The sequence below is a fragment of the Peromyscus maniculatus genome, chromosome 17 (genome assembly GCF_049852395.1).
Source record: "Peromyscus maniculatus bairdii isolate BWxNUB_F1_BW_parent chromosome 17, HU_Pman_BW_mat_3.1, whole genome shotgun sequence".
NCBI classification, from domain to species: domain Eukaryota; kingdom Metazoa; phylum Chordata; class Mammalia; order Rodentia; family Cricetidae; genus Peromyscus; species Peromyscus maniculatus.
The window spans coordinates 33,550,168-33,694,346 of NC_134868.1; the positions used below are offsets into that span (position 1 = coordinate 33,550,168).

At 37.4% G+C, this 144,179-nt stretch overlaps 1 protein-coding gene and 2 non-coding genes across 5 annotated transcripts; 1 reads left to right on the plus strand and 2 right to left on the minus strand.

Moving 5' to 3' along the window:
* Window positions 1–5,892: 5,892 nt before the first annotated feature.
* On the minus strand, window positions 5,893–5,999 carry LOC121823602 (U6 spliceosomal RNA). Its single transcript, XR_006065116.2, has one exon. It is a non-coding gene; the product is annotated as a U6 spliceosomal RNA (small nuclear RNA).
* A 6,538-nt stretch (window positions 6,000–12,537) lies between these two features.
* Msr1 (macrophage scavenger receptor 1) lies at window positions 12,538–75,576 on the plus strand. 3 transcript variants are annotated; one of them, XM_015992820.3, is made up of 10 exons: window positions 12,538–12,666; window positions 21,907–22,012; window positions 24,113–24,226; window positions 30,896–31,305; window positions 32,825–33,011; window positions 36,534–36,605; window positions 40,716–40,805; window positions 43,130–43,183; window positions 61,845–62,033; window positions 73,156–75,576. In XM_015992820.3, the coding sequence occupies exons 1-10, from the start codon at window positions 12,568–12,570 to the stop codon at window positions 73,287–73,289; spliced, it is 1,455 nt and encodes a 484-aa protein (XP_015848306.2). In that variant the 5' UTR covers window positions 12,538–12,567; the 3' UTR covers window positions 73,290–75,576. The 3 variants fall into 3 exon arrangements, with proteins under 3 accessions (XP_015848306.2, XP_015848307.2, XP_076409626.1); XM_076553511.1 differs by lacking the exon at window positions 12,538–12,666 and adding an exon at window positions 20,228–20,424; XM_015992821.3 differs by lacking the exons at window positions 61,845–62,033; window positions 73,156–75,576 and adding an exon at window positions 45,168–47,715 and having other exon boundaries at window positions 12,545–12,666.
* Window positions 75,577–123,679: 48,103 nt separating this feature from the next.
* Window positions 123,680–123,752, minus strand: Trnak-cuu (transfer RNA lysine (anticodon CUU)). Its single transcript has one exon. It is a non-coding gene; the product is annotated as a tRNA-Lys (tRNA).
* Between the last annotated feature and the right edge of the window lie 20,427 nt (window positions 123,753–144,179).

The following is a 144,179-nucleotide window of genomic DNA, read 5'->3' on the forward strand; positions in this document are numbered from 1 at the left end:
TCCCACATGCAGAGGGCCTAGTTAGGTCCTATGCAGGTTCCACAGCTGGTAATCTAAAGTCTGTGAGTTGCTACACGCTTGGTTCAGTTGGCTCTGTAGAGTTTTCCCATCTTGATTTCCCCCACCCCCCCACCTCCCACCCCTGCTCATATAATCCCTCTCTTCGATTGGACTCCCAGAGCTTGGTCTGGCGCTTGGCTGTGGATTTCTGCATTTGCTTCCACCAGTTACTGGATGAACGCTCTATAATGACAGTTAGGGTATTCACCTATTACTGGATTACTGGGGTAAACCAGCTCAGACATCCTCTCCACTATTGCTAGTAATCTAATCTGGGGTCGTCCTTGTGGATTTCTGGGAATTTCCCTGGAACCAGGTTTCTCCCTAACCCCATTATGTCTCTTTCTATCAAGATATCTCTTTCATTGATCTCCTGCAACCTAGATGCTCCTCAACCGAAGAACGGACAAAGAAAATGTAGTACATATACACAATGGAGTATTAGTCATCTGTAAAAAACAATGACATCATGAGATTTTCAGGCAAATGGATAGAACTAGAAACTATCCTGAGTGAGGTAACCCAGACTCAGAAAGACAAACATGGTATGTACTCACTTGTAAGTGAATACTATATGTAAAGCAAAGGATAATCAGACTACAATTCACAGCTCTAGAGAAGCTAGGTAACAAGGAGGACCCTAAGAGGGATGCATGGATCACCTTGGGAAGGGGAAACAGAGGAGTTCTCCATGAGTAAACTGGGAATGGGGGAGGGGAGGGCAGTAAAGGGGGAGGGATAGGGGATGAGAACATGAGGAAACAGTGTACTCTTATATGAAGGATAAGGTCCTATCAGGAAGCCTCAGTGTGTGTTCTATTGTTGACATATTGGAAACTCATTTTGGACCTGGACCAGATCAGTTCTGTTTAGAAAAAAATGTGCAACTTTCTCTATCAGCCCTGAATCAATTTTCTCTCTACTGAATGGCTACTTCCTGTGTATGATGACTGAAGTTCATCCCCAGGAGGAAAGCGCCATAAGGTACACAATCAAGTCTTTCTTGTTCTCACATGGTGAGTTTGATAGAATGTCTTGTTTATGAAACTCGAAATGGACAATAGCACAAAATATTTATTTTCTATACACATGCCCACTAGAGGGCACTCTCCCACACCCCAAGGATCCAGTTGACCGCCTCAGAACAGGAAATAATTCATTGCCTACCGTGTTACTTACCTTTGTATAGAAGCAGCACAGAATGATTACTGTCTTTTGTCCTGTGCTCTGCCTAGAGAAAGCATTTCAGTGCCTTCCATTTGGCTCCACAACCAGGAGGATTGTCACCTCAGCAGACCAATGTGGGTTCTGTCAATTGAAAAGAACAGCTCTTCTTTTATTCATTTTTATTTTGTGCTTAAGGAAAACAATCTCAGGATAGGTCCACAGTTTCCTTAGACATAGATATGGGTGAAAATTTAGCACACCAAATTATATGACTTCTGAAATCCCAATGCCATTGCTAATCTTTAAAATATATTTATGTATTATTTGAAAAGCTCATACAGCATATTTTGTTCATATTCTCCCCCTCCCAACTATTCCAGATCTACTCCACCTCCCTTCCCTCTCACTTTCCTGTCTTTCTCACTCTTTAAATAAAACAAAACAAAAATAAAACAAAACAAAATGCCACAGCAAAAACATGGGGTCTAGTTTGTGTTGTGCAATGACTTCTGAGCATGGGGCTTGCCTTGGAGTGTAGCTGATTTTCCCAGTGACACTCAGTCAAAGAAAGTAGTTTTCCATCTTCCAGCAGCTATTATTTGCAAATAGCTTCTCAGCTAATGATGGGATCTGCGACCCCTTTCCCTTCTCTGGCTTGAACATGCTCGGGTCTTACGTACTCTGCCATATTCTCTGTGGGTTCACATGTGCACTAGCCATGATGTGTCTGGAAAATTGCTTTTTTTTTTCTAGGAGTCATCCACTACTTCTAGATCACACAATTTTTCTGCATCTTCTTCCACATAGATGTCTGAACCTTGAGGTAAAGGGTATGGTAAACACACCCAATTTAGGACTAAGTATCCCAATGTCTTTTAATTTATTTTTATTTTATGTCTTTGAGTGTTTTATCTGCATGTACATAGATGTACATGTATGTCTGGATCTCTGGATCCTGCACAGGGTTTCAGACTTCCCTCTTCTGTGAGTCACCATTTTGGTGCTGGGAACCAAGCCAAGCTTCTCTGCAAGAACAAGTTCTCTTAAACACTGAGCCAACCTTCCAGCCTCTTGCATGTGTTCTTACTGGACAAATGGTCACAGTTAACTTATAAGCACATACCTCACATATGAGACAGGACCTACCTTTAAAGTGGGAACTAACCAAATAGACCTTAATCCTATCTGAACAATGTCCTTAAAAACAGAGGAAATTTGGTTAACACACACATGCGCTACACATAAATATTCACTAAGTTCACATATACATAGAATAATAATATATAAAAACACAGAAAAAAATGGTGGAAAACCAAAGCAGAGACTTTGGGTGAAACCAAATCTCTTGAGGCATTGACCTGACTTTACCTCTAGACCAGCGAAGTACACACCTCTGTTTTTAAGCCCTCCAGGCTTGTGTTTTGTTATTACACTCAAGCAAACCAGTAAAACTCTTACTTGTCTTCTACTCCTGCTAGAATGTGTCAACACAATCAGTGGCTTAAATAAATAAGAATTGCCTCTTCTATAAATTTAGAGATTAGATGTTCAAATCCAGGCTCCCTGGGATAAAATCACACTGCTGATGTGGTTGCATTTCTTTCTGAATGCTTGTGAGGAAAATAAAATCTGTGTACATTCTTACCCTTTCCCAGTTTAGGTACCACTTATAATTATTAGCAAGTGGCCTTCATTCTTCATCATCAAAGCCAACGATTTTGCATCTCTCTGGCTATTCATTCAGAATGTATTTCCTTCAACTCGCCTACTTTTTATTTGTTTTCAGTTTTTACTTACAACTGTGATTCCACTGAATTCACTCAGGTAATACAGAACAATCTTTTTTTTTTCCCATTTTTTTTGAGACAGGGTTTCTCTGTGTAGTTTTGGTGCCTGTCCTGGATCTTGCTCTGTAAACCAGGCAGGCCTGGAACTCACAGAGATCTGCCTGCCTCTACCTCACAAGTGCTGGGATGTACCACCACCGCCCAGCTAAATTTACTTATTTTTTAATTTTTATATATATTGGTGTTTTGCCTGCGTGTATGTCTGTAAGGGTGTCAGAGCCCCTGGAATAGGAGTTATAGACAGTTGTGAGCTGCTATGTAAGTGCTAGGAATTGAACCTGTGTCCTCTGGAAGAGCAGCCAGTGCTCTTGACCACTGAGCCATCTCTGCAGCCTAATACAGAACAATCTTATTGTCATGTCACCTGAGTGAATTCAATGTAAAGGTAATTTCAGATACAAATGTTCCCTTAACCCTGAAATGGAGCACTTCCTTTTTGAGAATTAGGATGTAGACATCTTCAAAATGAGGGAGTTAATAGACATTTTTTTTCTGCCTCCCGTAGCTCCTCTTGCTTTTTTTTTTCTGGAACTTTCCTCAAATTCTCCATCCCTTGAATTATAGTGTAGCTTGAACTTGGGTAACTCTAGAACTAAAATATTTTGGATCCTCAAAACAATAGCAGATGACAAATACTGTGTAAATATAAGAGATATTATTGTCAAAAAATTCACCCAACAGATCTAAACATTTTTTGTTTGCTTATATTAATTCCTTTAAACACATTCTAAGCATTCTAAGACTATACTCATCTAATTTCATTTTTGAGTGCTTAATGTGGAGGTTCACATGGAGATGAACTCTTCTTCCTTCTGGGAATCTGCTGTTAAACTTCCCCTTGACACAATGTAGTCAGCAGCTGGAGGTCAAGCAGCCACTTGACTCTGACTAATGTGTCTGCCTTCTGGGGAAAAGCAGAAGGCTGGGGCAAGGTGAGAAGTGCATCTGAAGTAACCAAGGAGAGAAGTTCTGTTTTCACTGACAACATGAATCAATATCCTTCCTGAATGAACAAAATGGCTTTCAGGCCCTTCAGGAAGCACTTCAAAGGAAAACAAACAAACAAAAAAACAAAACAAAACAAAAACCAAAAAACTTATCTGATCTTTAATGTATTTTCTCAAATCCATATTAACTGTAACTGTGAGAATAAACTATGATTCCACTACTTATCCTATAAGCTGTAAACATAATATTTGTATACTCTTTATCCTTTCTTTAATTGATTTTATCCACATTCGGTCATTTAACAATTAGGTACTTGCCAGTGTTTGCTAGCCTGTTTTACAAATACATAAAAGGCACAAATAAGAGATTCAAGATTTTAAGTCCCTTGTAGTGAATGCTGTAGGAAAAGAAAAAAAGGAAAGACGAAAGAAGTATCAAGGCCTATTGTCAGGTGTGAGCTAGAAAAAAAACGAATCTGGATGACATACCTTAGCTTTCTATGAAGAGAGTCAGAAGAACAGGACGTTTTCCCAGGAGCAAGGTTTTAGTCAGCTGGGAGCCAGGCAAAGCTTTGATATTCTTAGTTCAGGAGCTTGAGTGTCAAGCAAGCATTTCTGTGATTCTCATCACCCTCCCCACATGGTTTCTCTTTAAAATTTGCCAGTAAATCATGCTAAGAGATGTGGGGAACCTGAAGAGTCAACTTCTATTGTCCAGTTTTAGGCAGATCAAGGCACAAAAGAAGGACTGTAGCTTTAGGGAAACTACTGAAAATAACAAGGAATAAGTTCTGGAGAAATTAAGGTGGGAAAAGATGCATAGAAGATGTTGCTGTGTTTGATGTTGATCCCGCTGACCCAGTGGGGGAAAAAAAAACTTCAAAGGATATATATATATATATTCTGACAACATGCTCTTTCATTGACCAGGTAACCCTAGAGAATATATGAACTTGCTGTTAAATTTTCTGATTTCAAAATAGAGACAAATAAAATGGAAGGCATGAAGTGTTTATAGAGTAAATAGGATCTAGTCTACTACAATCCATTTACCTAAGGTCTAGTTTGCCTATTCTTTCTCTATCTGTTCCTCTGTCTCTCTTTCTCTATGTGTATGTGTGTATGCATGTGTGTGTCTGTGTGTAAGTATGGCTGGGTATGTGTGCTCACATGTGTGCAAATTCATGAGTGTGCATCTGTATGGAAGCTAGAGGTCTGCATCAGTATCTTCCTTAATCACTCTCCCCTTTTTTGTCTCTGCTGCTCTGTTTGGAGGACAGGTAATCTTACCAGTTTATCCCAATGGGCTAGACTGACTGGACAAAGAGCCCCAGGGTCTCATGTGTCTCTGCCTAATGAGCATGTAAATTACAGGTTTTCCCTGCTGTGATCAGCTTTGAAGTGGGTACTGGGTATCAAACTCTGATCCTTAGATCCTTTACAAAGTGAGACATCTCTACAGATCTTGATTTTTTTTGTGAACTCCCTAGGTTGATATCCCAAGAGTTCAGGGATTCTGGGGAAGCATTTGCTTGGTGCTGTTTGCTGAGATTTTACTTAATGGACATTTTCATAACTCTTAAACTTACTTAAACTGAACCATGCTTTCCTTAGGATTCTGAAACCATACTTGCCTAAATGCAGTACAATGTATATTCATTTGTCTCCAATAGCACCCCCAAATGGATTCATATACACTTTCCTTCTTAGATTTCTGGTTCTTTTTAGTAAGACATAATCATAAGGAAATGGGGCACTGTGGATTTTGGTTGCTGTAAATAGCTGACCTTGCAAGGAAATCTGTTGCTATCATTTTGTAGATGCTTATTTTTTACTTCCCTAATTGTTTTTTTTTTTAATATTTTTTTGCTTAAAATATGGAACACTTCATGAATTTGCGTATCATCCTTGAGCAGGGGTCATGCTAATCTTCTCTGTATCGTTCCAATTTTAGTATATGTGCTGCCGAGGCAAGCATACTTCCGTAATTGTTGAAGAACTGTATGACCTGTGGTGTTTAGGATAAACTTATTGGATGTTACTTTAGTGAGGTGTTGGTTTGTGCTGATAGACCACAAAATCTAGGGTCTCAAATGGGTGCCCCAAGAACCCAGACTCTGGTCCAGTTGATGCAACAGCATGAGGTTTATTGAAATGACTGTACAGACGGGCTAACTCAGCTCCAAAGAGCAAGAGTAGCATCCTACTGCAGCCACATAGGTGTTTTTAAAGAAAAAACCCACAAAAACCATAAGATTACAATTCCCATACAATTTCATTTCAATTGATTTATGTCTAGAGGATAATTTCACAAGATCATGGTCTGATCACAGAGTGGGTACAGTCACGTCCACATGCACATTCTCCCCGAAACCTCAAGGGAGGTATCAGGGCAGGAGTGGAGTTTACACAAAGGTCACAGTGGTCCTTCCTGGAACACTTGCAACTATCCCAGTCACATTTGAGCACATCTCTTAATAGAAATCTCTTTATATTGTTACATTGTGGCAGGGGGGTAGTTGAGTAATGGCTGAGTCAGGTTGCCCTTGGAACTAGCTTTTTTAGTTCCTCATTCTCCTGGAGTTTGGGGGGTGTAAGCCTGAAGGGTTAGGGTCTTTCAGTGCTTAATGTTTCCTGTAGACAAAGCCCTTAGAAACTGAAACTTCCTCTAGTATACCCTTGCTTTCTCTTCTCTTTTGGTTTTGACTTTCTCTATATACTTCCTTTTAATTAATACCTTAAATATACATACAAGTAATATTATATGGGCTTGGTAGGTTACATTTAGAGATTCACATGTATATACAACACATACACATGCAATAAAAATTAATAAAAAATAGATCATGCATTTGAAGGAGGGGATTGGTATGTGGGAAGGCTTGGCAAGAGAAAAGGGGAAGGAAAAGTACTGTCATTAAACTAAAGTCTCAAAAATAGACAACAAAAATGATGCAGCAGCTCTTTGTCCTACTATCTTCTGGTCTTCTCCTGCAGCTTTGGTAAGTTATGGGGTAGGAGAGCATTCTATAATTTATGATTATGTTCTTTGCGAGGCCCTTTGTCTCTGGTCAGTAGCTTCGCATGCCTTCCATAGCTTTGATATTTTCCCTCTGTTAATATATGGGTAATATAAGGCTCTGTTGAAGTTTCCCCAATGAAGGGTGGGTCTTGGTTTTGGAGAACATCTGGCACATATGATAAACTGTTAATCCTATCCCAGCATTGTCAGATATTTTCCATGCTTCTGCAGTCTGAAAACTTCAACAGAATTATATTTATTTATTTATTTATTTAATGTATGGCTATTTTGCCTGCATGTATGTCTATGAACCACTTGCAATCCTGATCCTGCAGAGGCCAGAGAAGGATGTTGGATCCACTGAAACTGGTGTTTCAGAGGGTTGTATGCTGCCATACAGGTGCTGAAAATTGAACCTGGCTCCACTGAAAGAGTATCCCATGGTCTTAACCACTGAGCCATCTCTCCTGAGAACCCCTGATACACACAGTCATAGGTTTGTTTTGTTTGTTTTGTTTTGTTTGTTTGTTTTGTAAAAGCAGGAATGTTTGGGGGCTCCAAAGAGCCGCAGGTATTCTAGGAATATCTCATTTTGCTTATCAGCCTTCTGGTGCCTGTGAAACATTAATGTGTACGGGTGCTTGTTATAAAACAAATGTTGGGTCCACCGGCCTCAATGCTAGGATTCACCAGTGACCCAAAGTGAGCCACCCTGTTGTATTGGTGATGTTTGTTACTTATGTGACAAAATAACTGACCATAAGCAAGGAAGGTTTCATTTTGGGCTATGATTTCAGAAGAGATGAAGTCCACCCTGGGGAGGAAGGTGTGGCATTGGAAGCATGAAACATGTGATCACATTGAAGCCTTAGGATCCAAGAAAGAGAGCTGCTGGTGGCTAGCAAGCCTCCTCCTTTTCAATCAGCCCAGAAGCCTGAAAGCTTCACCCAGCTCATCAAAGGCTGGCTGTCCGTAGCCAGGATGGCTCTTCCTCCCTCAGTGAAATCTCTCTGGAAACACTCTCACAGACATTTTCAGAGGCATTTTGTAAGTTGACATAGAAGATTAACCATCGCACCACCCTAATCATCTGCCAACTAAAGATAGAAGTAATATAGTAGCTTAAATCAGAGAGGAGATGCACTCAATGGGCCTCAGAGGGGAACACAAAAGGTCCAGTGGTTCCAAATTGGTCTTTGGAGAACTAGCATTAGCTTTAGACTTAAACCTAAGAAAACTATGATTAAGGAGTGAAAACCAGGTATGAAGGAGTCCTGGTCAAGGTGTGGACTAGGTGATCGTCACCTCAGCTCTCATTCAAGAAACTGGCTCTTAGAGGTCAATGATTCCCGAGGAGAGCCCTCCAGTTTCCCTAAGATGATTATTAGTCCAAAAGAGTGCTTTGCCTTTGATATTAGCCTTTGTAGATGTTTGCCTGAACTTGAGGGGTGATCTGTCTTGTGACACAATTCATTGGAAACTGTTTTTGTCCTTTGTCATAAATGTAGTTATGGACTGGTATTGCTCCTGGAATTCAATGTGAATTCAGATTTAGGTTCCTCCTGTGGTATGAAATAAGAATGGTTTAAAGGTTGACAGTAAAATGTCTAAAAGAGACAAAAACAAAATGTGGGTTTTGGGGCTCAAGTGAGGAGTCCATAGTTTCTTTTTCAAAAGCAGTTTCTATGTGTCAGTTATACTCCTACAAGTTTGAGCCTCCAGTGGATTCTGCCTGAGGTAAACGAATCTCTCTGTTCCTGTTCGTTGTATTTGCCTACATTTTGCATTGTTTTGATAATTCTATACAGTTATAATATTCACTTGGAAATATATGCTCATTCCACCATTCTCAAAGTTTCTATGAAAGTCAGAACTCATTTGTTTGATTTCAGAATACATAAATATTAACTAAAAATATTACATATTTATGTCAAAACATAAAATGGTTTATTTTATTATTTTTTTAGTGTGTGTGTGTGTGTGTAATGTCTGTGGAGGCCAGAAGAGAGCATTAGATCCCATGATCTGGAATTGTACATGGTTGTGTGCTGTGGGACGGTCTGTATGTCAAATTGCTCTGATTGGTCAATAAATAAAACACTGATTGGTCAGTGGCCAGGCAGGAAGTAGGTGGGACAAGGAGAGAGGAGAATTGGGGGAAGCAGAAGGCTGAGGCGGAGAGACACTGCATCCGCCACCATGACCAGCAGCATGTGAAGATGCCGGTAAGCCACCAGCCACGTGGCAAGGTATAGATTTATGGAAATGGATTAATTTAAGCTATAAGCACAGTTAGCAAGAAGTCTGCCACGGCCATACAGTTTGTAAGCTATATAAGTCTCTGTGTTTACTTGGTTGGGTCTGAGCGGCTGTGGGACTGGCGGGTGACAAAGATTTGTCCTGACTGTGGGCAAGGCGGAAAACTCTAGCAACAGTTGTGTGTCAATGAAATGGATGCTGAGGATCAAACTTGGATCCTAAGGAAAAGCAGTGTATACTGATTGCTGAGCCATCTCTCCAGACCCTGTATATCATATCTTATCTCTTATGATTGATGACCAGTTGCAATTTTAGACATACAAGTAACTCTTAGAGAATATAAAATATTAGATCTTCTGTTAAGCTCTGGATGCTATGGAACCTAAAGCATTCAACTCAGTTTTTCCAATCCACTTCCTTAATCGATTACAGATTTTTAGTGAATACTAGTCAAATCTTCTGCAGCTTTCACTGTATATACATGTTTAAAAGTGGAAGAGATAAAGGGACTAGATACATTCCATGTACCCCAAGACTGATCATAGGTGAACATCCAAAAGTTCTGAAGTATGCTTAAGTGTGTGACATATTTCCCACGCAATGCTTCTGATGAAGAATGCAGGCATCCCTCAGTGGTACATATGCTGACCCAAGATAAAGAAATGATATATTCTAACACAGTCAAAAATGCACACCCTTATCCTCTGAGCCATCTCCTTGTCCCACCACACTTTCTTGATCAGGCCTGGCAGAGTGGCTGGAATTAAATGAAACAATAAAGCCCCAGCTCCTTAGACATTCTTCATTTCTTCCATGATGTCAATTAGCCTTTGGTCGGAGTTTAGTCTTTTCTTCCTGATTTCCTGGTAAGGAGTTTGTATGCACCATATTATATGATATCTAATAGATAACTCAATATACTATAATGCATTATAGAATATATATATATATATATATAGATAGATAGATAGATAGATAGATAGATATAGATAGATATATAAACAAAATGTGTGGATAGTAGATCTTTTTGGACGTAGAAGAAATGGAATTTTTTTTAAATGAACAGTTAAATTAACCAGAGGATGAGGAAATAATGAAGGGAAGTGGTTAGAATTGGGAAGTACAACTATATATAACGGTGTTGCAGAGACTAGAAATGTAGCTGACCCCAGTCTAACGAATCCTCATAAAAATAGAAAGTTGGAAAGTCGGTGTCATAATTTATGGCTTCTTAAGTGTGACTTTTAAGATCTTGTAGTATTAGTGGGTTATCTACATTTAACACTACAGAAAGTTTTTTTTTTCTGAGACAGGATCTCACTAGATAACTAGTGGACCTCGAAATCTACATCCCCCTTTCTCAGTCTCCTGAATGCTAGGGTCACAGGGCTGCATCTCCATTCCTGGGTAGGATGTGATTCCTATACTCCAGATATCATAGGCCCCATGCCCTATAATCAGATGTACTAACAAACAATAGTAAAGAAAAATGAGTGAGATCTTGTGTCAGTTTGAAGCTCTTCTTTCTTTAAAATGTTATGAGAAACTTCCAACATGTGGTTATGAACTAGCATAATAGCCTCAGTGCTAGTCCAATGTGGATGGATTTATGATTATATACTTTTATTTGAAGTTTCATGGCTAGAAATTATATGGCCCTTTAAAATACTTATTTTATTATTTTCCTTTTAATTAAAAGAGATGTGATGCTAAGGATTGAACTAGGACCCCTTGGCTAGTATTACACAAGTGCTCTACCACTGAGCTATACCCCTGACCACTCTCAGCCTTTTATTAATTACCTTAGGAATGGGTTTGCCATACTGTTATTATAAATAGTATTAGTATTAAATTATCACTTGTGTTTCCCAAATGCTTTGCTCTTATGATCTTTCTACCATTCGTTGTCATTGGATAGTGGGTACCTTTTGGACTTACTGATTTGATCCATCATTTCTTAAGAAGCATGATTCCTACAATTCTTCCTTCTCCTTTTCTGTAGGGTTCCAAGCTCCAAAGGGAGGGACTCAATGGAGATCTCTTATTTGGGTTCTCTCTCTGCCTAGTGGGTTTCTGTATCTGCTCCAGTCAGCTTCCAGAAGAAGCCACTAAGGATGATGATGCACTGAAGGAACTAAGCAGGGCTCATAGGGCCTCACAGAGATTGACGTGGCAATCAGGGAGCCTGCATGGATCTGGGCTACATCCTTAGCATCTATATTATAGTTGTTGACTCGGTGTTTTGGGGGACTCGTCATAGTGGGAGTGGGGTATCTCTGACTCTTTCACCTGCTCTTGGGACCCTTTTCCTTCTACTGGGTTGTCTTGCCCAGCCTTTATATGAGGTTTTGTGCCTAGTCTTACTGTAACTTGTTATGTTGGGTCCAGTTGACCTCCCTAGGAGGCCTGCTCTTTTCTGAAGGGGAAAGGAGGAACTGTAGATCTGGGGGAGACAAGCACCTGTAGGGGGCTGGGAGGAGTGGAGGGATGTAATGTATGAAGAGAAGAATAAATTTTTTAAAAAAGAAGAAGCATGATTCCTTCTGTTTGGAGCACCAAGTATTGCTTGTGGAAAATTATCTATCTCTGTTCAGAAATATTATTTATAAAAGCTTAATCATGCAATATTGAATGTTTAAGTGTGTCATCCTTGAACTTGTGAATGAATAAAACAAAACATGCAAACCTTTTACCATACATCAGAAGGTAAAGGGTTTTCCTTCCCATTGAGCTGGTGATTAAGCTTCCCTTAGTCAAATGGGCTCCCAGATAATAAATGGACACTGCTAGCGCCATTACAGAGAGACCTGAATCATCGAGCAGCAGCGTTGCTGATTTCCACTGTTAAGTGCCGTAGCCTTTCCTTGTGTCTTGTTTTATGCTTTGGCTCTACTCTCTCCTATAAAGACCAGGAGAAAAGTGTGAAAGAGAGAAAACAAAACGTGGTCTCTTCTCTCAGCACTGTATGACTGCAAGAAGATGCGATGGGAAATAAATGATTCGGGAGAAGTCGTACATAACTTGTACACCACGAATGACTGGTGTGGGGTTAACTTTGCACCCTGCCCTGAAATTCTTGTTCTTTTTTTTTTTTTTTTAAAAAAAAAAACTTCTCTTTTTTTCTTTTTACAATGTCCTGTGAGGAAAGGGGAATGAGTTATCTGACAAATTTAGAATGTGCAAACTTGCGCATTGATGAAACAGCTATTGAAATACATTTCAAAGTAAGATTTTTCAACACGCAACTGTGTCATTTCCTCTCCAGATGCTGAAATACTATGTGATAAAGATTTTAGGTTTCAGTTGTAAAGAGAGGGAAGTGGATAAATCAGTGCTGCCTCCCTTACCAGCAATGACAAAAGAGGTATATTTTAATCTATTTTTTCCTAAATTTACTTGTATTGAGTGTGTGAGTCTACTCTGTGTACATGTGAGTGTGTGAGGGGAGAGAGAGAGAGAGGGGAGAGAGAGAGAGAGAGAGAGAGAGAGAGAGAGAGAGAGAGAGAGAGAGAGAGAGAGAGAGAGAGAGATCTGATTAGTAATTTCTAGTAGAACCCTTATCCTACCACTAATAGTTTGGTTTTGTTGTTTAACAGGTTAAAATGATAGTAAAAATTCCAGCCAAGGTGTTCATTAATGAAAACATAATAAATATGCATGAAATGAACAAGTTTATAGTCAGTTTAGCAAGGAACTATGTGTTTTTTGTTAAAACTTGTTGGTTACATTCAAAGTATGTTTAACAAATTAGTTTGTTCCTTTCTCTTCATATGACATTTTTGGCTTTAACCTGATGGTTGTATTAATCTTCCTTGCTCATAGAGTGAATATTGACTGAGTCTCTTCTGCAGATAATTTTTGAATTACATATGAGCAAGAGATACAAAGAAAAAATTATGTTTAATTTTATGAGAAATTCTTAATATAAAGCTTATGGGCAAGCAGAACTAGTATAACTTGGGCATTCTACACAGAATAAAATTGCTATAGGTAACTACTGTATGAAGGGAAAGGACTATTACTTTAAAGGGAGAGAGAACTATAAAAATATCTTCATGGAGATGTTACAATTTAGGGTGATATTGATGGATGAATAAGACTTACACAGCATAAAATTGGGCTGGTGTTATCGCTGGCCATGTGGAACTGTGGCAGAATAGTCACAGAGCTGAAATGATGAATGTTTTGTGTCGTAGCTAAGAGCTCACCTTGTATAAGCTCACTGCCTGCTTGCTTTCAGACCCCAGCATCTTCCCTTCCAACTATACAATATTGGGTAAATACCTAAGCCATTTATGTCTTAGTGTCCTAAGATGCAAAATAGAGAAAATCTGACTATATACCTCACAAAGCTGCCTTGAAGCTAAAATAAGTAAAGCTCATATGGTTATACAGAATTGTAAAATAGTGCTGATTCATTTTTTGGTAGCTTTCTGCATATGAGGCAAGTTTAAAATTATCTTAGTCTTCATAGTATTCCTTTACATTGATAGTATATTAATGCTTTACATATACGAAATTATAATTCAAAACTGTTAAAATATTTGCTTTCTTTCTTTAAAATCATATACCTAAAAGAATGGCATATGTATTTTTCTATTTAGCATGCTTGTTAATACTTTATTATTTATTTATATTTTTTTATTTTTTGAGAATTTTATATAATGTAACTTCATCACATTTTTCTCATCACTTTTTGGTCTTAGATTCGAACATTGATACTCTTTCTGTTTCCAAGGGTGATTGTCACTACCGTAAGGCACAATGTGGTTCAGTCTCTAACAGGAATTTTTATACACTCATTTCTTCAGCATGGAAACAATGATTGCACAAATGTACTAATTTTAAAAATGATACAAATTGTCAGCTGCTTATATAAAGAAACAAGGCTTTTATTTTAAAAGAATAAGGAAGATTACACCGGAGCAATTTACCCCAATGTTCAAAATAATTTGACTGTAAGAACACCAGAGCAAATATGTGTAGAGATTGATCTCAGAAGAAATGATACATAGGAAATATGAAAAAACAAGTGGTGGGATGCACGGCCACCGTCCCGTGATCCAGCTGTTTGGAATGCCAAGTCAGTCAGACAACAAGCAGCAGATATGCCTGGGCTACTGAGTGTATTCAAGCCCAGTGTGGGCAATTTAGTGGGATCTGGTCTCAAAATTGAAAGTAGGGGAGTGGGGGGGTTGTAGAGCCCATCTGTAGCATCTTTGCTGAGCAGGCAATTGTTCACAAGTCTAATGCTAGTACAAAGACAACAACAACAAATAGTTAATAGATGATAGACACAAATCCCTTACTTAGTTACATGCAGGTATAAGAAAGCACTCCTGTATTGTACAAGCAATGGATATGAACAGACAATATCCAAGGTGTACAATAAATAAAAAATAATGGCAAGGAAATATTTCTACAATAATTATAAACATGAAAACAAAGGTGTCTTAAAATAACATAATTTGTGTTAATGGCTAAGCAATTCTATGGTGACAAATTTGGTTTAAAAATCGCCATACTTACATGTTACTCAAATATATGTGTGTTTTATACCATCTTTCTAAAGAATGGTAGATACCGTAAATTAACAATAGTTTTTACTTAGTCTAGTAGTTCAACAGAAAAGTATCAAAAGAATTAGACTAGCCAGTTGGTGGTGGCGCATGCTTTTAATCCCAGCACTCGGGAGGCAGAGGCAGGCAGATCTTTGTGAGTTCGAGGCCAGCCTGGTCTACAGAGTGAGATCCAGGAAATGCACAAAGCTACACAGAGAAACCCTGTCTCAAAAAACCAAAAAAAAAAAAAAAAACAACTAATTGATCAATATGACATTATTTATATTAGTAGAATCATGAACTCCAGAAATGGGGGAGGTGTTATAAGAAAATGGCTATAGAAATAGATACTCATGTTTGATCAAATATCATATAGTTCATTATTTTTAATTTGAAAAAAATCAAAGAAGGAGAAAAACATGTTTTTTAAGGGAAATTAGTTATACAAATCAATATGCACATTGCAATGTCCACTGTATAAATCCGGACATATGCACAAAGACTAAAATGTCCTGTGATGCATGATGGCACTTTATTGTATTAAAATGATGGGTTGGTAGAAGCTGAATTCTACCTCAGCTTTCATGTCCCTCCGTTGTTTTAATGATCAAATGGGAAAAAAAAAATGAAGGCTGTGGTTCGTGCTAACCTCAGAGTTCTTTCATATGGCTTTCCTGTTGCTACGTCCAGGAACTTTTGACCCTGTATAAAAAGCTGATATGGCAGAGATGTGTTTCGCTTCTCATGAGAACACTCTGCTGATAGATTATCCACGCTCCAAGAATTTCCCAATCCTTTATCAGTGCACTGGCCTGTGGTGGGAAAAAGTCACATTATGTGAAGCTGTTTGTCCCTTAACTTGGAAATTACGTCTAAGGTCACAGGAAAATGCTGTAGAACTGTTCACAGATTGCTAATAAGGTCTCACCTGTGCATGTATTCTAACACTTGCAAAGTTGCTGTAATAATTATCAGATGAAAATTGAAATTATTTGATAAATTTAATAATACATTCCTTTGGGTAAAATGAGATGTACTAGTGATATCTTTCATATCAATTAACTAACTTAATGCATGTCAGAAAGAAACATTTTCCAGTGCAAAACAGAAATTTCTTTGTTTTTAATTAAAACCATTTTTATTCATTTTACATACCAACCACAGACACCTCTCTTCCCTCCTCCTGCCCCCCAGCCTTCCCTCCCAACCCACCTTACATTCCCTCCTCAGAGAAGGTAAGGCCTCCCATGGAGAGTCAGCAGAGCCCAGTACATTGAATTGAGGCAGGTCCAAGCCCCTCACCCTGCATCAAGGCAGAAATTTCAAATTCTGCATTTGTGAAATATGAACTTTCCTTGAGGTACCAGCAGATCCATGTGGCACAATCATCCTGAAAAAACATTTTGCTTTTTCGTGTATGTCATTTTTCATTTCCACTTTGTTTTATCTTCATTTTATGGCTCTGGGGATCAAGCTGGGATCCTTGCATCTGACAGGCAAGCACTGAGATCATCAGGGGAGGAAGTAGGGAGAGACATGAGCTAGGCCCTGGCACTCTCGATTCAAGGAATAGGGGAAGACACACAGTACACCTGTTATCTCAGGAGCCTGAGGGAGGAAGGTTGCATTGCAAACTGTTCACCTAGTGACACACTGTCTCAACACAAAATCAAAATCAAACAGAAAATAGCCAAAGGTTTGTCTGTGTCTGGAAGTGTGGGATCCTTCTCCTTTACTCAGCCACTAATCAGACTTGTTTTCAAGTTTATGTTTCTCTGTTTTTTTTTTCTGATGAAGTATTCTCTATATGCCTGCTTCTCACCCCCCACCAACATCCTTTAAAGAGCTTAAAACTATAGGGAGTAAATTGAGAGAAATCTAATACGCGATGAATCTTTGTTGATGCTGTAGCTCATAAAGATGTTTTTGTCATGAATGTGAGTGTTTATTAAAGGCATCCCAGCAGTAGATTGCTGAAAGCAGACGTTGCCCACAGTGATAAAATCCCTACATCTGCATTCAGAGCCGGTGTTCATAATGCACATAGAACTGTGGGTGTCGATGAGAACACTGTGTTTGGAAAAACACAAGAATGAGGACTGGGAGTGTCAGAAGCTGCTGTCCTGGCCAAGCTGCTACCATTTTCATGAGAACAACTGCGCCTACTTGTGAGAATCCGTCACCATTGAGCCTGTGGACTGTTGACATACTCTCTCCAAAATGTGAATGAGGGAGCAGGGAGGACCACTGGACATTTACCAGAGTATCTGGCCACTCTTCCAGGCATTCGTATATAGTTACATCCTAATTGCAAGTGGTCTTATAAACCCAGGGAGAGGCTAAGACATACGGGCTGGGAACTAGTATGGAAAGGAGGCTTCATCTATGAAAACATGGGGAAGCCATCATCCATAGACTTTTCAGAGGGGCTGCACTGATGTCAGCCAAGCTTCTGTCCATAACCCACAGCCATGCTCTTTAAGGAAGCCAAGAACATTCATTGTTCCCAGAGTGAACTGTGCTGTGCTGGAATCATACTTTAGTTTATCACTGGGATCTAAAAAGAGGGGATCGATATTGTTCCTCTATCCCCTACAAGAAATTTTAGCAGTTGGGAATATTGCTGCAAGAGAATCAGCGATTCGGTGATTGAAGAGCTATTATCGAAGTTTAGAGAGTGAAAACTAGGTTAGATAAACATCCTATCACACTAACTGCCCTACTCCCACATCATCCTGCCCAAAATCTAGTAATGTGTCCCTGAAAATACCAGTAGGATGTGGTTAAGTGGCCATTTGAGACTCACGAAATCAAAGGGATGCATACAAGGACCAGGGCAGAGGCAGTCTGTGTTCCTAAGCCCTAATGGACAAGCCTGGTTCTGACTCCCAAAGCAAGCAACAGAAAATATACAGAAAAAAAGGAAAATGAACTCACTTACAATTTTACCCAAAGTGGTTCAGTCAGGCTCCATCTTCCTCAATTGTTCCAACTTGTGGAAAAGCTGAGGCAAAATCTGGGAAATATTCAGCTTGATTTTGATGGAAGCTCAGCCTGTCAAAGCCAGAAGAAGACAAGCCTTTCTCAGAGTGCCAAGAGCAATATGAATTTTCAAGTCATGACAAGGTATTTCCTATAAGGAGCTGGATATTAAGAAATTAAATAAAAACACAATGAAATACTAAGTTCTGTGGAGCCTGTTACATTAATACAGGGTCAAGGATGCTACCAAAAGACTCTGGATGTCAAGTAAAACCCCCACAGAATCTGAGTCACAAAAATTGTGAAGAATTTCTGTTTCTAAAAGAACTCACCTCTGCAGTTCCCTGGTTTTCTAAATATCCATTTCACTTGGTAAACAAATACATGTGATTAAATTCTTACAATGTCTAACATAATTATCCACTCAACAATTATAAAGTATATTCAAAATTCTAGTTTGCCTTAAGTTCTAGTGATACAACGATGGAAAAAAACAGACATGGATCTCCCAGCCCATAGCTTACACTCCAAACATATTTTTTTCAGGTACAAATGTTTTCATCTTTGTTCATAAACATTCCTCCATAGAGAATAGAGCAGATGAATTGTAATGTTCCCTTCGCATTTCAGTGAAAATGAACTCAGGATATCTCAAAAGGCACACTAAATCCTTCTTTACTCTTTTGGAGAAGGACCAGGGACATCCAGTAACAACATGGTTTCATTAACAGTGTGCAAACAAGGGCTTTTCCACCCTGTTCTTTACCACCTGAGCTCAGAGTCCAACATTTTTCCACTTGGCCACAATTGCTGTGAATGTGGCTTTAACGTGAATATAGAGCCGTTTCATTATTAACTCTTCGTTTGTTTGTTTACTTGCTCATTTGTTCAGTTTGATGAGTGAAATCATTGTCCACATAGATTAAAAGTCAGGAAACGGAAGGAAAGCCTTGATCAGAAGGTGAAACCGGCTTCCTCCAAAGTCAGTTTCCCAGGTTATTTGTTATTCACTGACTTAATTACTTAAGAGCTTCCATTTGCCTATCTTGTGAGACAGTTCTACAGTGTGGCCCAGGCTGGCCTTAATTCTGCACATTCCTCCTCCCCCTTGCCACTGCCTCCCGAGTGCCAGGATTGTAGGCAAATGGTGAGACTGTAGCCATGTGCCACCGTGCCTTGAAGTTGGCATTTTTATCTCTTTGTGATGGAGCTCTTGCAAGGCTATATTTTTCAGCTTCAGCCTCTGTAACAGATGAGAAAAAAAGTACTTGCAATACAGGTCTGCTTGGTTTATTGGGCTTTTTCTTCCTTTTTCAATTTTGCCTTACATCCCCCCCCCAAAAAAAAGAGCAGATTCAGGTCCTACACCTACATTCTTTTATTCCCTTGTCCTAGTGGCCAAATTCTGTAAAGATCACAATCCTCAGACCAAACAAAATAAGACTTGTGGAAAACGATTCTCAGAAATGATCAACATGAAAAGATTGTCACTGTGAGTGACCAGATAAATAATTTCCTTGGCCATATTTTAGAAGTATATTGATAGGAATTTAGTCATATCCTTGCTGTATCTTCAAAGCAGAGATGAGCCTTTAGAAATGAGTGATGGTCCTCCATTCCCAACCCAGGCTAGAGTTTTGTTTCCTGACATTGCCATGATTTCAGTTAAAATTTCAGTACTAAACACATCCCTCAGCATTGAGGGGGGTGGGCATAAAGAAGGATCAGAAGATGCTGGATTCTTGCTAAAATAGTCATCGCACCTGAACTGTGACCAACACAACAGTTAATCTGTTTATCTTCTCAGACAATATTCTTAAATTGCAGACCATTCTATCCTACACAGTACCATTTCTTGAATGTTTGTTAGAATCTTAAGTTATTTTGTTAGTTTATTTTGTGCTACTACATTTTACTCACTTTCATGTATAATTTCAAAAGCCTGGGATGTGGTTTAATGGTAAAAAGCCTATAGCATAAAAGCTTGACTGAGTTCTTGATTTTAATGACTAACACCACAGTGGAAAGAGAAAAGGAGGAAGAGAGAAAAACCTTGTATTTTAATTAAATACTTATTTAATTAAAAAAAATTTGTATAGATTTACTCATTTAGTAAATGAGTAAATAAGCTAGCTAGTCTTATGTCAACTTGACACACAAACTAGAGTTATCTGAAAGGAGTGCACCTCAACTGAGAAAATGCTTCCATAAGATCCGGCTGTAAAGCATTTTCTGAATTAGTAACTGATGGGGCAGGACCCAGCCCATTGTGGGTGGAGCCATCCCTGGGCTGGTGGTCCTGGTTTCTATAAGAAAGCAGGCTGAGCAAGGCACTGGGAGCAAGCTAGTAAGCAGTACCCTTCCATGTCCTCTGTATCAGCTCCTACCTCCAAGTTCCTGCCTTGTTTGGGTTCCTGGCCTGACTTCCTTTGGTGATGAACAGCAATATGGAAGTGTAAGCCAAATAAACCCTCCCCTTCGACTTGATTACTGGTCATGGTGTTTCATTACAGCAATAAAAACCCTAACTAAGACATTTTGTATAATCAGAAGTAAGAATGGGACCTAGTACATGCTTGGTAAGTATTTTACCACTCAGCTAATCTTGGTCATATTTAAATTTATAAATATAAAAGTATGCATATTAGTGAGTAATATGTAATATATTGATGTATTATTATATGTAGTGTGTCATATTAAAATAACGTTAAATATTTTCTTTTGATGAAAACTTTCAAGATTCTTTTTGCTGTCTTTTGAATGTGCAGTGCAACGCTGCCATGTGTGGTCACCCGACTGTGCAATACCAGACCAGACTCTGCTGCTCTCAGCTATGACTCAGTGCCTTCTGATCTAGAATTGCGTGTCATTGACCCTCTCCACCCAAGTATCAGGATGTCTGGCATGGTGGCCCATTTAGCAACACGTTAAGACATTCAAGGGCTTTGATACCTGCCATTAGAGATAAAGGTATTTTTTTTTTTTTTTGCTCAGTAGAATATTGGTAGAATTTAAAGGACACAAGTACAGATTCATGTTGTGTGATGCAAAAGTATAAAGAAATAGAGAAGAGTTGGGGAGAAAGAGAAGAGGGAAAGAAAAGAGGAAGAGGAGGAGGAAATGAGGGAGAGAGGGCCAGTTGGAAGGAAAGGAAGGAAAAGTTAGCTTTTCCTGTGCACTTAAATCTAATGACTTGACTTTATCTTTCTAAACAGATAAACAGATGCCTTGGCAAGGAAGTCTGACTCACTAAGCTTTGTCTAATACATTCAGTCCAGAAAGTCACAGGAAATATTTGTCTCAAACATGTATAACTATTTGTTCTAAGGGAAATCATTTTTTTTCTCTGCAGCTAGTTATTTTCTGCCACTTGGATTTTTTTTTTTTTTTTTAGTTAGAAAAGTCAGGGTACTCCTCCTCACATTCAAAGACCACATGCCTGTAAACATAGATGCTTTTCTACAGAGAACAACACAGCAATGAATCCTCAGGAATCTGACCTCTTACATCTATTTTTCATGTGCTTGCAATGTATGGCTGAGTGCATGTTTGTGTGCATGTGACTGTGTGTCTGGAGGAAGTGAAACTGAACCTGTGTGTACCTGTGGGTGGAGACCAAAGATCAGCGCTGGATATTGTCTTCTGTTTCTTTGCACCATAGATTTTGAGACAGGATCTTCACTCTGTCTGAGATTCACCAGTGGGTTGTAGTTACTGGCCATCACAGTACTGGAGATCCTCCTGTCTCCACTTTAGAGCACTAGGGCTATTCCTCCTCTAGCTTTTTGGTCGATGATAGGCATTCAAATTCAGATATTCATGCTTGACCAGCAGGCACTTTATAGGCAACTATCCTCCCAGCCTTATAAATACAACTTTTTTATACTTCCATGAAAAGTCATGAAAAAGATTAATACAGTGCTTTATATGACCTTTGTATTTAATTATACATTTTGCTTGCTAAAATTGAATATTAATTATAAATAATTAACTTACAACACCATGAAAAGTGATCTCAGCAATTTCATATGGGATTAATGTATTCTGTGTGTGTGTGATAGACCACAGAGCAGCAGAGGCTCTGCCCTGATGAACCAGAGGATGCTGACAGCTACTCAGAGTCTGTGAAATTCGATGCTCGCTCGATGACAGCATTGCTTCCTCCCAGTGAGTAGAAAGTGACCGAGTAACACAGGTGGTGGGTTGGGTGGCTTACATCAGTAGATTTGTTTATTTTTTTTCCTCACAGTTCTCTATCCTAGAAGTCTTAAATCAAAGTGTCCAAATGGCACAGGTCATTTAAAGGCCGTGTCTCTTTCCAGCTTCTAGTTGTTTCTGGCAATTCTTGGTGGCCCCGGCTTTTAGCCGAGTCACTGGCACCTCTGCTTCCTGCTTCAGAGGGTTTGTTTTCCTGTGTAATTGTGTGTTCTGTTCTCTTCTTAGAAAGATCCAACCACCAGAATAAATATCACACCGCAAGACATCATTTACACTTGACTACATCTTCTGTGACCCTAGTTCCAATTAAAATCACCTCCATCATTATCTAGAGCTGGGACTTCTGCATATCTTTCGGGGAGATAAAAAAAAAAATCGCACTTGCAACAGATGAATCATATGGTGACAGGAACACAAGGGAAACAATGTTCTGCAGCTTCTGATCAGGCTGGAGGTGACAGACCAGAATAGCTTATTAGTTGACTAACTCTTGACGCCCATATCTGAGAGGATGGGTGGGTGGAAAGAGAAGAGTTAGAGAGAGATTCCATGTAGGGGAAATAGCATGCGAAACACATGAGTTTACACAAACAAATTCAAATCCCGGCTCATAGTTAAAACTCACTGTGTGCTAGTTCACATCTGTAATTCCGCTGCTGGAGAGGCAGAGACAGAGAAATCCCCGTGGCTTGTTGAGCAACCAGTCTAACTAAATTTGCAAATTCCAGGTTCAGCTAGAGACCTTGTCCCTAAAATAAAGTGGAAGGGACAGAATGATTGCTCAGTGGCTAAGAGTCCTTGCTCCTTCAGAGGACTTGGATGTGATTCCTAGTGTGCACATGCCAGCTCATAACCAGCTATGACTCCAGTTCCAGGTGATCTGACCCCTGGCCTTTACATGCACCAGACACACACAGGGTGCACAAACAGGACTCACATTCAGCCAGCCTGAAACACAGACAGTTCCAACTTATTTTTATAATGGGTTCTTCTTTTTAATTTTCATTCTTTACTTTTCTTGACTCTACTTTTTAAAAAATGTTCATTTCCTTCCCACAAAATGTAATTGAACAGAGCTGAACAAAGTGGTCCACATCTATAGTTCTAGAACTTAGGAGGTGGAGGCAGGAAAATCATGAGTCCAAGGCCATTTTTAGCTGCAGAGTGAATACCATGCCAGCCTGGGCTACATGAGATAGCCAGGGCTATATGAAACTATCTCAGGAAAGAAGCTTGGGAGGTGACTTATTCAGTCACGTGCCTGCTGTGCAAGCAGGGGGACTTGAATTTGGATCTTCGGAAGCTGTATTAAAAGCTGAGGGTGGCAGAGGCAGAGTACTCTTCCCAGCACCGGGGAGACAAATACAGGCAGACCCCTGGAGCTCCTTGGTCGGCCAGTCTACTCAAATCAACAAAATGCAAGTTCCATGAGAGATCCCGTCTCAGAAGTAAAGAGTGCATCCAAATAGATGCACTCTTTACTTAGAGGGCATCCAAACCCTGACCATGAGCCTCCACAGAAACCCAGGTGTAGACACACACACACACACACACACACACACTTACACACACACATACACACACACAGACACACACACTTACACATACACACACACACACACACACACACACACACACACACACACACTCCCCACACAATAAATAGGTAAATAATCTACCATTTTCCCTCTGTATCAGCATGGTCCCACTGTAGTACATTTTACAGGAGTTCCTGTTCTTTGTAAATGCATGTCAAGGAGATAAATATAGTTGTTAGGTCCTGATATATCAAGAGGATGGGTTTCATTGATGCGTTCCAAAGTTTTGTCAACATGTAAATCATTTTTTATCCCATTTAGAATAATTGTATGTCACAGTCCAATCATGTGAGATACGCAAATCGGAAATGATATGCAGTCATGTTCTCTCACTTGTGCAACGAGTACTTTACCTGCTGGAGCTTATACCCAACACCAGTTTTCAAGACTTAAATTTAGGTTTTTAATGATAGGCTGGGATTTTGTTGTGTATTCTTTTGCTTTGTTTTAGATCCTAAAAATGGCCCTTCCCTTCAGGAGAAGCTGAAGTCCCTCAAAACGGCCCTAGTCGCGCTCTACCTTCTTGTGTTTGCCGTTCTCATACCGCTCATTGGGATAGCGGCAGGTACAGTATCCTAGAATTTTCAAACTCTTGATCTGCTTATTGTAAGAGCAGAACTATGGCAGTTTTTGTATGGTAGATTTGTAAAGAAACTTCATATACTAAAGCATTCCTCAATTTCAACAAATGCAATTAAAATAGATTCTGTAATGTAAGTATTAACAGGCTTTTAAAAAAATTTAAAAATAAAATATAAAAAATAAAAATATTGACATAAAATTGGGCTAGATTTATATCTGTTCTGCTCTCTCTTTCTCCTCCCTCTAACTCCTCCCTTGTCCCCGATTCCTCCTCCAAACCATTATCTATTATTCTTTGCTATCATTTTATTATTGTTTTATATATGAATTCGTTTGCTGATGATGTTCAAATGTACATGTATTTAGGTCTGACCTCATGTGGTTAGATAATATATCAGGGTACTCATTCCTACAGATGATTGAGTCTTTAAGCCATTAATTGCCAATAGCTAGCTCTTCATCCAGGATTAGGGCCTTGTGAGATTTCCTCTATCTATATTGAAATGTCAATTGGTGGTGTAATTTTTCAGGTCTTGTTTAAGTGATCACGTTGTTAACATTTCATGGGTGCAGATCCATGCCATGAGTAGAAGACATAATCTCTCAATAGTCAACATGATCCTCGTTCTCTAGGTCTTCCTATCCTCTCTTCTGAACCTTAGATATACATGGTGTATCGATTTGGGATAGGTATACCAGGATCAGTTGTTCTCTGCATTTTGGATAATTGTGGATTTCTGTAATGATTTCAGTCCACTGTGGGTGTGGGGCTTCTCTGTTGAGCAGTGATGAGCCATGAGAGTTATACTTAACTGTGGGCATACATAAGTATTTAGAATATAGTTAGAATTTTTACTGGAGTAGGGAAATGGCAGTAATATGTCATCTGGGCTAAGTTTACAGTACTAGGCATCATGAGCAGGGGGAATATTATCACTCCAAGAGACAAAAATTTCATTTAAACTGTATGTGACTGTGTGTGCATGCATGCATGTCTGTAGTTTTAAGCAGTTATAAAATAGTGCATGAAATACATCTTCATTTATTTAGATTGTTGTTAACTTCTTTCGAAGATTTGTATAAATCTTGTACATGTACTGTTAGATGTGACTGAGATTAGATTCTCTTCTTGCTTTTGCAAATGCTAATGAATTTGAATTTTACACTGCCTTGGCTCATTGCTGTTACATGTAAATGTAATTGAATCTTTATATTAAACTTTCAGTAATCTTATTTTTAAAGAAAGTAGACTGGTAAGGTTTAGAGTATTTCAAAAGTGTATTAAACTTCATAGTTCTGAATACTTCTAGTGTTGAACAACAGCACTCCTGAAATTCCAGTTATTATATAATAAAAATGCTCCCTAAAAGAGAATGAAGTTAACCATGTTCTTTAGTGTGTCTCTAGTGTCTTCTAAAGTATGTTAAGAAAATCTAATATTCTGAAGTATTTGTCAGTGTGAAAACAAATATGGTCATTTACACTAACAATGTCTATCTCAGAAAAACATGTCTGTTTTTTTCAGAAATTTTTATAAATCAAATGCAGAAACCAGATATTAATATCACATTTTTAAAATATGACTTTCTAATTAATATATTTGATGTGCTTTTATTTAAACATATCTTAATAATAACACAGCAACATATATTGGGATTTTAAATAAACTTAGGTTTCATGTGATATTCTCCAGGCACGTATTTCTACTTGAACTGGGATAACATTTTCAAATGATGTTTTCCCTAGGTACATGGTATCCTTTATCCCAGGGTAGCACTTCTAACTTGCTATGTACCTAAGAATGACCTTGAACACAGATCTTCCTGCCTCTACCTCTAAGTTCTGAGATTAGGGGCATCAACATGTTTTGGTTTTGTGATGCAGGAATCTAATTCAGGGCAACCTACATGCTAGGGAAGCAGTCTATTGACTGAACTACCTCCTCAGATTAGATGTGTTGGATTTTAACTGATATTCAAATTAATTGTTCTAGTCATTACCCTTTTCTCTATGATTTTTCCCAATGTGTTTGCTATATACATTATCAAGAGAAAGGTTTAGGAAAAGCTCATTTGAATGTGCATACTAATCTACCTAAGAAAATGGCCTTAAATGCAAAATCAAATGTCCTTTGTTAAGTGGTAATCTGAGAGAGTATCTCAAAACAGATTCGAAATTGTACTAAGAAAGAAAAGCTAAGGAAATCAACAACAATTGTAAAAGGAGCTATCATTTTATCATTTTACATCATTTACTATGCCCAAGCACTGGGCTCTAAACTTTCAGCATATTATCTTAATACATCTTTACAATTACTCTTTCAGCAGACACTATAATTATCTTCATTATCCACACCAGAAAACTGAAACTCCTCAGTAATGGAGCATGTGTTCCCATCTATGACTTTTGTGTCCTAACCTCTCTTTTCCACTGGCTCCCATTGTAATGTGGTTATTATAATAAAGCATGATTGTCCAGAAAAAAAACCATGAAAATAGAATTGTCATAATGTTATCCAAGAGATTATCTCTATAAAAAACCCGCAAACAAACAAGCAAAACACAAAAACAGCTCCTGTTTTAGCCATTAAAAACAGAGAAAACAAAATCCAAACATAATCAAAGTAAACAGCAAACAAAGGGCAGCTATTGAATAAAGAGAACTAAAGTTTCTAGTAATGTAGATTCCTCATGAACAAAATTGTCTATATGTTGTCCATGTATACATGCTTATCTGCAATGTGAAATACAGACTTGAATGGTGTGTCCTTGCTTGGTGTCACCAAATATACACCAGGGAGAATTTGAATAAATTCCATCTCTTTATGTAAACCACAGTCTACAGAGCCTACAGGGCTCTGATAGACCCTGATCAAGGGAGACAGAAGCCTGAAAAGTATCCATGGTTATAATCAAGTTCAAAATTCTTGGGCTATTAGGAAATATTACAAAGTAAAACATTTGCTCTGGAGTAGATAGTAATTGATCTGTGATTTTTCCGTTTCTTAAAATTATAGTAGGAACCTATTAAGACAGACAGGAAATGGAATGTTCCAATCTTATAAATTAATACCAATACCAAATTCACTAGAATTTCAAGGAGAAGTCATTGTGATTATCATGTACCAATAATAGGTAACTTAATACATTTATAACTCTTAGTACCAAATCACAATGTCTTTCAAAGAAGCGTTAAAATATATTGCATACACGGACAAGATATGAAAAGATTACAATTGTAGAATTTTGAAAATAATGGTACAACACATGAATTGAGAGTTGAAGGAAAAAGGTGAACACGGAGCTATTCAAATTTGAAGTGGCTTGTACGTGAAAAATTGTTTTATTATTTTCATGGCCTACATTGTATGATATCTTTCTTAAAGAATGTGAAGTATTCCTGAGAAAAAAATAATATCATAAGACTAGAGCAAGACAAAAAGACATATTCTAGAATGGAGGTATATGAATCGCTACTGAAACATGAACTATTTTTTAAAAATATAAATTTTGGATAGGAAAAGATATTACTAGTATATATATATATATATATATATATATATATATATGTGTGTGTGTGTGTGTGTGTGTGTGTGTGTGTGTGTGTGTATAAAATCAAATATCACCAGTTCCCTGGGTATTTGTATATGTCATAAAATTTTGACTTGTTTCTGCGTAAAATGGAGATGATACAGAATGACATCTCTCCAGAAACAAGTGAAAACAAGTATACCTTTGAGGATATAAACTCTGACATTCTCTTTTAATTTTATTTTTGACATTATAACATGATCTTACATTTAACAACATTTGGAAAATCTTCCTTTTCCTTCTTTCAAACCCTGTCACAAACCTCTCCCCACTCTCCTTAAAATTAGTTGCCTCTTTTCACTGTTGTTTTACATGCATATATGTATATGCTCACACTCATATATTCCTAAAATATGACCTGTGTAGTCTGCATGACGTTACTTGTATGTATGTTTTCAGGACTGGCTGTTTGGCACTGGTCATCCAGTTGGTCCTCCTTGGGAAGGACCACCCCTCCTGTTCCCACCTTTATTCAGTTGCCTATAGTTCTTTGTGTAAGGTTGAGACCTAGTGGGCTTTTCCATTTTCCATGTTGAAATGTCCATTGGTGGTGTCCCTGTGGCATTCTTTATATCTGTATTATAAGGAGGTAATCTCTACTTTAAATTTTTTCCTCATCTATCTAATTTGCTTAGATAGTTAGCGCCTAAGCCTCTACTGCTGTGATAAGACACCATGACCAAGGCAACTTATAAAATAAAGCATCAGTTTTGGACTTAACGGTTGCTCTAACTAGAGGATTAGAGTCCATGACCATCATGGCAAAGAGAATGGGAGGAAGAAGGCAGGCATGGTTCTCAGAGCTCACATCTTGAGACAAAACCATGAGGAAGAAAGAACTAGAATGGCCCAAGTCTTTAGAAACTTCAAGTCCTGCCTCTATTGATATACCTTTCCTAGAAGATCACACTTCCTAATGCTTCCTAAACAGTTATACCAACTGTGGAAACAAAAAATTAAATATGTAAGTGTTTGGAGCCCATTCTCATTAAGACTGCCATAGTTAGTTAGTTATTGCTGTAGTCTGGATTCTAAGGTTGGTACATGCATGCCCGGTAAGCACCATCTAGCTAAGTGCTCCAGCACTCGAGTGAACCATTTTTAAACAAAGTAAAGCTCACGCTAGTTTCATTTATTATTAAGGAGACAAGAAGTATTCTGTTTTTTAAAATAAATAAGTGAAGTAAAGCCTTTACGTCTAACTCATGTGTACATGGTCAAATGAAAATCATAGTTAACGAAACCTTTTGCAAAATCAGATCTCTTCTTCCTATGCTAAGATAAATACTTATTAATTTACTATGTGAAGTAAAGCTTCTTTTCAAAGCAAAATTCTATGATGAAGCAAGTAGGGCATAGATCTAGTTAAATAAAGTACAAACTGCTGTGTTTGCAGATACAACTCACTTCAGGAATGTTTTTATGTTACACAATATATTAATATATTTAGTGCATTTTATTAATTAATTTACTTAAGTATTATGTTCATACTATATATAGATAATATATAATTATAATGGAATTAATTATTATTAGGTATGTAGATGATAGGTTTGGTTCAGTGTAAACACAAAAATGTAGCTTTTCTTTGTGTTATTTAATTCTCAAAAACTCTCTAACAATGGTTGCACTAAAAATTCAACAGATTCAGGTACAGCCACACATTTAAGTATTTTTGGCTATATGGAGATACATTTTTCCTTCTCTATGAAGTCATATGTGGAAAATGTCATACATCAAACATAACAATGTAAAAGAAACATGCAAATAAAAATATTTACATAGTCACTTATACTTTGTTCATTTTCCTTAAATATCTTATATCATTATAGACTAGTGGTAAAAATATTTTAATATTTACTCCTTATATAGTTGCAATGTATGGAGTTTTTATCTTTAAAACCAATGTTTTATTTACCTTCAGTTTTCTTTATTTCATAAATTATACAGAGTATCAGTCTATACCATTCTGAAAGGATAAGTAGCTCATTTAGAGAACACACACCCATTTAGAAATATGTGTCAGCAGCTCGTTATGATCCCCAAATTCCACTGAATAGATATTCTTGAAGATGTGATTCATCACAAGACTGATTCTTCAAATAATGAATGTGTTTTTGAAAACTGAAGCAAACTTAATTTGGGGAATTTCTAAGCAAATCTGGCAGATCCACCATAGGGTATAATATATTTATCAAATTGTTTTGTAGAAAACTATTAACAAAAAATAAAAGGGCAGTTTTTAGATTCTATAATTCCAGGACTGGGGAGGCTACAGCAGGAGAATCATGAGTTTGAGGTTAGCTCGGCTGTGTAACAGCTTCAAGGCCAAGCTGAGCTATATAATGAAGACTTGTGTCACAAACCAATTAATATAACAATTATGTTAATTGAAATAAACACGATTTGATAAATATACAATGAGATACTAGCCTTCAGTTCAGATTGATAATACATATGGTAAATTTGTTTTCACATTTTCTACTATGATTAAATATCTTACAGTGGGTTAAAATATCCTAATAAGCACAATGCATTTTTAAAGAGAATAAACATATTTTCATAATTTCTTGCCAATTTTGATAGTGTCAGTAATGAATCAACAGTTTACCAATACTGTGGATAGCATTAGTCTTCTGATCATCCTGTGCAGTATTGTTTTGTAATTGTCATCCTAATATAACTATGTCCCACAGGCTTAATCCAGAAGAGTGGCTTAACGTGCTCTCATTTTCAATTAACAATAGTCCATGGAATAGCATGCAGTACATATTAGTATGTAGAATTTTCTCTAATTGGCAAAGAAAGCACAATGACCAAGAAGACTAATGAACAACAAATCAGAAAGAAAGATCTATACTGGAATAAATTCTAACATAAAAACATAAAGGTGACTGTGTGATTCATATTAACATACTGAGTGTGATCATTGCAAAATATATTCTTGATTTAGGCTAGTATTAAACATATTGCAATGGAATGGAATGCAGAGACATAGAAAGAAATGATGAGTACAAAATTATATAGGCTATGATTTGATTTATTTTTATTTAAATATGCAGCCCATCTTATGAATTGGGAAATGAAGAACTGCTTAGTTGGTTCAATTAACGCAAGTGATACATCTCAAAGTCTGATTGGAAAAGAAAACACCAGTAAAGCTGAAATGAGATTAACAGTTGCCTTGGAACACATGAAGGACTTGGAAGAGAGAATCCAAAGCATTTCAGAATCAAAAGCCAACCTCATAGATGCAGAACGCTTCCAAAACTTTAGTATGACAACTGACCAAAGACTTAATGATGCTCTTCTGCAGTTAAGTTCCTTGATTTCATCAGTCCAGGAACATGGGAACTCAATAGATGAAATCTCCAAATCCTTACTGAGTCTGAATACCACACTGCTTGATGTCCAGCTCAATACAGCAACCCTGAATCACAAAGTCAACGAGTCTACAGTGAAGCAGCAGGAGGTAAGCATTTCAGAATGCAATGGCATGGTTGCATTCTGGAGCTAAATTCCTTCAGATTCTGTTTCTTTCAGCAATTCAGAATGCAGAAGGCACAAAACTTTTTTCTACTTCACCTACTGATGTTTACGTCTCTAGCAATCTAATAAAAGGTCTCTATAGATTTAACTGGTGCCTTTTTCAGACTCCCAGCAAAAGGGGAGTATTTTTCCATTGGATCTAGACTACGAAGGTGTTTTCATATTAATATTACCATCTGTTGCCTTGTTAGACTATACCAATTATAAAATTTAGGTTATCTGAGCATATCTGGAAAGGTAAATACCTGTGTCAATTTTTGAATAATTTAATATTCCTTAGAATAATAATTATCTCTTCTAATAATAATATTTCCTTCTAATAATCTAATAAAGTAATATAAGTATTTTATATTACTTTATTTACATGATATTTTATTTAAAATATTTACATGATACTTTATAAATCAGAATTTTAAGTTAATTTATTTTGCCATTTCTAGAAGATATATACAGTTTTTATTGCACTGGTAACTAAAATTAAAATTTGAAAATTATAAACGTATTTTTAACATGAGTTCTTAATAAGATAACAGTGTACACTTATAATCATCATAAGATTCAATGTGCATTAAATTTTCTACTACTGTTCATGCTATGGCATGCATTAATCATCAAAAAAATAGTCACACCAAAAGCAGTACTGTAGAATGATCACATATCCATCTCTTTGTATGACTGCCAAAAGAAATATATGTTAGGACAGTTGTTAATAATGATTCCTTCTAGGCAAGATGGAAAAACTTTAGACTGAAAGACCTATATGGTCTGAGGAAAGACTCAGTACAGAAGCCAACAACTATAACATGCAGACATATGAGCAAAGGTTGGGAATCAATACATGTTTATTTACAGAACAAGTTTGTGGATTAAATCCATCCCATGTACTATAATTTATGACCTTTGTTCCAGATCATTTTATAGCTAACTGTATAACTGATCTTCTCTGAAGATCAGTTCAGTGGTAGAGTTATAGTTTAGCAGACAAAAGACCCTGGGTCCAACCCAACACCACAAAACAAGCAAGCAAACAGAACATTATTGCAGCAGCAAATACTCTTGTAATTTAATTTTTGAGATCATAATTTAATTATAATTCTCCTTTACTTTCCTCCCTTGATGCATCTATACCCCTTTGACAAGATGTTATTTTAAATTTTCAGTATTTGACATTTGTATTTGGGAGCAGACCCATTCGTAGATGTCTAGCCCACTGATTTTGTTTGTTTTGACTCGAGATCTTAATGAACCATTTAGCCAAAAGGAAAAAAAAATGCTTTGCAGCCAGAGAACTACGATTCAGAATACTCGTGTTCTTATTCTTATCCTGTAATACTCCCCCAATGCTATGTGCTTATCAAACATCCAAATTTCAAAAACTCTGTGCACTTCCATATTTCCTAATCGTGGGCAACAAAGGTTGCGATGCTTACTGTGTTTTACAGGATATCAGTAAGTTACGGGAACGTGTGTGCAACGTGTCAGCAGAAATCCAGTCTGTGAAAGAAGAACAAGAGCGTGTGGAACAGGAAGTAAAACAGGAAATGAAAGTACTGAATAACATCACTAATGACCTCAGACTGAAGGACTGGGAACACTCACAGACATTGAAAAACATCACCTTAATTCAAGGTAAGACATCTTGTCCCAAAAATGGGACATTAAAATATATCATTACATGCAGACGTTTGATATTTGAAATTCTGCCATTTAAAGTAAATGGTTTTTGAGGATGCAGTTACCATAAATGCAGAGAAGAACATTCAATATGAGGCCAGGTGTGGCAAGGTCACCCACACCCTAGAATTACTAAAAGAGAAATGCAAATCCTGATGTGGTGATTCAGCACTGGGAAGGATGAGGCAAGAGACCTTGAGGCAAGGCTAGGCTCTGCAGTGAGAGCCTGCCTCAAACAATAAAAGAGATTGGACCATAATAGCATGAAAAAATCTCTTTACTTCTTACCTGACTATACTTTTAGTTAGAGACACCTCTTGAAATCTTCAAAATAATCATAGATATACCAATATCTTCTTCAGTTCCAATGACTCTTACTCATCTTTTGGCAAGCATGTAATATATATCTATTATTAAATCTAATATTAGATTTTAGTTATTTTCATTTTATGGAAATTTTCTCTAATTTTAACTTTTGGGCCTGTGTTTTTAAAATATAATTCCTATAAATATGGTTGTTTTTAAAAATACAATCTGACAATTTCTTTTCCTTATATCTATTTCTACTACTTTATTTTGTGTTTTTTTTCTTTTTCCAGCTTGATTTATGTCTCTCTCGCTTTCTTGTTCTGTCTTTTGTATTATTTTTTATTGGATTTATCTCTTCTTCAAAGTTACCAAAGAGGGTTTGGAAACTTTATGATTTATTCCACTTGTCTTGATTGCTGTTAAAATGTGTTGTAATATATGTTAACGCTGGTCAGCATCTTAAAAGATAACTGAGTTGAATAGGGAACTGAAAGTGCTTTTCTTCATGACACGCTCCCTTGTCCCCTCTGCTTGAGATTACAGCTCATATTATAAACTTTTACAAACCAGAGCTTAGTCTATATTATTCAACTTATTTTTTAATTAAAAGAATTTATTCTGATAGCCAATTACTCCTATAAAAATCTATGTCATCCATCTCTTCTGGGTAATCTGCCTTCTGCATAAAATAAATGATTTGGAAGTTCATTTAGCCAAAGTCAGTGGTATGATGTTGATGTCACTTTCTTCCTTTTTTTCTTTGCTCTTGATTTTTCCCTATGTCTTACTCCATACACATTTTTATATCCACAATTATTTTGGTTATGTTATGAGGATAATAATTGATAGGGATTTGGCATCTGAATACCAAACATTTGTAGATGCCCATCTGTCTTATGTAAGTGGACCAGTATTACTCCCTATTGTGTGTACTTTGGATGACTGCTGAGTTAGTTACTATAAGTAATGAAAGGAACATGCTGTATGATAGTTGCTCTACAGTGTCTCTAAGGGAATGAAGAAAAGAAAATAACAGACATGCTTACACAGATACCATTTTCTCCCATTTAGCACTAGAGAACAAGCCTGACCTTGGACAGTCTGGGTTGACACTCTGCCACTGAACTCTCTTTGGTCCTCTGGTTTTGTTTGTAATTTTAATTTTTTTGTAGGAAAATTGCTTAAAACTGTAGGTGTAGAACAAGATGTCCCAGTGTATATTGGAGAAATTATTCCTGTGGATTTTGGTTTTCTTTACCTTCATTATTCATCTCTCTGTAATGTCTGTGATCTCACCAATCTGAACTTTGGATGGAGAATTTTTAGATTAGACAATTGTAATTCCAAGAAATTTGATTTAAGATTATGATCAGTTTGTAAACATTTTTCATTTTCATATTCTGTCCCACCCTCCATCCTTCCCTCACTCCCTCCGTTCTTCTATTTCTTCCTCCTTCCCTTTCTTCTTTCTGAAGATTTAGCCCAAGTGCTTGCTAAGTTTCACCCTACTTTCTAATTTAATTTCCATTTAATATGGCTTCTTCACAGTTCTCTCTCCTTCCTCTGTAACTAAAGTCAAATTGGACTGTCTCATTCTTTCTCCCATGTCCATTAAGTTTTATTTTATGATTTTAATATTTTCTTCATTAATAACTAGATTAGAAATTAATAACCTCATGAGATTTTTCTCTACCTTATACTAGTTTAAGACAATTAAGAAGTAGGGTCATCCAAATTTTAGCACCAATGGAACTTATAATCAGCACATATAAACTATATGGTATAATTTGACTTATTCATTGCTAGTTTATTTATTATTAAATTTCTCTTACTCATTTATTTATTTGTGCAGGGATTGAATCTGGTGGTTTATACACGCTATCTTCAATGTTCTACCCCAATTTATATCTTTGGTCCTTTTTTAATATTCACAATTTATCAAATATAAATGTATATTTACAGCCACACTGATATATAATAAAAATGATGCTTGCAAATTAAAAGAAAATAAGAAATGCTAGATTCCAGTTAATGTTTATCTCTGGGAATGAAGTAGGTGCATGAATGAGGGATTTTGTGGCTGATGGCGGTGCTGGTGAACACTTGTTGCTGGGTTGTTTTCCTTACTACTGTACTGTGTAGCTCACAGACATGCATGTCACACCCATTCTTTCTTTCATTAGCACATTAAAATACATGACAAAGAAAAATCTGGATTAATCAACCTTTGAACAATTGGATGCTTCCATTGTGCATTTCAATCTTTATCCCACACTTTAAAAATCCAAAATCAAAATCTTGACTCTTAACCAACATGTCCACCTCCTTTCTCAAATCTGTTGTTCTAGTTTTTTTTTGTAATTGTATCATTCTTCAAATAGTTTCTTGCTCCAAGCTAGTTGTCATTTATCTCTTATTCTGTTTCTCTAGAAAGACCATGCACAAGACCTCTTCATATTTCTTACATTCAAAAGTTCAAATAAGATTTATTAATATCTCTCTTAAAACTCCTAATATAAGCCAGCATTTTCCAGTTTTATGTGTTGTATTAGCCTTGTAATTGGTCTATATGATCTATATTTTACTTATTCTACCTAGAAAAAGAATGGCTTAATTTTATCAGCACATAGTTTATAGTCTTTAAGATTTTTTAAGTTAAAATATAATTATATTAATTTCTCCCATTTCATTTCCTTCCTTCAACAGTTCCCATGCACCCTACTTTCTGTGATTCAAATTCATAGCTTCTATTCCTTCAGTTGTTGTGACATGCACATACATTCACACACACATATACACACATATGTATGTATATTTATCTTACATACATATGAATTACAAGCATAAGTTCTTAATGTGTGCACAATATTGATGTCATTTTGTGCTGTTACAGTGTCCCTTTCCCTGTTACCAGGTTCTCAGAACCTAGTAAAGTATTAACCTCATAAGAATATTTATATGATATAATTTGAGAATATGGCATCTTTCTCAGATGAGACCATTACAGTTTTCAACAACAGAATACTTTGCCATTTAGGAAGATCAGAGTTCTTCATTTTATGTTAATGCACAGCAAATAGAAATATTTGGATTTCTATATAACTGTTTGATAAATAATAAACTTACCTATGCTTTATAATTATTGTCAGTACTTGTGATTTTTTAAAGGGCCTCCTGGACCCCCAGGTGAAAAGGGAGACAGAGGACTCACTGGACAAAGTGGCCCACCTGGCATTCCAGGTACAATAGATAAGGATATAGTAATCACTTAATGATATACCACAAGGTTGAATGATATGTATCCATGTTTGTGTTAAGGAGAGAATATCTATTCCATCTTTTCTGTGGTATATGTGTGTGTGAGTGTTTATAAATCCCCTCACATGCTGGCAAATATAATGTGTTCTAGCATCCCAATGACATGGCTAACTGAATGGTAAGTATTAATTCATTTAAAATATTTTATTATTTTATGTGAATGGATGTTTTGGTTGCCCATATATCTATACACAGTGTACATGCCTGGTATCTTCTTAGATGTGAAAAGGGTATATTATCCCAGAGAATTTGAGTGACAGGTAATTGTTAGTTGCCATATGGGTTCCAGGAATCAAACATGGATCCTCTGGAAGAGCAGTCAGCCCTCTTAACTGCTGGGTCATGTCTCTAGCCCAAGCACTAATTATTGATTTTTGTAGAAAAATTAACGTTTTAGTCAGGGTTACTACATAAGGTTGTTTATGAGTCTGGGGGGCTTTCCAGGGAGACCATATACAGTACATAGTGCACATAAAGCTATTACTTGAAGGAGAACAAGAAAATCACATTCCTGTTGGATTAATTTGCAAGATATGATTTTTCAAGATATATAGATACATTCATGAGAATATAGTTCTTGCATTTTCCTTGACTGCACTACACCATTTAAACTTCCAGAACTGGGAGTAAATAAAGGAGAGAAGATGAGTGACTTTTGTCTTGGCTGGCAGCCAGTTTCTTCATTGTATTTTATGTCGAGAAAATTTGTTCTGAATTATTTTCCTCTGAGGATGTTGTAGGCATGAAAGCGGTGTTTTGAAAGAAGATAATGGAAGACACAGAAAAGGAGAAAGGACATGAACTTTCTTTGCTAAAAAAACAAAAAAACAAAAACTAAATAAACAAACAAAAAAACTGAAACCAACAATAACAAAAATGTGGTTGCCATGCCATTCAAATGCCATCCTTTGCAAACAAATTCCCTGCACACTGTTTGAAAGTAAAATAGACAGAATGGTCTAAACACAATTAGAAAGGCTGACTGGCCAGAAATTTACCTAAATACCTTGGATCCCATCTTAGTTTTCCCTTTTAGATGAAATAAATATTTTTTCTTTTCATAAATATTTTGACTAGCCACATTTACATGAGAAAAAATATCCAAAGCTGAAAAGCATGAATAGTATCTATCATACAAGTACATCATTGTGTATCTTATACTTAAAAGAAAATGGCTTTAAAATCTTTATCTGTCTATCATCTATCATATATATATATATATATATATATATACACACACACACACACCTATATCTACAAATAGTGTATGTTCATCTTTCTGTAAGTAGTGTGTGCTTTTGACAATAATGACAAATAAGTATTTTTATCCAGCAAAGTCCTTCTTCTTGGTGAAGGCTCTACACATCTTAAGAAATATGCATTCATATCATAAGTAGGAGAAGCAACCAATATTATTGTATCTGCCTAAGCCACTGTCACCAAGATCTGTAAGAAGCTGCCCCCTACTATGAAGCATAATTGCTAAAGCCCTATAGTGCAAACACAGAAAGTCAGTGTGGCCCATGATTTGCTGTACAAATATTGCCTTAAAAGCATCATTCTCAGTTTCTGATCTATGGATGTGTGAGATAGAATAGAGTTTGAACTCTTCAGCCTTTATTACTAGTATAAACAGACACCATGTCAAACTAATATACTGTGTCTGAGTGTGACGTCAAGAAAGAATACTGGCTGCAGCAGCAGCAACAACAGCAGCAGTGGTAGCCATAACAGCGGAGTAAACGCAACGAGGAGCAAATCATGAAGCAAGCAGTTCTAACGAATCCTCATTGCTATTTTATTACTGCTGTGTTGTTGCTGGAAGGTGAAATGCACTCCAGGAGAGGATCTTCCTCCTTAGTTAATTCTTCTTAGACATGCTCTCACTGGACCCTCTGACCCCAACACAGACAGGGGCTTCTCTTTTAGTCAAATCCCAGATCCAATCAAGTTGGCATAGATAAATAATAACAAGGGTTTAGTTTATTTCTGATGACACTGCTCATTTACACAAATAGACACTATGCAGTTTCCTGATATAACAGTTAGTTATAGGTCCTGGTAAGTAATACCCTTTCAGGCAGAGAGTTGATATTGGGTTTGATGCATAACCATTACAGCAAACCATCCAAACTTCTTACAGATCTTGGTGACAGTGGCTTGGGCAGATACAATAATGTTGGGTGCTTCTCCTACTTCAGATATGAATGCAAAACAGATAGAATTCCTCCCCACTTAATTGCTATATTAGGGTCAGTGTTCTGTCTGGTTGCTTCAAATTTGATACCAAAATCAGGAACAAAAGATAGATGATGATCAATCATAATTCTGCCTTCATCAAAGCCCCATATATAAAGCCATTTAACAACTCAGCCTAACAAACACCTACTCCCGCAGCCATGACAGGAATATCTTAGAAACCTTAGTGGTTACCATAGGGGCCAGTGCATAAAATAGTCAATGCATTATAACTATTACACATCCTCTAGTGTGAATAGTAGATTAAAATTTACTTTTTCTTGAGGCAACATAATAATAATAATAATAAATAATAATTCATTTTATAGTACCAGTGCCTTGGAAATATGTCGAGTGAAAGTTCTATTGCTTTTTACTCTAAAAATATATACTGGGCATTTGTTGCATATAGTACCATATGGAGAACAAGGAAGGAGCTATAGAATCTGCCTTCATGGAAATTGCATGATGATAAATTATGTCTTATTAGTAAACAGTTCTGATGATATTGGTTATCTAATAATACATTGATGAGATCAGTGCTCCTTGTGATGCCTTCAACTCACAATAACACTACCAGACTTTACTATCTGAGTACTTTAAGGGGGCATCTTACATGCAAACCACATTCCTCAATAACTGAAAGTACGGATGTCAGGCTGCATAATGAAGAAATGTCTAAATGTCAGTTTACCCAGATAAAATAAGTTAAGTCATTTTAGATTACATGCTAAAAAAATCAAGTGAATATACACTATGAGGTATACATGCAACATTTGGTATATATACTGCAGTATATACATTATATATAGTACTCATTGCATAAATATGCAGATTTATAATGGCCCACCTTTACTATATAACACCATTTATTTACATTACATGCCTAATTTCTGTTAGAACAAACATTTTATAATGAGTTGAATAACATTTCTTAACTACTTGTCATCATATATTTCTTCAAGTTAACATTTTTAGAAGACAATTTATCAAGTTTTAGGTATACTTAAAAATGCACAGAAAGTATTTTTCAGTAGACTAGATACATGTAAATTCTGCTTTCTGGATCTTGTAAACAAAGGCAATATTTGTAAATTTTGACATTGAAGAAAGAAGTATAATCAATTTCTTATAACATACTTCCATGGAGGATCCAAATGAAAATTGGATTAATGGATTCCCAGTGAACTGATAATAACACTGAAAACAGGATAAAATAGGATATAGACTGTTTTATGTTAGCTTATGTTAAAAACTCTACAATAAATATTTTATTCCATAACAGTAGCTTTTTCTACATATGGAGTTTTTATAGTCATCTTATAAATAAAAGCTAAAATAATAGTAATTTTCAGATTCCATTGTGTGTGTATATATTTCATACCCATAAGTAATTCAAGTTTGTGGTGTTTAAATAAAAACGCATTGATATTTCTTATCACTTGTATTTTGTTTTTACTAATGTGAATATTAAAATTTCAAGCTTCAAGAATTTACATACTACTTATAGAAATATCTGTCGCTTGAAATTTTCCCATTGATGGTAGTAGCTTTCTGATTAAAAAGAAAAATATGTCATGTTCTTAGTTTACTGACAATGCACTTTTCATTGACTATAACATACTCATTGCAACATGTTCATGTCATTTATTATATTTTCTTTCAACTGAATGCATGAACAACAGGAAAAATATCATACTCTCCTCAGAGATCCACTTACTTCGTTCATTGGCTGCTCAAATATGTTTGAAAATGAACTGCTAGCCATTTTTGTTTTCTTTATTAACCATGCAGGTCCTCCAGGCCTTAAAGGTGACCGGGGGATCATGGGCCTCCCTGGAATTCGAGGATACTCAGGGGCACCTGGAAAGGCGGGGAGATCAGGTATTGTAATGCTATGCTTGTTATCACAGAGTATGCAAATCAACATTGGATCATTGATAATGTTTCTAAAATACTCGCATAACAAATAAATTTTCCACATAGAGTAGCAGCACTTACATAGTTAACTTTATACTCTAAAATAAGTTGAAAATAATTTTTGCCCATCAGAGGAAAATTCCTATGCTCCAAAAGAAAATAGTTCTGTACACAGCTTATATCAACACACACACACACACACACACACACACACACACACACACACACACACACACAAAATCTATACATTTTATAATATCATAGCTCCCTATGAAGAATGCTCTCTACCATACAGTAAGTAGAGTGGAAAGACTATCAAGAAAAAGAAGCAAACAGTATAAATAGCCTTTTGAACACAGTTGGCAAAACCTTGGTAAGTCCCAGTTGAAAAAGTATTTATAACAAAATAAATGGATTTATTTCACTTACTAGTTCATAATAACACTGCACAGCTATCGATCTTTATTACCACTGATTCCATGAAAAGACTGGTATTGGATTGTGTTCTTTGTACAGCAACATTAGTAGGGAATAAGCTTAGTTTCCCATTTTCAAAACAAAGTAATACAAAAAGAATACAGTCCATATTGTTAAGGTAGTTTGAATAGATTTTAGTACTTCTAGGTTTATTGGAATTTGTCAGGGAAGGCATACAGTTCTCATACACCCCTCATCAAATACACACCTGTTTTTACTTATAACACCTTGCCTTGATGGAACATTTGACATAAGTATTAAACCAATAATAGTTCATCATTATTAGCAAAAGTCCATTGAGGACATTGGGGTTCACTCTTTGTGTTCCATATTATATGAAGTGGGACAAGTGTATAATATTTTATCTCTACCAGCATTACAGACTAGTCTCTTAGTCCCAAGGATGCCCTGTCATCCACCTAAATACTATGAACTCTCCACCCAACCTCTACCACCCTTCAGTATGTGAATGGATAAACAAACCATGAAGAAGGCAGAGAACAGAATCATAATTAGCGAGGAAGAGAAATGGATTATCAGGTCACAAAAATGACATGGAGAAATCATGAATGAATATTGCCAACTGAAAGAAGCTGGTCTGAAAATACTAAAACTGATGATTCTAACTGTGTGCACTTCTGGAAAAGGCAAAATTATGGAGACAGGAAATACATCTATGGTTGGCAGGTGTCTAGAAGAGGGGCCATTTCGGTTAGGCTGATGGTGGGGTATTCTTGGCACCGGGGTCCTCTTCTGTGTAACACTCATGGAGACACCACTGTATGTAGAGAAACACTGTAGTCATATGACTCTTTCTCCTTCCTAAGTATAGAATTCAAGAAGAACGCTTTTGAAATAAGTAAAAAACAAGCAAATTATAATATGATAAAACAACCAAACAAGAAAAAAGAGCCAAAGAAAAAGAAGAAGAATTAATGGTCAAACAGGACCCCTCTTATGAGATGAAATTGTTACCACAGAAATCTCCTCTTAGTGCCAAATTATTATCTCTCAGACACCACTATTTACAGTGGAACTGAGAACAAGGGAGCAAACCATTTAAAAAGACCAGTGGTCAACATTTCCACACTTACTGATAAGTTTGAGTCACTGACCCTCATGTAACACTTGGGGTATATCCCTGTATAAATGGGTGGGGAGTCTCATATCCAAATGTGATTAGACTAGAGGACTGAGGGACCAAGGAACACTTAGAAATGGAGTCATCAGAATTCCATCAGCCCCTGAATTTATAAAGTCCTAAACTATGTTCTGTCCCAAGGAAATAAATAATGAGACATAAAAATAAATTTATAATGGGAAAAAATAAAGATTGAGGAAGAGTAAGAAGATCCTAGCTATTGAATGTAGAGTCAGATAAAAGAAAATGAAAAATAATATGCAAAAATTATACTACATTTCAGTTTTGCACGTTTTGTGAAAGGGGGAAATATCACAACCTTGTAAATAATTTTGGATGTTGTAATACAAAAACTATAATGGGGTTTCAAAGGTGACCATTATTATCAGCATGGCATGCTTATTACATTTAACTAACTATAAGTTGCTATAAATTGATATCTTATCTTTGTGTTCTCCCATTTCCATTTAAAGCAAGTTCTATGGAGCTTGAGACCATGGCTCAGTGGTACAGCATGTGTTTAGTACACACAGGCCTTGGGTACAGTCTCCAGAACTCCAAAATGAAAAAGAACAAAGAGAGATTCAAAGAAAGATGAGTCCGTGAAAGAGAGTAAGATACCAGCATTTTATGTTGGACTAATTTTTTTCTTTTGCTATTTTTTTCTAAGGATATCCTGGACAGAAAGGCCAAAAAGGAGAAAAGGGGAGTGCAGGCATATCAAGTAAGTTTATGACTTCTTGTTTCCTGTGTCAGTTTTTTAAAAATAAAGTTAGATTGTGATATTAGTGGTGTAGGCTTGAACCAAATGTTGAGGGATTTAGCATTGATCTGCAGAGTTTCTGTAGAAGCCAGCCACAGTTTTCTCCAAATAAAACATGCTAATTGAAGTAAAACAAATAGATTAGATTACACATCTCTTTCAAACTCATTATGCACTTATATTCTGTTTTTCTTCTTCTTTTGATTAGCACTTTTTTTCTAAAGAAAAATCACACAGAAAATTGTCCAATTTTCAAGTCAATTTCTACCCACTGAAGGGAAATCAAGCCTATGAATAGAAACAATCACAGTTCCCTTACACACTCGTGAAATGCTCATATATAGGCACGTGGACAACCTGAAGACCTTGACAGAATAATTCTCTGGCAGCTAGGGCTTTTGTTTTGTTTTGTTTTGTTTTTACTAAAACCTTGCAAATGTCATATTCTATATCCAAGACTTGCCAACCTTCAGAAGAATAGATTTCACATCAGGGGGCTTCATTAATAGAATGCAGACCTCTTGGTGAAACTCAGAAAACCTGGGTATCAGACATTAAAAGTTATATATCAGCTGAGATGGTGACCATTGGCTAAGCCACAAGTAATTTCTTATGTGTATAAGATGAATATAATCTTTAATGTAATCATTGTGACGAGGAATGTAGAACCCACTTGAGATTTTAAAATCAAAGAGCGCCTCCCTGTCTTCCAAAGAGAGTCTACATGTGAAATGTATGTTGTGACATGGCCGGTGAGAGCCACAGCCACACCCTCCTTGTTCAGGGCTCTGTTTTAGACGGTATAAGGCCATGACTGGGATGAGCCACTGGAGTCAACTATGATGCTTTTAGAGATGAACAACACGGAGTGGTGGACTCCTCAGTACTTTTGTGCTCCCTCCACTGCTCCTATCACATTAAGGCAACATAAACACATTCCCTTGTCCATGTTTTCTTTCAGGAGGCCACTTCTCTGCTGCATGCTTGTTAACAGCCCTTTCCCTCCTTTTTCTTTCATCCCATATAATTTCAGTGGATGTCTTGCTAGCCCCCAGCCCTTAAGTCGCTGTGTATCTTTGTCTATGTCTTTATCTTCTCACACTTTTGTATAAAGTGTCTTGATCTCATCTCATTTCCCTTGAGGCTCTCTCGGAGCTTTGAAATATTGACTGTAGTTGAGTGTGGCATATAGGGTACTTTTGCTACTTTTAATCTATGTATTAAAAATCCACACTGCTTTCTGTTTCCTGCAACTTCTAAGTGCCTCTAATAATTTTTTGGCTAGGTCTAGAAATTTACATTACAAAATTTAGATGGGTATTTTGGAATTTGAGTACTTTCTTTGAGAAAGCCATAAGAGCTATTTCTGTGGATGAGTGTATACAGCCTCTTGATTCTTCTACATGTCTCCCTAAGGAGAATGTAAAGCAATTCTACAATACTCCAAAAGAAGAAAGAATAATATGCCTACAATCTAACCTAAAGGGTCCTGGTTTTCTGTGTTTAATATGCAATCACATGTGCTTTGGCCTCTTTTCTCTCAGTGATAGACATTTTTCTAAATTACAGAGATACCACAATTACCACAAATTAGTAATTAATTTCCCTACTCATCAATGGTCAATACATTTTGCTTGCTTTGGTTTGGCTTTAGTAATCAATGTTACATTCACATTTTTTTTTATTTTGTGAGGATACTGTTAAATATAGGATTCGCTAGAAGTAGAATCAATAGTTCAAAGGTTATATGCATTTTACAATGAGGTCTTGCAAATGCCTCCAAAACAGGTCTACAGATTATTCTGTATGTAATTACCCAATTCTCTACATTTTAATTATGATCTTTAAACTTTGTATTGAATTAATTCAACGTACATTTTAATAATTCAGGTATTTTTTAAACATAATAAAGTAATCCTGATTTCCTCTTTTACATATGTGTCAGGATCAGTCTAACTCCCTGATCATATTGGGACCAAGACCCTTTTAAGATCAGGTGGGTTGGGCAGAGCACTCCACTATCATCTCCTTAAAAGGCCTTTGACCTCTGGACAAGCCATCAGCACAACTGACTTCCGGGATCTTTTTGCAAGTCCTTCAAAATGAACTTGGTTCCTGTGTCATGTCATGCCTGGCTTCTAAATACGATTTCCTCTCCTGACTCTGGGTGCTGCTCGGGCATGTCAAAGCACACACCATGTATACCATCATGCACTCTCCTCCAATGACCCTCATCCCCTGTCACCCTTCACCTAGATGCATCCATGAGCTGACTAATGGGATGTTCCTGCCTCCTTCAGACCTTCTACTGTTCAGTCACCTAATCTTGTGGAATACAATTTAACCTGTTTGGTTCTAGGAGAAACTGTATGGATATTGATTAACTATGGGTTTTTTAAGCTCAAGACATTATTCTCAAATAGAAAAAGGGATAGAATAGAAGAAAGTCTATCCATCCATTCGCTTATTCATTCAGTTAGCGTTAAGTTCATTGTTTCAGAGCCAGACATAAAAATAAATATATATTTTCTCTAACCTTATAGATATAAATATACCAGTTATAAACAAACCAGAGAAAACTATCCTAGGAAAATAATAGGGCTGTACAGACATTGAGAGATTAATCTTAGTGCCTTTGTATATTAAAAATAACTTTATTTTATTGCATGTTTCACTTTCCTGCCTTATTATTCTCCAAATCAAATTATATATATATATATGTATATATATATGTATATATATATATACATATATATGAGAGAGAGATATTAAATCAGAATTTAAATAATTTCTTCAATATATTTGAATGAGAAACAAACCTAATACTTCAGTAATTGCCTATTCATTTCAAACAAAAATGTTTTGATCATGAAAAATCAATGTTTGTTTTTATTCTATAAAGCTCTTTACATTTACTTGCATTTTATGTTTTAAGTGCATATACTGGGAAATAAATATTGAAATATAAGTGGAAATATTTTGAATAAGTCATAATAAGAGAAAATGCAAAACAGGAGAAGGAAAGAAAATGAAATACAGGAATAGTAAAGATATAAGATCCCATGTTGTTTTCATGTTGTTGCCTCTCCATGAGCTAACAGAGCGTATTTCCCAGGATTTTCCTTTCTTTCATGTTTTAACACTAAACCCTAAGATCCACAACATTAAGATAGCAGCAGACTTCTAATTGTATGCCTGTGTATATCTCACTTTTTCCATTTTCTGCTCTGCCAAATGATATCACTTCCTACCTCACAGGGTTGTTGTGGGGACAAAATTATGTGTGTGAAGATGTTCTATAAAATCATCAAGACCTATAAAGTCATAGGAATGGTTCACAGCAGTCTTATTGAACATAACAGCTGTTCTTTCCTGTTTTTATGCAGACATGTTAAATCTCTAATCATATTAGGGCAGAAAGAAAAATGGGAATGCCAGGAGCCAAATATATGTCTCCAGCAAAAAGAGAGATGTTAGAGAATAAGACAAGATTTTTTTATGTTAGATGGAAGAGCAGTGCAAGTGTGCCCAGATCACAAATCAGTGAATTTGTCTTAGCAAAGCAGAAGAGCATTAGTGATAAGTAAGAGAAGAAGCTAAACCAGAGGCTGTATCTGTTGACAGAGATCAGAACAAAATGTCATATTAATAAAACAAAAATCTGGACTTCAAAACACTTATCTGAGCCCACGACATTTGTTGAGAAGGTTCTGAAAAGGGTGGCAATGCATTGGTATTATCACTGGGTAGTAGGTTGCATCTGTGCTTGCATGCCACCAAGATATAATCAAACCTGGTCCTGAAGGAAAATGAAAAGGAATGAGCAAGTGATCCTGATCTTCTGCAGTATTAACAGACCAGTTATTCTGTGCAAACATCTAGAGAAAATTGAATTTGTGCCTGTGGCTTAATTGGCCTGTGCTGTGGAGTATGTGTGACTCTTTTCTTGTGCCAGAAGGCATTGCCGTGGACAATGTTGGCACCATACAGAACAGCCCTGGTCCCAGATGTACTGGCAGGCAAATTGTAGGAATTCAGATCTCAGGTCATCTATTTTCCAAAGCTAAGCATGCATAGTAAAGTGTGGAATACTAACCTGAACTTCTCACATTAATAAAGAAGACTCTGTGTTTCCCTTTAGATAAAAATAGATTCTAAATGCCCCATTCAAAGGCATCAATCATCCCAACTTTTATAATGTAAAATGAACAGTGGCAAATAATATGTTCACTTACCATACTAACTAGAAAGGGTGTTTTTGTCAAGCAAGGAAGTCAAATAAGCAAAAACTGTGAAGCATCATCTTAAAGAGTCCTAATGCTTATCTGTGGTGTGTCAGCATGCTCTGTTCATGATCAAGAGAGATAGGATTTGAATTTTTAATGTCTTAGTCTGAAACCTGTACAATCATATGAAAAAAAAAATGTATTTGCTTTGATTTATACTGAGAACTCAACTTAATCATAAATAAACTTCTGATCTTTCTCAAAACACTCAGTTGATTAAAGTTAAAGCCTTCTTTTCCCATCACTAACTAATTGTAATAATGACCATTCAGAGGATACTTGCTGTGTACCGGGTACTTGTGATGCGTTTTCATATCTAATATGCAGAGAGACATTGGGGTAAGTGCTATTAGCATCACTGTTTAATGAACTGGAATCCAAGGTTAACTGCTAATAAAGGAAAACAGCACAAATTCAAACCCATGCCTGCCAGTTTGCAAATCCTCATGCCTCTGTGAAACGCTTCCACACTAGTCAAACATTCTACACATGTAAATATTACGAATATTTAATATGGAGGATTTGGAGGTAGAAAAGAGGGAGAGAATATTTGTAATTAGTAGTTCTATTTTCCAGAATGAGCCTTATAATATGAAGATTCACTCCCCCCCCCCGAAGATAAAAATCTATAGAGACAAAATCCCAAAGTGTACTATTGAGTCATCTTTGTTTATGTTTCCACCATCGTTACTACTGCACATGTTGCCTGCATTTTCTCCCTCAAGTCTATTACTCAGACACATTGTCTTCCTGGAAGTGCTCTCAAGACTTCCATTATCACTAATGAGAGTTACTTACATGCGCCTTGGGAAAAGCTACCTGCTAATAGTCTACCTTTATTTCAGTAACTGACTCAGTTTTCACATTTTCGAGTATCACTGGCTGCTTTGATGCCTCTTTGCACTTACTGTGTTTTCTTTCTCTTTTTTTTTCAAGTTCCAGAGTGTACTTTTCACAGTAGCACTACTTTTGAGCCAGCAAAACGGGATACATTATACCAGAGCAGGAATGACTTTTCGTAAATTAGACAAATACTATCCACTTTTACAACAATTGCATTTTAACTATAGCTCCCTATGATTCTCCCAATTGTTAAAAAAAAATACAGCATTCCCCTAACTCAATGCATGTGGTCCTTAATAACACTACTTACATGTCTTGTAAATAGAAATAGATTTAAATCAGCAATGGATAAGTAGTTAGCTTGTCCTGATCAGTCCATCTCACCAATGACTCTCCCAGCCTGAATTTCATCAGATACAATTAAAAAGAAAAAGTCAATATAATTCTATCCCAGCTTTTTATCAACAAATTTGAAGTTCATCCTGTATGTACAGGGGTTCAGAAAGAGAAAAGAGATGAAGGATGTCATTCATCCTTCCATAACCTCTGAGAAACAAAGAATCTCCTCCCCACACCCCATCTCCAGTTAGGAGCCACTGTCTTCTGTACTCTGGTGGGAAATCCTGCTTTATAGGAAAACAAGATCATCTATTTTGCTTGCAATAAATACCTTATAAGAATAGGCTTGCAGAATTTCACTTGGTCTCCTCAACCTGTCTTGTCTAGAAGTGTGCTACTGTTAGAAACTAAATCTCAGGTTCAATTCCCTAGAACAACAGCTAGCTTGACTGCACCTTGACTTGCATGTCCAAGGGCATCTCTGCAGCACTCCGATGAGGGCTCGGGCTGTACATTCTTCACCATTCCTTAAGGTACTGAAGTTACTCTCACTTTATTCCTCCTCTAAATACATACACTGTAGCTAGAGTTTTCCTGCCTTGCCCACAGTCAGGACAAATCTCTGTCACCCGCCAGTCCCACAGCCGCTCAGACCCAACCAAGTAAACACAGAGACTTATATTGCATACAAACTGTATGGCCATGGCAGGCTTCTTGCTAACTGTTCTTATAGCTTAAATTAATCCATTTCCATAAATCTACACCTTGCCACGTGGCTGGTGGCTTACCGGTGTCTTCACATGCTGCTGGTCATGGCGGCAGCTGGCAGTGTCTCTCTACCTCAGCATTCCTCTTCCCAGAATTCTCCTCTCTCCTTGTCCCACCTACTTCCTGCCTGGCCACTGACCAATCAGTGTTTTATTTATTGACCAATCAGAGCAATTTGACATACAGACCATCCCACAGCAATACACCCTGATGAATACACTTCAGAGTAAAATACGTGCGTTTCACAAAGCAATTTAAAGGCCGCTAATGTGAATTGTGTAGTAAAGTGACTGTGTTTCCTAATGATATTTTGTGGAAGTCTTAATTTTCACTTCTTTGGGATGCTGACAAGTGTAACAGAACACAAACATTCAGTTTTCTATGCACAATATTTTCATAAAACTCCATATGGTTTATAGCATGAGTCATTAGTCTCTAGTAAAATCATTAAATGTTCTCTTATAAACTAGCATCTAAATGAAACTCCCTCCTCTCACAGCCACATTTTTTATTTTAATTTTTAAAGTATTGTTTTAGTTCTCTGAGAATTTCATGCAATGTATTTGAATCATTTTTACCCTCCTCCAGATTCTTCCCAGATCTATCCCTGCTTCTGTACCAACCTCAATTTTATGTCTTTTAAAAATATATAAAGACCAGTTAGTGTCACCCATATATTCTTGGATGTGACCCCTGGACCATGTTCAACTTACCAGAAGAAATTGACTCTCTTTCTCTCTTCCAGCAGCTATCAATTACCAGTTGCTCCTTCACTCGGGGTGGGACTTCTCACCTAGTTCCTCCTCTCATACTGTGACTTGGTCTGGCTTGAGCATGAACCAGTCCTGTGCAATCCATCACAACCACTGTGACTTACACACAGCTGTCCTGCTCTATCCAGAAGACAATGATTCCTGGTAGCCATCGACCACTGCTAACTCTTACACTCTTCACATCTCCTCTTCCCCAACGGTCCCTGAGCCCTTGCTCCATTTCTGATAACCACACTACCACCCATAGGAATACAAATTGTGCATCAAAAGAACAGGGGAGTTCCAATCACAGAAAGCAACTGTTTGAATCAATTTTATTAAGATTTACTAAGAAACCTAGTAGATTCTTAATGAATATTTTGAAAATTTAAAACCAGACATTATTTTAGCTGGCAGCAAACCTGGCTGGGGCTTTGGACGGTAAAGTAAATGCTCTGCCACTGAGTTGCATTATTTGTTACCTAATTTTCTCATGACTTGGACAAAACCACCTTATACAAAGAAGGGTTTGCTTTGGCTCACAGTTCAAGGGTGTGATAAGACATCATGGCAGGTAAATTCTGGAGTTAGGAGCATAAGAAAGCTGGCCAGGTCTTGTCCACCACTAGGAAGCAAAGAGATACATGTTGGTGCTGAGCTTACTTTTCTCCTTTCTGTTCACTTTGGGAACCCCAAAACATGTGTAGGTGTCTCCCACAGTTAGGGTTGGTCTTGCTATCTCATTTAACACAATCCCAAAACTCTTACAGACATTCCAAAGGTTTGTTTCCCATGTGATTCCAGTTTCTGTCTAGCTGACAATGTTAAACATCATCTCAAACCCTTAAATAAAAACAAATCCATTTATGTATGTCTTTTTGTGATAAGACTCACTAGATAGCCTAGTTTAGCCTCGATATTGTAACCCCCCCCCCCATCTTGGCTTCCTGCGTGCTAGGATTAAAGGTACTCCACCACATTATGCCTAGCTAAAAAGCAATCCTTTTTAGGAAGTTTTTGAGGCATTCAAATTACAACCTAGCTGATGTGGCACCCTTATTTCCTATCTAAAAATGAAAGAATATCTTGCTCTTTCAAGTTTCCCTTTTATTTGTTCTCTTATATATGAATACTCAAACACAAAATATAAGTGAAAATGGGGAAAGTATAACATGTTCTTGTTCTTGCACTGTCAGAATAAACTGATTGGTCTTATTCATGGTTCTGGAGATTAGAAGTCAAAAACAGAAGTACGGACAGGGTGGATTTCTGGGGAGACTTCTCTCTGCTTGGCTTGCCAATGGCCTTCATCTCACTGCATCCTCAAAGGCAGTATGGCCTCTGAGGCTCTTGTGGTTTTTCTACTCCTAAAGCACCAACCCTACTGAACTAGGGCTCTGAATTAATCAAGTCTTTAAGCCTTAATTCCTCTGTAAAGGCCAGAGCTCTAAACACAGTCACACTGGTGGTTAGTAGTTCACTACATGAAATTAGGAGGAACTTACTATAGTCCCAACAGAAGATATGCAAACGTGACCCTCATCCTCTGCAACAATGAAAGAGTGAATTAGTACTGACACTGTGTCTATGCGTCATCTCATGTCTGCCTTTCTACAAGGCTAGGAAGAGGGTCTTTCGGTCACTTTATACCAGTTTATCTTTGGGGGAAGCCTAAATTATACCTTAAAATTTTAAGTCATGTCGATGCTAAAACTTACAAGAACATTTTCACTTGTATTTATGTTTTTACTAATTTTGAAACTTTACATTTCAGTGACGTTCTTTAATATCATGCCATTTCATGAAACAAAAATTATTACCCAGAAAGTGTCACTTGAATATACAATAACCAATTTTTAAAAGGTTCCCGTCAAACAGACTAACCTTGACAATCACTTATGTTCTTCCTCAAATAATTACCACCACCAATATGTTTGTTCGAGCAGTCAAGTGGGAAGAGAATGGTGGTACAAACATGTAGTTCCAGCATTCGGGAGCCTGAAGCAGGAGGATTGACAATTTGAGGTGAGCTTAGGTAATATAGTGAGAGTCTTTGTTTAAAAACAACAACAATGAGACAAACAAAAAACTGAAGTGAAGGAGGCTGGAGCAGGAGAATCTCTGTGAGTTCCAGGCCAGCCTGGTCTGTAGAAACAGTTCCAGGACAGTCAGGGGTACATAAAGCGACCCTGTTTAGAAAAAACAAACAAACAAAAACAAAGACAAACACAAAACAAAGAAGCAAAAAAAAAAAAAAGACAAAACCAAAAAACTCTGAATAGCTGAAGTGAAAAGTAACAAAATGTAATAAAACTTTCTCATTAGAGAAACTAATGAATTAGTTCACATAAGAATTCTACAAGAGCGATTTTACTTCATGAATGGAAGGATACAGGGTGTATTAGGGTTCTCTAAAGGAAGAAAATTAATGGGATGCAGATATATATCCTTACTACACACACACCACACACACACACACACACACACACACACACACACACACACACACACACAGGTGGGCTTTAAAATCATAGTATCTCAAAGAATTACATCAGTGATCTGAGAATCTGATAATCATTCTGACCTTAGGGTTGGGTGTCTCAGATTTTGGAACAGTCTCACAATGGCTGTCTCTCACTGGGGAAAAGGCAGATACATAAGCAGATCAGCCAGTAGTTGCCCACTCTACAAGGCTGGGTGCCTCCGTTGTCTCAATCTGGCACTGAAAGCCTGGAAAGTTCCATGGTCCTAGTCAAGGACAAAAGCTTGGAAACATTGGTTGTGCTATCAGTGAAAGAAACAGCAGCAATAACAGGGCAGATTAATTGCAGCAAGCAAGATGAAAACAGAGAGTAAATGGCAAGATGAACTTCCTTCTGCCACATCCTTTTTATCCGTGCTGGTACCAAGAGATATTGCCCATATCCAATGTGAGTCTTCTCATGCCAATCAAAGCAATCAAGATACTTCTTCAGGTAGGCTCCTCCTCAGGCAATTCTAATTTGAGACAAATTTGACATTAAAATCAAGTGTATACAGGAGTTCAAGCTAAATCATGTGGACTCAGTCTCTCTGCATGTCTCTTAGACTTCATATTTGTCACCTCTGTTGTGAATAGCTTCATGCTGAGCCATATTATTTTTACCACTTGCTACCTTTTTCCTTAAAAAATAAATACTCTAATTCATCTCTGCTTGGGAGCTGAGCTCACTCTTGGCTACTGTGTTTAGGGATGGGTGTACTCATTCCCTCACAATGCTCTAAATGTCTAGTAATTAGGAAGACATGATTTCCTTTTCAGAATCTCAAGGGTACAAGGACACAGAACGCTGAACAACCCTCACTGTGTGGTTCAGTAACATTTAGGAACAATCTTGCTGATTGCTCATTGGACAGCTATTTTAGCAGGCCCGTTCTTTCACAGTGGGAAGGAGTTATAATCAAGTAACCACATTGCATCCTAGGAGCCATTGGTCTAGAAGTTACTTGTAGCCTGTAGGATGTACGGGAATAATCTCTTGGGATTCTGTGACATGCATGTGGCAGACTTGACAGAGTTTGCCCGTTCGTGGGGTTTGTGCCATGAGCTGGGACAGATGCTTCATAAAATCTGTTTGGGGAATTTGGAAAGGCAGAGTGGCTAAAAACTCTTTGCTTATGTAATGCGTTGCTGCTGCCATCGCCTTTTTAAAGCATTAAGCCAGGTATCAGAATTTTTAAGAAGCAATGTTAGGAATAATGTGCTTGGCATTCTTCAATCTGTAGCCAATGTAAAGGCTTCCTTGCCTTCACTTGGTCCTCACAAATAGTCTGTCACTGAGGTTTCCCCATGAGTATTCAAGAATCTCTCAAAACCTCTGTAAAACCTGTTTATAGGTATTGTTGGTCTATGCACTTTGAAACCTGGCTTAGCTGACATTCAGGTCAAAGTCTTCAACTCAAAGACAACATTATATTGAACCTTAAACCAACGTTTCCTCAAACATTCTTACAATACATTGTGGTTTACGTTAGGCCTCATCACAGTGCCATAGGAGATAGTTGTAATAATAAATGAAAATGTAAACATCAGAACTGCTTGTCCATGGTTATAAGGCCAGTGTGTAACAAACACAGTTGGGACTAGAAGCTAGTCTCTTTGGCTTCCAGCTTGGAGAAGCATCTTCTCTCAAGACACTTATCTCTGAACCTACACTTAAAATATTCTTAAACCGTATGGTACTTCCATCTAACTGAGAGCCCAATTTTTTAAGATCCACCATTCACTAGGTGTATTTTTCTGCTCTTATTCCCATCTAAACAAAACAAGCCAATCCACATTCATTCATATTTTTAGTGAGTTTCTACTTTGACTACACAACACTGGTCAAACAAATGGAAATAACTATACTCTGGATAAGGAGAGTGGGTTCTCTGTTGACTTTTTGAGGTTGCAAATAGTCTGTCTCTAAATACTTCTAGGTATGGCAGTGGTCCATGGATTATGGCTGCTCCTGTTGGTAGACAAATTTCTAAATAGTCTTATTAAATAAAAAACATGGAGCCAAATATAGGGGTGAAAGACTTAGAGATCAGAGAAATAGTGAAAGCAAGCAACCAACCTTACCTCACTAGTTCTGCGGCTCCCCAAAAGTGAACTACTTCCTGTGTACCCTCACTTTTATTGCCTTGCTCTTCTGCCCTCTCATTGGCTATTAGCACAGCTACCTCACTTCCTTGTACTGCCTGTCTGTACCAACCTCCAGGTCTCTATTGTTGGTACTGGGATTAAAGATGAGTGTCATCACACTTGGCTCTGTTCCCTAGTATGGTCTTGAACACAGACAGATCCTGCCTGATAGGTGGTTGGATTAAGGGTGTGTGCTATCACTGTCTGACTTTTGTGTTAATGGCTTGCTATTTCCTCTGATCTCTAGGCAAACTTTATTTATTAACATCCAAATAAATATCACCACATTTTAGCACAAATAAAATATCACCACACCTGTTAGAAACCAATCTAACAAGGACCACACACATATACACAACTGAATTCTACCAGTTCCATTAAGTCAGTCAGAATACAGCTTGTGGAGACATAAACATTTGTGAATACAAACAAAACATAACACACAATTCCTTTGGAGTGTATGTTGTCTTTCAGTTGTCTTTATATCTGATTCAAGTTATAAACATTCAGTAATTGTGGGAAGTCACTTTCCTCACATATAAATTGTCAGAACAGCCAGTAACTAGGCAGATTAAACTTTAGTCGGCCAAATTTGGAGCAGTTTTTTTCCCTAAACATCACATTTTTAAATCCCCTTATAACCTATGACTTTACAGAATAATTCTCAAAATAAATTATGATTAACTTTAATTCTACTGTCCATATTATGCTTCACACATCAAGATAACGTGTTTTACATGTAATATTTGCAAACCCAATCCCAAGAGACAAATTTTGGCATATTTATTCTGTATAAAGAGGAACATGAGAATTTCACCAAAATCTGTCTGAAATGTACAAATTTAGAAATGAATATACACAGTGCCCTACATGACACCTTTTAAAGATGATATCATTCTAAATGAGCCTTGTTTAAAATCTTAATTTGGGGCCTGATGATTTGAGAACTCTGGGGTCTCAAATGATAAGCAAATAGTTAAACAATTAAACAGCCCCCAAAATAGATAAATTCTACTGTGCAGAACTTTGAAACCCCTCCCTTAAGTACCTTTACAAATTAAGACTCACTTATAAATGATACCAGATTGTTCTCATATGACAAATATCCTAATAAATGAGCTCTCACACTTCTACAGAGATATATTTCACTACAGTTTTAAAATCCCAATACTGTTTTCATCTTAAGTATTTTCCACTCTCTAGGCAAGAGTATCTTAAAACCTCAATGATTCAAATATTGTGTATTGACAATTTAAATATAGAAATAATAGCCTTTTATAATCTTTCTACATTGAGGTAAGTTATTCAAAATTGTACTTAACAATAATATCTAAGTTTACTATGTTATTTTTAAGACATACACTCTCAATATTTATTGTAATATTTGTTAAAGCATGTAGTTAAGACCCATGATTGATTTTGGGAACTGATTCATTCCCAGCAAAAACAAAACTATTAGTGTGCAGCTGATTCTGCAGACTTCAAATGCTGAACAAGTTGATTTTTAATATTGGAACAGAACTGAGCACCAACATCATGTTTCAAGGTTAAAAGCGCCTCTAATATATAATACTTTGATGAAAATATTGAAAGTAATGTTTTGCTTTCTTATTCAAATTTCTGCCATCTCTGTGCTCCATGGTATTTCAAAAACACAATCATATCCACTGGAAATCTCAGAAAGTGACCTGAATTAGAAAGTATTTGTACACATATTTAAACCAAAATTAGTTCATGCTGGATTAAGGTGAGCTCTAATTCAGTGATTATATGAAAAGAGGAGTATAAACAGAGAAGATCTGAAATGCTTTAGCTACAACCAAAACCACCAAGAATTGGTAGGAGATAACAGAAGCTGAGAAAAAGCAAGCAGAGATCCCACAGAGCCTTGAAAAAGAGGTGGATCTGTCAGTGCCTTCATTTCAATCTTATGACCTCCTAAACCTAAACCTCCTAGACTTTCTATTTTCAGTTACACAGCCACAGTCATTTGTTATGACAATGCTTGGAAAGACATTTTCGATTCTACCTTCTCTCCAACCTTCATTACAATAATCAGCACACATCTCCTTCTTCATTTGAGAACGTGCAACAGCTCGGCGTAGGCATCTAAGAGAATGATATTGCTATCCACACATAATGGGGAAGTATAAGACCAGAACTCATATAACTTTAACTTGAACATCCATTACATTGTCTTGAAGTTTCCTGCTAGACTGGACACCATAAGCTAATCTCTCTGTAGGTATTTGAAATCACAACAAATACTCTTAAAGTTCTCCAGCACATTCTGATCTTACTCCTGTCCCTTCTGACTTCTGAAGTAAGATCCAAAATTGGTCTGATGATTGTTCAATAACTATAACGTCTGGGGTATGCATTCATGAAAAAAAAAATCTCATTAAAGAAATTGACAACTATAAAGTATAAGTATCAGGGCATTTTTCAGAAGTTTACCATGTTGTGAAGTCTTTCTGGTGAAAGTGCAACTGGGTAAACACACATTTAAACATTCAGGATTCAAATATGACAATTATCATTATAATAAATTTAGCCCTTTAATAAAATGGCAACAGAGAAGAGAGATGGGGAGAGAGAGAGGAGGAGGAGGACCAGGAGGAGGACGACCAGGAAGAAGGAGGAGCAGGAGGGGGAGGAAGGGATGAAGAGAGAGAGGGAAAGAGGGAGGCCCGGGGAGAGAGAAAGTGATTATAAGCATGAGGAAGGATTATAACAATACAGATGTTTCTCTGGGTATACTCATCATAAACTGAAAATATCATAAATCGATAGAGCAATGAATATACCTAAACTCCGAATCCCCCACGTGTGGCAACACAGCACACGGTAGCCTTAGCACCTCCTTTCCTCTGAACTCAAGGCCAGCTGGGTGCAATCTCCTGCTTCTGCCCTTCTGCATTTCTAGAGGGTACAAGATTGCATGTCACTGCCACGAGAGAGGAAAACAAACTCAATGGTCAAGCATCCCAGTTCAGTCTCTATTGACTATGTTTTGCTTTTGTAGCATTGTATGGTTAAAGACCATCACGTCAAACCACTGTAGGTTGAGAACTGTCTGTATCTGTAATTGCTAATTGGTCATTTGTAACTTAAAAGAAAGACTTGTGTATGAAGAACTTTCATTATTTATTTAGGGCTCTGCTGTGGTAGCTTTACCGGCATTTCTGTGAATGTGTTGCTTTCTTCTTTAAGTGAAATATATTTCAAATATAAAGAAAGACTATTTACAGAAAATTATTGCTAAGTAGCCACAGATGCTTCACCACCTGGACTTGTAAGATGTCAATATTTACCATATTGACTACAGATTTGATCTGAGTGCTGCAAAGGCCTCACTGTAACCACTGTCCAGGCTGCTTAGGGTAAACCTTCATCATAGGATATGTTTTTACTTTCTCTTGTGATTTTATGCATTTATTATATACTTGTACACATAAACAATAGATTGTATTTTTTTTGTGTGTTATACACCATAAATTACATTGTAACCTCTCATTTTCAATTCAGTCTTTATCTTTAACTCTTTAAGTTTATTTTGGTTTAAGTTAATTTGATTCCTATTTCTTGTGTGTATAGCATTTTGGCCAATTATAAAGATATTATTAATATAATAAATCATTCAGTAGGTGATAGTCCTGACCTGGGTTTATCTCACCTGACTCTGGGAAAAGTCTGTATTAATGGAACTTTAAAGGAGAATTAAAGAAATCTAGCCAGAATATGTATAAAATATACAGAAAGAAAATGTAATATATATGACAAAAATTCCCCGTAGAAGGAATCTGTCTCGCTAAATGTGTTAGGGTGTTAGAAGGATATCCATGTTATTATTTTTCATATATCATACATTCATATATCTATAAGCTATCTAAATTCAGAAGAAATTATGATCTTCAGCCTTTCAGACAAATATTACAGTTGAGGGGGTATAAAATGCCCTGGCTGGGGCTTATGAGCTTCTGTCTGTTATGAAAACAGCCCCTACTGGGTGGGACTAGGCCTTACACTCAGGCATTCCTATATGGGAGAAAAGTACCCTCCCACTGAGTGACATCCTTAGCCTTGTTTTGTGCTTTTCATTTCAAGATAGGAGCTCACTAAGCTGCCCAGCCTGGCCTTGAACTCACTCTTGTAGCAAAGGCCGACCTTGAGTTTTTGAATCCTCCTACTTCAGTCTCACAAGCAGCTGACTCAGAGGAGAGACCAGTTCTCCATTGAGCCCCTCCCCTAACTCTGAGATGGCCAAGGATTCGCAGAGAACTCATTTGCCAAGAGATAGGATATAACTGGAAAAAAAATCAGATGACAGGCACGCATTGGCATATTGCAGTCACCCTCCTTGTAATTGATGAATTATATAACTATTGAGGGCTTTTTTTTTCTTTTAAAATTAGTTTTTAAATCTTTGACAATCCCTTACTTGCATACAATAAATTGATATCATAGTCTTTCTACCTCTATTACCTTCTCCTCTGTCCTTTCCATTTCTGGTCACTTCCTTATGCTTCCCAAGTAGACCTTTCTATTTCCATTTGTGTGTCTGTGTGCCAGTGTGGACGTGTGTGTGTGTGTGTGTGTGTGTGTGTGTGTGTGTGTGTGTGCGCATGCGCGCGCGCGCGCGCCTGTATGTGCATGTCTGTGTGCATATGTCTGTGTGCTTGTATGTGTGTGTGTGCATGTGTGCATTTACACCAGTCTAGTGCAGATAGTCACAGATTCTGTGTTCATAATTGCCTTGGCCAGACCATATCCAGCAGACAGCATTTTATAACACTCATTCCTATCCTCCACCTCTTACATCCCTGGCACCTGATCTTCTGGGATGTCACCTGGACCTTGGAGTGGGTAAAATAGATGGCTCACTAAGGGTTGTTTCCGATATAACATGCCCCCTTTCTTAGGTATGCAAAGTCATCTTCTAGTTCACATATCTCATAATGTGGTTGCTGGGCCAGCAACATCAGCACCACCTGGGGACTTGTTGCACATGGGAATTGTAAGGTTCCACTCAGGCCCTATAAATATGGGGCCAGAAATTTGAAATTTTGCTGCATACCAAGAATTAAGAACCACTGCTTCAGGGTCAGCAAGGTTCAACAATGCCATCTGTTAAGGAGGAAGACACTGAGAATGCTTACATACGCAAGTGTGCAGACAACAAATCTTACATAATCAAACGTTTGAATATGTCAGTTTGTCCCTAGATTGCACATTAAGTATATACTCTATATTATGTCTGGATACACTCAACTTTGTAAAAATGAACACACAAGCATAACACTACTGAGCACAATGGGATTCTATTAAGATGGAAAACTTTATACATCATTCTTAGAATATTATCTTATTTTCTTAGGCACTTGCTATAAGTGATTAGGTCACTCATGGATTTTTCTCAGTAGTTGAGAGTTTAGATCCTATCATAACAGGTTATTTATATTTCAAAAATGTTCAGCCTTTGCCTGAGTGAGAAATAGATTTGTGCTTTGGCATGATTCCATTAATTCTGTAGAAGCTAGAACATAGTTATAATAATGTCTGTTTATGCTTCTGTGTGGCTCACGAGGTGAGTCAGGTTATAGGAAAGTTTCATTGAGTTGTTGAATTACTGTTTCAACAAAGTTTGGTTGAATTAGGAGACAATACCACTGAATATTTCTTAAATAAAATGAACTCTAAAAACTAAAACCATACATCCTATTTGGACACTAGAGAACTATTTGTTACTTTTATTTTATGAGTCTTGTATGCATGTATGTCTGTGCAACACGTGGGTGCCTTGTTCCTAGAGAGGCTAGAAAGGAGGCATCAAATTCCCTAGAAATGCAGGGATAGATGTGTAGATGTTACAAATGGGTTATGGGTCACTCACTGGTCTTCTGGAAGAGGAGCAAGTGCTCTAACCATTGAGCAATACCTCCAGCACTCTCTGGCTTGTTTTATAATTTAGTATTACTCAGACCTTCAATTGAAAAAATGCCTTTAAATATTACTTTATATCTTATATATATCTCAAAGGTATATATGTTATAGATTAATTATTAAATTATACATTGAAATAGACCTACTAACTGGGTATTATGAACATGAGAGATGATGATATTGTTTAGCATAAGTTTTTTAACTGTTTTATTCCTTGATAGTTTATACACATAATGAATTGTGGTCATGTTTCACACCCCCAATTACCTCCTTTCACCAACCACTCGCCCAATCAAACCCTTTCCTACTTTCCTGTCTATTTTTGTGTCTATACAGTTCTCTGGGTATATTTAGCATTGCTTGCCTGGACACATGTGGAATATTATTTACTGGTACACAGGCAACTTATCAGAGCCTTCGCCACTGAAGAAAGTGGCACCTGCACCCCAGAGCGATGAGAAATTGTAAACATTTGGAGGAAAAAAAATCTATGAGTCATACAGTAAGGGATGTCCTTGATAGTTATCAATTTAACTTCTTGCTTTTTCTCTGAATAAGATGCACAGTTTGACAATCTACTTTCTTGTTTATGGTGTAAGACAATCTGCTCTTGATCCTCTAAGTTGTCGAGAATCATTGGATTACACATTAGTGAATTAGGAAAATAATGACAAACTCTGTGACACATTTTCCAAATAACGTGAACATTTATAAAACTGCAATAAACTGGTACGTCTCAAGCATCGAAGTCATTGGAACAATTTTTGAAGGGTTCTAACATATCTAAAGGTAACTTCAGTTCAGCTTTACAGTGAAGCAATGCTTGCAATTAAACTCTTCTGCCAATAGGTGGCGTAAAAAGTTTAATATTTATTCCAGTAGTTTCACTTACTGAAGAAATGAATGAAAATACTTTCTTAAAAAGAAATTAAGGTAACAGGGTTCAACCCCAACCATCTCAGAAAAATAAAGACTTAGTGGAGCAATGTGTGCATAGTCAGTCTTTGCTACCTGTTTTACAGCTACCCTTACGAGAGTTCGACTGGTTGATGGCAGTGGACCTCATGAAGGCAGAGTGGAGGTCTTCCATGAGGGCCGGTGGGGCACAGTCTGTGATGATCGTTGGGATATCCGTGCTGGACAAGTAGTCTGCAGGAGTCTAGGATACCAAGGTGTTCAAGCCGTGCACAAGAGAGCTCACTTTGGACAAGGTAATCTAAATTCTGTTTGTTCCTTTAAAACTTGAGGTAGGCTTTTAAAAATCATTTTTTTTTTTTGAGAATTTCAAACATGAGGACTGGATGTACATCACTCTCTCTACTCCATTCCTCCTCCAACTTCCCCCACGCAGTGCCCAAATTCTTGAAAGTAGGCAGTTTTTAACCATTTGGAAACCAAGCAGGAACAGAAGCATGTGGATAAAAAAAAAAAAAAGAATTCAAGGAAAGTAGATGCTTTAAAAAAAAGTGTGTGTGTGTGTGTGTGTGTGTGTGTGTGTGTGTGTGTGTGTGTGTGAATAAAATCTTCCTGACAAGGTAATATTTAAATTGCATTTGGCCTTGGTTGGTTATTTGGCAAACCAAGTACTGTCATTGGCCAGGAAGATCAAGAGGGATAAGGATGAGGGAGTCATGGCCCGAACATAGTACATCATCAGTGGCTGAGTTTGCACAACTGATTCTGGAGACATCTGTTCAACATTTGTATAGACTTACAGTCTGTCCTTGGTGGATTTAGAGGAGGGTCCCAGACTCTGTTTGAGTCCCACAGGAGTAAGGTTTTTATTCCCCTCATTTAGGTTGGAAAACTTCTTAGGCCACAAATACCTTAATGTATCTCACTGAGATGCAGCAACCAGTTCTGGGACTGCATAAAATAACTTGGAAGAGAATTTACACTGGAAAATATGCTTAAATATATGCCCTTGAAATTTTCACTGTAAATTGGTCTTTCTAAATTAGCATCTTATAATAGGTCTTAAGTGTAATTAAACATCTACAAATGTTTTGATTCTGGATAACAAAGAGATTAGGGAAACATGTACACACTTGCATTTTCATCTGTTTTCTAATTATTCCAGTCTTCAAATCAGTTTCTCTGCAGTTATGATTTTTTGTTGTTGTTGGCTTTTCTTTTTTTTTTAAATAAAAAAAAATGTTTTTAGAGCCAGGTGGTGGTGGCACACATCTTTAATCCCAGCACTCGGGAGGCAGAGCCAGGCAGATCTCTGTGAGTTCGAGGCCAGCCCAGGCTACAGATTGAGTTCCAGGAAAAGTACAAAGCTACACAAAGAAACCCTGTCTCCAAAAACCAAAAAAAAAAAAAAAAGAACTTTTTTATTCATTTTACATACTAATCAAAGATGAAGATAAAGCCTCCCATGGGGAGGTATATTTAGTAGAGGCAGGTCCAAGCCCCTCCTCCTGCCTCAAGGCTGAGCAAGGTGTCTCATCATAGTTAGTGGGCTCCAAACAGCCTGCTAATGGGCCAGGGATGGATTCTGATCCTACTGCCAGGGGGCCCGTTAAGCAGATCAAGCTACATACACACTGTCTCTCTACACAGAGGTCCTAGTCCAGTTCCATGCAGGCTCCACAGCTGTTGATCTAAATGTCATGAGTTCCCACTAGTTTGGTTTGGCTGTCTCTGTAGGTTTCTCCATCATGATCTTGATGCCCTTACTCACAGAATCCCTCTTCTCTCTCCAACTGGACTCCTGGAGCTCTGCCTGGTGTTTGGCTGTGGATCTCTGCATCTGCTTCCATCAGTTACTGGAGAAAGACTTTATGAAGACAGTTAGGGTGTTCACCGATCTGATTAACAGCTTTATTATTCCTGGTGCATGTGGTCAATCAGAAAAAAAGAAATAGAGAAGAAATTTATGTAAAATTATAAAGATAAAATAATATTTCCTCTCATTTATATTTCTAAAATTGGACATATAGGAAATTATCATATAACAATACTAGGATAAGATTAGATGCTTAATATTCCCATAAGAGGTATGACTTGGAGATATGATACTACCATTTAGTGATAACTTTGAGCCTGATGTTATGCTGAGCACATTTAACAGAATTGACAATGTGTCACAATTACATCTTTTCCTTAAATAAATTCTCATAATAGGTAATAAGAGATGGATTTGAGCAGGGATCTCAGGTTATAAGTCTTCAAACACACGCTTTAATCTGGTGAAGAAACCAAAAGTAAGAAAACAGATTCCTGGTATGCAGAGTTTCTGTACCCAAATTAAGTTCCTGATTATCTATTTTTATTTAATTTGTGCTATAAAAGCTGAATTGGGGGTTGGGGTTTTAGCTCAGTGGTAGAGCGCTTGCCTAGCAAACAACGCAAGGCCCTGGGTTCAGTCCCCAGCTCCAGAAAAAAAAATAAAATAAAAATAAAATAAAAAGACAGAAGTCACTACCCCATTTAAAAAAGGGTGAATCGGAGAAGCAAAGGAAGTGGAAAATATCTACATTTACCATAATACAATGAATTGATGTGGTTACAAACTTCCCATCCCTACCACACCTTCAGGACTTCTGTTCTACTTCATAAGTTGTGAGTTTATCTAGTATGGGATTCCACACCTCTACTCAGAGCACTGGAAATGCTAAGGCAAGAAGATATAAAGTCAAAGACAGCCTAGGCTACCTACCAAGACCTCTCTCAAACAAATAAAACAAATGAAAATAGAAACAATGATATGTGAAGATGTTAAGCATTCTTCTGTGCTTAAATTTGCTTTTCAGAGTGAAATACTTCCAATCAATAGGTTAATTTTTATAAGAAAAGAGTTATAAGAACTGAACTGACAGTGTGAGTTTCCATATGTTGTAGGGAAATCTGCCTGACTTTAGAAAATAGACAGAATGGAAATCTGTTCACTTTAAATAAATATGTAGAACATTTTCAAAGGCTTTGCCACCTATGAAGTCAATATCTCTGGATTAAGAGAATATGCAATTTCTGCCGCAATGTCTCTTTACCTGGCAAATGGTTGACCCTCCTTCTGGTTTAGAATAACAACATGTAGATCTCCTTTATTCTCAAGCTCGATCTTCATTGAAAAAAAAAAAGCCAAATCTTCATTTCAATTTGTTTCATTAAGACACATACAGTTAATTCATGTTTCATATCTTCAGGTGAACCTTACATCTAGTACAGAAAGAACATCACATTCAATGTGACATAAGTAGATAAATTGTAATTTTGGAGATTTAATAAGCTTTGACAAAATACAATGTGATTCTGGGCCTATTTATCTGAGCGTGTAGGCTTGCTATAGATTTCAAATGTCTTTTAATTGAGTCTTACAATCTAGGCAGAAACAGCATTGGGAAAGGGCATGATCCTAATGTTGCCCTAACTATGAGGACTAGCCTCTCAAGTCAAATATTCCAGAGAAGTCATCCCTAGGCATATTGAGAGGCATACCTCACCATCTAGGAGATTCTAAATCCAGTCAAGTTGACAATAAAGTTCAATTGTCGCATGGTTCTTCTAAGCTTGTACTCATTCCAAGGAAATACACATCTGAGCACATGCCTGAAAATGCTTTCTCTTCTAGCAAAGAGTGGAATGACAGAATTTAGCATCAAGTGAAATTATTTATGTAGCTAATTAATGACAAATCTCTTAAAGGTTCTCTTTCTGACTTAACAGAGTTCTTTTCTAATAGGCCTCACTTAACAAGGCTGTGTATGTATGTTATAAGGTAATTCTGAACAGTGCCTCAAAACTTATTCCATAAATCCATACAGTGGACAAGCACATTACTTTTCTTTATACACTTCTGAGCACTTTGTGAAGCCAATTAGAAAGACAAGAAGCTTTAGAATGCAGAAGATGGATGTTGAAACCTCAGCTTTGGTACCTTTATCCTCATCATTTCAATAAAATGAGAACAATATTGTCACAGATCTGTTTATAATCTCAAGGGCACAAGCATGTGGAAAACACCCACTAGAAGACCTGCCTAGTACTCAAAGGTCTGTGCTCACAAGCAGTGCACACTCAATAGTTAGAAGTGCGTTTGGCACTCTGCTTGAAAGTAGAGCCAGAATTACATAGAACGATGCAGAATGATAGCACACAGTGACGTCAGAGCTACTCCATGAGTCAGAAAGGTAAATGCAATTTTCCGTTGTGAGGGTGTGTGAAAAGAGGTCTGACAACACTGCTCCATGTCAGTCCAACCCTTCCTTCAGTTCTCACTACTAACCCACTGAAATATGATTAGGAAAATTTAAAGAATGAAGCAAGATGAGATGGGAAACAGAGATAAACAAACCAAGAGGGGTTGTTCTGAATGAAAAATGAAAACATTTTGAAATTTAAGTGCTGTGGTCTACATCATGGAATATTATATGAGACAGACTTGCCTAGTAAGCTACTTTGGGCTTAGACCCAGCAAAGAACTGTTTTTGTAAGATTTTTAGAACTTTGTTCTAATACCTCTCCCCATGTCATTACAGTTCTACCCAGGAGATGGGGAAAGTCAGTTCTGATTGCAGAATAGAGACAGAAAAGCAAACCTAGAGAAATGAATGAATGGCAGGGAGCAAAAGACAAACATACATGTGTGGTGGTATTGTATTCCCCAAAATACTGTGTATCCTAATAAATTTATCTGGGGCCAGAGAACAGAACATCCAGTAGATACAGAAGCTAGAAAATGGTGGCACACATGCCTATAATCCTAGCATTCCAGAGGCAGAAATCCATCTGGATCTCTGTGAGTTCAGGGATACATTAGAAATAGCCAGGCATGGTTACTGATGCCTTTTATCCCAAGAAATGAGCCTTTAATCCCAGAGAGTGATGGCAGAAAGCGGAAAGGTATATAAGGTGTGAAGACCAGAAACTAGAAGCTTTTGGCTGGTTAAGCTTTTAGGCTTTTGAGCAGCAGTTCAGCTGAGATTCATTCTGGATGAGGACTCAGAGGCTTCCAGTCTGAGGAAACAGGATCAGCTGAGGAAATGGTGAGGTGAGGTGGCTGTGGCTTGTGCTGATTCTCTGATCTTCCAGCATTCACCCCAATACCTGGCTCAGGTTTGATTTTATTAATAAGACTTTTCATGATTCATGCTACATGCGTGTGAATTTTAATTATTTATTATTTGCTTGGGAAAATATGAAAAATCCAGTTAATTTTATATTGTCTACAACTGCCAAAATTTAAATAAAAGGAAAAAATTTAACTCATCCACTTGATATAATTCCCCCATTTCAGAGAGAATGTAGTTTTCTGGACACAGTTCCCTCAACCTACTTTTCTTTTTCCTTTCTTTTCTTTTAGGTTTCAAAATAGCAAACCTGGCTTACCAGAGATAATCCTTGTTAGCTTTAAAAACAATTAGTTTTGCAGCAGCCAGCGAAATGATTTATTGGAATAAAGCTTAAAGCATGCTCCTTTAACTAGGTCCTTTCCTTGCTGTGTGCATGAAATGAAATGTTCTTTCTTTTCCTGAGAAGATGAAGCCAGTGAGTTTCAGGCAGTGCAGAGTTAGCTGGTGCTGGTCATTGGAGGAGGGAGAAGGACCCCTCTTCTCTATGCAGGCCCTCCAACCTCATCCTAGTGTCCACTCTGTAGCAAACAAGGATGGACTTTATCAGACAACCATGCTATCTCCAGGAACCTGCTCAGGAGAGTAAGAGTTGAAAAAAAAGCAGCTGTTTTCCTTCTCCTAAATTAACGGTGCAAACCTCTAAACTTTAGAACAGAAACAAAAGAAAATTATCGTCATGGTGCTGTCTCTTGCAAACTCGTAGCTATTCTTTGCTTTCATATTAATTGCTACCACTTTCCATATTTAGTGAAATTTAAAAAAACGCTAAAGAAGAGAGGAAGCAAACCAAATTTATCTCTGCATCTTTGACCTATCTTGCAGTGAATGGTTATAAAAATAATTCCAAAGATAAAGGCAATGTCACTCATAATGTCCCTCAGCATTAAAGATTTGGAAATGTAGTGGCTGGCACTATAGAACTTTTGGTAAAGCACTTACCCAGTAACCATGAGAACCTGAGTTCATAGTCCAGCATCTACATAAAAACCCAAGTAGTGGCAACAAGCATTTGTAACAATAGTACTGGGAGTGATAGAGACAAGCAGATCTCCAGAGATCAATGACCATCCAGTTTTGCTAAACCTATGAGCTCCAGGTTCACTGAGAGACTCTGTCTCAAAACATAAGATGAAGAGTAATCAAGAATGATACCTGAGTTGACCTCTGGCCTCCACACACATGCACTCAGATGTACGTACACATACCTGCACCCAAATATGCACACACCTGCTTCCTATCCACCCCCAGCATAAATATTTTGTAAAAGTTTTGAAATGTAAATATTTGAATGTGGGTATTATTGAAGAGATCATGGAGTCTACCCTGCCTATTTTATTAGTTATAGTAGCAAAGAGAGAACCAAGTGTACTTTGCTGTCATTTAGCTTACTGTATAATCCCCTTTGAGGATTACAGGTAGGTGCTTTTGAGAAATATATACAATGCCCCAAACCATTTTCTGTAGTTTAAGTATGGCTAGTATATATTAAGGTCAATCCACATAAGTCTATTAAATGGGTAACAGAATTTATTAAGATATAAATTGAGGAAATACACTCACGAATACAGAACGGAGTAGACAGCTGAAGTTGTCCTCTGATCTGACTGGGAGTAAATCCTCCTTGCAGGAAGAAGCAAGGAGAAGGGACATGTGACTCTTCTCCCTTCCCTTATAAGAGATCACATACAAAGGCAGGAAGCACCGCCTCCTTTGGCCTTATAACCCAAGGTCATGGGTGGAGCAAATACCACTACAAGTTTAGATCACAAAACTAGCCCAAATTTTCAGTCATCAAGCAGGCAAGGATTTTTTGGCAAGTTAATGTTTTCATCTAGCACCCATAGTTTTTTCTACTAGACACAATCATTCTAAATTTTTTGTCAGTGAGATTTTTCCCCCTAAATAAACTTGCTCATTTACAACCTTAATGTCATAGAATACCAAAACCAAATGCAATCTTATAATCATGTTAGCCCTGCTTTTTGATGCAATTCAATAAAGGACAAAAATCAAGGGAAGTATGTAGACTTTCAGAACCACAGAACAAGACTCTGAACTGCAGGGCTAACATGTTCTATTCTGTTTTGATACCAACGGTGTTTCAGTTTCAAAACAAAGCATTGTTTTCTCTCAAAGAAAAATCTTTACATGATACACTTCAAATCTACAAGTCACAAAAGTGATATGAATTCGTATCACACATCTACAACTAGATATAATTAAAACACATGCAGATACTTCAAGAAAACAGGGACCTTTTGGTTAACCAGTCCATCTACTCAGCAGCTGACAGAAAATCTTATCACTTCACCATATATCAATTAATATGTGAAATCTTATGATCCTCCTCTCTCTAAAAATTGGATTAATATGAAGATTAAAGATACTTGTCACTCAAAAAGTGCTGATATTGTTCTTTTTCAAGGTTAAGAGGAAATATAACCACCAAGCAATATAAACCAGGATCACAAAACTCCAAAAACTATAGACAATGCTTTCATTCTTGCTTGCTTTTAGAAACACAAAAGCATGTTATTTGTTTTCTCTAACAGTTAACAAATTTCAAGAGAAATCAATCATAAATATATCCATGCGTACGTCGATAGGTGTGGTAGAAAGATGATATATAGATAGAGATAGGAGACAAATATATAGATAGACAAATGATAAATAACTCTAGCTAGGTCAACTGGGTAGTAATTTGGTCGGAAGCATATCTACTAAATTCTACACAAGTTACGTATGTTCCCAGTGAGTACAAAGAATATATTACACACAAACACCCAGCAGTGACTACAACAAAAGCAGAATTCCTTAAATAATTGTTATTATCTAAAGAAACAAAAGCAAATTTACTTTTTAAATCTATTAGTTTTGCATAAAGATAAAATTTTTATGAATTTTATGCTACCTATGCTTTAATTTTTAAAGGCAGAAAACCATTTAGAATAAGCTGGAAAATGTGTATTAAATAAAATTTTCCCTTAGGCTCAATAGATTCTGAATATATTAATACAAAAATAAAACAAATATTTATAAATTATTTCCTCACCTCTAGTTAGCTTCTGTGTGATGAGTAAATAGTACTGGGTTTGGTGTCTTCATGGTTTTACTTAGCTTTACTCTCTCCTATTTTGAGATAGCTTTGTATCCTCTGAGTCTTTGAAATGGAAGTATTGCCTTTATTTTAAAAGTTAGAGAATAAACAGAATCAGAGCAGAAATACCTAGGATATCATCTTCAAGCACTCCAAATGTTCCCACAGTTACTGAGTCCTTTCTGCTCAGCAAAAGAGATAATCATTGATGGGGCCTTAAATTTTATCACCTGTGTCTGTCCTCACTGTGAGGTCTAGAATAATAGGCAAAAGTTATGGATGCAAATATAAACTCTGCTACCACGTTTGCAACATCAATTGTTTTATCCACCTAGAACATAAGCCCCCAGGTGGAAGTCATTCCAAGCGAGTGTGGGATTTGAATTCTTTGCACTCAAAACAGATTCATGGTATGGTTAAATCTAAGAAATGCAGAGGAATGCAGTGAATATTGATCGGCTCTGGGCAGACATAACATAGGGATTCTGTGTGGCTTTGGGCAAAGTTCCTACTTCTACATCAGTTTCTGTTCTGTCAGTAGAAAATTAGAACAAAAATGGAATTTAATTATTTAATATTGGTGGAGAATTCAAAGAGTCATTGAATCAAACAAACCATGAGTGAGTCCTGTCATATAAGCCTGTGTTTGTGTTCTCATCACCACACCCTCAGGATTCCAGCACTCAGGATTCTAGATGAACTGTTTAGTCACAGTCTCTATAACCCTGTGTACTCACCTATCGGCACATTGACTAGGTGGTTTTATTTTCTTACTTACTGGAATAGCTGCCACCAGTGGGATTCTTCTCACTCTCACATCTCTTTTCGTGGATGAGAAAAGCTGTACTGCTAAGGTCTGAACTAAATGAATAGAGCTACAAAATAATTCAAAGTAAACCCATCACAGTAGCCCAAGGACAGAGGCCATGAGCCTTTCCTTTCTTCTGTTCCCAGAGGAATAGCAAGGCCATGGTTTCTCCACAGTTTCACCTCTGTTTATTTACATTTGCATGTGATGAGTACAATTGGTATATTTCCTTCTGCTTTGTCTTTATTCCATGTAAGCATGGGAGTGACCATACATGGCTGTTATTTGTCTGTGTTTCTTTTAGTATCCCTTTAGGGCTTTCCAGAACTTTCTGTAAGATTTTTTATGTAGTGGAAAGAAAATGCACACACAAATAAATATTCACAAATACTGAAAAGGTCATGCCATACCCAATAAGCAATTTGAGAACTAAAAAGTATTCCTTGCAAGGTTTCTACCTTTGATATTTTATTTTCTTACATTTTTTTATGTCTTCACATTTCAATCACAAAAGTACAGTGTTGTTGTAGACATTCTCCAGATGATTGAATTCTCAAGCTTATTAGTATTACTTTTATATTTGAGCATCCCAGAAATCCTTTGCTTTTTTGTAATAGGACATTGAGGGCTGGAGGTGTACAGTAGGAGCAGATCACTTGAGCTTAGCATACCCAACATCCTGGATTCAATTCCCCAAACACCAAATTAAAACAAACAAACAAACAAAACCAATAAAACAAATAAATCAAAACAAAAGAAATATTTGGATTCTGATAATTTATTAACCATTACATGAAAACACATATTTATAATTGCCTTGATAATGCAAAACAAAATTGTGTCTTGTGTTTAGATCTTCCTAGTAGAGACATGTTACTTAAATCTTAAAGGAATGTACCAATCTTTGTTATGTATGGAAAAGTGGTCTTCCTGTTCTATTCCACAAACAAATAAAAATTGAGTCTTCAAGGAAAATTTCCATAAATGAATCTTATGAAGCTTCTTTCTCCCTTGAAAATTTTTCCATTAAACTTCCACTTTGACATACAACTGTAAAATATATATCTGATGATGTATGTATTTTGATGGCTCTCTATGTATAATTCAAGAGTTTTTATAATATAGTCCAAATTCCAATTTAACCTACCAAATATGTCTTGTTTCAGTCATTAATTGTGTTTTAGATACCCAGAGACTATTCTAAAATATTAAACATTTCTATGCTTCCCTTGCCATATGAAATAAGTATTTTTGTTTATAATGAAAAAGCTTTATCTATGCTTTAGATCACGTGTTTTCTACACTATGAATTATGACATCATCAGTAGCTGATTGTTTCTGTATGCACATATTACTATGCAATTATGTTTATAATTCACCATCTACCTATTGTTCTGAAAACCTCATCTAGAAGTTTGGATTTAATATGGCCAACAAAACCTGATGTAAGCACATGTTTATGTTTCCTAAAGGTTCTGTTTTCTAATATCTTAAGAATAAAAAATAAGAATTTTTACAGTGATACACTGAAAAAAGAATGTCAAAAAATATTTCCATTCACTTATTTTTAAATTTATCTTTCATAACACAGCTTCCTTTCCAAAAACAATTGTTTTCTTCTTGATAAAATTCTATCTTTAGTGGCACCTTAGTCTGCTTATTTATTAAATTAAATATTTGTTAGGTAGTCTACTAGTGAGTAGTTTTTCTTCATTATAATGAACCTGTGAATGACCTCAGAGAAAGTGAATGTGTTTTAGCCTCACCAATTTTTTATTTGCTTGTGCTTAAAATCAACACCACTTTCAGTCCAGGGTTTCCTTATAAGATGATTTTACAAATGCTTTACTAAATCAATATGGTAGTTTCATTAAAATAGATAGGCTATTTGGTAAACTAGGCAATGCTCAGTGAAATACACTAATAGCTAAAAGCTACAGAAGAAAAGAGGTTTCTGCCATGCCATCCATTTTCTGCCGGTATTTTTATCTCCAGGTATGCACCAAAATTCCAACATCTAAGAACACTTCAATCAGCATGTCATTACATAGATCCACTGCTGTCAATGCTTCCTTATTTTTAGATTAACAACCAAAGCCAATGCATCCTCAGGAAGACAATCAATTAGCCTTTAATCTGGGCTTTCACAGAACTGTGCAGGGACTTTTTTGTAACTATTATTATTTTGCAGTCTAGTAGTTTCCAGGGTTGCAAAGTATGAAGTTTTCTGAGGCAGGAAAGCCAAATCTAGATTCACAGTACTTGCATATAAAGAGTAACCAATGCTTTGCCCCATTCAATCATAAACCCTTAGCCATAGTTACTAATGCAGATGTATCTGATTATTGCAGGTACTGGTCCAATATGGCTGAATGAAGTGATGTGTTTTGGGAGAGAATCATCTATTGAAGACTGTAAAATCAGGCAATGGGGAGTGTTAGCCTGTTCACATGCCGAAGATGCTGGAGTTACATGCACTTCATAATACATCATAATTTCACTAACATTTATGAAATCACTGTTGTAAAATTATTTTAGTTGCCCTGCTCCACTAAAACCATTTTAATGGATAGTAAAGAGATTCACAGTATTGGTAAAAGAAAAAGAATATTTTAAGTGACTGGAAAACGTTTTTAAACTCATCAGACTTAATCTATGTCTATATATGAAGCATTCTAACTTCTCGCAATGGTCAATTTTGATTGTCAGCTTGAAAGAATCTACAAGTGGCAATTTTTGCCTCGTGTGGCAAAAATACGGTTATTTCTATGAGGACATTAAACTGAGGTAGAGTTGTTGGTAGTGCTATTCCATTGTTCATGGGATGAACACTAACTATATAATGCTTCTATTACTGAGACAGACTACCTGAAGCCATGAGTCAAAAAAAAGTCCTTTCTCGAGTTTCATTTATAGCAATGAGGAAAAATAGCAAGTGGAGAAAATTTGTACCAGAAGTGGGGTTGTAATTGCCGTAAACCTGGCTACAGCTTGTCAACTTGTTGAATTAATTTAACTGGAGGAATGGAGGAAAGTTTAGAGCCATAAGCTGTAGCTGCTCTACAATGCTATAAGCAGAGCTTAATGGACTCTCCTGGTAGGAATTTGGAAGTTCATAATGGTGAGAAAAATGCAAATGCTAAAAGTCAGTTTCCAGAGGTTTCAAAAGGATATAAGGATTCTATCAAGACCTGGAAAGGGCCATTCATGTTACCTTCCAGAAACTACTATGATTTCATTCTATTTGTGTTCTAGACTAAATAAAAACCAATGGGCTAGTATCCTTAGTGGATAAAACTTCATGATCTAATTGGTTCAGTCTGTGACGTTGTTACAAATCTGTTTTCATACAAATCTACAATGAAAAAGAGCAAGAAGTGGAGCAGGAAGATATGAAAAATGTGCAGTTTTAGTGAGAAATGAACATGCACTGGTTTAAAGTTGCTGAGAAAGAAGTGGGAGAGAAAGGAACTGTGATTGTTAAAATGATTTGAAAAATTAATGAGAAACTTCACGTTTTGCAGTAGAAAAAAATAAGGGTGCCCCGATAACAACACCGAGGAAAGTCTCTAACTTATAAAAATGCAAATTTATTTGAATGGACAGAAATTGAACTGAAAATTCTGCTCAAGGGATTCTCTGCAGAAAACAATTTCCTAGAAAAGTTTTGTCCTGGAATCAGCCACCAGTGTACACAGAGACCTTTGTAATCGTTTGGCAGAAAGGGTCCAGACTGTATTTCAAGACCAAACTTCGAAGCCTCATTCCATATGGTAGAAAATAAAAGAGCAAGGGATTCGCAGAGGCTTACAACAAGATACTAGAAAGACAGTGAGGTCAGGAAGTATGTGTCAGAGTCAGATTTCCTATAAAGAATCCCCTAGAGGACATTGTGTGAAGCTGTGAAGGTGAAGCCTCAGCTGAGTCAGTGCTGCCAGGACTGAGAGACATCTACCGAGAAAAGCTTCATGTACAGAGTAGAACTTATTATCCAAGAGAAAGTTTAAGTGTGCTGAGATAGCAGAAATAGAATTTCTAGGTTACCCAGTACTTTAGGAATCCAGATGATTTCTCTGGGAATCCATGTGCCTAACATGGAATTATGGGAGTTAATGTTTACCATATTGGATTTCAGTGGTTTTTTGACTGTTCTTTCTTTACTATGATTCAATTCATCCCTTTTGGATTGGCAATATTTATTGCCAATTGTGATATCACAATTGCTATTGTGAGATTATATACTAGAAGTATGTAACTTGTGCTTTTTAAAAGTAGGATTTCACAGGGAAGAGATTGTCTGATTCTAAGAAGGGATTCTGAACTTCTATTCTGAACAGTTTTGAAACTCTTATGGCTTTGAGGACTCTTTGAAAATAAACTAAATGTGTTTTGCATTATGAGATTAATGTGAAACTTTAGGAACCAGGGACAACATGTTAGGATTTAACTTGAGTATTATGTTAATATGACAGGGGTGGCTATGTGACGGTTAACATTACTGGTCATGCTATTGGGATTTAGGATGATCTAGAAGATACACCTCTAGCCATCTCCTTGAAAGCATTTCCAAAGAGATTTAAATGAGAAACCAAGACCTGAATTTTGCGACTCTATCTTATTGGTTGTGGTTCTGGCACTAAATGAAAATGGAAAGTAGGTGGAGAACAGATTTTCATTTCTTTATGCTCCCACATGCTCCTGCCATGTTGCCTTCCCTGCAGTGATGGGCTATCACTCAAAACATGTTCCAAAATAAACCAATCATCTAATAAGTGGGTTTTATCTAGTGACTTTCACAAAATGAAAATAGTAAGGAATATGCTTTCTCTGGGATTTTACATGGAATTTTTAAAAATAATGATGTATCCAATTGAATATTTTGAAACTTGAAACTTTTATAAATGAGATGAGAATACAAAAAAAGGAAAAGAAAGACGTCCTTGCACACAGGGAACAGAACAAGTGTTGTTCTGGATTTTGAAACTTAGGTACAAAAGATAAGAGAATAGAGACCATTGCAGAATTGCAATTATGTACTGAGCTAGTCACCTTTTAAAGTAGGATGACAGTTAAGACTTCACCGCTAATCTTTGCTTTATGAAGGCAACACAATGCTGAGATTGAATCATATATTCTCAGATTATAAACGAGTTATATAAAACATAAAACCATTGCTATGTAGTTTCTTTTTTCTACAAAAAATCACATATCAGAAATACAAAGTATATTACTGTATTCATTTTTAAAACTGTAAATGTGAATATGGCTCTTCGAGTTCAGTTGGATTCCCTGATTTAAAAAAATATGATATGAAAACCTATGTTCATATCAGCATTGTTTGTAATAGCCAGAACCTGGAAACAACCTAGATACCCTTCAACTGAAGAATGGATAAATAGAATGTGCTACATATACACAATGGAATACTACTCAGCAAAGAAAAACAATGACATCATGAGGTTTGCAGGCAAATGGATGGATCTAGAAAAAATCATCCTGAGTGAGGAAACCCAGACTCAGAAAGACAAACATGGTATGTACTCACTCATAGGAGGATACTAGATGTGGAACAAGGATGACTGGACTGCTACTCACAACACCAGGGAGGCTGCCTGGAAAAGAGGACCCCAAGAAAGGCACGGGGATCGCCCAATGATGGAGAAATGGATGAGATCTACATGAACAGCCTGGATGTGAGTTGGAGTAATGAAGGGCAAGGGTCGAGGGAAAGAGAACTTGGGGGAGCAGAAGATCCCAGCTGGATCAAGAACAGAGAGGGAGAACAAGGAATAGGTGTAGATGTAACCAATCGTCTTATTAAAATAAGAAATACAGAGCCAATGTGAAAGAAAGCCGAGAGGTCAGAGCTCAGAGATAAAATCTTACCTCCTGCAGTGCTCCTAGCTTCCCCGAGAGAGAGCTACTTCCTGTTTGTCCGTGTTTAAATATTCTTTCTGTTCTGCCTTCTCATTGGTTGTAAACCCAACCACATGACTGCCTCATCACTGCCTGTAAGTACCGCCCTCCAGGTCTTAAAGGCGTAGGTCTCCAATACTGGCTGTATCCCTGAACACACAGAAATCTACCTAGCTCGTCTAACCACCACGCTCTTGCTATGTCTCTAATAGCTCTGACCCCAGGGCAACTTTATTTATTAACATAAAATTAAAATCACATTTCAGTACAAATAAAATATCACCATAAATAGGAGACCATGGTAAATGAAGACCACATGAGAAAAGGAAGAAACAAAGTGCTAGAGTGGCCCACAGAAATCCACAAAGATACCCCCACAATAGACTACTGGCAATGGTCGAGAGACAGCCGGAATTGACCTACTCTGGTGATAGGATGGCCAAACACCCTAACTGTCATGCTAGAAACCCCATCCAATGACTGAGGAATGTGGATGCAGAGATCCACAGCTAGGCCCCGGCTGGAGCTCTGGGAGTCCAATTGGCGAGAAAGAGGAGGGTTTATATGAGCAAGAATTGTTGAGACCAAGGTTGGATAAAGCACAGGGAAAAATAGCCAAATGAATGGAAACACATGAACTATGAACCAAAGGCTGAGGGGCCCCCAACTGGATCAGGCCCTCTGAATAGGTGAGACAGTTGATTGGCTTGATCTGTTTGGGAGGCATCTAGGCAGTGGTACCAGGTCCTATGCTCAGTGCATGAGTTGGCTGTTTGAAACCTGGGGCTTATGCAGGAATGCTTGTCTCAGCCTGGGAGGAGGGGACTGGAACTGCCTGGACTGAGTCTATCAGGTTGATCTCAATCCTCGGGAGAGTCTTTGCCCTGGAGGAGATGGGAATGGGGGGTGCCCTGGGGGGAAGGGGAGGGGTGAGGGAGGGGGGAGAGCAAGGGAATCCGTGACTGATATGTAGAATTAAATTATATTGTAAAATAAAAATTAATTAAAAAAAAACCAAAAAAAATGAGAACTACATACTGGAATAATTTTAGAGAATAAAGCAAGAGACTGGAAATACAGTGTTAACCATCCATCAAGAACCTCCCCAGGCCCAAACAAGTTTAACCAGTCTTCATGGAAAATATTTCTTTTGCTAATCACAAAATTGTCTGATGCTTCATTTTCTCAAAAAGATTGCTAAAATTAATGACACTATTTTGTTTCTTTCCTTAAACAACAAAATAACCATCCCATTCTAAAGATATAATGGTGGAATAAAGTGAGCACAGGTCTATTATTCTGAACAAACAATTATTAGGGATATCAAGTACTTGTCAGAGATCTGGCATGACATATATCTCAGTCAACTGCTGGAGTGACCAGATGGGAGAAGTGGTAATCTGAGAAAGTTAAGAATAAAAGAAAAGAAGAATGAAGGAGAGAAAAGAAGAAAGGCAAATGGAAAACTGGGAGTATATAGAGGGAACTTCAAGAAACAGCATATTTGGTAATCAACTCCATTATGTGTTAAACATTTTGAATTAGGAGGTAATTAAATAAGTTTTGATATATTGAAATGGCATATGCTATAAAGATGGCAATAAATTAACTGAAGGAGAAGTTCATCTGGGTCATAGTAATATTAGACAATTATTTTTATCATAGTACTCAAGTTCTATTTTATGTGAATGTGCATGTGTGCATTGTGCGTACGAGTGCATGAGTGTGTGTGTGTGTGGTGAAGTCAGAAGCTGATAATGTCTTCTTTAATCTCTCTCTCCATCTCATGTTTGAGACAGGATCACCCCATGAACCTGGATATCCCTGATTCAGCTATAATATCTGGCCAACAAGACCCAGTGTTCCCCTCAGAGTGGTGTGTAGAGGAGTATATACATGTTTGTGTGGGTGTACATGCATGTGTGTGGAGGATAAATGTCTTCCTCATTTCCTCTCCATATAAAATTCATTTATGTGCCATATTAACATGATACCTAGAGATATTATTTTATGCAATATGTGATTCCAGGTTGGTTCTCAAAATATTCAGATAAGGGTGAGGGTACTCAGGCTGAAATGGTGCTGGCTGCAAGTTTTATAGGGATGGCATTCAACCCACCATGCTTATCCATATGCCATGGAAAATGGAACAATTCTGTGTGAACTGCTTGATTCAGGTTGAGATTATAAGGAGTCTTGGTGGAGAAATATGGACAGAGCCAAAGCAACTTTTTTCAGGTGCTTCAAATCTTTCCTATCCTTCCCACATTTGATGTCTATAAAGTTGCAGAAATGGAGTTACTTTCAAAGTTCTTTTGTTCTTTGAACTGTCTTCTTTTCCTTTTTTTAAATCTATTTTTTATTGAAAATAGACTGTTTTCATACAATATATTCTGATACAGTTTTTCCTCTCCCAACTCCTCTCAGGCCCTACCCTCCTGAATCACAACCCTAATTTATTTTAACATAACATAAATTCCCATCTGAATCCAAACCCTCATTTATTTTAACATAACATTAGACTACCATGCGCCATTTCTTCATTAAGATTAAAAAATGATAATGCCCCATAAATTAAAATAGGAAATTGATTGTGTGGATGGAACTTTTAAGTTACCCATGTTTTCAGGGAGGGAAAATAATGTGGGACTCAGATTAGTGTGATGCAGTGAAGGAAGTGTTTTCCACCCTGAGGAAGATAAAATTCTACAAGGAGAGGATTTCCCAGACTTCCTGCGGATTTCTTGGCAAGGACAGTGGAGAGAGCCTACTCTAAGCCTTTACAGGGGTCCAGAAACAAACAAAAAACAAAAACAAACAAACAAACAAAATTACAGGGATATGGCAATTTTCCCAAAGACTGATCCTAAGTGGGACTATGACGAGATCACATACTAAGAAAAGAGCCAGGGTGGGAGTAAATGTAGGAGAGGCAGGGGTACCAGAAACCGCCTCAACAAACCTTCCTCGGGCTTCCCAGAGCCTTTGGTTCTTTCTCTTCACTTGGATTCTTTTCTGACTTCACTATTCCCTTACCCTTCTCTCCAGAAAAAAAAAACATAATAATAAAAATGGATTTTTTTCATTTTAGTGCTGTCACAGGAAAAGTTGGCTAGATCTACAGAATGCTTGTTACTCGGCTTGGGGCGGGGCCAGGGGGCAAAGGAGGGACATCTCACAAGTCATGCCCAAGAAATCCATGGCATAGCCAGATCCCAGCCAGGCTGTGGTGAGCAGCAGAGAAGTGGGCAACAGAAAGAAAAAACGAAGCAAGTTGGACCTGTCCTTGAAGTTCTTGGGATCTAACGAAGAATGTGTGTGGCTGACGCCAAGATTTTTATGAGCAGTACACTCAAAAAGGATGACAAACAAAGCCATTGGCACTAGGGTGGAAACTGCAGTCCAGGAATTTTTAATTGGATTCAAAAGACAGCTGGAAATCAGAGCAACTGTGTAGGAAAGGAAGTACTATGTGATGGTTCCCGCCTGCGACTGCAAGAAAAAGTGCCCCTCTGAAGGCTTTGGGGAGCAGGTGGGCACAGCACTATCTGAAGCAGGGTTTGTTTTAGCTGAAGTGATGCTCTGCAGCCTCTAAAACTGACATAATTATGGAATGGAAGCTCAGCCAGACCCGTGATGAACACAGAAACCAACGGCGCTTCCTTTCTAATGCTCAACACTTTTTCATCTTTCAAATAAGATACCAATATCTTGATTCTTTCTCATGTAGTATCACATCTGTCTACAAAATTGTAACAGTTAATGAAAAATGAAATAGGCTATGAGTTTGAAAAGGAGTAAGGAGGGAAATATGGGAGGGTTTGGAAGGAGGAAGCAGAAAGAAAAAAATTATGTACTTGTATTATAACATCAAAAAAAAAAAACCTTACTAGGAAGAATAGATTATGTGGTGAAAATGTATGTAAGCCCTACAGTCTCATAAGATTCAAATTGGCTTCATTATTTTTATTATTCCTGTCTAGAAAGATGAAGAGAAAGGAGGAGAAAGACTGTTTTACTTTTCTGTAAATCTGGCTTGGCCTAATTCTTTACTAAGAATTATAGGTATGTGTGGGGAATTTTTAATATTTGATAACAATATGAGTTTCTTTGTAAATCTGATTAGTCACTTGGGTGTAATTATCTTCCTTTGTTGTATAATTCATGTGTGGTATTGGTGGATATCAGCAATGTTAGTAACGGAAGCTGCTTTAATTTCTGTGGTTTCCTTAAAGAGCTTAAAGGTCCTAATTGGCACATAAAAAGCAGAGGGTCGTGTGGAAAATATTAGGGGAATTATTTCAGCAAGGGACATGGCAGCTGGACTAATCCATCATTTACCAACGTCACCTGCTCTTTCAGTCTCCTGGCCAGAAGATTTGCATGATGGTCCCACCACACCCTAGTATCAACTCTATCACCATCCATCCATGAGCATTAGTTTTCTCATGCCTATATAAAGCCATAATATTAATGGCATGCTTCTTAAAAAACAATAAAACAGGACTGGTGAGATGACTCAGTGGGTAAAATCACTTTTTAGCCATGCCTGATCACAGGAACCCGCCATGAAAGGGGAGAGCCAACTCCCAAAATTTGTTCTTCAAATTCCACTTATCATAATTGCCTGAACTTCAAAACCATCAGCTTGTGAATTTGGGGATTCTTTCCAGTACATATAGTTTTAATTTTTGTTTACTCTTATAAAACTGGGTCTTACATTGTAGTTCAGGCTGGTCTTGTACTCAGCTGTGGCACCTGTACACATGTGGATACACACACACATAGGCACACACACAGACACACTTTTTTTTTTATAATCAGTAAGAATAAAGCAAGGGCAAGAAGACTGGCTTGATGAATTAGTACTGTCTATTCTTCCAAGGACCCAGGTTTAATATCTAGAACCCTCCTTTCTGTTACCCTACAACCATCTATAACTCTTGTCCTAGGAGATCTGACACTCCTTCCTAGTCTCCATGAGAACCAGGCATGAACTTGGTGCACAGACATATGTGCAGGCATTAAATAAAATGAAAAATAATGCGAGGGTAATTTGGGTTGAATTTTAAAGAATATGTTCTCTATATGAAGTCATTTGAAAGAGTAATTTTTCAATAGAAAAAAGACACTTATGATGAAGGTTGTGTTAAAATATTTGGGGACAAGGAGAATGGACAGACTTTATGTATTCCCATTTATTCTTTGGTGTTGAAATTACAGCTACTACCCCATTTTAAAAATATATTTTGAGACCATAATATGAACACACCATTTCTTCTTTCCCATTGTCCCTTCCAAGACCTCCTATGCACCCCTGCCTTGCTCTCTTTCAAATTTGTGACCACTTTTTCATTAAATATATATATATATATATATATATATATATATATATATATATATATATATATATATATATATCCCTAAATACACAAATGCAACGTACTCAGTCTGTATAAGGTGGTTTGTATGTGTGTTTTCAGTCCTCACCATATTAGATAACCAATTGGTGTGATCTTCCCTCTGGAAGACTATTTTTCTCATTCTCATCATTCTTGAGTTGCCTGTAGTTCTTTGTGTAGGGTTGAATCCTCATGAGCTTTCTCCCATCTTCATTACCGTGTCTATTGATGTCATTCTTGCTCAGATCATGTTCAGTTAGTCATGTTGGTGAGACTTTTTGGGTATAGATTCTGGCATCTCTAGGAGACACAGTTTCACAGCAAAGTCCCTCCTTCTCTGGCTCTTACAATCTTTCAGTCTTTCCACCCCTCTTCTGCTGTGGTCCCTGAGCCTTAGGTGCAAGAGCTGTGGTGTAGATGTGTCAGTTGGAACTAGACTCTATAACTCATATACTACATACATGTGTATATAACTCTAAATGCATAAAAACAACCTTCTCAGTTTGTATAATGTTACATGCACTTTTATTTTCTCAGGCCTGGCCAATTAGTTTTGGAAAACCAATTTATATGCTCTTCCCTGGAGTAGACTATTTTATTTATTCCCTGGGTATGACATTTTAATTGGTTGTGATGTTCAGTAATGGTTTCCATCAGTAGCAAAGAGATATTTCCTTGATGGTAGTTAAAGATTATACTTATTTGTAGGTATAAGGACAGAAATTTTTAATGTAATTAGGAATTATGCTATTAGTAAACTGGCAATATATGTTCTTCTTCAAAACCCAAGACTTTATTAGCCCTGGGTAGTTGACTTGGTTTCCAATACTAGACATGGCCTCCCTCTCGTTGATCAGGTCTTAAGTCCAATTAGAGAACTGGTGACTACCTCCAAGGTATGCAAGTGACTACCACACTTACAGTTCTAATATCATGGTGGTCATTGTTGTGGTTCATAGATATCATAACTGGGTAGGACTGTTGGTTACTTCCCTCCTTTGAATGTTTACTTGGCACCTTCTGGTATCATGAAACCTCATCCTCAGGGAAGAGGTTTTTGAGTTGATTCCATCTCAGGGACCTCTGGACCCTGAGTCTGAAGTACATGGTATCTATAGAAATAGAGACTTATTGTTCACCTCCTGAGGGCAGTTAATGAGAAGAGCAATAGCCTGTAAGATTTTTGTCTTGCACAGTCTTGCACAGCCCTGACTCAAAAGAGGACTTTCATGACTGCCATTGGGGTTTTCACTAGATGGTGAATGGCTCTTGGGTATAGCATTATCAGGCCATATAGGAAAATTTTATTTAAACTATATATGTATATTTATTTAGTGACTTATGTATATTATAGGCAGTTTAGGTAGATAATTAATAGTATTCTTCCTTATGATTTTTCATACATCTCAATTGTTACTTTTAGGACATTTATTTTTATTATGTTTTTTTTTTGAGACAGGGTTTCTCTGTGTAGCTTTGCACCTTTCCTGCATCTTGCTCTGTAGACTTTTAGTACATTAAATAAAGTAGTTTTCTAATATAGAAAATTCATCACTTTGAAGGCTTATAAAGGCATTTTTTTCACTGAAATCAGAATTTTAAAATCTGGATTTTTTTTTAAAGAATCTTTCATTTTATATATTGCAAAGAATCAGTGGAATGGGCAGTAACTAATTTCTGCCTTCCCAAAAATCTAGAAGACTTTTTTTTGACAGTCAGGTCTATATTGAATTTTAAAGTGAGAAAATAAAAAGTATAGGGAATTTCTTTCTTGTGATTTAAAATTGATAGGTCATAAATTTCAAATGCATTTCAAGTTGACAAATTGATTTCCTTCCTCCACCAAGAAAAGAAGTCCTAGGCTCCTTATAATGTTTACCTGTCATGCCCAAACTGTTGCTCAAAGACCACAAACAGCCAACAATAGTTATGAGCATGGCCCAACCCAAAATCATAAACTTATTAACAATACTGTGATTAAGGCCAACAGTGGAATGTTTATAGGTATAGGCATAGATATTTAGAAGGCAATTTGATGCTATGTCAATTTAGCTAAACAGTAGTAAGGTACAAATTATGACCTCCCCAGCATGACAGTATCAGACATGGATTCTCTCTCTGTGTCTCTCTCTGTCTCTCTGTCTCTCTCTGTCTCTCTCTGTCTCTCTCCCCCTCTCCCTCTCTCCCCCTGATCATTCTCTCACTCTCTCTGTCTCCTCACATGCATGCATACACACACACACACACACACACACACACACACAATTAAACACAAAATGAATGTGGGAAGAGGTTTGTGAAGAAGATGAAAGGTTGATGGCTCTGGGAGACTAAGAGTATGGGGTATGGTGAGAGTGATAAACCCTATCTTCCCCAAGTTCCTTTCAGTCATTGTTTTATCACAACAGAAAAGCTCCTTATCATAGCAATAGCCAGGACATTGATACATAATGAGGTCAAGACAGGCCTAGACTATAATGTAAGACACCGTTTAATTAAAAACAAACAACAATGAAAGTATATGTATTGTAAATAATCCTGAAATTCCAAGTTTATGCTCCTTGAAAATCAGGCATTCAGGATACAGTTAGAGTGAGCTGACATCACAAAAGTGGAACCTTCATGATGGCCTTGGTAGCTTTATTAGAAAAGGAAAAACAGCTGGAGTCTGTATGTCCTCACTCTCTCACCATGTGTTGTGATTCAATGTCACATTTTCACCATGTGTTGGATCACTTGGTCCTCAGGTGGGGTCAGGCCTTGAAATGGCGGTAGATGGAGGAAATAACTCCCTGAGGTTAGGCATGGGGATGGGTAGCCTGGCCCAACTCTCATCCATCTCTGGCTTCTCACTAAAAATTCACTGTGACCAACTGCTTGCTAGTCTTTCTGCTGTCCTTTCTCTTCCAGGATGTCTGAATCTTCAAACCACAAGTCAAAGTGACAGGTAATTAAGAATTATTGAGAGGGAGAGTTGGTCTTCCCCGAGGTTATGCTCATCAGCAAGCTCTGCTTAAATATTTATATGTATAAATCAGCAGATTGTGCTATATATATATTGTGTTCATATGCGTGTGTTTGCAAGAAAAATAATTAAATGAAAAGAAGCCATGAGTCTAACAGTGAGTGTTACTAAGTCATACAGAACCTAGATATAAACTAATAGTATATCTGATTCAGAGTACTCACACAATATTTTCCTCCATCAAACACTTATTTTCACTGAATAAAAAAATACAGAAATTTATTAAGAAGTAAAATCAAGAAAATATTTATATAAGTACAATGTTGGTATAGAATTTGAAGAAAGTACATCTTCAAATATGAATTAAACAGGAGGAGTCTTATTAGTTTATATCTAGGTTCTGTATGACTTAGTAAAAATTAGGCCCTTGTATTAGTCTGGATTCTCTAAAGAAAAAATACTGATACTTTTTTGTGTGTATGATACACACACACACATATACATATATCTACATATGTATATATATATATATATATCAAGCAAATATATATATATATATATATATATATATATATATATCAAGCAAATGAAGTAAATAACAGTTTATGTTTCTTAGCCCCCTTTTATCTGAGGCACCTCCAGAAGATGCTCTCTACATTCAGGTGGATCTTCCTGCTTCCAATTTTCTGAGTAAGAGAAATCCTGACAAGTGTCCCCAGGAGCTTATTAATTGATTCCCATCAAGCTGACAATCTGAATTAATCACCACAGTGTTGTTAATTACTAACTCTTTCTGGTCAATTCAGACTGGAAGCAGTCTGAATGTCAACCTTCACCGAAATGTGATCACATCCTGAGTGCAGCTCGAACACTGGTGTCCATTACAATCTAAGAGTCCTCAAGTATCTCTGTGACATAAAAACCTGCTTTCTCAATTCCACCACCGTATCAGCTAGCTAAACTACTGGGTCACTACAGTACCCAGCTAGTAAAACATTTCCCTGCCCAAACTGATGTGTTCTTAGGGATAGAGTACTTCAGAATGCATTTTACCTTTGGGTCCAACTGGTTATTCTTGAGCCAATAAACCCTAATTGTTCTTCTGCTCCTATTGAGAGAGATTATGAAAACTACATCCCTCTCTATTCCAATTTCTATGTTGTCATTTATTATTTGGGTCCAACTTGAATATCAGTCTTTTTTATGTTTCCCACTCTGCACTTAGAAGTGCTGAAGTTCCCTCACACACTCCCACTCTGTTCATATTATTTCTGAATTCACTGAGTCTGTGATGTGAGTCTCAAGGTGCCATTTGAAAACACTTCTGTAGTGATAAATTGTGTACCCCAATAAAGCTTGCCAGAGGATCAGAGGACAGAGCCAGCCACTAGATTAGACATAGAGGCCAGACAGTGATGGCATACACCTTTAATCCCAGGACTGGGAAACACATACACCTTTAATCTCAGGAAGTGATAGCAGGCCAGAGAAAGATATATTAGGCACGAGGAAACAGGAAATAAAGCAGTTCAGCTGAGACCCATTTGAGTGAGGACTCGGAGGATTTCAGTCTGAGGATTCATGGAGTTGGTGAGGTAATAGGTGGTGGCTGTGGCTTGCTCTGATTCTCTGATCTCTCAGCTTTCACCCCAATATCTGGTACAGGGTTTTTTATTAAAAGACTATCTATGATTTGAACAACACACTTTAACTCTTTTTATAACTTTGTTTTACTTGTAATACAATATATAATTTTATAGTCTACTGTTTTAAAACAATGCCCCATTTAGAAGATAATAAGAATAACTACTAATTCAAGTACAGAATTGCTAATAGACCATGAAAAAGTGTTTGTTCGTGTAATCACCCTTTACTTTCTTACTTTACCCTTTATCTGAGCATAGTGTTAATGTCCCTGTGCTGTAATAAGTTTATTTTTGAACTTTAAAATAAGTCCTAATTGACTTAAACATCTGCTCAGTCAAGGAGGCATAACCTTCTCTGAGTGTTGAGGCCAGGGCATATTAACTGGTCCCCCTGAACATCTCCAGACCACTCACAGCATATTTTAATAAATTAAAGCTAATGTAAAGCATTTATAATTTAGATAGCAGACAGATTGGAAATATAATAAATTAGTTGTATTTTTACAGCTGTATGTTCTCTCAAAGGAAAAGTAATGGAGTGCAAGAATTGCTTTTCACTTTTATACAATAGGAATAGAAGAGACTAGAAATAAGAAGGAAGGTGGTGGAATCACCCGTATTCATGCTGCCCCAGGATTAAGTGTTCAGACAAAGTGTGGGAGAATAATTAAAAAAAATAGTGCCTCACCCCTAACCAGAGCAGAATGAAGCATAGGGAAGGAGTCGGTTGGGAGGGGTTTGTCAAATTTGGTCATTTCTCTTCAGTAAAGCATCTAGAATGTAATGAGGTCACCTGAGGTCTAGGCTGAACATAGAGATGTGAGGTCTAAGTGTTTTTGCATGGTAATGTGAAGTACTTCATAGTAAAAAGAACACAAAATCTGAAGTGAGACGACCTAAGTTCAAGTCTTGACTGTTTCTCAGGTGTACTAATTAGACAGCTGCTCTTATTTGCTTCCTGTTGCTATGATAAACACCATGTGCTGGGTAGTATTGTGTCAATTTGATTCAAACTACAATCATCAGAGAGGAAGGAAACACAATTGAGAAAATGCCTCGGTTGATCTGGATATAGGCACCCATGTAAGGCATTTCCTTTATTAGTGACTGATAGGGGAGGGCCCAGTTCATTGTGGGTGGTACCACACTTGAGCAGGTGGTCCTGTATTTTATAGGAAAGCATGCTTAGCAAGTCATGAGGACCAAGCCAGTAAGCAGCACTTCTCCACAGTCTGTGCCTCAGTTTCTGCATCTAGGTTAGTGCATGATTTAAATCCTTGCCTTGGTCTCCCTCAATGAACTGTGATTCAACATATGTAAGGCAAATAAAATATTACCTCCCTAAGTTGTTTTTGGTCATGGTGTTTCATCACAGCAGTAGGAAAGTAACAAAAACCACACCATAATTCAGGAAAGTGACTTATTTGTATTTGACTTATACGTACAGGTTTAAATCTAACATTCAGGGGAAAAACTCATAAAAGAAACCTTGAAGCAGGAACTAAAGCATAGGTCATGGAGGAAAAATGTTTACTGGCTTGTTCTCTGCCTCTTTTAGTAAAGACCCACCTGCCTATGGATGGTACCACCTACAGTGGACAGGGCCTGCCTACATTAATCATCAATCAGGGCAATCCTTCACAGACATTGCAACAGCCCAAGCTGATTGGGGTGATGCTTATATTGAGATTCCCTTTTCTCATATGACTCTAGAAGAGTGGTTTTCAACCTTCCTAACACTGAGCCCCTTTAATACAGTTCCTCATGTGGTGGTGACCCCCAAACATAAAATTATTTTCGTTGTTACTTCACAACTCTAAGTTTGCTACTGTTATGAATCATAATATCAATATCTGTGTTTTTGGGTCTGTCAACCCCTAAATGGGTTGTGACCCACAGGTTAAAAACCACTGATCTAGATTTGTGTCAGGTTGACAAATATTCACCAGCATGATGGCTTTTGGCAACTATTTAACTTTTCTAAATTGCCAAGGATATTCATAATATTTGTATATTAATAATCCTACAAAACTACAGGAGTGATAGCTCATTGAATGTGTTGTCACGCTCTATACACTATGCTCTCATAAGACTTAAGGACAACAGACCATAGAACTAGCAGCATTATAGATATTATTTATGATTAGCAAATTGTTCTGTCACACTCTGTGAGCTTTCTCCTTACCTAAGTTATTGTTTCCTTTGATATATAGAAGCTTTTAAGTTTTATGAGGTCCTATTTATCAGTGGTTAGCTTTAATTCCTGAATAAATGGAGTCCTGTTCAGAACATCTTTTCTTATACCTATACCCAATTGGGTGCTGGCCATGTTTTCTTCTAGTAGTTAGAACATTTCAAGTTTTATATAGAGGTCTTCAGTGCATTTAGAATTTACTTATGTGGGATGATAGATATTGGACTAATTTAATTATAATACATGCTGACATCCAGTTTTCTCAATACTATCTGTTTAAAATACAGTTTTTTCTTCTGTGTGTATGTTGTTTTACTAATCTTTGTCATGGCTTAGATGGTTGTAGTTATATTTACTCATATTGGACCATCTATTTTTCTTTTTTTCTCTTTTTTCTTCCTTCCTTTCGCTCTTTTTTCTTCTTTCTCCTTAGAAATGATCTCATAACCCTCCTGCCTCAGCCTTCTTGTGCCAACTAGGAAATATGTGGTAAATCAGAAAATATATGTAAACCATAAAGAAAAGATTAATACATTTTATTACATGTTAAGTATTAAAAATTATGAAGGACAAGTGTCCTTGTGGAGTGATTGAGCATCCTTTGGGTATATGCCCAAGAATAGTTGCTGGGTCTAGCGAAAGACTGATTCCCAGTTTTCTGAGAAAACTCCATTTTGATTTCCAAATGTTGTTGTACAAGTTTGTACTCCCACCAGCAGTGGAGGAGTATTCCCCTTGCTCCACATCCTCTCCAGAATAAGCTTTCATTAGTGTTTTTGGTTTTAGCAGTTCTGACTGGTGTAAAATAGAATTTCAGAGTTGTTTTGATTTGCATTTTCCTGATGGCTAAGGATGTTGAACAATTTTTTAAGTGTCTCTCGACTAAGGTTCTTCTATTGAGAATTCTGTGTAGATCTGTGCCCCATTTTTGAAATGGATTATTTGGTTTTATTATGTCTAATTTCTTGAGATCTTTATATATTTTGTAGATCAGTCCTCTGTCAGATGTGGGGTTGGTGAAGATCTTTCCACATTCTGTAGGCTGCTGTTTTGTCCTATTGACAGTGTCCTTTACCTCACAGAAGCTTTTCAGTTTCATAAGGCCCCATTTAGTGATTGTTGGTCTCAGTGTCTGTCCTACTCATGCTTAATTCAGGAAGTTGTCTCCAGTGCCAGTGTGTTCAAGGCTCTTTCCCACTTTCTCTTCAATCAGGCTTAGTGTAATTGGATTTATGTTGAGGACTTTGATACACTTAGGCTTGAGTTTTGTGCATGACAATAGATATGAATCTATTTGCATTCTTCATTTGTTGAAGATGCTTTGTTTTTTTTTCATTGTATATTTTTGTCTTCTTTGTCAAAATTCTGGTGTCCATAGGTTTATGAATTTATGTTGGGGTCTTCAATTATATTCCATTTATCCATCTGTCTGTTTTTATGCCAAGACCATGCTGTTTTTATTACTATAACTTTTAATAGAGCTTGAAATAAGGGATGATGATACCTCTGGAAGTTCTTTTATCATACAAAATTGCTTTAGCTATCCTGAATTTTTGTTTTCCCATATAAAGTTGAGTATTTTTCTTCTAAGTTCCATAAAGAATTGAGTGGGGATTTTGATGGAGATTGCATTGAATCTGTAGATTGCTTTTGGTCAGATGGCTATCTTTACTATGTTAATCCTACTAATTCATGAGCATGGGATAGCTTTCCACCTTCTGATATCTTCTCCAATTTCTTTCTTCAAAAACTTGAAGTTCAGGGGTTAGAGATTTAGCTCAGTGGTAGTGTTCTTGCCAAGAAAGCACAAGTCCCTGGGTTTAGTCCCCAGCTCTGAAAACAACAACAGACAAACAGACAAAAATTTGAAGTTCTTGTCATATAGATCTTTCACTTGTTTTGTTAGTTACGCCAAGATAGTTTATATAATTTGTGACTGTTGTAAATGGTGTTGTTTCCCTGATTTCTTTTGAAGCTCATTTATTGTTTGTATAAAGGAGGACTACTGAATTGTTCTTACTATATCCAGCCATTTCACTGAAGGTGTTTATCAGCTCTAGGAGTTCCCTGGTAGAAGTTTTAGGGTTGATTATGTATACTACCATATTGTTTGCAAATAATGAGACTTCAAGTTCTTCATTTCCAATTTGTATCCTTTTGATCTCCTTTTGTTGTCTTATTGCTGTGGTTAGAACTTTGAGTACTATATTGAATAGATATGCAGAGAGTATACAACCTTGAGTGGAGTTGCTTTGAGTTTCTCTCTCAATTATGTTCATAGTAGCATTATTCATAATAGCCAGAACCTGGAAATAACCTAGATGCTTGTCAACTAATGACCGGATAAAGAAAATGTGATACATTTACACAATGGAGTGTTACTTAGCTGTTAAATGCAATGACATTAGGAAATTTGAAGGCAAATGGATAGAACTTGAAAAAAAAAAAAAACACCCTGAGTGAGGTAACCCAGACCCAGAAAGACAAGCATGGTATGTCATGATACTCATTCATAAATGGATATTATCTGTAAATTAAAGAATAATTATGCTGCAATCCACAGTCCCAGAGAGGCTAAGTAACAAGGGTGGCCCAAAGGGGGAGCAGGACACATGGATTTGCCTGGGAAGGGAAAACAGAAGAAATCTCCAGTAGATTGGGGGCCTAGCGGGGATAGGAACATGAGGGATTTAGGGGTGGGCATTTTGAGTTCAGGTAGAAAACTGGTACAAGAGAAACTTCCACAAATCTAAAGGGATGACTCCAGATAAGATTCCTTGCAACAGTAGATAAGTAGCCTGAACTGGCCTTCTCCTGTAATCAAGTTGGTAACTACCCCAGTGATCATCAGAGAGCCTTCATCCAGTGGCAGATGGAAGCAGATGAAGAGATCCACAGTCAAGCACTGGGTTGAACTTGGAGAATCCTGTTGGAGAGAGGGAATGAAGGCTGTGTGAGTCAGGGGTGTCAAGGTCATTACAAGGGAACTGGGTTCATAGGAGCTCACAGACTCTGGACCCACAGCTAGGAAGTCTGCATGGGATGAACCTAGGGCTTCTACATACTTATGACAGTTGTGTAGCTTGATCTATTTGTGGGACTCCTAGTGGTGGGAGCGGGGCCTGTCCCGAATGCTTTGGGTGGCCTTCAGGAACATATTCCTCATACTGGGATTCAGCCATAATACAAGGGGAGGAGCTTTGTGGTGGTATTGTGTTCCCCAAAATACTGTGCACCCTAATAAAGTTATCTGGGGTCAGAGAACCTAACAGCCACTAGATACAGAGGCTAGAAAATGGTGGCACTCATGCTTTAATCCTAGCATTCCAGAGGCAGAAATCTGTCTGGATCTCTGTGAGTTCAAGGCCACATTGGAAACAGCCAGGCATGGTGACACACGCCTTTAATCCCAGAAAGTGAGCCTTTAATCCCAGAGAGTGGTGGTAGAAAGCAAAAAGGTATGTAAGGCACGAGGACCAGGAACTGGGCCTGGTTAAGCTTCAGGCTTTCAAGAAGCAGTTCAGCTGAGATTCATTCTGGATGAGGACTCAGAGGCTTCCAGTCTGAGGAAACAGGATCAGCTAAGGAACTGGCAGGGTGAGGTGGCTGTGGCTTATTCTGCTACTCTGATCTTCCAGTGTTCACCTAATACCTGGCTTCAGGTTTGATTTTATTAATAAGTCCTTCTAAAATTTCTGCTACAGAGTTTAGTTCTTCCTCAACTTGATATGCCATGCTTTGTTGACACCCATGGGAGGCCTGCCCTTTTCTGAAAAGGAGTGGTTTGGGAGGGGTGGGCTCAAGAATGAGAGGAGAAGAAGGAGGGGAAACTGAGATCAGGATGTAAAATAAATGAATAGATTTAATTAATAAAAATATGAAAGACAGCATACTAAAACCTCCTTGTTATCAATTTTGCATACCCTAGAATCACCTGAAAAAAAAAAGTCTCAGTTGAGTAATTTTCTTTATCTGATTGGTCTGTTTACATGTCTGTAAAGAATTTACCTGATTGTTAATTGATGTAGGATGACCTGACTCTGTGGCTGCTAAACTCCCCAGACAGGTGTTCCTGGGTTATATAAGGAGGCCAGATCATAAGCCTAAGTTATCTAGAGCAACAGCAAGTCTTCCATGGTCCATGACTCCAGGTATCTGCCTTGAGTCTCTGGCTTCCCTCAATGGTGGATTCTGACCTGAAAGGGTAGGCCAAGGACATCTTTTCCTTTGCAAGTTCCTTTTGATCAGTATTTTATCACAGGAAATCAAATTAGAATATACTCTAAGTCCAAACATTCTACAAAATTCCTTCCCACTCCTCAAACACTGTATTAAACTCTTTCCGTTTTGCAGTAAGGCTAATTAAAGTTATTTACTTACTAACAAGTAAATGATTGAAGTGGTATTTTAGAAGTCCATAATCGTACATTTAAGCAATGAATATTATTAAAAAAAAGGAGTTACTTGATATATTTTAGTTGCATATAGTTTGTTTTGTTTTCTGTTTGTTTGTTTTTGCAACTGAGTACTTCAGATTAGGGAAATCATGAAAAAGAAAAGTTCATTTTGGTTCATGTTTCTGGTCTAAGGCCTCTGGCTTGCATCTGTTGGTGACCTTTTTGCTGGCAATGTGTCGGAGAATCATAGAACATCACATTATAAGGCATAGGGAATATGTAAAAAAATAGTTAATATGGCTTTCAAAAAATAATCCATCTACTATATAAAAAAATTAGCTTATACTTAAGGTAGACTGACCACTTCTTTCATATCCTACCTGTCCCACTTCTTAATGCCTCATAGTTGGGCTTAATTTTGGCCCCTGCTTGAGAGGAAAGCAACCATATTCAAATAAACTGAAACAAATGACACTTTGAACAAGTTTTATAAACACCAACTTAAACACAACATAAGCTACAGACAGAGAGAAAAGTGTAGAATTCCAACTTTGGCTTGTTCTTGGCTAACCTAGTCCAAGAAGAAGTATTTTGATTTCTTTCTTTAATTCAACACTCTAGTGTGCTTAATTTATGTAATACTTAGCTGCAAATGAACCATATCCACAGAGGCTGTGTTTTGTGTTGATGATTCATATCCAAGGACCAAAGTCAATAAGTAAAAATATGGAAATTCAGAGGAAAGAAAGAAATACAGCCAAATGAGCATGAAGATTCAATTGCAGTTTTACTGTTTTAATGCTCAATTTAAGTGGTTATCTCCTAGTTATTCATTACATTATTATTCTCATTGTTTCATAATTTCAATTATTATAGATTTAACATAACACATTTTAGGGGTATGGTAGTTTATAGATTTATGTATTATCTTTTAGACTATCATACATGGTGTTATTATACTCTTCTTCCCCTCACCCCCCCCCCCACACACACTGTTGTATTCTGTGTTGCTGACTCTATCTGGCTGATTGCCTCTTTCCCTCAGGAGTTCTCCTCCTACTTTCTTACCTTTGGTAATCCATTATGATATTTTCTTTCTGATCCCATGAGACCTCTTCCTCCCCTCTCAAGGCTGCTGTTTTACTTTAAACACACTCATTCACACACACCACACACACACACACACACACACATACACACACACACACACACACACGCATATGCACATAGACATGCACACATTTATACACACATATATACACATTTTTTTAAGTTGGGAAGTTGCTTTTTAATGTTTTTTGAGATTTTCATACTTGTGTACTGTATTTATATCATTCTACTCAATTCTCTCAAATTCATGACCCCCTCCCCTTTCTAAATTATTTGCAAGCAGAGTTTTCCTGTCCCACAGACTCTCTCAAGTAAACACACTGAGGCTTATATTAATTACAAATGCTTGGCTGATAGCTCAGGCTTGTTACTAATTTGCTTGTTACTTACAACTTAACCCATTTCTATTAATGTGTGTGCTGCCCTGAGTCTGGTGGCTTTTACCTCTATCCCATTTTGTGTGTCCAACTCATTCTGGGTCTGCTGGAGACTCCTCTGACTCTGCCCTTCTTTATTCCAGCACCCTCTTAGTCAGGTTTTTCCAACGAACCTCCTCCTGCCCATTTATAAGCCAGTGAGTTCTTTATTAGCAATGAGAGTAATACATATTCATAGTGTACATAAAAATTGTTCTACAACAATTATTATTGTTACATCTGGACCTATAAATACAATCGGCTGAATTTGCTAAGTACTGCTAATGAGTAAATGTGATTAGGGCTGGCTGTGTAGGACTGGATAACCTACTAGGAAGATCATCCCTGGAGAAGACTGATTCTCCTCCCCTAGTCATTAATTGCTGATAGGCCTTCATCTAGGAGCAGGATTTGTTTGAGTCCCCCACCATGTTGGCATGCCAACTGATTTTGCCATTGTACAGGTCTTGTTTAGGTGACCAAAGTCTTATAGCAGAGTGCAACTTCCTGTCATATTTAGAAGACATGATCACTCAGCAGATGTCCCATTCCTCTGGCTCAGTTCTTCCAATTCCTAGGTCTGAAGAATGTGGGAGATAGCCAAGGACAGTAGCATATATTTGAGGGAAAATATTTTGAACTCTCCTAAACAACAACCCAAAGTGAGTTTTCTCATGCCTGCCACTGGAGAAGTTTTTGTTAGATCATCTATAGTTCTTGGGAGCATTATCACCCAAAGTGACATAACTTCATTTAAATTATTTATGTATGTACATATGTACTTATGTATGTAATATATATATACATATATATATATATATATGAACATAAAACAATGTTTCCCTCTGTCTTTTTCAAAGATCCTTCATGTTCTTTATCTGCCCTCAACATCTCTCCTTTGCATTGGCCTCCTTTCCTCTTGCTCAGATAAAGTACTCCCCCAATTTTCCCTTGTTTCTTTTCATAGCGCCAGAGTCCTGCCATCTTCCTATCTCGGGCTCCTTCTCCTGTGACAGAGGATATAACATTTGTTTTACTGAGTGTGACCTGTTTCGTTTAACTTAATGGTGACTAGTTATAGCCCCTGTCTTGAAAACATTGTGATTTCATTTCTTTTCTCTGTGGCTGCATAAAATCGCCATATGTAAGTACCACATTTTCTATATCTACTTATTTGTTGATGAACATCTGAGCTCGTTCAGTATCCTGGCTGTTGGGGCAAGCAGCAATAATATCTGTATAATTGCATGGCTGTGCAATTATATCTGTGGTTTGTTGACATAGAGTTATTCAATTAGATACCAAAGAGGACTGTAGCTCATTAGTTCAGTAGTTCTGTTTTCAGTGTTTTGATTGGCAGGAGATAAAATCGCTAAACAGTTTGTACCTTCACTTCCTTAATAGCTAAAGATATAGAATGCCCTTTATATTATTGGTCAGTTGTCATCCATGTCTTTTCAAAACTGCCTATTCAATTCATTACCCCATTTATTGATTGTATAGTTCCTTTTATTTATTCTTTGTGGGTATCATATATGACTACAGTAACTGCATCCCTTCCCCTGCTCTCTTTTCTCCTTCCAACTCCTCTTGAAAACCCCCATTCCTTCCCAACATCATGGCATCTTATTCTTTATTATTAATACATATGTACATGCATATACATTTTGAAGTACAACCTGCTCGGTCCATTTCGTGTTGCTTGTATGTATATGAGTTTAGGATTTATTTTTAGAATTATTTAGTTAAGTTTGTATGTATAGGTGATTGGATAATGTATTGTGGGCTCATCCCTGAAGAAGAATTATTCTCCTTCTCCTAGCAGCCACTGGTTTACTGTAGCTCTTTATGCAGGAGTGTGGCATTGTAATAATCGCCCCATCATGTTGGCTTGCTGATTTCAAGTTTTGAAAATATATTTCAGTTTTCAAAAAAATATATGTAGGAGCATATTTTGTTTATTGTGCTTTATTTATTAGTATGGGTATATATGATGTGTGCAGGCATAGGCATGCTATTGCTAGCATGTGGAAGTCAAAGGACAAGCTTTGAACGTCAGTTTTCAACTTCTACCAAGGGCTCCAGGTAGAAATAAAGACACTGCACTAATGGGAAAAACATTTTGACCAGTTGTGCCATCTTGCTGCCACTCTTTATATATCCAAGATATTAATCTCCTGTCCAATGCATGCAGTGGTCAAAGGTTTATTTTTTTTCCACTCTGTACATGTATGATAAATGAAAATGATTATTTGCAGAAAGAAGAAATGTCCATTGCATCCAGTGCTCCTGGAGGTTCATACTTAGAAATTTGATAGAGTCTCTTGGTGGAAGAATCTGGTATATTATTTTGAATTGAATTTTAGTTTTGAAAATTCCAGTGATCTAACCTACCACCTTGTTTATACCAGACAAGTTTTCTCTCACCAGACTTCCCCTAAGCCTTATTCTTATTATATTCTTAACAGTAGTTTGAGGGGAGTAGTGGCATAGAGTTTATGAAGAGATGAAAACTAGGGAAGAGACAGAACTGCAAAGGTTCATTAATTCCAAGGGAACATTGGTTTCTTTTGTTTAGATTTTTGTTTTGTTTCCTTATTTGGTTTTGGCTTTCTATGGCAGGGTCTGATGTGTCCCCAAGTTGACCTCTTGCTCACTCTATCACCAAGGATTATCCCACATTCCTGATCTGCACACCTCCAGCTGATCTGCCAAATGCTTGGATTACAGTGGTGTGCCACTGTCCTGTCTCAAACCCCATGCTAATATGGCCTGGACATTGTCCATAAGCCCTCCTAGCATGCACAGATTTACCATACACGCTTTGCTCTGTGCACACAACTGTCAGACTCAGCAAATACTGGAAGTATTCCCTCTGTGGAAGCAACCACAGTATGACCAGTCTTCCTGGTTACACATTTGACATGGTTTAGCAGCTTTGATTGCTTGGGCTAGAGGTCACCTCACATAAATAAGAAGAAGTAAATATAGCTGGTAAGCACCTGAGAGTTAAGAATGAAGGTGTTTGCAATTGTTGACTCACCTTAAGGAACTGGAGCAGCGTTTCTCAACCTGTGAGTTTTAACCCCTTTAGGGGTCATGTGCCAGACAACCTGCATATCAGATATTTACATTAGGATTCATAAAAGTAGGAAAATTACAATTGTGAGGTAGCAATGAAATAATTTTATGGTGGGAGGTTAGCACAACATGAGGAATTGTGTTAAAGGGTCGCAGCATTAACAAGATTGAGAACCACTGGGCTAGGGGGAAAGGAAGAGGGAAAAGGAAGGAATCTGAAAATCAGTAAGAGACAACAGAAGAACAAGAGAAGTAAAGTAGTGTGAAAAGAGAAGATTTGGAAAAGTCATTCTCAATTTGCAGTTATTCAGCCATGAGAACACATTTAATACTTGCTTTGCCTTCAATAAATACAATCACAATTAAAAACACATTATCTGTGCATAACACATTGTCAAACTATGTGTTCTCTTCTGCAAGCAGCCAAGCTTAAGTATTTAACTAAATGCTTACAAAAAACGTTAATCCTCTGGCAACAGTGTCTGGGAAATTCTATTCTCTAAGTGAAGTCAGAAATAAATTATCACAAAAGAAGTTTCAATCCTAATGTCATACTAACATGCAAAGATGAGAAACACATACATAATATTAGTAATTAAAATGAGATCTAGTGGGCGATTTACTCTTAATAGAGATGCCAGAAGTAGAAAATCATAACACAAGATGACTAGTTACTTTTGAATTTAAAATAAGCAACACATGTCTGGGGCGTTCTTTAGTATTGAATGGAGAAAAATAAGAAAAAAAAAAGTACACTGCTCGCTATAGTTAAGGGCAAAATTCTCACCAGGTCACATGGTACACACACACACACACAACCACAAACAAACAAACAAACAAACCCTCACATCCTATTTACTTGAGCATTAGAACCTTGCACCAAAGAAAGAAAGAAAACAGGCTCACAGTTGCAGAGTCTAAAATGGCAAGTCTGTATTTGTTTTAAAGTCCCAGGTAGAGTTGCCTTGCAGTTCTCATATTTGAAGAAAGAACTAAGAAACTTGGTAAAATAGTGAATATCTATAATAAACAGTTGTCACTGTTTATTTCTTAGATGTTTATAACAGTTTGACTCACAACACTCCAATTTTTAAATCAAATCCTATTGCATGATGATCTGTGCAGTTCACACCCCTGGGCACAAAGTTAAGATTCACTGTTAAAGCTATCAAAACCTACAAAGAAGAGATAAACAGAAGTAGGTACCATCATGGCCTATCTGTAAATGGTTCCTGTCCCCTTTCTGTAGCCTAGGGTCAGTTCTATATTACTGCATATGGCAGTTGTATATCCAAATGGCTTTCCAATTGTGTGTGTGAGGGGAGAGAGACAGAGACACAGACACAGAGACACAGGGAGACACAGAGTGGGAGAGAGAGACAGACACAACACAGAGAGAGAAAGAGATGGGAGAGAGAGCTATGGTGAGGGAGAGATGGAGAGGGAGACACACACATAGAGAGATACACACAGAGATGCCCACACAGAGACACTCACACAGAGACACACAGACAGAAACACAGAGAGATACATACACACACAGAGAGACACACACAGAGACAGAGAAGAGACATGCACAGAGAGAGACACACAGAGAGACACCCACACTGAGACACAGAGACACCCACACAGAGATACACACAGAGAGAAAAACACAGAGACACATATCCATAGAGAGACACACACAGAGATAGAGAGCTATGTGGAGAGAAACACAGAGAGACAGAAAGCAGCAGTGAGACCAAGAGACATGGCAGACAGAGAGACATACACAGAGAGAGACACGGAAAAGAGACACAGAGGAGAGAAGAGAGACAGAGACAAAGGAAAACACACAGACACTGAAGACAGTGAACTAGAGACAGGGAGAGGAAGCAGAGACAAAAACAGAGATAGAGAAGGAACATTCAGAGACTGAGACGAGGCAGTAAAAGGTAGAGAATTCACATGTTTTTACAGTACCAGTGTGTGCCATGAAGTATGTAGGGCAGAGTTCTATTGAGACTTAATGTATTGGTGACAAGAACCTCATTTTCACTGACCTCCATTCTATCTGGCAACCCTAGCACTTAGGCTGCTCAGTGACCTGGCTTTCGATATGAGTTAAATATTCATATTCCATCTGGTTCTCACTTAATTTCATTTTAAATTGTCTGTCACACTGCTCTCCTTTTTTTCTTGCTTTATATATCTTTTAGAGTAGTAAGTAATTGAACGTGGCTTCATTTCTCTGAGACCTTGCATTTTAAATTAATTACTTTTGTCAATTTAAACACAAGTCCTTCTCCAAAGGAAGTAAGAGTTTATTAGGGGCTAAATATGAGTGACAATCAATGCTTGGGAAATGGGTCCAAGCTAACTCTGAATAGTGTGCTCTTCTATCATCTTTTATTGTACTTATAAAAAAACAATCATAAATTAAAAAACATTTACTAACAAGTCGGGCGTCAATAGAACATCTAAAAATGTTGCATTTGTATTAAAGACCTATAGACAATTTAACCTTACCTGACTAGAACATTGTGATAATGGGATAGAAAGATGCTGTGCTACAAGTAGAGAGAAAAATTATCTTAGGCTCTCTTAGGCTATCTTTACTCCCCTTATTAGCCATTTGCTTTTGGGCTCTGTGTCCAACTTCAACATTATTTGGTAAAGTGGGTGAACTTTTGAACTCCTTACTCAGCATAGAGACCTACAGCTTCTACCAACCCTAAAGCTAAGAATGCTATCAAATTCCACCTGAGATGTAGAGGGAAGATTCCACAAAGGGAAACGATTTTCTCCAACAACGTTTCACTAGGTATATAAAATATTCTCAAGGGCAGGCCACCCGTCTAGAAGTAGATGGCCAACAACAAGCAAAACAAACAAAGAAAATACACAAACAATGATGGTTTTGGAGTTTTTTGTCTCACAATGCTTTGTCTGGACTTTTTTAACCCTACAGTCCTTTGCTTATATATTATGGTTTCTGCTTTTGTTTTATTTATGTTCTTCTGTGTGTACAAATATGTGTCTCAATGTCTGTATGAGTTTCTTATATGTTTTCTTCCACTTTTTTCTACTTGCTTGTTCTATTCTTGTCTGTTCATGTTTTATTTTATTATTTTTAGATGCATATTTGTATTCTAATGAGAGAGACAGAAAAGGTGTGGATTTATATGGGTAGGGAAGTGTGGAGGATCTGCAAAGAGATGGGGCAGGAAAAAGCATAATCAGAATCTATTTTCAATAAAAAAAACAGATAAAATAAATGTTAAAATAAGATAAAAATGCCAAAAAAATCAATAGGATGAAAATACCAACAAACAAACAAACAAAAGGAGTCAATGCATAGCAGTAAATGACTCCTAATCACACATTGCTACAACCATGGAGCAGAGCACCACTCAGCCCTCATCAGAGAAGTTACTTGCAATAGATGGCAATCACCAAAAAAAATTGACACCAGACAATATGCCGAGAGTAAGCAACTTAGAAGCGCTCATCCCTAAATGGAGTATCTTTATCAAACCTCTCCCTTCAAGGCTCAGGGATCTATACCAAGGGCGGTGGTGGCAGAAAGATTTTAAGAGAGAAGTTGGTGGATGACCCCAGACAGCACAGGACAGATGCACATCTGAACTAACAGAGACTGTGACAGCATTCTCTGGACCTGCAGTGAGAAGGGGAAGGAGACATGAAGTCCCACTCTTAACCAAGAAGCTGTTTGGAATTGATACCCACTGAGAGAGGGAAAAAATCAGTTTTCTCCAGTGGATTGTTATTAGGTATATCAATCACACTCCAGGACAGGCCTCATGTCCAGGAATGAATAGCTGTCCAACATGCATACACACATACACATAATGTCTTAACATATCAATTTCCCTAAAACTTTGAGTTTTTTAATGCACTCAAATTTCTCTTAGAAATTAACTATGTAAAATAAACTATTTTTAAACTTGATTCTCACTAAACTATGCTATTAATATTTTTAATGTTCAGTTCTTTATGTCATACACAGCATTATTTGTCTCCTTGCTGCAAAAAGTGCCTGCCTAGTAAAACCAAACTAAGGAAGGAAGTCTTGATTTTGGCTCATCATTCTTTGGTATACTCCATCATGACAGAAGTCTTAGAGGCAAGACCTTTAGGCATCTGGTCCCATTACACCCACAAGGCAGCAGAGGAATGAATGCTAATGCTCACTTCCTTTCTCCTCTTTATCCAGTCCAGGGCATCAGACTGTGGTACTGTGGTACTTCCCACAATTAAGAAAGGTCTTCCCATATCAACTAACCTAATATAGACCATCTTTCATAGGCACTCCCATATGGCAAGCTGATCTAGATTGTTCCTCCCAGGTATGCCTAAAAGACTTGTTTTCAAGGTAATTCTGAATCCTGTCATGTTGGCAGTTTTAACCATCACATTTAACTAACATAAAACATGATATTCTTTCCCAAATGAGGTGGGTAAATATACTCTTGCTTACCAAAGTCCAGGTGACATCATCCTACCCGCTATCTCTAGAATTACATGGTGTTGGGAAGAATTAATATGCTATAATACTAAAACTGCTTCTGTCTCATCCAAATCACATAAGGTGCAAGTTTCAGTTTTTACCTCTGTCAAGTCATCTGGGATAACTGCCTCTTGAGGCCATTGTGAAAGCTCGGGTGACAAACACCAGGTGCCTACTGCAGAGTCTGGCTTCTTACAAGAGCTTTCAGAGACAATTCTCAGTGGGAGGTCTGAAATCTTGTTCTTTTCCTCAAGTTTGAAGGCACTGACTTTTATGATAATCATGTCTGCAGTCACCTGGGCTCTCCCTAGCATTTTCTTGTGGAATGGAGAGCGTAGAACAAAGCTGGGATCAAATGGACATGGGGGATCTGGTCCTCCTTTCCCGAGCTGCCAGCTTCTTCCTCTGCCCCAGATGTTCAGTATATTCATGCTGTACCTCATATCACACATAAAACGATGAAGGGTATTTTTTCTCAGTAGCATATGTTTTCCACTGATACATAAAATATGTGTTTAAAGCTTTTCGAATGGATTTTTTCAAGCACTACCTCTATTAGAATTTATATGATAGGAAACTAGAGAAGTGGCTCTTTCAGCAAGTTCCCATATTCTCTGAGTCAAAATGGACACTCATTCAAACACCAAACTGTCTTCAAAAGACCCAAGGCCAAAGGCCATAATGTTTATACTTTGCATAACAAAATACTATAAGCTATGTAGAATGAAGTTAGGAAGAAAAAGTTACCCCATCACCTTTCACTAGACTCCAAGACACCCAGCATGGAGAAATGAGATGATTAAGTCTATGCTTTATACTTGAACCCAATATGAGAGCCAACAGAGTCAACTGCAATGCTGGGTAAAGCACTCTGCTACTAGTCCAACACCTGTGAGGACTGAACCCTAAGAATGGGGTTAGGAGAGCTACACCATGGCTCATCCATACTTAGGCAACAGAGTGGAAGAAACGCTTCCTGCAAGAGAGAAGGGTATATGAGGGGTAGGACAGGAGTTTACCTGGGAGTTTAATGTCATAAACAGAGCAGAACCTGAAGACCTATGCAGGGTGGGGCTCATAGACAGAGCCTCCAAGTTGGTCTTGGAATCGAACCGAGCCTGTGACAAGAACTTTGGAGTGCACTGTCAGCCCTAGGAATCCAATTAAAGAGATGACTAATGGGGAAAGGAGACCAAAGAGACATAATCAAAATGGCACACCAGAAAGAGGAACAGAGAAGAGTACAGTGACCCCCAAGCCATTTTTTAAGCACTGATATGAACTTTAGTTTTAACAGCAGAAGAAATGTACATAAGGAAGCCATCTGGTCACAGCATGGCCTAGTTCGTCATTGTCTCAGACTCAGTGGTTCTCAGAAGTCCTATTTGCTTAGGGGGACACTCAGAGTCCTCTAAGATAATTATTTCTGCTTTAGCATATAGTCTTGCTGTGGTAGAAGATTTTGTTTTGGCAGAGGGGGTCATTCCTGTGAGATTCACGGTTGAATGGGAGTAATTTTGATCTTGTTGTTAATCAGTCCTCTTGCAGCTCAAATCCAAAGTGAGTACTAGTTTAGGCTCCTGGGGCTGTGGAGGAGGTCTATAGTAAGAGAGAAAAGAGAAACAAAGAAGGAAAGTCAAATTGAGGAGATTGGCAACAACAGATTTGAAATTAAAAATATAAACAGTTTACTTTTACTCTCTCTCTCTCTCTCTCTCTCTCTCTCTCTCTCACACACACACACACACACACACACACACACACACACACACGCGCGAATAAAGTGTTCAGAAAAGACAATTATTTGTGTGATAGGCCAGCTTTTGATGAGATCATCATAGGCATGAACCATAGTTTTAATCAAATGAGCAAAACTAGGAAGAGTTGGTGGATAACCAGAACTATAGCAGCAGATACACTGATAGAGTACTAAATGGAATGAATGAAGGGGAATTGGGAATACATTCTGTTCTTTAAGAAAGGGAAGATAGACCCAGAGTATGATTTGGAGACTCTTGGCAATACTGTCTTGGTTTCAGCAGGGCAGATGAACATCTTGCAAAAGTTCTTGAGATGATCTGCTTTGTATTGTCGTTCAAGGATGCATATGAGATTTCAGGGGCAGGCATTTCCTAGAGTGATGGGGTAAGCCTCAACAATGGTGATGATACCACCCTGGAATATTGGAAAGCCCTTTTATCAAGCTCAAGATGATTTTTCTCAAGCCTCAAGACCTCACGGTGTTCACCTTGGTAGGTTTGAACGTTCCTTCAAATTTATCTCCTTTTCTCCCCAATTTTCCCTTTTGTGGTGGACTGTCTCTCATGTCTGCCTCACCACTGTATTGCAAAAGCACACAATACAGTCACCATGTATTTGGCAACTAATATATAGACAGAATATGACAGACTACTGTGTAGTAAAAATTTAATAGTTTATGCCCTGCAGAGCCCTAAAACTAATAGGTAATTCAATGTGAATAGAAGTGCATGTAAGTGACCATCAGTGTCAAGAATATTCAACTAATAGATCTATGGTCATTACACCAGACTTGAATTTTGTACAGCATTAGACAACAAAGAAAAAAATAATTGTTACTTAATGATTACTTATAATTACTATAGTTAGCAAATTTTTAAAAAGGCAACTGTAATCATACCAAAAGAGCTTTCTGACAAATTTTAGTACTTAAGAAACACTAAAGAAAAAAGAAGAGGTAGAATCTTAAATGGGTATATTTTCCAAAGAGAAGGAAGTACTTTGGACTGGCTGATACCCAGTATAATATACACAGGAACAAAGGTACTGGGGTACACTTTATGGTACCCACTGAATCTAGGGACTTGGAAAGATTTCCTGAAGGAATGATTATGGCTTGAAACACACAAATAAGATGCCAGGGATCACTTCATGGTAAAGGCATGGCTTATTTGGTGTACAAAGGTCCTTGGCTCAGTCTCCAGCACTAAAAAAAGTAAAAGCAAAATTTTGAAGAATTTTTTAAAGTGCAGCAAAAAGTAAAAACCATCAAATACGTTCAAGTTCTCATTCCTAAATTCTGTGACCACAAAGAGAAATTAAGATTGCAAAGTGAAATTATAGGTGCTATTCAGCTGACTTTAAAAGAAGATGATTATCCCAGATTATCTTTTTAGTCCAAAGCAATTACTGGATCCCTTACACTACACAAAGGAAGCAAAAGAAGATGTTAGGGTGATGGAAGAAAGGATGAAAACCCTAGTAACTCCATCAATGACAGCCAGCGCAAGAGGGCACTTCACACACCTCAGCTTTGGCCCAGGGAGACGCTTCAGGCTCTCTTGCCTTGGGATACATGTGTGATAAGTCCTTCTACCTCCAGCTTTATTATTTGTGGTCTTCCTTTGTCTGGTGGCTGTATCTGCCCTACCACTGGCTGAATGGAAGCAGGGCCTCCTCCCTCCAGTCTGTCTCATGTTTCACTCCTCTCTCTCATATACAACCTCACCACTGGATTTAGAAACCAAGCAGGAAAATCCTGAAAAATTTCTTACCCAAAACTTCCAGAAATAAGAGAAAGGAGAGAAAGAAACAAAGAAAGAGGAAATATGTGAGTGGGGCAGGGGAGGGGTCCTTTCTGATTTCTAAGTTGCATATTACTTGGAGGTCAGTGATCAATTCCAGATAGTAATAGGCCAGTAAATATGAATACAAATAAATGAATAGCTTTTAATGGAAAGAAGAACCCTTTGATATCACACAGTATCGTTCTGAGAAACACATGAGTTGAAAATTTTTGAAGTTTCAATGATGTTAAATTGCTAAATAGAAAAAGATTTTTTGTTACTAATGTAAAGAGTTTGCATTGTCTCAAGAATATCTTTTCTTCTCATACTTAATACAATGTCAATTTGTGATACTAATTTTTGGAATTTACATGAATATTAACAAAGTAATAAGCAGAAGGACTCATGCATACCAAGAAACTGTGTGATTGAGTGGTATCTCCCCCATCACTTGAGACTTTCAATCAGATAATTTGTTTGGAGCCCATATCACACCTACTTTTTTATTTTTGTACATTTTAATTAAAATACAATTTTATCACTTATCCCATTCCATTTTCTCCTTCTGGTTCCACCCATGTCCTCTCTATTCAACCTCTCTTATGCCCCACTCAAATAGACAGCCTTTTTATTTGATTATTATTGTTACATACATATGTCCACTGAGCCATTGATGTAGCAGCTATGATGTAGATACATCCTTTGGGCCTGGGCTCTGCATGATCAGTTGATATCTGCATTGTGTCCAGTTATAGCTTTCTGTGGTGGCCTCTATCTACTGTGAAGAGAAGTTTTTTCAGTGAGGGGTGGCAGCACCACTTCCCTGAGAAAGGCCTCTCACTTACAAAGAGCTCGTGCCTATTTCATAAAGGAAAAAAAAATAAAGCCACACATATGTCATACAGAACAGAGAATGTCAAAGAATCAAACTATAAATAGAGGTAACTGAATCAAAGTTAAGAAACTTCTGTATGTCTTGTACAAATGTAAGCACCCTTTAACACTGTTTATTAAAAACAAACAACAACATAGTTTTCTTACATACATAAAATTAAGCTTGTGTACAATACCATATACACAGAGATTATGTTGAGTGGGACCACAAAGCATCATAAGGTTCTTATCTTTCTGGATCCAGGCATTGTAAGCTTCCAGATGTATGGTTGAATTTTACTGCACATTGAAGTTTCACCAACAGTACTGGCATCAGGCAAGCGTAAATGCTTCAGTGTTGGTTTGTAATATCGGTATTCTTCATGGTTACAGAGTGGATGGATCACTAAATGGCCGAGTTCGGGAATTCACTTCTATCCAAACAGGGACCACTCATGGGAGAATGCTTGGCAGTCTCATTTGTTATGGTTCCCTTGGGCCTCTGTCTTAAGTTCTTGTTTGTTTTTGTTTTGTTTTTCTTTATTATTTGCTATATCTTCGTATTGATTCAGTTCTTACAGAGCTACATTTGATTTCTCATGAAAGCAGTTCTGCATTGCCACTTGGTTAGAATGAAGATGCTACATGCATATTTTCAGAAATTTGCTTACTAACGTCCTTGTAGGTTTTTATCATGACTTTCCACATGATAAAATGTAATCAATTTAGTAATCAATTGAAGCCAACCTCCTGTTATCTAGAACTAATATAGGAGAAGGTTCCCATTACATGTGCTTCTCAGTCCTCCTCTCCTACTCCTCTTGGTAATCTGACACCCACACAGGTTCCCACTCCTGGAATTGCAACTATGTTTCACTATTTCAAACTATAGGTGATAATGCCATTGCATCTTACCTTGGCTTAAGGACCTTCTGTCCATCTGTCCCCTTCCAAGTGCCTCTTTCCTATTCTGTTTGTTTGAAACAGAGAATGACCTTCATTCCCTATAGAATATTACCCTCTCACAAACTCCCAAGACTCCATGTAGCATTCATAATATGTCTAACCATAGTTCTAAAGTTTCGTAAAACTTGAAGTGTAGTATACAGTGTTAAAATTCAATTTTCAAAATAAAATTCCAACACATACCTTTTGTGTATCTGGCATAAATCAATCTCTACAAAATACCAAAGATGATAATGAAAAGATTAAAATATAAAGGATACAAATAAATATCAAGGCTAAAACAATAATAAAAATTGTATTTAATATTATATTTGAACAATTATCATGAGATAGGTAGTTCTCGGAAGATGAACAGGAAGACTTCTCTGAGAGATTTGGAGGTCATCATGGTCTGAGAGCTGGGACAGATAGGCTGGATGTCCAGCAATTGTCTCATTTGTCACAGCTGCCCTTTAAATGCATGGCTAGAACTTTAATCACACCATCCAAAATAAAGCATCCCCTCAGACTGCCTCCACCTCAGTATTTCCTGAGAAGACCTCATACTTCCTGTCCATCAGTCAACCAGTGAGAGGATCAGCCTTCCACCCACAGAGGGGCACATCATTTTTCAACTGAAAACAATCAACATCAACTTACTCCATCCATTAACCATTGACTTGATCTTCTTCAAGTCAAAGTTGTCAGTTGATAGCAAGCAACGGAAAGCAATGAAAGGCGCCTCTCTAAGACTCTGCTCTTGTTTGTGTTTCGTTTCTGTAAATAAACAGTACAAGTGTTCAACAAAGAATATCAATCAGTCCTTTGAATCCAGAATTATCTTTTTGAAAAGAACAATACAGAGTCTAATTGTGTACTAGCGAAATGTGTACAAATGTGAAGCTTGTAACCAAGGGGCCTTCCCCGTGGTCAAGCTGATGAGTAGACAGTGGAGCTACATATATTACTCCATGGTCCACAGGTATTCACAAGCCTTAGGAGGAAAGCAGAGCAGTGTGGCTCCTGCAGGAGGACACACAGGAGCATTGCTAACTTTGTCCATGACACAGAATGGGGTGACAAAGAAATGCTTGTTAAATATCCAAGAGGTTCCTGCTCTATGAGTGAAGCAACCATTGCTGAGTGAGTTGCAGAAGATACAGAGACTTCTGCAAGATTTTGTGTTTGCAATGGTCCTCTAAGACACAAGATCCTGTTAAAAACTTTTAAATGGTTGCTTTCAACTGACTCTGCTCCATAAATCATATTTTAGTTGAGAAATTATTCATCCTGCAGGTGCAAAATCTCCTGCATGGAACATATATTTTCAACTCAATTTTTTAATATTAAAATGTCTAAGTATTTCAGCTAAAAGAGTATCTCATATATATAATATATATAGAAGTAAAAATAACTTAGAATATTTTTAAATAATTTAAAATGTTAAATATTGCAAAGTCTTTTTATTTTATTCTAGGGAAGAACTAATGTTAAATGTATTTAATCATAAAAAGAAACATTAGAAAAGGTTCTTTTTCCATGTTGAGCGCACCAAGGACAGAATTTAGAAACTACAACTTTTACTTTGAGTTCACATCAGCTCATTTGCATACTTTCAATGTTTCTTTACATGGAAAAACTCCCACTGTTTTCCTTCAAGTGCTACTTTCTAAGAGTTTGAGGTTTAAGGTTTTGAGTTTGTTGATGTTCTTTTTCTTATTCTTTTTAAATTTTTTTTACATACCATCCCCAGTTCCCCTGCAACTCCTTTCTCCTGCCCTCCATGTCTTCCAATCCCTCACCCTCGCATTCCACTCCTCAGACAGGGTAAGACCTCCCTTAGGTAGTCAACAAAGTCTGGCATACCCCTTGCCTTCTTATTGATTTTTATGATAACATTCACCATATCCTAAGATGCCCTCTAACAAGGAAAATCTGATTTATTGATATGAATGGCTATAGAAAGGTCTTAATAATGCTTAAGTTAAAAAGAAAATCATCATTAAAAATTTATAACAAAAAATTTATAACAAGGTTGATCTAAACTTTCCCAGATCTTGGAGAGAGGGTAATAATTTCTTTCCTACATATTTTCCTGATGATGAAAACATTGCATACCAGATTGCTGACCAGCCTATAAAATGTTAAGTCATCTTCTATACTCCATGTGACTCTTTGGCTCTTTAAACAGTATGTTGGATAGAGAGGCTTCTGATAGCCCTGACTATCAAAAAAATTAGCTTCATATTTCAAGGTTTGGCTAAAAAGAGATAAAAATATAATATGGAGTTTAATGGAAATATGTAAATATCTCCAACACTGATGGTGGATAATAGATTATTTTGTTCTTATTATTAGTTTGATAGAAGAAGTCTAAAAATGTTAGGAAATTATGAGATGGGCATCCCACTCATGTGTTTCATCTCACAGAACAATCTGTAGTCACCTTTGGCCATGTTTCATTGTATCAAAGGTTTGTGCCTGTTCCTGCAAGAGAGAACATCTGGACGCAGCCAGCCAAAATAATAAAATATCTAGACTACACCCTTATTTCTGACAGTCCAGTGCTAAATAAATTGTTTGTGACATTCTCCAAAAACAATGTACATAATGCTTCCTGGTTTGAAGAATAGCAAACACTATAGTGTGGATAAAATTTTTTCAATGAATTACATTTTCTCACTTTTCTGATGCCAATTAGATAAAGATACTAGTGGTGTGCTAAAGGCAAATTATTGAGCCTAAGTAGCACTGAGAACTTATTAAACTTCTTGTTGACTTAGCACATTGATTTGTGCATAAGATCAACTCAATAAGCATTTGGCAATTAGGTAGAAGAGATGAGTACATTTACATATAGGAATACACATATCAATTTATCTGAATATATTTGTAGTATAAGACGTATCAGTTTCTTAAATTTTAGAAATCTAATGCTTTATCAATTTCTACTCTAACCTTGAAAAACTTTTTTTTTCCTTCCCATGTAACTGTGCTAATCTTTGAAGTGTGAATTAGAAAGAGAACAATACGCTATGGTCTGGGTAGTTTAGGAAGTCTGAAAATGCTGCCATTTTCTCCAAAATGACTATTGAGTAAGCTGATACATTTCTGGCAGATTTCAATAGCTTGTTGGAGAACATTCCTTTTATCATTGAAAACATTGCCATGATTTAGAAGGATGTTGCTGTTTTAAAATTTTTCTTGGGAGCCCAGAGAGGTGGTTTAGCAGTCAAGAGCACTTGCCCAACTCATGATGAGAAGCTCACAACCAGTGCCTCCAGCTCCATGGCATCCAGTGCCCTCTTCTGGCCTACACAGGCACCTGGACACAAGAGGCATATACTCACACATGTGCACATATACATTAAGAAACTAAAAATAAATGTTCCAATAGCAGATTTCTCTTTGGAGTTACATCATTGACATACTTTTATATTTCTTAAACACTTTCTTATTTTTTAGTTTTTTTTATTCATGTTACATACCAACCACAGATCCCCCTCTCATCCCTCCTCCGGATCCCCTGCCATCTTCTCCTCGCCACCCCTCATCCCCTCCTCTAACAGAGTAAGTTCTCCCATGCAGGGACAGCTAAGCCTAGTAATTCAGTTTAGGCAGTACCAATCCCCTCCCCCACGCTTTATCAGGGGTGAGCAAGGTGTCCGACCATAAGTAATGGGATCCAGAAAGCCAGCTCATGCACCAGGGATAATTCCTGATCACACTGCCAGGGGCCCTCAAACAGACCCAGCTACACAACCATCTCCTGTAGGCAGAGGGTCTAGTCCATTCCCATGCATGTTCCACAGCTATCTGTCTGTAGCTGAATCCCACAGCATTGGTCTAAAGTTCATAAGTTCCTTTGAGCTTGGTTCAGTTGTCTCTGTAGATTCCTCCATCATGATCTTAATCCACCTTGCTCATGAACTCAGCCTGGTGCATGGTTGTGGATCTCTGCATCTGCTTCCATCAGTTACTTGATATGATGACCATTAGGATATTCACCAATCTGATTACCAGGGTAGGCAAGTTCCCATACTTTCACCACTGTTGCTAGTAGTCTAATCTGGGGTCATCCTTTTGGATTCCTGGGAATTTCCCGAGCACCAGGTTTCTCCCTTACCCCATAATGTCTCCCTCTATCAAGATATCTCTTTCATTGCTCTCGAATTCTGTCCCTCCCCCAGCTAGACCATCCCATTCCCTCATGTTCTCATCCCCCATATCCTACCTTCTTTTGCCTCCCCTCATCTCCAGTTTACTCATGGAGAGCTCCTCTGTTTCCCCTTCCCAAGGTGATCTCTACATCCCTCTTAGGGTCCTCCTTGCTTCCTAGCTTCTCTGGAGCTGTTGGTTATAGTTTAATTATCCTTTGCTTTACTTCAAGTATCAACTTATGAGTGAGTACATACTATGCTTGTCCTTCTGAGTCTGAGTTACCTCACTCAGGATGATATTTCACAGTTCCATCCATTTGCCTGCAAATATCATAATATCATTGTTTTTGTCTGCTGAGTAGTAGTCCGTTGTGTACATGTACCACATTTTCTTTATCCATTCTTCAGTTGAAGGGCATCTAGGTTGTTTCTAGGTTCTGGCTATTACGAATAATGCTGCTATGAACATAGTTGAACAAGTGTCCTTGTGGTATGCTTGAGCATCCCTTGAGTGTATGCCCAAGAGTGGTATCATTGGGTCTTGACATAGATTGATTCCCAATTTCCTGAGAAACCGCCATATTGATTTCCAAAGTGGCTGTATAAGTTTGTACTCCCACCAACAGTGGAGGAGTGTTCTCCTTGCTCCACATCCTCTCCCACATAAGCTGTAATCAGTGTTTTTGTTCTTAGACATTCTGACAGGTGTAAGATGGTATCCCAGAGTCATTTTGATTTGCATTTCCCTGATGACTAAGGATGATGAGCAATTCCTTAAATGTCTTTTGGCCATTTGAGATTCTTCTGTTGACAATTCTCTGCTTAGATCTGTAGCCTTTTTTTTTTTTTTGTTTTGTTTTTGTTTTTTTGAGACAGGGTTTCTCTGTGTAGCTTTGTGCCTTTCCTGGGACTCACTTGGTAGCCCAGGCTGGCCTCGAACTCACAGAGATCCACCTGGCTCTGCCTCCCGAGTGCTGGGATTAAAGGCGTGTGCCACCACTGCCCGGCACCTATTTTTTATTTGGATTGTTTGGTATTTTGCTGTCTGGTTTCTTGAATTCTTTATATATTTTGGAGATAAGTCCTCTGTCAGATGTGGAGTTGATGAAGATCTTTTCCCATTTTGTGGTCTGTCTTTTGTCTTATTTACTGTGTCCTTTGCCTTACAGAAGCTTCTCATTTTCAGGAGGTCTCATTTATTAATTATTTCTCTCAGTGTCTGTGCTACTGGTGTTATATGGCCACAGGAAGTGGTCTCCTGTGCCAATGTTTTCTAGGCTACTTCCTACTTTCTCTGCTATCAGGTTCAGTGTAGCTGGATTTATATTGAGGTCTCGAATCCACCTGGACTTGAGTTTTGTGCATGGTGATAGATATGGATCTATTTGCAATCTTCTATGTGTTGACATCCAGTTATTCCAGCACCATTTGTTGAAGATGCTTTCCTTTTTTCCATTGTATAGTTTTTGGCTTCTTTGTCAAAAATCAGGTGGTCTTAAATTCCTACAGAATACATATGTATTACTTATTTCTCTAGTATCTTTGACTTAAAAAGTGAAGGACTGTTCTTTTACGTCCTTTTTTTAGTTTTATTTTAAATAGATTATGGATTTTTAGTTCTCGTGTTAAGGAGATAATGCCATTTTCTTTCCATGATAAATAGGTTAGGAAGAACATACAGTTATTTTCTATCCTCCACATGGTTGCACTTCTGCAATGGGTCCCCACACATACTTGACTAACCAGAATTGATCATTAGAAATAAACGTAATAAACCATCACAACTCGGTATTCAATCAGGAAAATAAATTTTTGATTGAAATCACTGTCTTGATGCTAGTGTATAGATTTAAAATTCCTCTCTGCTAAATGACAAGTTTGTACAATTGAGTTTCTGCATTTGCCTGTTGATTTTGTTTGTTGGAAGGTGATAAAACATAAATATCATGGCATGCCGGCGGAGGTGAAAAACACTCTTTTGGAAGTTGGTTCTCTCTTTCTATCATGTAGAATTTGGAGATCACACTCCTGTTGTCAGATTTGGCAGCAAGCCTCTTTACCAGCTGAACCATCTCACAGGCCCCTGTTGAAGAGAATTTTTTTAAAGACTTTGTAGTGTGTAGCTGTTCTGTCTATGACCTTGAAGCACCACCCCTAGAGAGGCAGCAGGTGACTGCCCTACCTACCTATGACCTTGAAGTACATGCCCCCGTGTATGGCTCGAGGCTACCCTTAAGTCCTGAGACTCACTTAGGTTTGCTCTTTGCTCCCTCATGGGACTGGGATGCAGGACTGACTTAGATGACCAGAATAGCGTGGGAATTTGCCCCAGCATTCCAGAACCTGCAACAATTGTGTTCTGTACAATGATGTTTTCTCCCCTAATAAATTCCTTTGCCCTTTAAGTAGACTCCATGAATTTCTCACTTTAAGACTTGATTTTTACTTGATGAGTATTTGCATGCATGTATTTATGTGCATCACATGCATGCCTGGTGCCTGCAGAGGCTAGAAGAGGGTGTCAGATCCCCTAGAACTGGAACTGTAGATGGTTATAAGCTGCTGTGTGGTACTTGGAGTCAAACTCTGGAAGAGTAGCAAGTGTTCTTAACTGCTATAATATTCCTCTAGCCCATCACTAGATTTTTATATATAATTTTGAGTGGGTTTTGAATACTTAACATTTTTAGTTAGTTTTTTTTCTTTGAAAATTGCATATATATATATAGTTATATATATAGTCTTGATCATATCTACTACTTATTCTGCTCATCCACCTCCCTCCAAGACCCTTGTCCCATCTCCCTCCCAACTTTATGTCATCCTTTTAAAAATATTGTAATTTATAAATCCACCAAGTCCACGTAGTGCTGTCCATATGTACATGAGTAGGAGTCATTCACTGAGGCCTGAAGAATCTACCAGCGGCCACACTCCTAAAACTATTTGAATTGGCAGGGCAGCAGTGGTGGACGCCTTTAATCCCAGGACTCAGGAGGCAAAGGCAGGCAGATCTCTGTGAGTTCGAGGCCAGCCTGGTCTACAGAGCAAGATCCAGGAAAGGTACCAAAACTTTACAGAGAAAACCTGTCTCAAAAACCAACACACACACACACACACACACACACACACACACACACATAAAAATGTGACTTTCCCCAGGCACAGCAGATATCAACTACCAGTAGCTCTTCAGCTAAGGGTAGGGCCTCCAGAGCCCCTGCCCTCTGTGCTGGAACTCATAACTGACTTATCTTGTACAGGTTTTATATAGGTAACCACAGTTCCTATGAGCTTATGTGTGCAACAGACATGTTATGTCCAGAGGACACAACATCATTTAACAGCATTTTACCGCATCCTTTGGCTCTTAGGATCTTTCTGCCTCTTCTTCCTCAAGCCTTGGGAGTCAGGGATTGGTGGAGCTATCACATCTATGACTGAACCTTCACAGTCCCTTATTCTTAGCTTTGAATGGTTATGAATCTCTGCATTAACCACTACACACTGCAATAAGAAGCTTCTCTGACCAAGGTTGGGAGCAGCACAAATCTATGGATGTAATCATAATTATGTGATATGGAAGGCTAAGAGCTTAATGATTATTAGAAACCAAATGTCCATGGTGAGTTAAAATGTCAGCAGAAGTTTTTGAAACATTTTCAATTTAATGGAAACCAAATGCTTATAAAATAATTGCACAGAATGGCCATCTTGAGTAAGCATTCATCACCATTTGGAGCTGCAAACCTGAGTATGCAAATAGCCAGGTGCTGGGAAGAAGGGCTGAGTAAATGCTGCTTCATGAAAGCCAGATGCAGGGCACTCAGGCAGTCTTGACATAAGCAAGAAAATTGAAAGAGAAATTTAAGCTAATAGATAAAATCATAGATTACATTAAGTAAATGATGAAACAGCCAGAGTTGAAATTGAGGTTGCCACTAATGCTAAATCATTCTAACTATATTTTTAAACAATTTTCTGCAATTTTCTACTCTTTCTGGCAAAGCTATCCAAGATGATCACAGCAATTTCCTATGAGATGTTCAACAATTTTTCCCCCACAGCATTGATTAAAACTCAATGGCAAATATTGTGAGCTGCCCCCCCCCAATGCTCACTTGAAAGCAGACCATCATTACAACAAATAACTAAAGTCTTTCGGCAAGAGCGATGCACCGCAATCAGGCACTTGAGGGGAAAGGAGACTGTGCTGGGCCAATGACAGGATGCTGAGTTATCTATCATACACTGTCATCTGAGGCAGCAGTTTGGATGTGCTCACAATTTGTACGAGAGAGAAGAGCCAGAGCTTTGGGCAGCAGCAGAGGGGGGAGAACAACATTGTCTGCTTAGTGCTGTGCACATGTGAGCTGGCTCTGGGCTTAGGTCCCAGGAACACCTTGCCTCTTCTCCAGCAGGAGCTACTTCTTAGATAGTGTCAATCCATTAGCTGATGTTGTTAAGAGGAGACCATGAATTGAAGGAGTTTTATATTGGTTTCTAAATTTTCTTTCCATGTATGTGATCAACTTATATTAAACGTGGTTTCTAAAAGGAGAGTCACTCTCTGTACTGTCTTGAAAACCCCTGAAAGGACAGCATTACCTGCAAGGTAAAAACGGACCCCTATGACATAGAAAGAGGCCTTTACAATGTTTCCCGCTCATTTAGAATTTCAACTGCCACAATACACACCACTTTCTCTCTTGCATGATCTTGGACTGGCTTATAGATCTGCAAAGGCTTTGAATTTTCTCTTCTAATCGATATTGATCTATTTTCTTCTCTGCTTACCATGTCTTCTAACTTCTCTGATTGACTCCATAAAAATTGACAATAAAAATTTCTGTAATTCTTGAATTTGACACTTGAACACTTTCCAAACAGCCCCTTTCTTCTGCTCCCCTCATTATCTCTTCTACAGTGTAATGCTGTGCTGCAAACTTATTATAGTATCCCTATTTTAGTATCAGATCCTCAAAGCACATCCTGTGATTATATTACCAGCACCAAGCATAATGCCTGGCACAGTCATCAAATATTTAGAGAGAGAAACAATGAAAAAGAAAGAAGGAAGGAAGGATGGAAAAGAAGGATGAGGTAGAAAAATAAGGAGGCAGACAGGAAAAGAAAAAAGAGCTAATGTGGACAAGGGAGAAAGAAAAAGTAGAGGGGAAATGGGGGGAGAGAAAGAGAAGGGAGGGGAGTGGGAGAAGGGAGAGAAAGAAGGGAAAAATAAATTAAATAATTAGAAAATAAACCCATACCAAAAATCAAAATACTAGTATCCATCAAAAATTAAATAACAAAAAATTTTTAAAGTGTGTAATATCTGTCATAAGAAATCAGAAGTCTGTCAGTAGATACAGTAATAAACCTCAGAATAAGCCATCTACTCGGTCAATATGACAGTGAGTGTATGAAATCTCATGTCAGAATTCTGATGGCAAAGATTAATTAGTGGAGCTTTTGTCAATAGTGATCTACCCTTATTAAAATCAGAAATGGAAATCAGAAGATACTATTTATTACCAGAGATAAAGATCAAAATGTCAGTTTCTGATTCTGAAACAAATATTTTTGAGACATACTCTAATTCTGAGCATTAGGTAAGAGCTAACACCATTTATTCAAATAAACTATCTTAGAAATTTTTGATGAAAGTGGAGGGAAACAGATAGAAATGGTGGGGTAAAAGGAGAGAAATGGAAAAAAGAGAAAAGGCAGATGTCTCACCCAATGGTGTGTATGTCTTTAAGTGAAAGGGACCTAAAATAACTTCCTTGTCAAAGTTGTTCTGTCTCCTATTATGAATGGAAACTGTATCTTATACAGTAGAACTCATTTGACAAGATATTAATAGTATCAGTGGTTATTTACGTTCTTAAGTTTTCTTATGGTTCATTGAGTTTAATTTTAAGTGGATTGGGTTCAATATTTTATAGTATTAGATTAATAAATTAATCTACCTATGCAGATGATTACTTCTAAATTAATTCTATGCATTAAATTTTTGTTTATTCCATCTGTAATTAATATACAATTTACAGTATTTACCTAACATACCAACGTGACATATTTCACAGAGTGCAGTAACTCAGTATCTGCAGAGCACTTTTCAAATCTGATTGATGAGATATTTCAGTCCAGCCCACTGTACTGGCTCTGTTTCTATTTGTCCACTTATAACAAAATAAAGACATTTTGTTTAGCTGTACTAAAGAGGAGGCAAATAAATGAAATAGAGTGATGTGCCTAATTTCTTTGCATTGTCCTCTCTTCTTCAGTTTTTTTCCCAGAAGATTTGGTTAAGAACAGGAAATACTGGCCCAGAGGAAAGAAAGGCAATCAGTTGACAGGTAAGCTGAGTAATAAGTTTGCTTCTAAAGCACTTCGCTGTAGTGCTCAGCCTGCCCAACACAGACTTCTGTTCAGAAGCATATTAAGGGAACCAGATACTCTTTCCAATATTTTCAAATAGCCCCTTCATTTTTAAAAAGAGACAGATGGTAGCCACTGGTTGTGGAAGCTATAATTGCTTGTGACTCTGCTTGGAGTCAGTTACTGGAACACTGATGGCAGGAATATTCAGAGACCAAACAGAGCTTGGCTTTGAATACTTTTCTCTAGCTCCTATACATTCCTTAAATTCAGTTTCTTACTTTTTGTGGCAGAGGGTCCCAAATAGTTCCACGAAATCATACAGTGAAGTAAAATTTCCCTAACACTAGCAGAATCTTCCTGGGAATTAATTACTTTAGCAAAAACTCATCGTAAAAGTTACGGCTAATAATAAACTTTCATACTCTTTGATTCGAATCCAATTGTTAGCAGTGTGTGCTCGAAATGGTTTTAGTTAGATTCTTTCTATGATTTATGCTTAGAAAATGTACTCATTGGATCCTATACTACTCATTTGCCTATGGTAAACCAAAAATATGGATCACTAGACCCCAGCTGTCAGACTGACCACACTTCTAGGTACTGTTCACATCCATTGAATGTGAAACAAAGCACGTAAGTAGACAATGATTTTATCATTAAAGAAGATCAGTAGGGTAGAAGAAGAATTAAGATTGCTCTTGAGTAAGATTTTTAACATCAAACTTACCATGTGCCTGTGTGAAAGCTTTAACTTTGATATTGGTGAATGTGGGTGTAGGAGGGATTAAAAGTAAATTCTACTTGTAAGTAATTCAGAAATTTCCTCTGTCAACAGTTCTAACTCCATGCTCACCATTCTAATTTAAGAATTATTAACAGAAAGATTCATAGAATTGACTTCTGCCTTTTAAAAAAATAATCCCCCTTTCTCACCAGATGATACCTCTACTATCCAGTCAAGGGACAGAGTATAGGCAAGGGAATTTTGTCCAACCACAAGACTAGATAATTAGCCCCAGGATAAATGGACTTTGGAGATTCTGCAGAGGTCTTGCAAAGCCATGGAGTTGAGGTCCATGCATCATGCTTTTGCTGGGTATTTCTTCTTGTCAGTGATACATCTGTAGTTACGGAAAAGAGAATTCCTTCTGAAAATAGCATTAAGTAGAAAGATGCCCTCATCATATGGTGGATATCTTGAAGAGAAATTTTGCTTTTAAATCCTTATACTCCTAATGCATGACACATGTACTTAAATAGGTGATAAGTCAATAAACTGGTATCCAGTTAGCAAGAATAAGAATGATACTTCATTCTTGTGAAATTTCTTTTTAATTAGGGGGGTGTGCACCTACCTTTTTATACACCTCAGTCTATTCTCTCATCTACAAAGTCAGGGAAGTAAGAGATCTGGCTATTCTTATACTTTGACTCTGAACTACATGTGAAATAACAGGTGTGAAAATTCTTTCTAAACTTACTCATTCTACAATGAAAAGAGTTCCATATTTTCCCCCTCAGGGCCATGCTTGTCCTTTACATTCTCGTGGTCACACTCATTCACTTAACCTAGTGACTGCAGCCAGCCAAACTGAATAAACTGCAGTCATTTGGTCCCCAATGGAACACTATTAATCACTTTGCAGTTTGTTGACCTGTATTTGACATAAATACTTCTTAGGGGTGGAAGAATTTATTTGGCTCACAGTTTCTGAGGTCCTTGGTGTTTGTTTCAATGCACTTGGGCTTCACATTGTGGCTACCACAGAGTAGTATCTCACGGAAGTTATAAGCAGGGAGAGTAAAGGCTTATGGACCAGGTAGAACCTTCAAAAGCATTCCTCCAGTGACCCGTTTCCTACAGCTAGGCATGACACCCTAAGGTTCATCATTTTCCCAAAGCAAACCACCAGTTCGGGAAACAAATATTCAATGCATATGCCCATAGGAACATTTCATTTGAACTATAACAAACCTGTATTGAAACTCTGACAGCATAGCTTTAATATATCTTCATGTTCTGCTAGATCAAATATAGATCTGTTAGGGAATGCCAGTACACCAATGCCTCTGAGCGCTGACATGAATCTTTTACTTCACTCTGTCTAATTTCACAATACCTGACATTCGCTTGTCTGTAAATCTTGGGAATGCTTTACCAAGTAGTTTTGGGGACACTTCAATGGAGTTGGCCTGGCTCTGTCTCTTGCCTCCTCCGGCCTTGTTCTGAAGTCTTCTCCAAGTCTCAGTCTCTGTACAATTGCTATAGTTGTAGATTGACTTCCAAGACACTGCCAGTGCTTACAACAGGCCCTGCATGACAGAGTTTCATGACCTTTCTATACTGATTCAAATGCAATGGATGCAAAAGCATCCATGAAAAAGAATTGTTCTCTGACTATGCCTGAGAGATACACAGATACTGGTATTTCAATGATATGTGTGAATCTTCATTAAAAGGCACAATGCAAGTTTATGAAGAAGACAATGCCTACCATCGTTTTTCTTTTCTGTTTAAGTGATGGTCTCCTTTGTCCTTTAAATTCTAGGGAAAAAAATGAGCTTGTTGGTTTCCTACATCACTTATTTTCTATTCATAAGACCTTGTGCTTCTTCTCTACCAGGAAGTTTCTTTCTTATGTCACCCCCACCATGTTAAATAAAAACATAATTACATTTTGGGTCTCATCTCATAGAAACAATTCTTTTTTTTAATGCTGTTTGCTTGTATGTTGTTTTTATGTTTTGCATCTTTTTAATTTTGAGATTCTTTAAAATTATTTAATTTCTCCCTTTTCCTTTCCTTTCCCCCCATAGACCTTGGATATACTCCTCATTGCTCTCTTTCAACATCATGCCTTTTCTTTTCATTGATTGTTGTTACATGCATGTATGTATATACATATATATTCCTAAATGCTATCTGCTCCATCTATATAATGTTACTTGTATATATGTTTTCAAGCCTCACCATTTGGCATTGGATGACTGATTGGTGTGCTCTTCCTTAAGGAAGACAATTTTTCCCAGCAATCTTCAGCATTTCCTAGTTGCCTGTAGTTCTTTGTGTAGGGTTGAGGCATCTTGGTTTCCCTCACCCCAAACCCCCAACTACTTTAGAATGGTTTTTGTCGTTCTTGTTCACCTAATGTTTAGGCAGTCATGCTAATGAGACTTTATGAGTGTCCTTCTAGGTCTCACAGCAAACTCCCTAGTCTTTTGGCTCTTACAATCTTTCTGCCTCCTTCTACATTGTTCCCGGAGATGTTGCTGCAGCAATGTTTTATAACTGTAACCATTGGGACTAGGTTCCAAAACTCTGCTTTTTTGATTGGTTGTGGTTTTCCTGTAATGGTGTTATCTGTTGCAAAGAGATGTTTACTTGATTAGGAGTGAGTGGCACACTTATTCTGTGGGTATAAGAACAAATATTTAGAGCACAGTTAGCAATTGTGTTGGTTTAGTCAAGTGGTTATTGGAAATTCTCTTCTAAGATCCATGACTTCACAGTTAACAATTGTGTTAGTTTAATTTAGTAAAATGGTTGTTGGAAGTTCTCTTTCAAGATCCATGACTTCACTAGCCCTGGATATTTAACCAGGTTTCCAGTACCAGCCATTATTTCTCTCTTGCTAAATGGGTCTTAAGTCCAATTAGAGAGCTTCTGTTCACTGCCATGGTATGTACCCTTAGTGTTATCATCATGCTGGTTATTGTTGGGGTTCCCAGACTAGATAGATCTTTTGGTTGCTTTTCTCCTTTTGAAGCTTTCATGGTGTCCTGACAGCTAGTCCTCCAGGAAGAGAAATTTCAGTCAGGTCTAGCTCATGGGCCTCTGAGATCTGTGTCTAAAGTACATGGTGACTTCAGGAAAAGAGATTTACCTTCCACCTCTGGGGAATCAACCAAGAGTAATAGCAATAGCCTGTATATTTTGGAAGTATCTGGACAACCCTGAACAAAGACACACAGGAGGGTTTCTCATACCTGGTGTTGGTTTTTTTTAGTAGTTTTTTGGCTCTTGGAAGGAACATAGACAGTGCAAAGGAGAAAATGTCATTTAAACTATATATGTGTGTTGATACTCAGGATTACATTATTATAGTTTTTAAATAAAGAGTTAATAGTAAGTTTTCTTATGACTTTTTCAGGTATACTTACTGTGATTTTTACCCTATTTCCTCCTTCTTTTATATTTATCTCCCTAAGTAGGCTAACTGCATTAGGGTCCCTAACTGGAGCCTTTTCCCATTTTCCTAATGAGATCACTTGACTGTTCATCTCTTTATTTCTCCCCACCCCCACCCCCACCTGGGAAATGGTCCCTTTTTACTTTGCTGGTTTCTGTAATTGCTCCAGCATATGTAGTCACATCTGAAGATTTGGAACTGGGAGATTTGTATGAGAGAGAATATGGGACTATTGTCTGTTTAAGTCTGAGTCATTTCACTCAATATGATCATTCTAGCTCCAGCCATTTACCTGAAAAGTTCATGATTTCATTTTTCTTTACAGCTAAATAGCATTCCATAGTGTATATGGACCACATTTCATTATTCAAATGTCCATTGAAGGATATTCCATTTCCTAGATATTGTAAATAGAGCAGCAATGAACATGGCTGAGAAACTATATGGAGTAGAATATCTAGTCTTTGGGAATATTCCAAGACATGCCACAGCTGGGTTGTATGGTAGACTTCTTTTTAGCTTTTTGATAATTCTCCACACTGATGTCCAGGGTGGCTATACTAGTTTGAAACCTAACCAATAGTAAATGAGGGCTTCCTCTTCTCCACACCTCCTCCAATACATTTTATTGTGGTGATAATCTAATTGTACTGAATTATTATTTTGATTGTATGTTAATAAATAAAGTTGTCTGGGAGTCAGAGCTATTAGAGCCATAGCAAGAGTGTGGCGGTGGTGGCACACGCCTTTAATCCCATAGATATCTGTGTGTTCAGGGTCAGAGCTATTAGAGCCATAGCAAGAGTGTGGCGGTGGTGGCACACACCTTTAATCCCATAAGATCTCTGTGTGTTCAGGGATACAGCCAGCATTGGAGACATATGCCTTTAAGACCTAGGGGGCTGTACATTCAGACAGTGACGAGGCAGTCATGTGTTTGGGTTTACAACCAATGAGAAGGCAGAACAACATACTTTTAAAAAAAACGAACCGACAGGAAGTAGCTCTCTTTTCGCGAAGCTGGGACAGCAGGAGGAAGGGTGAGATTTTAGCTCTGAGCTCTGACTTCTCGGCTTTCTCTTTTACATTGTTTCTGTGTTTCTTATTTAATAAGACGGTTGGTTACATCTACATCTGGCGCCCAACGTGGGGCTCGAACCCACGACCCTGAGATTAAGAGTCTCATGCTCTACCGACTGAGCTAGCCGGGCAGGGCCCTGCCTGTAAAGCCAACGCACGTGGTCGGAGCTTAAGGAAGCCAGACCCAAGCCTTGACTCGGCACAAGAGGGAACACGTGGCTGCATTTAAGCTTTAGCCGGCTACGCTTTCTTGTGCGTTCTCTCTTTCCTCTCTCTCTCTCTCTCTCTCTCTCTCTCTCTCTCTCTCTCTCTCTGGATTTACACCTGGGACACTAGGTGGCTGCTTTGAAAATCCCCTCGGATTTCTACTGTTCTACGCAGATTTGGTAAGTCATAATATATTAGATATTTTAAAGGAAACTATCTAAAAGAGAATTTTTTCCACATTAAAAAACAAATGGGTTTTATGTGTACATTGGAAGAAAATTGGTTTTTGTTCGAAATTTTAGGCAGTCTGGCAATGGAACAACTATATAATATTAGTATTGGTGGAATTATGCACCTTATCACTATAATTATCCACATTTTAATATTTAAAAAGATAGTCAATTGCCAGGATAACAGCTTTAGAAGAACTTGTTAAACCTGTAAAAATTCAGACAGAAGAAATTAACAGTGAAGTTGTTTCAAGTCGGGATCATAAGGTTGCAGAAAGAAAGCCTGTTTTCACACAGTCACCCTTAATTTATCCTGTAACTGTACAGCAGATGCCTGATCAAATGGCTACACAAAATACTTGGGCTCCAATTGAAATGTTGGATTTAAAAAGGTTTAAGGAGGCAATAGTATCTTATGGCATGCATTCCCCATATGTAAAGCAAATGTTAAACACTTGGTCAACATATAATAGGATAGTACCACAGGACTGGCGGGACCTCGCACAAGGTGTTCTGGAACCCAGCCAGAGACTTCAATTTCTGACTTGGTTTAAGGAGGAGGCTAAAAACATAGAAAAACAATGGAGGGATAAAGGAGTACAAGTTTGCCAGGATCAGCTTATGGGCGAAGGCCAATATGCTTCAGCACAAGCACAATGTTTATATGATGTCCAAACCCTAATTTTATGTCGAACGGCAGCCTTGAATGCATGGGACAGAGTTGAGGAACCAGGAAAAAAATCTGAGTCATTTACAAAGGTGAAGCAAGGCCCAAAAGAGTCTTTTACAGATTTTTTACAAAGACTGGCTTCAGCAGTAAAGAGAACGGTCTCGGATTCAGAAGCTGGTAAGGCAATAATTGAATCTTTGGCCTTTGAGAATGCGAATGCAGCATGCAAAAGAATAATCAGGCCATTAAGGGCAAGATCTGCACCTATGGAAGATTGGATTAGAGAAACAATTAATGTTGAAGCTGATGAGCATGATGATACATGGGTAGGAGAAGTAATTTCAAAAGGTTTGAGGAGTGTTAGATGTTTTGGATGTGGAAAGCACGGACATTTGAAAAGGGACTGTAGACAGGTCATTTCCAGAAACAATGTTTCTTCAAGGAACAATGGCAACAGAATGCCCCTTCCTTCTGGAGTATGCAGAAGGTGTGGTAAGGGAAAACACTGGACCAACGAATGTAGATCAACAAAGGACAGACAGGGTAATCCTTTGCCTCAGTCTTCGGGAAACTCCCAGAGGGGCCTCAGGCAGGCCCCCAGTGCAAATCCAGTTCAAACCTTTCCGGCAGCCATAGAGGAAATGCCTGCTCTGGAGAGCGATTAAATAACCAAATGCCTATTGGAATAAATCATGCTGGTCAGGATGATGAAACAGAGAGAATAGAAAATTCAGGAGAAAACATAAAGAAAATTTTTTGGCAAACTTCTATTAATGAACAAAGACCAAAATTAACAATAAAAATAAATGGTGTTTTGTTGTCTGGTCTGGTAGACACAGGTGCGGACGTTACCATAATTGCACCAGAATTTTGGCATCCAACTTGGCCTCTTCAGGAGGTAAACGTTCAACTGTTAGGAATTGGGACATTATCTCAGGTGAAACAGAGTGCAAGATGGCTCGAATGTATAGGTCCAGAAGGACAGAGAGGAAAATTAAAACCATATGTGGCTAACATAACTATGAACCTGTGGGGTCGAGACTTGTTGCAACAATGGAATACTCAGATTAACATCCCTCCAATCTCAGAAACAAATCATAAACTAGCACATGTTACTGAGAGAAATATTAGAAGATATTGTTCTAATGAGTGGTCACCAGCCATCCATATTATACAAGAACAGGGCACAATAACTGATGATCTTCCAAAGACACCAACAGCTCTACCTTTAAAATGGTTAACAGACAAGCCTGTATGGGTCCAGCAATGGCCTTTAACAACAGAGAAACTCCAGGCTTTAGAAGAGCTGGTAGAAGAACAGTTAAATGCTCAGCATATTGAAGAATCAACCAGCCCTTGGAATTCTCCTGTATTTGTTATTAAAAAGAAATCTGGTAAATGGAGAATGGTAACAGACCTTAGAGCAATTAATAAAGTAATTCAGCCAATGGGCTCTCTACAATCTGGGATGCCTTTGCCTACTCTGTTACCAAAAGGATGGCCTCTCATAGTTATTGATTTAAAAGACTGTTTCTTTTCAATACCCTTACAAGAAAAAGACAGAGAAAGATTTGCTTTTACAGTGCCTACTTATAATAATTCTCAACCGGTTAAAAGATTTCAATGGAGGGTCCTCCCACAGGGAATGTTGAATAGCCCAACTCTGTGCCAATATTTTGTACAGCAACCATTGGAAGTGATACGTAAAAAATTTCCTAAATCTATAATTTATCATTATATGGATGATATTTTACTAGCTGACTCAAATGCAGATACTTTAGAAATAATGTTTGAAGAAGTAAAGAAAATTTTGCCTCGCTGGGGATTACAAATTGCTCCTGAAAAGATACAAAGAGGAGATTCTATTAATTATTTAGGATATAAAATAGAGATACAAAAAATTAGACCCCAAAAGGTGCAAATTCGGAGAGATAGACTACAGACTCTTAATGACTTTCAAAGATTATTTGGAGATATTTCTCATCTACGAACTATTGTTGGGGTAAAAAATGATGAACTGACTAATTTGTTCAAAACCTTAGAAGGTGACAAGGACTTAAATAGTCCAAGAGAATTATCACCTGAAGCTGAGAAAGAATTAGCCTTGGTAGAAAAGAAAGTGCATGAAGGACACGTGAATCGTATTGATCCAAAGCTAGATTGCATTTTGGTTATCTTACCTTCTAGGCGTTCTCCTACTGGAATATTAATGCAGAGGGAAGATATTATATTGGAATGGATATTTTTACCAAATAAACCAAATAAAAAATTAAAAACTTATGTGGAAAAAATCTCTGACTTGATTTACAAAGGAAAAATGAGACTTCGTCAATTAGCAGGCATAGACCCAGCAGAAACTGTCGTACCATTAACTAAGGAGGACATTGAAAAATTATGGACAGAAAGTGAACCTTGGCAAAGAGCTTGCAGTAATTTTTTTGGAGAAATTAACAGCAAATATCCCAAAAGCAATAGAATTGATCTTATAAAGAGAGCTGATTGGATCTTGCCTCGAATTGTACGGCAAAAACCCATATCTGGAGTTCGTACATTTTATACAGATGCCAACAAAGAAGGAAAGGCAGGTTACAAATCAGAAAATTTAAGTAAAGTGGTTCAAAGTCCGTATAATTCAGTTCAAAAATCAGAATTGTATGCTATTCTGTTGGTATTAATGGATTTTTCAGAACCTCTCAACATAGTAACTGACTCTCAGTATGCTGAAAGAGTGGTGTTACATATTGAGACTGCAGAATTTATCCCTGATGCTTCAGAATTAACTTCACTATTTATTCAATTACAAGATACAATCAGGAAAAGGAATCATCCTTTATATATAACTCACATTCGATCCCATACTGGTCTGCCAGGCCCTCTAGCACAAGGCAATGATGAAATTGATAAATTATTGATAGGAAATGTGCTGGAGGCCTCAGAATTTCATAAAAAAACATCACGTTAATAGTAAAGGTTTAAAAAAGGATTTTTCCATAACCTGGCAACAAGCCAAAGAAATAGTAAAGAAATGTCCTACTTGTTCCTTCTACAATCAGACGCCATTACCAGCAGGATGTAACCCAAAGGGTACTCAGAGAAATGAAATCTGGCAGATGGACGTGTTTCACTTTGCAGAATTTGGAAAATTGAAATATGTACACCACACTATCGATACTTATTCAGGATTTCAATGGGCAACTGCTTTGAGTTCTGAAAAAGCTGATTCTGTAATCACTCATTTGCTAGAAGTTATGGCCATCATGAGTATACCTGCACAAATCAAAACTGACAATGCTCCATCATATGTCTCTGTTAAAATGAAACAGTTTTTTGCTTATTACAATATAAAGCATATTACAGGCATACCACATAATCCTACAGGTCAAGCAGTTATAGAAAGATCAAACAGAACTCTAAAGTATATGCTAAATAAAGAGAAATGGGTAACAAAAACCCCCAGAAATAGACTGCATAATGCTCTTCTAACTTTGAATTTTCTGAATGCCAATGAGAAAGGAACAACAGCTGCAGAGAGACATTGGATAATAGAAAAAACTACAGAATTAAATCAGCCTATATACTTTAAGGATGTGCTGACCTCAGAATGGAAACCAGGGTATGTATTACATTGGGGACGTGGTTTTGCTTTTGTTTCTACAGGAGAAGATAAGCTGTGGGTACCATCAAAATTGATAAAGGTTCGATTTGAACAAGAGAGACCTCTTAATTAGAGGAGGTGATAGTTCATCAACCAGCATGAACATCCAATTTAAACTAACTTGTATCAATAAAACATGCCTTTTCATTTCATCAGATAATAACTTGCCAAAAAGGAACATCCCCAAAATTAGTCTTGGGGAAAGGTTTTTGTTTTTGTCTTTTAGGAGAATGAGGGTTAAGGAATCTGAAGAACACTGGACAAATGAGACAACTGAAGAAAAGGGACAAATCATCTATCCCAAGAAACAGAGTGAAACGGTGTATGGGTATATATTATCTAAAAAAAATTTTATGTCTTCCTCAATGTTTGTTTCTGCTTTTCTCTAAAGATTTAACACTATTGGTCTTCTAACAGTCCCAGTTCAATTAAAATTTAAAGCTGACTTTGGAGTTGGAGAATGGCTCTCTCCTTCTTTAAAATCAAGCATGTTGTTAAAGGGAAAATGCAAACTCCCTGTATCATGCCAGAATAAGAGCCATCTTCTGCTATGGTACAGGACAAAAGCAAAATTAATTAAGGGACTATTCTATTACTAATCTCAACTCTTTGATTCTATTCTGATTCTTTAAACTTTTCTCAAAGTATAAATTTTATATCAAAATTTACAAGATTAATATATATATATACATTTTAAACTTTGTTAAGATATGAATGGTCACATAGAGTACTAACTAATTCTAGAAAAAAGGCTAGCTGCATATATATGTTTTTGTGTTCGAGTCTCTTATCAGTTTTCTGCAGGAAATCATGGCCAGGCCTAACATCAACTGAAGTCTCCAGAAAGAAGATGGGGCCCCACAACAACAACAATTCCACGTGGACAATAATAATATCATTAAGCTGACAAACATCATCCATAGATCAGCTTTGAGCTACAAGGTGCTCAGAGCAATTTTGAGATGACTAGCTGAGATGATCCAGTCTCAAAGACTACTTGAATAAGGACTTGAGATAAACCCTGAACTTTGGCATTATACACAGACTGGATAATGAAGGATATAGTTACCTCTCTTAGAATTTGACAATTAACCTAAAATTTTTCTTTCAGGATAAAGAAAACTTCGCCCATACCCAGCAGGAAGCAAATTTAAGAATACGACGCCCACATTCCCAAAGAGGTGGTGTGGGGCGGGTGGTTTTTTGGTCTTTTTAATGGGTTTTGGGTCTGGGATAATTTTCAGTATTTAGGGGGGTTGGTTACAAGTTATTGTCAAGGGTTAGGAAAAAGGCTAAGCAAAGAAGATTAGATTTAAGGTTCTTGTTTAAAAAAAAAAGAGAAAGAAAGAAAAGAAAAAGACAATTACTAGTTTTAAATACTTTACATTGGATTGAATTGTTTTATATTGTACACAAATTTGAAACTGATATTGTTAGAAAATGCTATATGTATATTTCTAATTGTATTTATTCCATCCATTTAACAATGTAATACAAATTTCTGATCCTTGAATGTTATTATTATCAACTATTAGGATATAAAGAAATGAAAGCTAGTAGTTAGACATTATCATAGAACTTGTAGTCATATTAGATATGTTTTAAAAATTGAGCAGAGATGTTTTAGACAGGTCATCTTCAAACCCTTCAGAGATCTACAGAATATGGCATTTAAAATGTTTTAATAACTTAGAAAATTTTTCTTTTTTGAGACATGTCGGCTCCTGGCAGTACCAATCTACTTTAGAGAAAATATGGGCATTGAAGAAACTGCATATGGAGTCAACTTTCATTCTGGCAAAAGTTAGCCACTGGACTACAAAGTATCCTCGAATCAACAGGACAAAATGGACAGACAGATCACGAAACAAGGGACTACTGATTCTTGTCAAAACAAGTGTGGTTATGGCTTTATCAAAAGGCATCTTCTGAGGCCAGGACAATATGGCCCCATCCCTGAAGTGGCCTTCGCATCCGGAAAAGGTACAGTGCCCTTTTCTTCGAAGGCAGCTTAACAGGCAGAGGGCCGATGGATTCTGTTGTACAATGGAACAGCAGCTGAAAGCTCATGCCTCTCAAAAGTAGACTGGCATTTAATAGAGGGATGTGGAGAAGAAGGGGATGCTGAGATGAAGCCATATATACACAGCCAAGAAGAATGGACAGCTGAATTAAAAAACTGTCAACAATTTCCAGAATTTAAAATCCTGAATCATGACAGGACACTAGTGGAATTCAGGTGTTTCTGGTACGTGGACTGCTCTCACCCAATGTGAGGTTGAACTGTTGACCTTGTGTACATCCTACTTCACAAATGAGTCTGTCAGATACACTAAGCCTATAGGCTGAAGATGATGCCCCAACACTGCGGAGAAACCTCAGGTGACTGCCCAGGCAGCTGGCTGTTTCTGTCAACTCACAAAAAATTTTTTGGAAGTTGCTTGCATGCACTTCCTGTTTTTATTTTTGTTAGCTAATATTATTCCCTTCTTGGGTCTCTGAGGGAGTTGAAGATTAGTTAATTATGGTTGAAGATTAGTTAGTTATAGTTGAACATTAATTAGGATAGAAAGTACATTAGATACATCTTGGAATTACCAAAATAGGATAGATAATGGAATTATTTTCTCTGATTTGTCAAATACCTGTTTAGGTATTTATTACTTGTATATATTGTATATAGTTATTGTACTTTTGTATATAGTTTTTCTTTTGTTAGTTATAACCTTTTGCTTTCTTTTTCTTTTTATTAAAATAGAAAAGGGGAAATGTGGTGATAATCTAATTGTACTGAATTATTATTTTGATTGTATATTAATAAATAAAGTTGTCTGGGAGTCAGAGCTATTAGAGCCATAGCAAGAGTGTGGCGGTGGTGGCACACGCCTTTAATCCCATAGATATCTGTGTGTTCAGGGTCAGAGCTATTAGAGCCATAGCAAGAGTGTGGCGGTGGTGGCACACGCCTTTAATCCCATAAGATCTCTGTGTGTTCAGGGATACAGCCAGCATTGGAGACATATGCCTTTAAGACCTAGGGGGCTGTACATTCAGACAGTGACGAGGCAGTCATGTGTTTGGGTTTACAACCAATGAGAAGGCAGAACAACATACTTTAAAAAAAACGAACCGACAGGAAGTAGGTCTCTTTTCGCGAAGCTGGGACAGCAGGAGGAAGGGTGAGATTTTAGCTCTGAGCTCTGACTTCTCGGCTTTCTCTTTTACATTGTTTCTGTGTTTCTTATTTAATAAGACGGTTGGTTACATCTACATTTTATCAGTTGATTTGTTGATCCTTTTCATTCTGATTTGGGTAAGATAAAAATCTAGAAATTATTTTGATTTGCATTTGCCTAATCGCTAGGGATGATGAATTTTCTTGAGGTATTACCTAGTCATATTATTTCTTCTTTTGAGAACTCTGTGATTGGGTCCCAGACCCACTTTTTTTTTATGAGTCACTTGAGTTTGTTTGTTTGTTTGGTTGGTTGGTTAGTTTTATTCATTCTTTCTCTTAGCATTTTTTTTTTTTTGGTTTTTCAAGACAGGGTTTCTCTGCATAGTTTTCCGCCTTTCCTGGAGCTCACTTGGTAGCCCAGGCTGGTCTCGAACTCACAGCGATCTGCCTGGCTCTACCTCCTGAGTGCTGGCATTAAAGGCATGCGCCACCACCGCCCGGCCTTTCTCTTAGCATTTTTATACATTCTAGAAATTAATTCTTTGTTGTACACATATCAACTGATGATTCTCTCCCATTCTCTGAGTTTTGTCTTTTCTTGGTTGACTGTTTATCTGTGTAGAAGCTTTTTTAGTTTTATCAAGCCTCACTTGCCAATTGCTGGCCTAAATTCCTGAGCAAATGGAATCCTACTCAGAAAGTCTTTTTGTATACCTATATCATGTAGGAAACTGCCCTTGTTTTCATCTAGCAATTTCAGGTTTAGGTCTTTGATCCATTTGGAGTCAGTTTTTGTGTTAGGTGATAAATATAAGTCTAATTTTATTCTTCTACATGTGGACATCCAATTGTCCTAGTACCATTTGTTGAAGATGCTTTCTTTCATCCAGGTTATGTTTTCAGCATCTTTGATAAATAACAGATAACTGAATTAACTGTACTCATGTTTGGGTCTTTCATTTTGTTTCATTTGCCCACATGTCTGTTTTTGTGCCACCACCATATTGTTTTCAGTATTATGAATCTATAATATATCTTAAGATCTGGAGCTGTAATCCATCTGGAATGGTTGTTTTTGCTCAGGATAGTTTTGGGCATCTGGGATCTTTTGTGGTTCCATATGAATTTTAAGATAATTGTTTTTCTATTTATGTGAAGAATGGGCTGGGGATTTTGATGGGATTTCACTGAATGTATAGTTTATAGTAGAATGGTCATTTTTACAATGTTAAGTTTACCAATCCATAATAAGCATGGGATGTCTTTCCATTTTTCTCTTGTCTTTCTCTAGCTCTTTCTTTGGAGGTTTAAAGTTTCCATACAATAGAGGACTTTTACTTCCTCAATTAGGTTTATTCCTAGATATTTTGTTTTTCTTTTGAGGCTATCTTAAATGGGAGTGTGTCTATAATACCCTCTCTATATATTTGTTGTTGATGTATAGAAAAGCTATTGATTTGTACAAGCTAATTATGTATCCTGCCATGTTTCTGAATTTTTTTTTCATTTCTAGAAGTTTCCTGGTAGTTTTGAGGATCACTAATGTATAGTATCATGTCATATGCAAATAGAGATAGTTTAAATTCATCTTTCCTTTTTTGGATCCCTTTAATTTTCTTCTCTTTCTTTATTGCTGCAGCTAGTACAACACAGTTGCTATTTCCTCCCTTTCTACTGAACCAGAAATTCTTTAAAGACCTTGCATGTTCATTACTTTCTCAGGATTTTCTTATGTATATTAAGTCTAAGGAATTCTGTCTTAGAACGTGAGTAGAGTAAGCTATACAGAAATGAAAATAAATTGTTAGCTAATATTGGAGGTGGAAGAACATGAGATAATTTTATACGGTGACTAAGAAACAGCTTGTAAGAATGTCTCAGCTTTTATAATCTTTCAAGTGACTCATTTGATCCCCTGATAATGAATGCTAATCCATAAGGATGCTGACCAGAGGAGCAGAGCCCACACAAGGATGACTGAGGAAAACACAGACACGGAGAAGACCATCACCATCATCATTAGATAGTGAAGAATGCTCTGTGCTAATCTGCCCTCCCCTACCGGTTTTACAGGATTAATATTTGCATCATTGAAAAAAAACTTCATGTATAAACTCTGCAAACCATGAATTAAAAGTCATTGATGAATAATCTATAAAAGCATAACCTATCTTGAAGCCATGAGATTCTAAGATGCTGTAGAATAAATTTAAGTAATGATAGAAATTTTATGGAGACCAAGTGAATCCAAGCTTTAGAAATGAAGCAAAATTTCAATATTTAAGGACCTGCATACTTATCTCCCAGGAGGCTAAGCTGCCAGCTGAGCTGAAGTGGAATCTGCTGGCTTGGGAAGAGATTACCAGGCTTCCCTACAGTATTTCATCTCCACTTGGAGTAGTATGTGTTACCTCCCTTTAAACAACCTGTATTAAGAAGTTTCCCTCCAAAGTGGAAAGTTTTCATTTTAGAGAAAACTACTAACCAACAGTTCCAGAGAGATTAAGATTTGTGAGGTTCCCAACTCCAGCTAACCTCTGGAGTAAGGGCAGTTTTTGAAAGCTGTACTTTGAACTTGTGGTGTCTGACCATTTCCGAGTGTTCAGTGTCAGGTGGGACTGATATCTGCAAATGTCAGAGAATGAAAGTCAACATTCAGCGTCAAGGATGCTCACACTCACATGTCTTCTGTTTCCCGGGGTACCCAAACTTAAGGACTGATGATTCAAACTCTGCTAATATATAAATATCTATAACTTGAAAATACTGCCAGTCTCATTGTCTGTGTCCATGCTATATCTGTATCACCTAGAACAGTTCTGGCACATAGTAGTTGCCCAATAAGCATGTGGTGGATACATGATTGTGGCAACAGCCTTCTGGGAAAGGAAATAGAGATATTTAAAGGCTTTGATATTTTTAAGCAGTTTTTTTTGTACTCTAAACTTTCTGAATGTAAATTATACCCTGCTACTTAAGTTACATTTGTAATCAGAAGGAATATGGGGTTTTCTCAATTTATTGCAAGTGGATTGTTTCAAATCACAATTTTGAAAATATTTATTTTTAATTTTAATTAGGATATGCATTTGTTTCTGTATATGGGTATGTACATAAGATAGCTGTTCCTGGAGTCAAGAATATGACATCAAAACTGTGAAGCTGGAGTTATAGGCAGTTGTAGCTGCCTGACTTAAGTGCTGGGTCCTCTGTGAATGTCATATGTACCCTTAAACCACAGAGCCATCTCTTCAGACAGCAAATTCCAATATGTGATAATAATAGAATCTAAAATGATACCTCTATGTAAAGATAGGCCATGTTTTTAAAGTATTTTAAATGTTTTTAATTTTTTCAGAATTTTATACAATGTATTTTAAATTATGTATTTTCATGGTTGCCCTCAGACACCATCTTATTTTTGATTTGTGAACATTTTATTTTTATCTCTTGCTAATTTTTATGTAAAGTTTGTTGCTGCTGAGCAGTACAAGTGCATGCACATGCATGCACACACACAGAGGTAGGGGGGGAAGAAAAGAAAGAGATAGAGAGACAGAGACAGAGAGACACAGAGAGATATTACCAAGATTTTTGCAAACTGAATAACATCACAACATATTTGCGAGTTGTGACTAGGTTCACCGGACACTTCTTCCTTATGCTGCTCTTTTTTTGGATCCTCCCATTTCTGAGGTTATAATGGCCAGGTCACAGCCATGCCACAGCAAGACTCGATTTCCCAAGAAATCTCATCAATGCATTTTCCAAACAAAGGCAGCTTGCTCCCTGTCTCTTTTCTCTATCAGCCTTGAGAACTCAATTTTCTCCCTCATTACATTCTCCCATGAGCAAAACAGTTATAGCTCCTTGCAAATCCATTTTATTAATTCTCTGCTTGAACCTTAGGTGAACGAGATATGCACAGTGTTCCAAAAGTCTCCTCACTTGGTCCTTTCACTGTCTCTTCAGCTAGCTTCACTAACTTTGAGGTTAAGTCCATGTGTCCTTTTCTAAAAACATTTAATTGAACAATATGCGGAGAGTTTTTTCCTGTCTGCAAAAAGGATGTGTGAGAACGTAGATAACTCTGCCAGTGATGTTAATGGTATTGATCTAAGTGAGAGCATGGTCTGCTTGGGTTTCCTGAGTAGAAAGAGTCAGATACCTTATACTCTTTATTAAATTTGTTCATTGACAATTTAATGCACATATATAATACAATCTGTTATTCTAAATTCCTATTCTCTTTATCTCCCTTTTACCCTATAAATGCTTTTCCCACCCTCATGTCTTTCTGTTTGGTTTTGGGTTTTTTTGTGACCCATTGAGTTTAACCAGTACCTTCTATGTGTGATGAGTTTGAAATCTAATGGTCCCACCAATGAGTAAACCACTAAGGATAATGAATGCCTTCCCCTAGGATATACCAGTATCCAAATGTTCAGAAGGATATGGTGGGGCCCTGTGAGTTACTCCCAAATCTGTGACTGACTGTGCTACTAAACTTATGATCATATGTAATTCTTAGACAGTCCCTTAAAACTTTATATTAAGGTCATATATCTACCTATATGTTTGAGAGATGACAATCTTGTAACATTTTAGTAATACTTTATTTCACAATATCCACTCACGTTTGGTTCCAGGTTCTCCACCTCCCACTGCATAGGTATCTCAAGTCCTTTAAAAAAAAGAATGTCACCTTTGTAGGTTACTAACCTACACCTTCCTATATGTTTCTAGTCATCCCTAGATTATTCAAAAGGCATAATATAATGTAATGTTTTGCAAATAATTGTTACTATATATGGGATAATGACAAAGAAAACAATCTATACATGTCAGTATGATACAAGTATTTAAAAATAATATGTGATCTGAGGTTGGCTTCATCAATGGGTTCAGAATCCAAAGAGATTAGTGTTTGAATACATATTCTTTTAAACTCTTTTTTTCTAAGCTTTGTCTCAGCACCTCTTGTGAAAGTTTGCTGTTTCTCACAGACAAATGTCCTGAAAATGTTAAACAAAGCCATACGACCCATCCATTTACTAAGGGATTAATTACTTTTCAGAGCACAACAGACATAATTTTGGAGTAGTCCTGTGTATCAGACAAAAATATTCATCTTTTATCAACAGAAAACTCATTTTTAAAGAAATAATTATGCATGTTCATGCACAATGTTTATTTGCCTGTTCCTTCATGGGAAAACCTCATGGATTTTGTCACTCATAGGAGCCTGTATAGTAATGGCTCTTACATGTAGCCAGCTGACCCCCAAAGCTGTTGGCACATCCCTTATTTATCAGTATTCCCCAGACCATAACAAATTCATACAATCAAGGTTGTTCTAGGCATATTTACACTGCAGTTCTACTGGTGTGGTGTTCAGGGTTTTCCTCATACAGACCAGCGTGTATAGTTTTAGCAAACCCCAGAGAGAGTACACTGAATAACATGGAGTACAAAAAAAGCAGCAACAGAAAAAAAAATGTACGGAGCCCAGAAAAGATGGGAGGAATGGCACCCTTTACTCTTCTTTCTTCTCCCTCTTTGCTCTTCAATGGAGATCCTCAGCTGGTGGGATGGTGCAACCACGTAAGTACAGGTTCTCTCCTCTGTTGCTCACCATGCCAGATTTCTCTACAAACTTCAGCCAAAGCACACCCAGAAAAAAATCAGTTTCTCAACCTGTGAACGGGCAAGTTGGCACCAAAATGCAGGTCTATGATGGCTGAGACCTCCGCAGCCTGGAGGGCAGAGGAGGGTGACTTCCCCCATAACTCTGCAGGCTCCTGTGTGGTGGTATTGTGTTCCCCAAAATATTGTGCACCCTAATAAACTTATCTGGGGTCAGAGAACAGAACAGCCACTGGATATAGAGGACAGAAAATGGTGACACACAAGCCTTTAATCCTAGCATTCCAGAGGCAGAGATCTGTCTGGATCTCTGTGAGTTCAAAGCCACACTGGAAGCAGCCAGGTGTGGTAACAAGAGCCTTTAATCCCAGGAAATGATGGCAGAAAGCAGAAAGGTATTTAAGGTGTGAGGACAAAGAACTAGGCCTGGTTAAGCTTTTAGGCTTTTAGCACCAGTTCAGCTGAGATTCATTCTGGATGAGGACTCAGAGGCTTCCAGTCTGAGGAAACAAGATCAGCTGAGGAATTGGCAAGGTAAGGTGACTGTGGCTTGTTCTGCTTCTCTGATCTTCCAGCATTCACCCCAATACCTGGCTCCAGGTTTGTTTTTTACTGATAAGACCTTCTACCAATTAGTGCTACACTCCTGTTCAGCTGGAGATCTTCTCACATTACATGTTCTGTGTGCTTCTTCTGTTCTGGGTTTCTAAACGTCCACATGGCTTCAGTTTCATCTGTGGCAGTCCTTAACCTTCCCTTCCATCAGATGCGGGACCTTAACCTTGTCACCACTTCCAGCAGAAGTCCAAGTTCTCCAAGGATTTTAGTGATGTGGGAACTTGGTTTTAGTCCCCAAATGGCTCGTGTTGCAGCTTATGCCATCTTGCCATCAGACTCCTTTCGTCTCCTCCCCTCACCCCAGCTGTTCTTCTTTTCCACCCTCCTCCTCACTCGGAAAGAAAATGGTCGATGATTTCTCAAGAGGAGTAGATTTTCTCTCTTACATGACATTCATATTCAGCAAGTATCATAAACACAGCACTTGCCAAAGTCAATTTGCTCTTTAGATTATAAGTAAAAAAAATCTTTTTTGCCCATGTTCCAGAGGATGCCTACATTCACAAACATATGGGCAGCATTAACCAGGCTCAGTCGGGGCAGGACACATAAAGTGTAGAGGGGGGTGTGTTGTAGGTTAGGTAGGGGGAAGGGTTCTGGGAGGGTAGTTGGAGTGGAGAATGGGGATGGAAATTGATCAAAATATATTTCATACATTGTAGGGAGCCGCTATTCAAAGATGGCGCTGGCTTCCTGGGAGCCTAGCTGTAAACAACTCCATATTTGGCTATGATGCACGAGTATGGTAATTGGCCTTATGTCCTCAGCCTATCCCGTGGCTCCCCGTGTTCGCCTTCTGGCGGGACCCAATCATAGTATGGCACGTTTGCCTGATTCCCTTTATAAGCAGCTGCAGTTTAGTTCTCGGGGCCCCTCACCTCCCGCTCTCCCTTAATCAAGAGGCGCTCCAATAAAGTGTGTTCTGAGAAGGATCCTCGCATGGTGGTCGTTCTTCCTCGCTGGCCGAGGAGCGCACCGCAATACATGTATGGAATTCTCAAAAACTAAGTAAAAAGTATCATTTTTAAAGACTTTTCATTTAAGTACTTTATATTCCTGCCTAGTAGCCACCCCTTTTGTCCTGCCCTCCTCCTCCCAACTTGTCCCGTTCCTTTCCCAGAGAGCCTCATTTCTATGTTACATTATTTTATATATGACTTTCAGAATACATGAACTCATATAAGTCTGAGTTAACATATGTAATATTTGTTATTTCTGAGCTTATTTCACTTAATATGATTTCAACCTCCATTATTTTGCTCTTTTTTTATGGCTCAATGAAATTTCATTGATTATACAAAAGTATCCTATTATTATAGGTACAAAATATGTTTGTTTTCTTCAGAATACAACAATGAAGGAAGTTAGTGTTATTTGAAAATCCTGCTGCTCAGAAACAGCTGCATTAACATTTTGATGAATCTATTTAAAATAATAATAATATATTAGTAGCTATGATTTAATAAATACAATAAATACATTTTCACAGACATACATACACATAAATGGCACTTCATTTGAAATTATAACAATTTTCCTTTATCACTTATCATTTTTGCACATAATCATTCTCACATACTAATATTAATAAATATAACATTCCGTTATATGAATATTCTTTAACTTCTCAAAGCAATGTACATGTAGAATAGCTTTTACCTAAATTCATTTGCTATCATCAACACCATGAAAAGCAATTATCCCAATATTACAAATGGTACCCTTTTAGGTTTAAAGATAAAACAGTGCATTCAGCCACTTATCAGAAAGAAATACAATGAAAAATTAAGTAAGAATCAACATTTAAAAATTGAGTAACTTCATTGTTGGCCAAAGTAATGCGTACATATGTGTAAGGAGGTTTTCCTTTGAAAATAACTTTCAAAGAGTCTTGAGATAGTGTGGTAGTTTGAAAGAAAATGGCCCCCAAAGGAAGTGATACTGTTTGAAGATGTGGCCTTGTTGGAGTAGGTGTGGTCTTGTTGGAGGAAGTATGTTACTGTGGAGGCAGTTTTTGAGGTCTCATATATGCTAAAGCCATGCCCTGTGTCTCAGATTACTTCCTGTTGCCCATGGGTTAAGATATAGAATTCTCAGCTTCCTCTCCATCACCATGTCTCCTACACACCACCGTCTTGTACCATGATTATAATGGACTAAACCTCTGAAAGTGTAAACCAGCCCTAATTATTTTTTTTTCCTTTATATGAGTTGCCATGGTCACGATGTCTCTTCATAGCAATAGAAACCCTAAGACAGATAGCATGATGGATTCACTGACAAATTTCATTTGAAGCATGACAATTAAGCCATCGGTAGATATTCATTCATAGCAAACTACTGTCAGGTGAGTGGTGAAATCCTTGATACTTCAAATTCCAAGAAGCAATTATTTTTTGTTGTTTGTTTGTTAGGTTTTTGTTTTTTGTTTGGTGTTGTTTGGGTTTGGGGAGGGGCACATGTTCAAGATAAGATTTGTCTCCCTGGCTGTCCTGGATCTCACATTGTAGACCAAGTTATAGCTGGAGTTATCTCTAGTCCTACTCAGACCTGAAGCCACTCAGACCCAAATAAACACACAGATGCTTATATTATTTAAACTGTTTGGCCTAATGGGTCAGACTTCTTGCTATCTCGTAATTACATCTTAAATTAACCCATTTCTATAAGTCTATACCATATGGCTCGTGGCTTACAGGAATCTTACATCCTGCTCCTCGTGGTGGCTGGCAGCGTCTCTCCAGTTCAGCTTTCCACATCCCAGCCTTCTCCTCTCTCTTTACCCCACCTATACTTACTGCCTGGCTACTGGCCAATTAGCACTTTATTTATTAACCAACCAGAGCAACACATTCAGAGCATACAGAACAGCCCATAGCACCAGGCTGGCCTCAAACTCACAGAGATCCACCTACCTCTGTCTCCCAAATGCTAGGATTAAAAGCTTGGGCCACCACACCCAGCTATAATTCTTGTTTTTTCTTTCTTTCTTACTTTTTTAAGTTTTGGAAATGGATTTGAGTTTTACTCTGATTTTAAATAAATTTTAAATAGAAATAGAGTTAATTATATGTTTCTCTCTTCTCTTTTACTCCTTATAGCCCCTCCCTGCTATCATTCCTCATTTCCCTCCCAGTTCCTCCAACTCTCAAGTTGATAGTCTCTTTTTATTGGAATATTATTGTTCCATACAAATATATGTGTGTATGTGTACATATGTATATACAAATACATAAATATAACCTGAGGAGTCCATTTTTGTTGAAGGTGTGTATATAGTTTTAAGGCTGATCATTTTGCACTGGACAACCAATAAGGGGCTCTTCCCTGGAAGAGGCTAATTCTCCTTCTCCCAGCAGTCATTACTTGCCTGTAGTTCTTTGTGTAGGGTTGGAACCCCGTGGAACTCCCCGCTTCAATGTTAACATGTTCATTGGTATTGTCAATGTTCTGGTCTTGTTCATGCAGCCATTTCTAAGAGAGACTGTTTCTCAGCAGACTGCCTACTGTTCTGGCTGTTAATGTATTTCTTCCCTGTCTTCTAAGATGTTCATAGAGGCAGGAGCTAAGATGTAGATGCATCCATTGGGGCTTGGCTCTCTAGAATCCATTGATCTCTACACTGTATTCAGTTGTGGTTTTCTGTGATGGTTTCAATTTCCTGCAAGCTTCTTTCATGAGGTATGGTAGCTATACCTATACCTATCTTTGGGTATAAGGACAAGAACCACAGACTAAAAAAACATCCCAGTACCACGCATGAGAAACTTCCTTTTGAAGGGTTGGTCAACGTAATACAAGTGACTCCTAGATGAATATAGACTAACAATATAGCCTTTCATTGCTTCTCAGGGATTGGGGATGAGTGCCTCTTGTTGAAGCTACTACACTCTTGAGAACAAATGATCCCAATGATCAACGTGGATCTGACCTGAAAGCCTCTTTCTTGTAGTCTACTTTCCATTGTTTCAGAATACACTATTCAAGCTGCAAAGGCAGGAATGCAAAGAAACAGACCTACCAGCTGCAGTACCTATAGACCACAACAATCACCAGCATAGCAAGATACGCATAAAGGTGCCATAAGCAGCACTCACTTTTCCGTGGCAACCAGAAGCTGTCTAATTGGTGTTATGACCCACTCAATCAGAGGGAAATCATGCCTGCTACTGGAAACCTAGCCAGCTTTCCCGGGGTAGTTAGGTCATGGACCTTAGAAAAGAATCTCCTACCACCTCTTTCCTAGACCAGCATAATTCCTTGCTATAAGATTCACATTCTGAATCTTCTTTTGTTCATTTTAAAGAAAGTGATCATTCCAGAACTATATACACCAGAGAATTCTCAATATAGAGAATGTAAGCATTGAAATCTTGCAGAAACTGAGCTTAAGAACTCTCTTTGCATGACTTGTGTTTTGGTTCTATAAAATGAAATCATTGAAAATATATAGAAATCTCATTAACAATAGTTGGCCAATTTATTCTGAGACCTTTTTGAGCCATTATAGTGACTTATGTATGTTATCATAGCAAAACTTATTTCATGCACACATATTGGCATATATACATATGGATAATATATATGGATCTACTTTAATATAATTTGCAAATTTAGGATTACTTATTTAATTTGAGAAGAAATAAATATGATGTCATGTATATGTACCTCAAAATAGTTAAGTTTTCCTTATTAAAGGGAGGTAGCAGAGATTAATTATATGTAAAAGTTTTAAAATATTTAATTTTCAACAAGGTAAACATAGCTTTTAAGAACAATTTTTGGTATAGAGAAATTTTGTGTTTCTCTAATGATGTTTAATTTTTATTTTCCAGAATTGCAGCCCATATAAGAAATGATTTCCTTGTTGTAATAATTTCAAGAAAGCTCAGAGACAAATGTTCAATATTATTGCTGACATTTGCATATCCATTTCTTTGGCTTGAGTTTTCTGTTTCCATTGCATTGTGTTATTACTTTTATATATCTCTTATTTTAAAAATATGTGAAAGTTTTGTAAACAAATATATCAAAAAATGATGGACTTTATATTTAGCAATATCCGTGATGAGACAATTGTTTGTTGTTCTTTTCATTACATGTTTTCCTAGGGAAAAGTAATTGTTAAATAATATAAAAGAAAATAGCACCTTAATTTATAAGCTAAACACACCCAATGAAATGGCAACATTAAAAAGAGAAAAGGAAAATCACATTATGCATCATTAGATATTTCTAAAGTGGCTTGATTCAATTTTTGCATTCAATTATACCATCAAGTTATAAATATGTCATTTAAAAAATAATATTAGTAGGCTTTACATGAATGCTGTTCCTCTGGACAATTTGTCTTTCCTCTTTCAACGCATCTGTACAAAATAAAGACCATAATCATGAAAGCATAAAAATATGAATGTGAACAAAGGGTATAAAATGTGATCGTGATATGTTAACCCAAACACCACCTGGGAATTATAAGAGAAAACTTTGTTACTCTTAATTGAGCAATACAATTATTCAGTTAATGAATATATTTATTTTACTGTATTGAGAGATCATTATGCTAATATTCTAAAAACATACAAAATATAAGCATACTGGTGCATAAGAACAGGGCCACCTAGATAGATGTCACAGCAGTGGAGTATAGCTGAATGGTAAAAGCTTTTTTTATTGTAGACCTCTTAAGCTGCATTGTATATTTTTGATTGTGAGCCTAGCCTTTAATGGCCGAGCCATCTCTCCAGCCCTTGAGCTATGTTTTAAAAGAAGATGTTGTTTGGAGTACTGGCAAGTACATTACAGACAAGACATATTAGCTAAGCTTTACATGGTAGGAGCAATCTTAATTCTCTACTAAACTTTGCTAACTTAGACCTTGACTGAATGAAGAAGTATTGAATGAATAGTGCCAGTCATTCAGCTCTTAAAAGCCAGGATAATTTGTTCTTAGACACAGCTTTCTAAAAGTTTTCTGAACAGGAGTTTCTACCAGCTTCTCATCAAGACTGTAACAACATATTGATTTCTGTAAGCTCTGCAATTTCTATTCTTTCTGTCTACCATCCCTTTGATGGTCAGGTTCAGAACTTACCTCACCTGCTAGGCATCCTGCTAGTGGAAGCATTTAGTCTGAACTTCAGCAATTTTCCATCTGAGTCTCAAGGAAGACCAGAACTCTTTAATCTCTCTGCTCATTTATTTACTGAAAAAAAAATAGAAATGTGACCATGTTGCAGGAAAAAAATTAGCCCAAATTATGTTGAGATAGTGAGACAGATTTTGATAAGGTACTTTCCATGTTGTCAGCCTAGGATGCTTTACAGTGTATCTACACAAATTGGCTACCTTGCA

Excerpts from the sequence above, each read along its gene's own strand:
- Msr1 (XM_015992820.3), top strand. The coding sequence starts at position 12,568 with ATGCTGAAATACTATGTGATAAAGATTTTAGGTTTCAGTTGTAAAGAG. Across the intron at positions 36,606-40,715 it reads TGGCCCACCTGGCATTCCAG|GTCCTCCAGGCCTTAAAGGT; the intron begins GTACAATAGATA and ends TTAACCATGCAG. Across the intron at positions 62,034-73,155 it reads GAGAGCTCACTTTGGACAAG|GTACTGGTCCAATATGGCTG; the intron begins GTAATCTAAATT and ends TGATTATTGCAG.